Here is a 140,788-nt window from a genome sequence, read left to right on the forward strand (position 1 = left end):
CGAGGCGTCGTGTCTCACTTTTGTTGGTGGTCTTCTTCAATATGACGGCGTTCTCCCCCGAGGTGAAGAACCTGAAGTAGGTGCAGTTGGATTCTGGAGATGACACGGATACTAGTTGATGACCACATTCCATACGTACATACATACGTACGTACGTACATATATATATATAGTATATATACAATAGGCATCCTTAGCCTTAGCCTTAGCCTTCCTGCTTCTTGCTGTCCATGCTGGTGCTGGAGAAAAAGGGGGCGGGGTTGGAAAAGAGAGGCGGGATCCAGAAAGACAACATCGCCTGGAAAAGGCGGAGCAGGCTGGGAAGAGCATATGGAGGGGGGGGGGGGGTCAGAAGGGGGGGGGGGGGGGGTGATGATGATGCATTCCTCCCCCTCCCTCCGTCCCTTGATGGCCCTCAAAATGTGTCAAGATTCCACTTCCTGGGTGGGTAAATACTGATGGGATACTTGGGATACTATATAGGCATGTATACACTAGCTATACAATCATGTATACACTATATAGGCATGTATACACTATATAGGCATGTATACACTGTCTATACTATCATGTATACACTATATAGGCATGTATACACTATATAGGCATGTATACACTATATAGGCATGTATACACTAGCTAGACTATGTATACTATCATGTATACACTATATAGGCATGTATACACTATATAGGCATGTATACACTAGCTATACAATCATGTATACACTATATAGGCATGTATACACTATATAGGCATGTATACACTAGCTATACAATCATGTATACACTATATAGGCATGTATACACTATATAGGCATGTATACACTAGCTATACAAGCATGTATACACTATATAGGCATGTATACACTATATAGGCATGTATACACTAGCTAGACTATGTATACTATCATGTATACACTATATAGGCATGTATACACTGTCTATACTATCATGTATACACTATATAGGCATGTATACACTAGCTGTACTATCATGTATACACTATCTATACTATCATGTATACACTATATAGGCATGTATACACTAGCTGTACTATCATGTATACACTATCTATACTATCATGTATACACTATATAGGCATGTATACACTAGCTGTACTATCATGTATACACTATCTATACTATCATGTATACACTATATAGGCATGTATACACTAGCTGTACTATCATGTATACACTATCTATACTATCATGTATACACTAGCTACACTAGCTGTACTATCATGTATACACTATATAGGCATGTATACACTATCTATACTATCATGTATACACTATCTATACTATCATGTATACCCTATGTATACTAGCTGTACTATGATGTAGACACTATCTATACTATCATGTATACACTATATAGGCATGTATACACTAGCTATACAAGCATGTATACACTATATAGGCATGTATACACTATATAGGCATGTATACACTAGCTAGACTATGTATACTATCATGTATACACTATATAGGCATGTATACACTGTCTATACTATCATGTATACACTATATAGGCATGTATACACTAGCTGTACTATCATGTATACACTATCTATACTATCATGTATACACTATATAGGCATGTATACACTAGCTGTACTATCATGTATACACTATCTATACTATCATGTATACACTATATAGGCATGTATACACTAGCTGTACTATCATGTATACACTATCTATACTATCATGTATACACTATATAGGCATGTATACACTAGCTGTACTATCATGTATACACTATCTATACTATCATGTATACACTAGCTACACTAGCTGTACTATCATGTATACACTATATAGGCATGTATACACTATCTATACTATCATGTATACACTATCTATACTATCATGTATACCCTATGTATACTAGCTGTACTATGATGTAGACACTATCTATACTATCATGTATACACTATATAGGCATGTATACACTAGCTATACAAGCATGTATACACTATATAGGCATGTATACACTAGCTAGACTATGTATACTATCATGTATACACTATATAGGCATGTATACACTGTCTATACTATCATGTATACACTATATAGGCATGTATACACTAGCTGTACTATCATGTATACACTATCTATACTATCATGTATACACTATATAGGCATGTATACACTAGCTGTACTATCATGTATACACTATCTATACTATCATGTATACACTATATAGGCATGTATACACTAGCTGTACTATCATGTATACACTATCTATACTATCATGTATACACTATATAGGCATGTATACACTAGCTGTACTATCATGTATACACTATCTATACTATCATGTATACACTAGCTACACTAGCTGTACTATCATGTATACACTATATAGGCATGTATACACTATCTATACTATCATGTATACACTATCTATACTATCATGTATACCCTATGTATACTAGCTGTACTATGATGTAGACACTATCTATACTATCATGTATACACTATATAGGCATGTATACACTAGCTAGACTATGTATACTATCATGTATACACTATATAGGCATGTATACACTGTCTATACTATCATGTATACACTATATAGGCATGTATACACTGTCTATACTATCATGTATACACTATCTATACTATCATGTATACACTAGCTACACTAGCTGTACTATCATTTATACACTATATAGGCATGTATACACTATCTATACTATCATGTATACACTATCTATACTATCATGTATACCCTATGTATACTAGCTGTACTATGATGTAGACACTATCTATACTATCATGTATACACTATATAGGCATGTATACACTAGCTATACAAGCATGTATACACTATATAGGCATGTATACACTATATAGGCATGTATACACTAGCTAGACTATGTATACTATCATGTATACACTATATAGGCATGTATACACTGTCTATACTATCATGTATACACTATATAGGCATGTATACACTGTCTATACTATCATGTATACACTATATAGGCATGTATACACTAGCTGTACTATCATGTATACACTATCTATACTATCATGTATACACTATATAGGCATGTATACACTAGCTGTACTATCATGTATACACTATCTATACTATCATGTATACACTAGCTACACTAGCTGTACTATCATTTATACACTATATAGGCATGTATACACTATCTATACTATCATGTATACACTATCTATACTATCATGTATACACTATCTATACTATCATGTATACACTATATAGGCATGTATACACTATCTATACTATCATGTATACACTATCTATACTATCATGTATACACTATGTATACTAGCTGTACTATCATGTATACACTATATATACTATCATGTATACACTATCTATACTATCATGTATACACTATGTATACTAGCTGTACTATCATGTATACACTATATATACTATCATGTATACACTATCTATACTATCATGTATACACTATGTATACTATCATGTATACTATCATGTATACACTATGTATACTATCATGTATACACTATGTATACTAGCTATACCATCACGTATACACTATGTATACTAGTTATACTATCATGTATACACTATGTATACTATCTATACTATCATGTATACACTATGTATACTAGCTATACTATCATGTATACACTATGTATACTATCTATACTATCATGTATACACTATGTATACTAGCTATACTATCATGTATACGCTATATAGGCATGTATACACTATGTATACTATGTATACTATATGCATGTATACAGTATATATAGGCATGTAGTATACATACATACATGTAACAGGGGGCAGTGTAACATGGTCATTTCCGTTGCTGCGTTGCCGCTAGCATCCATGCTAATTTCAGCGTGGGATGGTTGCCATGACGACCGTGAAGCCTCACCTCCCGGCAGCTCGGCGGGGCCGCAGTTGTCCCTGTCCGGGTCCACGTCGGCCACCCACAGGGTGCGCACGCAGGCCTTCCACAGGCCGTAGTGCGCCACGTGACACGTCCGGTTGCCGCCAAAGTTCTTGGGCTGGGACAACTCCGCCCAGAACTCCGTCCCCACGCCCAGCACCGTCAGCGTCACGCCCACCAGGCACACCAGGAACACCAGCTTGATCTTCCCGTCCTGGCTGTCGCTCATCTTCTGGCTCCGCCTCTGGCCCCGTCCCGCTTTGATGCCGGGCGGAGCCCCGCCTTGGCCGCCGCCCGCCACCCCGAGGCGGCCGTCCTCGTCTTGCGGGACCAAGAAGTTGGACCACATCTCCACACGGGACCACCCGCACGCTTCAAGTCCTGGTTAGAGCAGACCATCAGTCAGGTGGGAGGTACCTTCCATCCCATTGGACGATCGCTTTTATCAATAAACTTTATCAACACAGCAACATAAAACACACTGAACAATACAACTCGTTCATGAATTCACCATCTGACTAAACCATGCTGTGTTCCTCCCAGGAAACCCAAAGTCCAGCTACAAGCGAGGGCCCGTGGTGGTGGTGGTGTTGGGGGGGGGGGGGTGTAAAGCCCTTAAACAAGGTGCCAGCTGACCCCCGCCAAAGCCGGGCGGGTGACAATTCCAGCCCGGACGCCGAATGAAGATCCGCTGCCAAGAAAACGACGGCGTGTTTTCGAGCGCGCAAGAAAGCCACCTCACCTTGACGATGTCGACTTCAGCAGGACTTTCAGATCAGCCGGTTGCAGACTGCTGATGGGAGCCGAAGTCAGAGTGAGCAAGGGTGGTGGTGGTGGGGGGGGGGGGGGTACTTTTGGAGTGGGGGGGGTCAGTAAATAGGAGTAAAGGAAAGTGGGTGGGGCCATACTAATACTTCAATGTGTCAACTCTACTATTGAAAAAGTAGCGAGCCGAGCATGTGTTGATATATACAGTATAGTATGAGTATCACACATGCAGTAGTATTACAGTATTCGCGAATACGGCGGCTCAGCCCGCACGCATGATGAGGAAAAACATGTCTGTCACACACGAGCTGGCGCAAGGGTGTCTATTTTGGAAAGCCACCTGTTAATGACATTAAGCCAGGGTGAAGTGTGTGTGTGTGTGTGTGTGTGTGCTGGGGGGGGGCCGGGGCTGGGGGGGCCGGGGGCATGGTTGAAGCACTTTTCTGCCATACACACCCCGAGGTGACAACAAAGTGTATTAATGTTGATTTGTGATATTAATTTGTGATATTATTGTGATTGTGGCACTTAAAATAATCTTTTTTTGATCATTATGGGATGCGAGTTCGGAATTTTCACAAACTCATCACAGAAACGAAAAGCGCTCATCCAGGGCTTTAATTTGACATATGACTCCCTATGGTTTATTCCAAAGATTTTTTTCCCAAATATTAGTACAAGAACTACAAAGTTCATATCAAACGACACCATGTCACGACTTAGCCTGTCAAAAAGCTTCAGTGTTTTTTGTGTGGGTTACTATGTAACTGTTTAATAATGATTAAATTATCATTATCATTATCATTATCATTATGATCATACTATCGTATTATCATTATGGGATGCTAGTTCAAGATATTCATAAACTCATCACAGAAATGAAAAGCGTGCATCCAGGGCTTTCATTTGACGTATGACTCCCTGTGGTTTATTCCAAAGGTTTTTTTCCCGAATATTAGTAGAAAGAACTACAAGATTCATATCAAACGACACCATGTCACCATTAAAAAAAAAAAAGACAGATGGCTTAGCCTGTCAAAAAGCTTCAGTGTTTTTTGTGTGGGTTACTATGTAACTGTTTAATAATGATTAAATTATCATTATCATTATGATCATATTATCGTATTATCATTATGGGATGCTAGTTCAAGATATTCATAAACTCATCACAGAAATGAAAAGCGTGCATCCAGGGCTTTCATTTGACGTATGACTCCCTGTGGTTTATTCCAAAGGTTTTTTTCCCGAATATTAGTAGAAAGAACTACAAGATTCATATCAAACGACACCATGTCACCATTAAAAAAAAAAAAGACAGATGGCTTAGCCTGTCAAAAAGCTTCAGTGTTTTTTGTGTGGGTTACTATGTAACTGTTTAATAATGATTAAATTATCATTATCATTATGATCATATTATCGTATTATCATTATGGGATGCTAGTTCAAGATATTCATAAACTCATCACAGAAATGAAAAGCGTGCATCCAGGGCTTTCATTTGACGTATGACTCCCTATGGTTTATTCCAAAGGTTTTTTTCCCGAATATTAGACCTTCTTATTGGTGAAATGGAACGTACGACAGTACCCCCCCCACCCCCACCCCATTATACGTAAGTCTAACACCACCATAAACAAATTTACTCAACAAATTACTTTTTAGGGTACTGCCGCAGTGCCCTTGGGGGGCAGGGGGACCGGAAACCGTCAAGACTCAAACCAAACCCCAAAATGACCCCCCCCCCCCCCCAAAAAAAAAAATAAAAAAAATAAAAAATTCCAGGGGGTAGAATTTTGTCTGTTTTTGTTACAAAATTATTCCGAGGGTGCTGCCATTTTGGAAGATCCCATATTTTTCCGATACTTCTGCATTGTCCATTTCTGGCAGTTGTTGAGGTTGATGGCGGACAAAACGACAAGACGAGCTGCAGCTTGGTGACCAGTGGCGTCCTGTCCGGGAATGAGAATGCAGCCTTTCTACTACTGCCGTGGTTTCCAGGGCGGCCATGAAACATATGAAACATGCCTGGTTCCACACGTCACACGTCCTTCCATGATGCATCCTCTCTGGGCTTCTTCCTCGTCATTTGAGCCCAAAAGCTCCATCCAGCCCATCAATAATGCACTGATACTGCATTGCTGATGCTCACTACTTTTGCTCTCCACGTGGGTCAACTGCTGCTGTCAGCACCACTGAATCACGCGTGCTTGCACGACAGTTATGATAGCATAGCATGCGTGCATACACGCCCTGTATGATAGCATAGCATGCATGCATACACGCCCTATATGATAGCATAGCATGCATGCATACACGCCCTATATGATAGCATAGCATGCATGCATACACGCCCTATATGATAGCATAGCATGCATGCATACACGCCCTATATGATAGCATAGCATGCATGCATACACGTCCTATATGATAGCATAGCATAGCATGCATGCATGCATACACGTCCTATATGATAGCATAGCATGCATGCATACACACCCTATATGATAGCATGCATACACATCCTATATGATAGCATAGCATGCATGCATACACGTCCTATATGATAGCATGCATACATACACGTCCTATATGATAGAATGTATACACACCTTATATGATAGCATAGCATGCCTGCATACACATCCTATATGATAGTATGCATACACACCCTATATGATAGCATGCATACATGACCTATATGATAGCATGCATACATGACCTATATGATAGCATGCATACATGACCTATATGATAGCATGCATACATGACCTATATGATAGCATGCATACACACCCTATATGATAGCATGCATACATGACCTATATGATAGCATGCATACACACCCTATATGATAGCATGCATACATACACGTCCTATATGATAGAATGTATACACACCCGATATGATAGCATGCATACATGACCTATATGATAGCATGCATACACGCCCTATATGATAGCATGCATACACGAATTATATGATAGTATGCATACACACCCTATATGATAGCATGCATACATACACGTCCTATATGATAGAATGTATACACACCTTATATGATAGCATAGCATGCCTGCATACACATCCTATATGATAGTATGCATACACACCCTATATGATAGCATGCATACATGACCTATATGATAGCATGCATACATGACCTATATGATAGCATGCATACACACCCTATATGATAGCATGCATACATACACGTCCTATATGATAGAATGTATACACACCCGATATGATAGCATGCATACATGACCTATATGATAGCATGCATACACGCCCTATATGATAGCATGCATACACGAATTATATGATAGTATGCATACACACCCTATATGATAGCATGCATACATGTCCTATATGATAGCATAGCATGCATGCATACACGCCCTATATGATAGCATGCATACACGAACTATATGATAGTATGCATACACACCCTATATGATAGCATGCATACACGAACTATATGATAGTATGCATACACACCCTATATGATAGCATGCATACACACCCTATATGATAGCATGCATACATGTCCTATATGATAGCATAGCATACATGCATACACATCCTATATGATAGCATAGCATGCATGCATACACGCCCTATATGATAGCATGCATAAATGACCTATATGTATGATAGCATAGCATGTATGCATACACATCCTATATGATAGCATAGCATGCATGCATACACACCCTATATGATAGCATGCATACACACCCTATGTGATAGCATAATTAGACACTAGATATGATAGCATGCATTAGCATCAAATAGGTTAGCAAGTCATAGCACACAGCCTCCAATGCATGAAGAACAATATCCATTCTAGTTTTGACACCAGCCATGAGCGGGGGAGAAGGGGGGGGGGGTCTACTCTTGATCTCATATTATGTCATGCTTATGAAATGGGGTCAAGGGTCAATGTTCCATGATGTTGTTGATGTTTCAGGGGTTGATGTTTCGGGCCATGCAGACAGAAATGATAGAAATGAGCATCATAGAGAAGGTTCACGTGATGCTTACCTTGCAGGCTTCTATATCTGGAAGTCATCATCCAGTACATACATCCAGTATACTGTCACACAGCACGGTGTGCAAGTGGCAAACAGCTCCACCGTGTGGACATTACAGCTAACTACAACCAGTAGTACTACGGCCAGTTGATAGTTGATAATAGTCATTTTTATACAGTGGTGGTGTGATAAATACATAAGTTATATTATGATACAAATTAGAAATATATATTAGCATTAAAGTAATACATCTAAATATATTTTATACTACATAATTTATTGTATACAGTATGTTTTTTGGACATGATAAAAACATTATGACTGTATGATTATTATCATACTGATAAATCCAAGCCTTTTAAAAAAATGCTCCAATGAGGCAAATCAAGCGCTCCTTTTTTCTCCTGCTTGTGATGTTGAGGACCCGTCGTAAAACACTGCGTTTGAAAAAGTGTCAACGTTTTTGCCGGAGATCTCCGTGGTGTCGCACTGTCTGCTCGGAGCATGTGCCTGAATACAGTACACCTTGCTGGGCCACAGCAGGTGGCTCCTCGCCCTCTCCATGCTCTGGTTCTCCTGATAGTAGCTGGCAGTCATTTGTTTCAGGGGTTGTATAGATTCTACAATGATGAGAAACACATGTCATATGAATATTTGTGGCATATTTCGAATGAGCGGACGAGGCGTATGATCATTATTCATGTTTTTATTTGGTCTTGTCAGAGAGGAGAGACGATGCACACAAACAAACAGGAAAGAAAGAAAGAACTGCCGAGCGGGTCCAAGCACATGTTACAGTTCAATTAGCAAGGAGAGTGTAGGTAGGTAGGTAGAAGATAAGTGAAATTGACTAATTAAAGGAGGGGCTTTTCCTAAGCAAACGGTTATGAATCATGTTAAGGCTTTTGGTAAGCTAAATCCCAATCTGTGTTTTGTTTTTGTTTTTTTAATCATCTCCTGTGAAGCAAACATTGCAGCTGATGTGATGGATCCTACAGTGAAGCTACACACGCTATTATTGGAACAAGAACACTAAACATTGGCCACAAATCCTCCTGGGGGGGGCAGTAGTCTGACAAAACAAAAAAAAAAAGATGTCCGTTCTAGTCTTCCTAAAAGACGGCGTTAAGTGAAGTGGACGTTAGCGCTAGTGAATGATAACTCTCCATCGTGTACAGCCGACCTTCCTTCCGTTAAATACAAACATCCATGTGTTGTGTCGCCCAAACCCGCCCCTCCCCGCCCCGCCCTCCCCGGTAAAGTATAAAAATGGTTGACCCCAACCTGGACCTATTAGAACACACATTTTTCAATAAACAAAACAAAAAAAAACAGCTATGCCCATCCCCCTCCCAACAACAACAAGAAACCCCCACTTCTCAAATTTGAATGACGCTGTTGTCTCCAATGCCCCCCCTCCCGCGCCCACCCCCTCCCCACGTCAGGCCTCCTCTACCAGAAGTCCCGGCGGTGGTACGCGTCCGGGTCGCAGTACTTGGTCACCACCACCCTGTTGGCAAACTTCCTTCCTGTCAGGCCCTGCATGGCTTTCTGGGAGTCGAACACCGACATGAACTCCACAAAGATCTGAACGTGGACAAGGAGAACAACCGTCAAAGCGGGTTGGTCGTGAAAGAGCGGACGAGGAGCGGGCCGCGGCGCCTTACCTTCCCGGTGCCGGGCACCTCCAGGCCGTCGACGGGCCGCGGGATCTCGATGCTCTTGACCTGGCCGTATTTGCTGCACTCGTCCCGGACGTCTTCCACGATCTCCTCGTACTCGTCGTCGTCCAGCAGCTCCTCGGGCGCCACCATGTTCATCAGGCACAGCACTTCGGTGGGCAGGCCGCCGATTTGGGTCACGCTGCTGTTCAGGCCCGGCACCTGCAGCGTGACGGGGGTCTGGTTTATGGTGGTCTGCAAAGACAGGAGGTGACAGGACGTGTTAGACCTCATCGGTTCATGCGCCGACACTTTATAGTAGACGTGTCGAGAGGGGAAGCTAATTGATGCACGTGATGGTACGCTCCTGTGACACCCCTCCATAAGGCTCCAATAAAAGGTCTCCTATCCAGGTACATTCAGGATAACGTGGCATACCGAGGATTTGGGGAAATTCCTTCTCGGGTGATTGATTTCACACAGCAAAATAATAATAATAATAGCGTTACCTTCGGGAGCCAGTGTGTGCTGAAGCTAACTGGCTGGTAGCTAGCTGTGGTGTGGTGTCACCATGCTTCTTGGGCGAAGCAATGTTCAAAACAACAACAATAATAAATGAAAAAAATATTTAAAATAATTTGAGAATAAGAATAAAATAAGAGAATAAGAATAAAATAAGAGAAGAATGGAATAAGAACAAAATAAGAGAATAAGAACAAAATAAGAACAACATAAGAACAAAATAAGAACAAAATAAGAATTAAATAAGAGAGTAAGAACAAAATAAGAGAGTAAGAACAAAATAAGGGAATAAAATAAGAGAATAAAAATAAAATAAGGGAATAAAATAAAATAAAAGAATAGAATAAAATAAGAGAAAAATACAATAAGAATAAAATAAGGCAATAAGAATAAAATAAGAGAATAAGAAGAGAATAAGAACAAAATAAGAGAATAAGAACAAAATAAGAGAATAAGAAAAAAATAAGAACAAAATAAGAATAAAATAAGAGAATAAGAAGAGAATAAGAACAAAATAAGAGAATAAGAACAAAATAAGAACAAAATAAGACTAAGAACAAAATAAGGGAATAAAATGAGAATAAGAAAAAATAAGGGAATAAAATAAGAGAATAAGAATAAAATAAGGGAATAAAATAAAAGATTAGAATAAAATAAGAGAATAATAAAATAAGAGAATAATAAAATAAGAATAAAATAAGGCAATAAGAATAAAATAAGAGAATAAGAACAAAATAAGAACAAAATAAGAATAAAATAAGAGAGTAAGAACAAAATGAGAGTAAGAACAAAATAAGGGAATAAAATAAGAGAATAAGAATAAAATAAAAAAATAGAATAAAATAAGAGAATAAAATAAAAGAAGAATACAATAAGAATAAAATAAGGCAATACGAATAAAATAAGAATAAAATAAGAGAATAAGAAAAATAATAATCATAATAAAGCTTCATATGCAGCTCACATGCTCATTTCCAGAAGGTTTTATAGATTGAATATTTGCATCCCATTACATGCATTAATTAGCCGCCTCTTTTAGCTGTTTTTATATCTTTAGAGTGTGCAGACAAAGAAAGACGTTTATGTTCATGTCCTACATAAAGATGGTGGAAACATTCCCCTACTGACCTAAGACTAAGAAGGCATCATTAAGATGGAGGTGGCTGTTTAACAAAACTACAATAACGCTCATTGTTGATCAAATGAAAAAAAGGAGGCTCGTGAGCGAGCCCGGACCAGCCACATACCAGGGTGGCGTTCTTGGATCCCACGCTGGCTCGCTGCACCAGGAGCTTTTTGTCGCCCAGCTGCATGCCGTTGAGCCCAGCAATAGCCTGCAATGACGCCAAGTGTCAGGAGCGGAAGAGCGGGCCGTGGCGATGCGATGTAGCGTCGCTGCAGCGCTCACCTGGTCGTTGAGGTTGACGTCAACGTATTCACAGAAGGCGTATCCTTTAGACAGGCCCGTGGCGCTGTCCTTCACCAGGTTGAAGGCCTTCAGCGGTCCGAATGACGTCAGCAGCTCCTTCACCTGCGACACGAATACCAAGTTTCCCCCGTCACATAAAGCGTCCAGGTAAGCAGGCAATGGGCTTCGCCGGGCGAGCCGCTCACCTGGTCGTCATTCAGGTAGTTGGGCAGACCGCCGATGAAGAGCTTGTGAGCCGAGTCGGGCACCACGGTGGACACCACGCCTGGAGACAAGAACACCTTTGAGGACAGCAAACAGTGCCAGCTCCTGTGGAGTTTTGCTCAAATGGTGTATGAATGATGCAAACAGTAGTAATAGTAGTAAAAACCATTAATTGTCTGTGTACCAGGCACATAGACACTGGGGTTCTCGCTCATGCCCGGCAGTGGCTGGTAATCGTGGGGACGGCGGATTTTCAGGCTCTGGCCTTGAAAGATGATTCCATCAAAAGCCATTGCCTGAGTGGTCTCATCCACTGAGCGGAACTGGGCAGGAAAAGTCAGGTTATTGTCTTTTTCTGCTCGTCATAGATACGTCTGCACGGGAGAAACCACGCGACGGGGGCGCCCCACCTCAAGGAAGGCAAAATTCTTATCCTGGTTGATCTGCACTGCCAGCACGGGGTTCCCTGGGGCCTGGGTGAGACCACCCAAACGCATCTGAGCGTTGAAGAAGTCCATCATTGACTCCTGCAGACGAGTGGCACGGTTAAAATATGGCGTTAGCCGACAGTCGAATCAGTGGCGCTCTTCTGTCTGACCTCCGTGATGCCAAAGGGGATGTTTCCCACGTACAGCCGGCGGGCCTGCCGGGTCATCTGGCTGCCCACCACGGGCACCGGGGTGGGGGTGACGGCCAGGCCGTCTGGAGTCATGGTGGGCAAGAGGGCTGTTGCTGGGATCTGGCCTGCAGCTGTGGACACACGGTGAAGACAGCAGTGGGACCTCGGTGACCGCACCCCCAAACATTCAAAATATTGCCCCCGTTTGCGTTCGCCCGCTTGGTTAGCATCAAAAAATGGCGTGTTGTTTGTTGCCATCAACCTTTAACTCGCCATGTTACACCGGTGGTTTGGCACCGTTAATTAGCCGTGTTACACCCGTGGTTTGGCACCGTTAATTAGCCGCGTTACACCCGTGGTTTGGCACTGTTAATTAGCAGTGTTACACCCGTGGTTTGGCACTGTTAATTAGCAGCGTTACACCCGTGGTTTGGCACTGTTAATTAGCAGTGTTACACCCGTGGTTTGGCACCGTTAATTAGCCGTGTTACACCCGTGGTTTGGCACCGTTAAGTCGCCGTGTTACACCCGTGGTTTGGCACCGTTAAGTCGCCGTGTTACACCCGTGGTTTGGCACCGTTAAGTCGCCGTGTTACACCCGTGGTTTGGCACCGTTAAGTCGCCGTGTTACACCCGTGGTTTGGCACCGTTAAGTCGCCGTGTTACACCCGTGGTTTGGCACCGTTAAGTCGCCGTGTTACACCCGTGGTTTGGCACCGTTAAGTCGCCGTGTTACACCCGTGGTTTGGCACTGTTAAGTCGCCGTGTTACACTTGTGGTTTGGCACTGTTAATTAGCCGTGTTACACCCGTGGTTTGGCACTGTTAATTAGCCGCGTTACACCCGTGGTTTGGCACTGTTAATTAGCCGCGTTACACCCGTGGTTTGGCACTGTTAATTAGCCGCGTTACACCCGTGGTTTGGCACCGTTAATTAGCCGCGTTACACCCGTGGTTTGGCACCGTTAATTAGCCGCGTTACACCCGTGGTTTGGCACCGTTAATTAGCCGCGTTACACCCGTGGCTTGGCACCGTTAATTAGCTGCGTTACACCCGTGGTTTGGCACTGTTAAGTCGCCGTGTTACACTTGTGGTTTGGCACCGTTAATTAGCCGCGTTACACCCGTGGTTTGGCACTGTTAATTAGCCGCGTTACACCCGTGGTTTGGCACTGTTAATTAGCCGCGTTACACCCGTGGTTTGGCACTGTTAATTAGCCGCGTTACACCCGTGGTTTGGCACTGTTAAGTCGCCGTGTTACACTTGTGGTTTGGCACCGTTAATTAGCCGCGTTACACCCGTGGTTTGGCACTGTTAATTAGCCGCGTTACACCCGTGGTTTGGCACTGTTAATTAGCCGCGTTACACCCGTGGTTTGGCACTGTTAATTAGCCACGTTACACCCGTGGTTTGGCACTGTTAATTAGCCGCGTTACACCCGTGGTTTGGCACTGTTAATTAGCCGTGTTACACCCGTGGTTTGGCACTGTTAATTAGCCGCGTTACACCCGTGGTTTGGCACTGTTAATTAGCCGCGTTACACCCGTGGTTTGGCACTGTTAATTAGCCGCGTTACACCCGTGGTTTGGCACTGTTAATTAGCCACGTTACACCCGTGGTTTGGCACTGTTAATTAGCCGCGTTACACCCGTGGTTTGGCACCGTTAAGTCGCCGTGTTACACCCGTGGTTTGGCACCGTTAATTAGCCGCGTTACACCCGTGGTTTGGCACCGTTAATTAGCCGCGTTACACCCGTGGTTTGGCACCGTTAATTAGCCGCGTTACACCCGTGGTTTGGCACCGTTAATTAGCCGCGTTACACCCGTGGTTTGGCACCGTTAAGTCGCCGCGTTACACCCGTGGTTTGGCACTGTTAATTAGCCACGTTACACCCGTGGTTTGGCACTGTTAATTAGCCGTGTTACACCCGTGGTTTGGCACTGTTAAGTCGCTGTGTTACACCCGTGGTTTGGCACCGTTAAGTCGCCGTGTTACACCCGTGGTTTGGCACTATTAGCCGCATTACACCCGTGATTTGGCACTATTAGCCGCGTTACACGCGTGGTTTGGCACTGTTAATTAGCCGTGTTACACCCGTGGTTTGGCACCGTTAAGTCGCCGTGTTACACCCGTGTTTTGGCACTGTTAAGTCGCCGTGTTACACCCGTGGTTTGGCACTGTTAATTAGCCGCGTTACACCCGTGGTTTGGGGCCCATGTCGTTATGACATGGGCAGCTGAGAACAATGCGGCCTATATATGTACATACCCCCCCCCTAAAATGAGTGAGTGGTACAGTCTGTGAGCCAAGGGAGGGTACCTTGCATGGCTTTGTACTGCATGGGGCTGATGTTTTCAAAACCAGGCGGCGGCACATCCCAGTACTTCTTCACCTTCTTCTTCTTCTCGCGGTGCGGAGAGCGGCTGTTGGAGAGAGATATGAAGATACGGAATGACGGGAGACGTCCACAGACTGGGGCAAAGGTTGGGCCAAAGAAGAAACAATGTATTGAAATGTGGGGGGGTCATTGGATGGGTGGCTTTGGGGTTTGTTTGCTGTATTACCTTGCTGTATTGTCCTGTGGGTAGCTCGGTGGTGAGCTGAAATGACATTGGGAGGGATTTCACATTTCTCTCAAACCAGTCAACATTTGCACTTCACTTCCATTGTAAACTGCTAGCAAGTCATCCGCACCCAGGACGCCCCCCCCCCCATACGAGTCTGTTTAGGCCAATAGCTAAATGCTGTAGCGCAAGAAGTCTCAATGTAAACATTATGGCTCTATATGAAGTATTTTGTTCTTCTACTTCTGGTAAATCTTGTCCAGCCTTCAATGTGAAGAACTGGTAATTGTGTGATTCAAATAAGGATGAAGAAAACCAAGTATTTGTTTCTTTGCGCACTTAAAAGGGAGGGGGGGCATACATTTATGTACCTGTATGTGTAAAATAAAACTAAACAACTCAAAAATGATCATTAAAAAATTACTTAACACAAAATAAGTTGAATACAAGTTCAAGGTATTCAATTGGACAAAATCAAATTCATTCATAAAAAATGGACAGTAAAAATTTAAAAATGAGAAATTGGGGCCTCGTTTATGAAAAAAGGTTGCTGCACAGCAGTTTATGAAATATGCATCTTTTTGACGCTACATAACCGTTCACCTTCTGCAGAGTGACAGGGAAGACTAAGTGCAACTTTGCATATTTTTCGGCAAACAGCATATGAATGCACATTGTGTTCTGCGTCATTGTGGTGTATCACAGAAGAAAAATTAAGTTAAGTTAAGTTAAATTTAATTTAATTTAATGAAAGAAAATTAAATTAAATTAAATTATTTAAAAAAAAATTAAATTAAAATTAAAATTAAAATTAAAATTAAAATTAAAATTAAAATTAAAATTAAAATTAAAATTAAAATTAAAATTAAAATTAAAATTAAAATTAAAATTAAAATTAATTAAATTTAATTTAATTTAAAATTTGAGCATAAATTTAATTTAAAACAGCGATTATTGCATTTACTACCGCGACCAGCAGAGGGTGTTGCATACTCCTGAGCCCCTGTCGCCGCAGTAAAGATGTAAAGGTGAACCCAACGGGCGGCACGAAACCGTGACCGGAGCGTCCCGAACAGTAACGCTAACAGAGCCCTTGCAGGGAGATGTTATGTTTGCGTTGGAGTCTAAACAAGATATCCACACACAAACACTGATTCTCCAATTTGTTACGGAGCAAACCACTACCTGTATGCATAGGAGCCTGTACTTCTTTCTTAAACTTCAACCCTCCTGCTTAGATTAGATTAGATTAGATTCAACTTTATTGTTATTGCTCATGTCACTTGTACAGGGCAACAAAATGCAGTTAGCATCCAACCAGAAGTGCAATTTTTATAAGTACATTAGTATGGACGGATCTATGTAAATAAAACTATACAGGCTATGACTATAATACAGTGAGGATATGTACAGGGATATAAATGACTATAATATGGCTATTGTAGATTATACAGATTATAAACAGTGTGGGTATGACAATATATAATAACAGTAATATATACAGTATTGCAATGGAGTGACTAGGGTATGGAAATGACTATAATATGGCTATTGTAGATTATACAGATTATAAACAGTATGGATATGACAATATATAATAGCAGTAATATGTACAGTATTGCAGTGAAGTGACTAGAGTAGAGTATGGTTATTGCAGATTATATAAATTATAAACAGTATGATCAATGAATCAACAGATAGTATACTTAGACCTATATATATAGACTTACACAGCGGTGTAGATATTTAATGGCTGAGTTCTAATCTCCTTGACTTCTATTACTACATAACCAGATTTAGAAGGCGACAAACAGCTTTTCTATGACGTATGTCTTATTTTCTCACGTATATACAAATGTCAGTACAGTGTGGCATTTCAATTTATACCAGTACGAGTCAATTTCTTACCATTGGTGCAGAGATCCGCTGCAAAGGTGTAAAAATAGATGCACTTAAGTGCAATAAGTACCCGGTGGCGTTTCAAATAAACACTTTCAAGTGCTCAATATTCTGTTTTTAGTCGGCTGACAAAAACAACATACACCCAAAGGGACTGGAAAACATGCGTGGACTCCCGGTTGGGTCGTAAGGAAGAAGTGTGTGTCTATGCGTGCTTATGAATTGGGATAAAAATCAATATGAGCAAACTGTGCCAATGGAAAAGCCAGGAGCTGGGATGTCGGAGTCTTTGGCCAGCACGGGGGAACTCCCGGCTTGTCTGTCCGAGATACACCAAGGGTGGCACTCACCTGCGTCTGTGTCTGCGATCCTTACTGTCGCCACGGCGATCCCGGCTGCGTCTGTCCCTGTCTCTGCTTCTCCTCTTCCTGTCTCTGCTGCGGCTGCGGGAACCGGAGCGACGGTGGTGGCGGTTCTCCTTGTCCCGCTCGGCTGGACACAAGACCCGGGCATGATTAAGTCCTGGGCAGTGTTGATTACACATTTTTGTAATATTTAATGCTGTATTTAATTCCTAAATGTAATTATTAAGTCATGAAATTAGACATAAAAAATGTTTTTCTTGTTAAATTAGGGTTATAAGCGAGATATAAATGCTGCCATTGACAATTATGCAAATTAGACATGACCCGCTATGTAGCGCCACCAATAGATCGCAGTCCTTTGGTAAACACTGGATCCCCGTGTGCTGTAAATAACAGCAGGGTGGCGTTTTAATCGAAATTAATTGTCATGATTCATGACATGCTTCACTTGCATCATTTTATTCGTAAAATGCGTTTAAATGTTATCCAAAATGCAACAGTTTAAAAATTGCTGGCGTCCTGAGTATGCGGCTAACTCGCTCGCGTTCCAGCAAATAGACCCATCCATTGCGGAATAGCGTCATGGCGGCGAGACAAATCGACGATAATCACACTTATGTTATCAAATAGCGAAGAGTGTGCGCTTACCTTGTTTGTTTTCGGACAGCTGCCTTTCAAATTCGTCGAAGTCCGACATCTCGGTAAGCTTTGGCGGCTTTCCGCGACTGCGTTATTCAGTTGGCGATGGCTAGCTTCAAGCTGGCAACAAAAGTGACACAAAAAAACAAACGCCTTGCCAAGTGTGCACACCGCAATTGGCCTCAATTCAAGATGTACCTCGGGATATATGTCTTAGAATTATTTGACGTGCACACAAACGAGCAGTGTAGTGGTTATTTACAATTCGTGAGCAAAGTCATTGGAGAGAAACGTGTTCGCGTGGGTTAGCAAGACAAGCTAATAGCAAAGTCCAGAAGAATAGGCCTAGCTGCTAGCTAGCTGGCTAGCTACGACAGCCGAATGAATGAGGCTATTCCACCGCTGCAAAAACACAAATCCCCGAAGCCCACTGGCCCAAAAAGCACAGTCGCTTGACTGAATAAAAATCGGAACGATATCGAGGGGAAAGACGCTGGCGATAAGTAGAAAGAAAACAGTATGCCCGCTTTTTCTTCCTCTACCCGACTCCCAGGTCTCCCCAGCACCGGAAGCGGATGGACGAACTTCCGCAAAATGTCCGCCAGGACTTAACTCGGCGTTCCTGTAAAAACAACGCCGTTGTTTGATGTGAAATAGATTAGTTAGAACACCAAACAACCTTTGTGACTAATTTTTAATTTCCATGTTTTCGGGGTAATTGAACGTTATACTTCAACGTGATGACGGAACGTAATGAATTATTCGTCTTTGCGTGTATAATTTTATAGCAATGTTCGCGTTTTATTTAATAAATAACAGCAATTAGAGACTTTTTCAAAATCCAAATTTGTTTTAATTGTTGGACGACACTTTAAAAGGGCAAGTGATAGAAGGAAGGTTGACAAAAATACAAATAAGACACACAAAAAAACACCACATTGAATATAAATACGGGCTGCGTTTTTCTTACAAACATTACGGTACAAAATCAGTGCACTCGAAAAAAAAACCGTGTGAAGCCACATAGCTGTATAGTTTGAATTATTACTGTATCCAAATGTTAGCCTAACCTCATAAATCAGATTTTACATCACATAGAGTGGAACATAATAAAGTGAGCATCATGAGGGTCACGGAGTGGACTAGTGGTTGCATGTTGTACCCCAAAACACATGCATGTTAGACTAAGTGAAGAGTCGGAATTGTCCATAGGTCTGGATGCCTCTTTGTTTATGCTCATAATGTCATTTTGGTCTGGAGCCACCGGACGTGCTTGAGAAGTCGCTACCAACACGTTCCCGTGAAAGAATACGTGACAAATGCATCGCAAGAATGCAGTGTGTCCCTCGTGATGGGTGGACGCTTATTAGCTCACCTTTTACTTGGGGTGCACGACAATTAACATGACATCATACCGATAAATCCCTTAACATTAAAAGTAGCTCCGATTACCAATAACACTCCGATGAGGGGAGATTACCCGCAAATCAAGCGCTCCTTTTTTTCCCCTGACATCCTCTGAGCTCACTTGTGAACAAATGTTTACTTTAAGAGGAAGACATTTTGCGTGCTAGTTGTACCAAATGCTGTGTGATGAGTGGGTGGGGGTTGGGGGGGGGGGGGACTATGTAGCATACACAAATAAACCTCGTGCCGTTTGAAAAGTACAAAAGATTGGCCAGAAACCTCTGTGGTGTCACACCAGGTCCTCGGAGCGTGCGCCTGAATACAGTGCACCCTGCTGGGCCGCAGCTGTTTGCTCCTCCCCCCTCTATACTCTGCTTCCCCTGATAGTAGTGACGTGTATTATATCGGTTTGAAAAAAAAAAAAAAAAGATAACAAGCATCTCTACTTTTGGCTCTTCATGATGTCTCCCAAGCGGCGGTGCGCCAAAGAAAAGGAAAGCCATCACCACAAAAGTGAAAAAGACGTCCTCTGAGACGGTCAGTGTCTGAACCTGTATGAGATGGGCAGGAGCAGGTTGTTCTTCTTCAGGGCTTGCACCCGGCTCAGCGTCTCCTCATCCAGCGCCGTGTAGCAGCGGCGGGCGTAGTCCAGCAGCTTCTCCTTGGAGGGGTCGAACTCCCCCACCAGCGCCACTTTCTCCGGCGCCACCAGGAGCAGCTCTGCGATGGGCGTGGTGGAAGCCACCGTGTTGCGGTCCACGCCGTGGATCTGGAAGGCTTTGGACATGTTTTTCAGACGCTGGTATGTGAGGAGGATCTTCTTGTAGCGGAAGAGCACTCCGGCGGCGTCTTTTACTGAAAGGCAGACAATGAAATAGGAAGCTTCAGCATTCAAATGGGAAGTGGCACGTTTGAGAGTCACCCACTGATGACATCATTGGACAAAGGCGACATAACCTGCGCTATGCTAACTGATTTTGGTAATGCTAATGGTTTAATTTCATTTGAACATGCATCAGATTCCAATTGAGTGCATCCCATAATCAGTTCCCAGTTCCACATGTCCAAAAGGAGTAGGAAGAAGCAAAGCTTATTAAATCCTACCCCTCCATCTGGTACTTTTACAATCACTATTTGTTCACTTCCTGCTTTCCTAACATAGTTTTTAAATTAAATTAAATTAAATTAAATTAAATTAAATTAAATTAAATTAAATTAAATTAAATTAAATTAAATTAAATTAAATTAAATTAAATTAAATTAAATTAAATTAAATTAAATTAAATTAAATTAAATTAAATTAAATTAAATTAAATTAAATTAAATTAAATTTAAAAATTTTTATTTAAACAAAAATTAAATTTAAATTTAAATTTAAATTTAATTTTTTTTTAATTTTTAAATTTAAATTTAAATTTATTTTTTTAAATTAAAATTAATTTAATTTAATTTAATTTAATTTAATTTAATTTAATTTAATTTAATTTAATTTAATTTAATTTAATTTAATTTTTTTTAATTTTTAAATTTAAATTAAATTTAATTTTTTTTTAATTTTTAAATTTAAATTGAAATTTATTTTTTTTTAAATTAAAATTTTTAAAATTAATTTTAATTTAATTTAATTTAATTTTTTTTTAATTTAAAATTTTTAAAATTAATTTTAATTTAATTTAATTTAATTTAATTTAATTTAATTTAATTTAATTTAATTTAATTTAATTTAATTTAATTTAATTTAATTTAATATTGAAATTGAAATTAAAATTAAAATTAAAATTAAAATTAAAATTAAAATTTTATTTTATGTTAAAAAGCCATAGCATTTCAGCATGTGGAATCAAACTATGGAATGGATTGGATTGAGATATTTTAAAATATCAAGAACACTGATAGACTCACGCAGTGTATGAATAACATAACAAAAAGCTCAACACGTTGCACACAATGTGGCGTAAATGTTTGATGGTAATCGAAAAAACACGCTAAGCCGGGCTGACGTATTGTTGACATATTTACCCTTTTTACATGTTCTCCATTGAAAAACAATCTGGAAGGAGCGTGGTGAAAATAGACGATGTTGTTATATATTTCTTTGATATCAGACGGAGTAAGCCTGTTCATATTTCCAAATAGATGCCATTTGCCGCATAAAAAGTCACGCTATGCATTGGTTCAGGACCGAGAACAGCGGCAGACAGAGCGAGTAAGCGTCTTTTTTTCCACTTTTAAGTGTGTGATTTTTGCGAATGATTGCAACTGGTTTTCCTGGTACCAAAGCGGTGGTCGGGGCCCCCTGCACTGGGGCTTTGTGGAGTCTGAGTCTTACCTCTTTGCCGCTCTTTAAGGCCTCGGAATACCCGCCTTCTCTTGAACTGCTGCTGTTTGTTGCTGTTGACGGCATCCTCAACTGGCATCATTTCCTCCTCCTCCAGGTAGCCATCATGCTCCAAGTACTCGTCACATTCTCCCAAGAGCGAAAAGGAATCTGTTGCACGGCCAAAAGACAGAGGTCATCGACTGCTGGCACGGAAGAGTACCTGAGGAGATCCGGGTTCCAGCATTATGACCTGCTCCTAAGCTGCCGTGTCCATTCAGGAGTGCTCGGCTGGAGCTGGCGGAGCCGGCGCCGCTGCCGCTGCCGCTGGATGAGTGACCCGCAGCGCCCAGCCCTTGAAGGAGGGCCTGGGACGGTGCAGAGGTAAACAGAGCGTTCATGGAGGCCAGGTGGGTGCTTACGGCGTCGGAGACGTGCTTTTTGGCGGGAGCAGCGGGAGCAGCGCTCGCACCGGCCGGCCTTCGCTGGAGGAACTGGTGAGAGGGGAAGCGTGGCGAGTCCGTCGTTTGTTGCTCTAGAAGAGGGGGAATAGGAGGGAATAAAGGTGCAATCACACATGTGCATCATCCGACTAAATACCTCAACATTGTATTACAATATACGCTCATTCTCCACATTATTATTATTATTATTATTATTTATTATTATGCATTTCTTTTTATCTAGCTTTTTTCTTTCTTTGTTCTTTTTTCTTTTTATCTCTTTTTTCTTTTCTTTAGTTTTTCTTTTTATCTAGCTTTTTTCTTTCTTTTTTTATTTTCTTTATCCATCTATCTATCTATCTATCTATCTATCTATCTATCTATCTATCTATCTATCTATCTATCTATCTATCTATCTATCTATCTATCTATCTATCTATCTATCTATCTATCTATCTATCTTTTTTCTTTTTATCTATCTTTTTTCTTTTCTTTATTTTTATCTTTTTTCTTTCTTTTTTCTTTTTATCTATCCTTTTTCCTTCTCTTTCTTTTTATCTATCTTTTTTCTCTTTTTTCTTTTTTCTTTTTATCTCTTTTTTCTTTTCTTTATTTTTTCTTTTTATCTAGCTTTTTTCTTTCTTTTTTATTTTCTTTATCTATCTATCTATCTATCTATCTATCTATCTATCTATCTATCTATCTTTTTTCTTTTTATATATCTTTTTTCTTTTCTTTATTTTTATCTTTTTTCTTTCTTTTTTCTTTTTATCTATCCTTTTTCCTTCTTTTTCTTTTTATCTATCTTTTTTCTCTTTTCTCTTTTTTCTTTTATCTCTTTTTTCTTTTCTTTATTTTTTCTTTTTATCTAGCTTTTTTCTTTCTTTTTTATTTTCTTTATCTCTCTATCTATCTATCTTTTTTCTTTCTTTTTTCTTTTTATCTATCCTTTTTCCTTCTTTTTCCTTTTTATCTAGCTTTTTTCTTTCTTTTTTCTTTTTATCTCTTTTTTCTTTTCTTTATTTTTTCTTTTTATCTAGCTTTTTTCTTTCTTTTTTATTTTCTTTATCTATCTATCTATCTATCTATCTATCTATCTATCTATCTATCTATCTATCTATCTATCTCTTTTTTCTTTTCTTTATTTTTATCTTTTTTCTTTCTTTTTTCTTTTTATCTATCCTTTTTCCTTCTTTTTTCTTTTTATCTATCTTTTTTCTTTCTTTTTTTCTTTTATCTATCTTTTTATCTATCTTTTTTCTTTCTTTTTCTTTTTATCTATCCTTTTTCCTTCTTTTTTCTTTTTATCTATCTTTTTTCTTTCTTTTTTCTGTTATCTATCTTTTTATATATCTTTATTCTTTCTTTTTTCTTTTTATCTATCCTTTTTCTTTCTATCTATCTTTTTTCTTTTTATCTATCTATCTATCTATCTTTTTCTTTCTTTTTATCTATCTATCTATCTATCAGTATATGTTTGCTGACTAGTTGACTGACAGAGGTCGTCTGCCATTCAACCCTTGATGAACCCCGCCCACTGAAGCCCCCCCAGCACATACACCCCCACCCGACAGCCAAAACCCAGACTGTGGGGGCTGTGTGCTGACTTTGGGAAGATAACATGGATGTTTTGGGCCTACCAGCGGGACGTTCATCCTCTCTCCTCCCTCTCCAGGTGAAGCGTCTGGGCTCATCGCCTTGACTCTTTGTGGAAGAGATGAAGCGGTCCAGCTGGCACCGAAGGAAGTCCCTCTCCTCTTCCAGGTCCTCGATTCTCTTCTGCAGCCAGGAATTTTTCTCCAGAGAAATCTGCAGCTGCGTGCGTAGGTTGGTCATGGCCCGGAAGGAGTTGCTGACCGAAGAGTGGGCAGCAGACGGCAGAGACTCTGAGAAGGATGGTATGATAGGCCATTATCCCAATGATAAAACAAAGAAACAGCTAACATAGAAGACGGACATGAAAGTTCACCATCAAAGTTTGCATCACTTTGCTGGAGAAATCCTTGCTGCTCGAAGCTGCTTTCTTCCAGTGGCATGGTTATTTCATAAATCTCTTCATTTTTGGGAGCTGAACAGGAGACAAACAAGCACAATGAGGACCGGCAGTATCCTTTTTAAAAGGGAACATTGACACCAAAAATACCATCTTACTCTGCAAGTGGAGAGAAGCGGAGTTGCTCTTGGATGCGCTTGCAACCTCACACCGGTTTCCATTCTCCATGGCCAATATCTGGAAAATATAGAACGCAAATAATATCCATTTAGCTCAGGGCTGTACTTATTCTCGTAAGAATAGGTTTTCTGGGTTCAATTACACATTTTTTCCCAAAATATTATGACTTAATTTCAATTTTCCTCCTTTATTCCCATCATATTACCTCCATTAATTTTTAAAAAAACATTGTTTTGTTTTGCTTGTTTCTCCTAATGTCAGGACTTCTTTAATATTTCAACTCTATGCTACTAAAATGGTTTTACCTCATGGTTTTACCATTTTTTCTGGTTAGTTATGTCATTTTTACTAATATTAAAATGTAAAAAAAATAATAAAAATTTTAAAAAATCTCTTTAGATGACAACTTTTTTCTTGTGATATGAACAATGTTTGGCTTGGTGGTGCTTTGCGTTGGTCGTCATTATAGTGTACCTATGCTACTAAAATTGTTTCACCATTTTTTCTGCTTAGTTATGTTATTTTTACTAATATTAAAACGTAAAAAAATAATAATAAAAATTTTAAAAATCTCATTAGATGACAACAATGTTTGGCTTGGTGGTGCTTTGTGTTAGTCGTCATTATAGTGTACCTATGCTACTAAAATTGTTTTACCATTTTTTCTCGTTAGTTATGTTATTTTTACTAATATTAAAATGTAAAAAAAAATAATAATACAAATTTTAAAAATCCCATTAGATGACAACAATGTTTGGCTTGGTGGTGCTTTGTGTTGGTCGTCATTATAGTGTACCTATGCTACTAAAATTGTTTTACCATTTTTTTCTGGTTAGTTATGTTATTTTTACTAATATTAAAACGTAAAAAAAATAATAAAAATGTTAAAAATCTCATTAGTTGACAACAATGTTTGGCTTGGTGGTGCTTTGTGAGGGTCGTCATTAAAGTGTACCTAATAAATAGTCCGATGGTAAAAACGCGTTTATAGATATACATCGAAGCGGTAAAGCTGCTCTGACATTTAACGACACACGATATTCACATTATTATTATTATTATGACATCATCTGCTAACAATACCGAAGGAATATGCTAACGAGATCCAACGACCCAGTCAAGAAGCTAGCTAGCTGTCAAAATAACACCACAAGCCAATCATTGGACTTCATTTCTGTGTATAATTCAGCCTTTCCGACAGGATTCTTATTTTCGGGGTTGCAAAGTCGCCCATATGGGGCCGGTACGTACCGCATTTAGGCTGGTAATAACTGCATCATAAACATGTAATAAGACGCTATTACTCTGTCATGTCGCCATCTTGGGAGCTTGTCGGCTAGCTAACAAGCTAACAATAACAATCAGATTTATTATAAGCACAGACGATGGCGTCACTTCCGGTTAGAATGAACTTCCTTATAGAAACACTCCAAAATAACTACCATGTAATAAAAACAAATAACATATCATAAAATTAAATTTCACCTGAGTGTAATTTTATTCGAAAAAACGGGCGATATTTTGAAATGTGCCAGTTTACACTCTAACAGCAACGACGATGACACTTCCGGTTATTGTGACATTACAAAATATTGAAGCGCTCCCACATAACAATTTAGTATGAATAAATCAAATGTCATGCATTTCGTCAAATTAAAGTTTTGTTTGGGATGGTTATTAGTTTTGCGGGGAAACGGCAATGATTTAGATGTGCTAGCTTAGAGGCTAACAACCAAAATCCTTGCTAGCAAAGGCTATGGTGATGTCACTTCCGGTTACGATGACAAGGTGATTTATACAGCACTGGAGTTGGCCAGATGATTTCGTTATATTCATTAATTCATTAATTTTCTACCGCTTATCCTCGCGAATGTAAAGGTAAGTCAAAACATATAATCACGTCAATGTAGCCTACTTTGGAGTGCGAGTCTTAACGAGCCATATGCGAACAATAATTTCATCTGATGACGTCATTTCCGTCTGTTAATATTGCGCTATATTAAGCTGGTTTACAAATTTTTACATTTTAATATAAATACACCAAATGAAAATAATACGAGATTGTGATTTTGAGGCTGTTTCGCTTTGTTGAAATAAAGTTTTTCCTTCATCTGATTGCGCCATCGAGGACAGGTAGAACAAGCGAGGTGTCAAATTTCAGTGTTTACTACCGACTCAACTGACAACTTGATAAGGTCTCCGCCGGTGGCTTAAAAGTGTTTTCTACACGTCCCCCACAAAAGGAAGCCCCTTCGAGGGTAAGCTTTTTGATCATAATGGCTGTTTCCTTTGTTTTGTTTCATACTTGAGTGCTGCGTTCAGGGTCTTCGGGTTATTGTAACTTCCATCCCACAGCGCACAGGTGTGGCACCTTTGAGCCTTTTGACGACAAGCCATGGCGTCCAAGTATGACGGCTTGTCCCACTGCAAGCTGGCCCTGGTGTTTGCCGTGCTGATGGACCTCCTGGGCGTCATATCACTTCTGCTGGGGGTCTTCGCTCCCCTGGAGATCCGAGGACGGGACTTCGGGGACCTTCTGGTGTACTCCGGGGCTCTGCTGGTGCTCCTGTCCTTGGCGGGCTGGGTGCTGTGGTACAGCGGGAACATCGAGGGCCTGACATCCAGGAAGGAGCTCGGGGGCGCCGTGGGTGGAGCCGTGGACCGCCTGGCTCGATCCCTCAGCAGGAGGATACGCCTGCCCAGGACTCGGAGCAGTCCAACATAAGACCATGGAGCACGACGGGAATACTTTATAAGGACAAACAAACCCCAATTGGAACGTTCCACTGTTCATCCTTGCATGTAATACGGGGGTGTCCGAAAAATGAAAGGATGCAACAGTTATGGAAATACTCATATGAAGTTATTTATGTTCAAGAAAGGAGCTTTGTCATACTGACGTCAACTTATCAACTTTCACCAAAATATTTCAACTTTATTCCCATAATATTGCAACCCCCCCCCCCCTAAAAAAAAACTTGGTTTTGTTTCTCAAAATATTATCACAAAAAATAAATGTTTTTTCTTTAATATGTCAAATCATACTCATATTAATTGCAATGTGTTTTCTCCTTAGACTACAACTTTTTTCTTGTATTATTTGGACTTTATTCGCATATATTTTCACCTCATAATTATGAAGTCACCCACATAATATTTTGACTTTATTCTCATGACATGGTAACATTTTCCAAATTTTTTTTTCTTATATTGACTTAAAAATATATAAAATATTTAATATGTCAACTCTGTTACTAAAATGTCATTTTTCCAATTTTCTCCCATAAAATTAGCTTTTTTCTTGTATTATTTGGACTTTATTCGCATATATTTTCACCTCATAATTATGACGTCACTCACATAATATTTTGACTTTATTCTCATAACATGGTAACATTTTCCACATATTTTGTTTTCTTATATTGACTTAAAAATATATAAAATATTTAATATGTCAACTCTGTTACTAAAATGTCATTTTTCCAATTTTCTCCCATAAAATTAGCTTTTTTCTTGTATTATTTGGACTTTATTCGCATATATTTTCACCTCATAATTATGAAGTCACCCACATAATATTTTGACTTTATTCTCATGACATGGTAACATTTTCCACATATTTTGTTTTCTTATATTGACTTAAAAATATATAAAATATTTAATATGTCAACTCTGTTACTAAAATGTCATTTTTCCAATTTTCTCCCATAAAATTAGCTTTTTTCTTGTATTATTTGGACTTTATTCGCATATATTTTCACCTCATAATTATGAAGTCACCCACATAATATTTTGACTTTATTCTCATAACATGGTAACATTTTCCACATATTTTGTTTTCTTATATTGACTTAAAAATATATAAAATATTTAATATGTCAACTCTGTTACTAAAATGTCATTTTTCCAATTTTCTCCCATAAAATTAGCTTTTTTCTTGTATTATTTGGACTTTATTCGCATATATTTTCACCTCATAATTATGACGTCACTCACATAATATTTTGACTTTATTCTCATAACATGGTAACATTTTCCACATATTTTGTTTTCTTATATTGACTTAAAAATATATAAAATATTTAATATGTCAACTCTGTTACTAAAATGTCATTTTTCCAATTTTCTCCCATAAAATTAGCTTTTTTCTTGTATTATTTGGACTTTATTCGCATATATTTTCACCTCATAATTATGAAGTCACCCACATAATATTTTGACTTTATTCTCATAACATGGTAACATTTTCCACATATTTTGTTTTCTTATATTGACTTAAAAATATATAAAATATTTAATATGTCAACTCTGTTACTAAAATGTCATTTTTCCAATTTTCTCCCATAAAATTAGCTTTTTTCTTGTATTATTTGGACTTTATTCGCATATATTTTCACCTCATAATTATGAAGTCACCCACATAATATTTTGACTTTATTCTCATAACATGGTAACATTTTCCACATATTTTGTTTTCTTATATTGACTTAAAAATATATAAAATATTTAATATGTCAACTCTGTTACTAAAATGTCATTTTCCAGTTTTCTCCCATAAAATTAGCTTTTTGGCTCGTAAGAATACGTACATACAAAACGTACATAAAAGCTGCTGCTTTTATCTTTGGTTTGTTGCTCTTGGTAAAGACTTTTGTGAAGTTACTGCCATTTTCTCCGTTTAATGAAGCAACCATTTCAACTTTCTTGGAAATTTTCTTTTTTTCCTGCCATAATATTTGCCACATTTTTCCCTTTCAAAAAGTGCAACATTAGTTTCTTATATTATGACTTGCAAAATATCTTTTACTGTAATACTTGAACTTTATGCGACTAAAATGAGGTTATTTTCTCTACATTGTTATCCTTGCAAAATTATATTTGTGACACAATTAACAAAATAAACATTTTTCCTCTTAATATTTGCACTTCATGCTTCTAAAAGTATATTTTTTACTTTATTATGCATTTTTTTCCACAAGTTAATTTTCTTCATTTGACTACTTTGTTTTTTGGCATTTTAAGATGGAAAAAAATAGCATATTTCTTTCATATTTCAAATTTTGCTACAAGTAGGGTGTACGTTTTTCCTAATAAAATAACATATTTCTCTATTTTGGCACAGACGGTGTATGGATAGTGTATAATAAGGGCTACACAGACTAAGCAGTGATTGTTTGTGTTGTTACCGTGGGAAGAGAAGGCAGACGTCAAAGTTTTCCTGGGACTCCCATTTGCATTTCAGGATTGGTGCAAGAAGGCAAATGACAAGAAAAGAGCCAACATTAAAACAATCAAAGCTTTCCGTGCGTAGAAGTCAATACATATACATAGAGGTACTGTACGTACAGTATGTGGAGGTACATGTCAACAATGCTCAAGACAGGAACAATACACAATAAAAAAAAGTCAAGCTGATTATTTTGACCTGCTTCCATAGGATGAGAAGTTAGCGTTGATGATGCAAACACGGTGCGGATGAGTGCATGATCAATGAGTACAGTAATACCCAGACGCCAGTCTCTCATGAAGTAACGTTTGCATAACGCCGGCATCCGGGGGGGGGGTAGGCACCAGAGGCATACAGGAGATGTCAGAGGGCAGAGGTCGCCACGGACGGGGTGGGATTCTGCCAGATGATCACGTGACTGCGTTGGGATCGCTGCGGTGTCGCTTGGGACGACTCCACAGACTCATCACTCGCGTCGTCTCCTTGTGGGGGGAGATGGAAGTTTAGGAAAATTAGGGTGCGGACAGAGTTAATCTAACTAGAATGACAACAAAGTCAGAATAATAATAATAAAAATTAAAAAAAAAAGAGTTGCAAATTTACCAGAATAAATTTGTAATATTATGAGGAAATGTCAAACAATTTTATATAATAATTTTACATAATATAATAATAATAATAATATAATATAATATATAATAAAATATAATATGTTATAATATTATAATATAATATATAATAAAATATAATATGTCATAATAATCTAATAAAATAAAATAAAACAAAATAAAATAATAATAAAATAAAATAAAAAAGTCTTTTTCAACTAGCTACAGCAGTGATTTTCAACCACTGTGCCGCGGCACACTAGTGTACCTTGAGAAACCATCAGGTGTGCCGTGAGGAATTATCCAAGATCACTTTTTATAATTAACATTTTTTAATCATCATTTGCAAATATTATGTCAATAGCCATTAAGTCAATAGTATACATGGACCCAAATATTCCAATTCACTTTGGTTTATTTGCTCAAACGGAAAGAATTGAACAGGGATGGAATATTCCTTTAACCAATCCGATTGAGGTATCTTGTACCCGCTCAAACGGAAATTTGTCAGAGTGCCTTCTTCTTCGTGGTGTTTTTCTTCTTCTGTTGTTTATTGGCGGTTGGCAGGCAGCTTTCGTATGCATTAGCGCCATCTGTCGAACAGAATCTAAACACTTCTATACTTTATTCACAAGTGCAGTTTTATTAAAAAAGAAACTATATATCTATATAAAACATGTCCTGAGTTTAATTATAAAATATTAGCAAGATTGAATGTGATCTTTTCCTGTTTAAATTGATCCCGGGTGCGTTCTTTCAGCGCATGCTCAGATATGACGTAACACGCAGATCCAGACGTTCTTCACTTTTAAAAATGGAGTCCAGCAATCGGCACTGGACTAAGCAACGTTTGTTTTTTATTCAAACTAAATTTCAAGACTGGACAGATGAAAAACTGGCAATACGGAGTTATTCCAACAAGTGAAAGAAAAACTTGGGGAAGCCGGTATCACGTGATGGTGATGTTTATGTTTTACTGGGCATGCCCTATTGACTATTCTGTTTGATTTTCACGGCGCATGTAGACAAGAGATTGGAATATTCCTTTCTATGGATACCATTGTTTCCCGAAAGGTCATTGGGAAAGAGAAAAAGTGGTGATGTAAAAACGTGGCTACTGTGGAGTGTCTGTGGTGTAAAGACTGGCAGAGCAATGTAATATTGGTCCGTGTGGCAACACCTACCTTGTTCCTCCCATAGACTTATTGATGCACGTGTGAGGTCGTGGTGACATTTTGGAACATTTTTGGTTAGTGGTATGCCACAAGATTTTTCCAATGTAAAAAACGTGCCGTGGCTCAAAAAAGGTTGAAAAACACTGAGCTACAGTCCCACTGCCATTGGTCTACTCTTTGGCGACATCTAGTGGACAAATTAAGTATTGCTCCTGGTTGAAATACATTACAGCCATCTAATTGACCTTATTTATGATGTATCTTGTAAAAGTATGGCAGGAAGAAGATGAAAAGCGCAACATGAATACAGAACCACCATCCACAGCCTGGACTTTGTTTTTATATATATATATATATATATATATATTTATATATTCTGACTCACCAATGCGGAAGTTGACGTAGCCCTCTCCTCCACTCAGGATAAGCTGAGAGGGCGTAACGCTGCCGCCGGGTGAGGTCACCAAGCAACCTGAGAAGAAGAACATGACTGAATGGTGGCCACTTCAAGAGCTCCCGGGCATCAATAATCTGATTACCAGGTGCGGCAAGGATGAAGCGGACCGCTTGTCTGTGACCGTGGTAACACAGCTGGGCGGCGGCCACGCTGCAATACGGGATGGACACGGACGCAGACGCTGCGGACGATAAAATGAATACAGGGCGGACGCCTTCTTGCTGAAAGCATGAATTCCTGCATACTTATCGTTAAGGGGATGGAGAAGATGGCGCCGCCCCCCGTGCCCACCCACATGCGGCCGGAGATGACCGCCAGCGAGGAGATCTGAAGTGGTGAGAGCGCCAGGAAAGCTTGGCCTGCAAACACAGAACCACACGGGATTCACACCACACACCCATGCCGGGGGGGTTAGAGTTCTCTATGACCTACTAAGCACAGTTTTTAACATGATTAGAGCACTCTAGACACAGAATAACACCCCTATAGTCACATAATTGTAATTGTAATTTTAATTGTAACATTGTAATTTTTTTTTTTAATTTTAATTTTAATTTTAATTTTAATTTTAATTTTAATTTTAATTTTAATTTTAATTTTAATTTTAATTTTAAAAATAAAAATAAAAATAAAAATAAAAATAAAAATAAAAATAAAAATAAAAATAAAAATAAAAATAAAAATAAAAATAAAAAAAAGTAAAAGTAAAAAAATAAAAATAAAAATAAAAATAAAAATAAAAATAAAAATAAAAATAAAAATAAAAAAAAGTAAAAGTAAAAAAATAAAATTAAAAAAATAAAAATAAAAATAAAAATAAAAATAAAAATAAAAATAAAAATAAAAATAAAAATAAAAATAAAAATTAAAATTAAAATTAAAATTAAAATTAAAATTAAAATTAAAATTAAAAAAATAAAAAGTAAAATTAAAAAAATAAAATTAAAAAAATAAAAATAAAAATAAAAATAAAAATAAAAATAAAAATAAAAATAAAAATAAAAATAAAAATAAAAATAAAAATAAAAAGTAAAATTAAAAAAATAAAAAGTAAAATTAAAAAAATAAAAATAAAATTAAAAAAAAAATAAAATTAAAAAAAAAATAAAAATAAAAAAAAAATAAAAATAAAAATAAAAATAAAAATAAAAATAAAAATAAAAATAAAAATAAAAATAAAAATAAAAATAAAAATAAAAATAAAAATAAAAATAAAAATAAAAATAAAAATAAAAATAAAAATAAAAATAAAAATAAAAATAAAAATAAAAATAAAAAATAAAAAGTAAAATAAAATAAAAAAATAAAATTAAAAAAATAAAAAATAAAATAAAATAAAAATAAAAATAAAAATAAAAATAAAAATAAAAATAAAAATAAAAATAAAAATAAAAATAAAAATAAAAAGTAAAATAAAATAAAAAAATAAAATTAAAAAAAAAAATAAAATAAAAATAAAAATAAAAATAAAAACACACAGCTAAAGGAAAAAAACACATCTCTGGTTGTGACCTATGCTGTAGAGCTTATGCTACGTGCTACGTGCAGTAAGAAGAAAGAGTTAAAATGCTAGCACCTAATGATTTGGTAACCAGGGCGGTAAGATCCACTTCCTGTAGCAGCTGCCCGGTGGACCAGTCAAACAGTCTGAGCAGGGGGTCCAGTCTGCATGCCGTCCAAACGCCACTTCCTCCGGCACACAGGAAACGAACCTGCTGCTCGCTGCGCTCGGAGACTGGAAAAACATTCTGCAAAGATCAAGACAAAAGATGGGGAATTTCAAATCATTCCGAAGTAAAAAACAAAAAGCAAAGTGCGCCATGTTTGATTACCTCCACCTTCCTGCTGGGAATGTCCACCATATGAACTCTGTTCCAGTATCCCACCCACAAGCGGCTACCTTTGGCCAGGCAGCAGCGAACAGGCTGCACGGGTTTCGAACCCAGTGGCATCACTGAATGCGACTGCACGTTCCAGCCACCTGTCAATCACAGCACATCATCCACACGTGGCCATCGTAGGACTGAACATCTCTTTGTGGTAGAAGCACCTGACCTCCGCCCTGGTTAGCGCCTTTTTTGGTTAACATTTTTGCAAAACACTTGGCCTTGGTTTACATCCACATGCTTTTTTTAGTGTCCAAAATAGCTTGGGTCAGATTACGGTGGTGCCTTGGTTGACGTCATGAATCTGTTACACAAGGTCCGACTCAAACCAAAACGGACTGGAACCAAAGCAAACTTTCCCATAGAAAATCACCTAGGACCATTCCAATTACATTTCTTACAGTTTGACATGCAGAAATACTGACATATGAATTAAATTAAATTAAATTAAATTAAATTAAATTAAATTAAATTAAATTAAATTAAATTAAATTAAATTAAATTAAATTAAATTAAATTAAAATTAAAATTAAAATTAAAATTAAAATTAAAATTAAAATTAAAATTAAAATTAAAATTAAAATTAAATTAAATTAAATTTAAAAAAAATAAGACTGCTACCATAGTAAACACACCTGAACTACTGGAGAAGAAGGCTAAAGTCCCGTCACCTAAGCCAGCTATGACTTGACCTTGGGAGTACCTGGGGGGGGGGGGGGGGCACACACAAAGTACACCTTTGGATGTCAGTGAATATTATTTAATATTAATAATAAATATAAAGCAACAACAACAACTTACATGAGCGAATGAACACTTTCTGAGAGGGACACCGAGAGGAGACAGCGCCCCCTGCCTGCAGAGGCCGCATGTATGACTATGCTGGAGGACAAAAGGATAGAGTTTTGGTGTGATGAGGCAGATTTCATTGAAACGCACACAAGCGTGAGTCTTATTTGTGTCTCAAATGTCTAATTTTCTCTTATGATGTCTACTATAATTGGGTGAAGGTGACTATAGGGGTGTTATTTCATATCTAGAGGGCTCTAATCATGTTAAAAAGCGTATTTAGAAGGTGGTAAACAGGGTTTCTATGTCTTATGTTGCCTTATGATGCATGCTATATTGGGTAACAGGAGTGCAAAGGTGACTATAGGGGTGTTATTTCATGTCTTGAGCGCTCTAATCATGTTAAAAAGCGTATTTAGAAGGTGGTAAACAGGGTTTCTATGTCTTATATTGCCTTATGATGTGCACTATATTGGGTAACAGGAGTGCAAAGGTGACTATAGGGGTGTTATTTCATGTCTAGAGGGCTCTAATAATGTCATAAATTATATTTAGAAGGTGGTAAACAGGTTTTCTATGTCTTATTTTCCGTTATTATGCCTAGCATATTGGGTAATAGGAGTGTAAAGGTGACTATAGGGGTGTTATTTCATGTCTAGAGGTCTCTAATCATGTTACAAAGCGTATTTAGAAAGTGGTAAACAGGGTTTCTATGTCTTATATTGCCTTATGATGTGTACTATATATTGGGTAACAGGAGTGCAAAGGTGACTATAGGGGTGTTATTTCGTGTCTAGAGGGCTCTAATAATGTTATAAACTATATTTAGAAGGTGGTAAACAGGTTTTCCATGTCTTATTTTCTGTTATTATGCCTACTATATTGGGTAATAGGAGTGTAAGGGTGACTATAGGGGTGTTATTTCATGTATAGAGGGCTCTAATAATGTTAAAAACTATATTTAAATGGATGAAATTGGGTGGGTGCAGAATTGGGCATCCCTCCGTTAGACGTGAGTATTTGAGCTGAAATGCTAAAAAGCTCTGTGTCACAGTGTGCAGGTTTGTGCTTATTCAGCACACATTACCTTCCTTCCTGAGTTCCAATCCACACAGTTCCTGGAGAGTCGCCTGACAGAAGACAAACAGGAAAGTGTGAAAAGGAAAATCTCATCACTTTCCCGGTAAAATAGCGGAGATGTGGGGAGAGGTTGGGATGGGGGCCACTGACCTAGGGGGGGCACGGCACAGATGCAGAGGGCAGGAGCTGTGGGAGGGAGGCTGAAACGATCCAGGACGGTGTTGGATCGAGTGGGGTCCATCACCGTCACGTCACTGTTGGAGGCGGGGCCAGACACCACCCACACAGAGCACTGACAGACAGGATTTGGACTTTGTGTGACAGTGTGAACGTTCACTGCATACAGTGTGTGTTCTCTGCTTCTTTATCAAGTTGATTATACTGGCTAATAGGAGTGTAAATGTGACTATAGGGGTGTTAGTTCATATCCAGAGGACTCTAATAATGTTAAAAAGCCTATTTTGAAAGTCATAAACAGATTTTGCATGTCTTATTCTGTGTTATGGTGTCTACTCTATTGGATATTGGGAGTGTAAATGTGACCATAGGGGTGTTAGTTCCTGTCCAGAGGGCTCTAATAATCTTAAAAAAACCTATTTGGAAAGTCATAAACAGATTTTGCATGTCTTATTCTGTATTATGGTGTCTACTATATTGGGTACTGGGAGTGTAAATGTGACTGTAGGGGTGTTAGTTCCTGTCCAGAGGGCTCTAATAATCTTAAAAAAAACTATTTCGAAAGTCATAAACTGATTTTGCATGTCTTATTCTGTATTATGATGTCCACTATATTGGGTATTGGGAGTGTAAATGTGACTATAGGGGTGTTAGTTCCTGTCCAGAGGGCTCTAATAATGTTAAAAAGCCTATTCAGAAAGTCATAAACTGATTTTGCATGTCTTATTCTGTATTATGGTGTCTACTATATTGGGTATTGGGAGTGTAAATGTGACTATAGGGGTGTTAGTTCCTGTCCAGAGGGCTCTAATAATGTTAAAAAGCCTATTCAGAAAGTCATAAACTGATTTTGCATGTCTTATTCTGTATTATGGTGTCTACTATATTGGGTATTGGGAGTGTAAATGTGACTATAGGGGTGTTAGTTCCTGTCCAGAGGACTCTAATAATGTTAAAAAGCCTATTCAGAAAGTCATAAACTGATTTTGCATGTCTTATTTTGTATTATGGTGTCTACTATATTGGGTATTGGGAGTGTAAATGTGACTATGGAGGTGTTAGTTCATATCCAGAGGACTCTAATAATACATTATCTGTATTTTTATTTATTATTGATTTAGTAAACTTTAGTACAATTTTAAATATTTTCTTTTACAATCTTATTTAAGTCAGTGTGTATTTCCATTATTATTATTATTATTGATTATTCTTTTGCTTTTCAGATTCAGGACTGGTTAAACGACGCCGTGGGCCAGAGCCTTAAGGAAGGGTTGGTAGAAGGAAGACGTGGGATAAACTCACCGTGGCCTCTCCTGACATCTCAGACGGGACTGCAACCGCACAGTTCACCTGAAAGAAAGCATCATTTACCCTCCTTTCCAAGTCTGCCATCAACAAGCATCACCTTTGCAGTGGAGTCTCTTTGGTCCAAGAGTCGGAGCTGCGTTAGGACCGGCACATCTTTGGGCTCCGGGACGGCTTCCTGAGACTCCTACGAACACAGAATTCCACACACATTGCTACTTTCCTATTTCCACTGTGTCCTTTTACCCTACAGTACCTGCGTGTCAGCCAGTGGCACGCTCCAGCCGTGGAGCTGACGTTTCCCAAGAGTTCCCCATATGTGCGAACGAATTTCTCTGTACAGCTCCCTCCTCCTGGCACGGGGCGATAAAGCAGCAGGAGCAGACGATCTGAAGAGAATGCATTGGCCCCAATGGGAGTGATGAAAACACGACACGCATCTAACTGCAAACCTTTATAAGACACTGTGTAACATTAGTAAGGTGCATTTGTAGATTATCTATTTATTAAGAAAGTACTGTGACGACTATATTGGCTGCTAGAAATTTAAAGGTGACTATAGGGGTGCTATTTCATGTCTAGAGGGCTCTAACATTGAAAAATTGCATATTTAGAAGGTGGTAAACATGTTTTCTATGTCTACTCTATTGGCTACTAGGCGTTTAAGGTGACTATAGGGGTGCTATTTCATGTCTAGAGGGCTCTAACATTGAAAAAATGCACATTTAGAAGGTGGTAAACATGTTTTCTATGTCTACTCTATTGGCTACTCGGCGTCTAAGGTGACTATAGGGGTGCTATGTCATATCTAGATGGCTCTCACATTGATAAATACATGTTTAGAAGGTGGTAAACATGTTTTCTATGTCTACTCTATTGGCTACTAGGCGTTTAAGGTGACTATAGGGGTGCTATTTCATGTCTAGAGGGCTCTAACATTGAAAAAATGCACATTTAGAAGGTGGTAAACATGTTTTCTATGTCTACTCTATTGGCTACTCGGCGTCTAAGGTGACTATAGGGGTGCTATGTCATATCTAGATGGCTCTCACATTGATAAATACATGTTTAGAAGGTGGTAAACATGTTTTCTATGTCTACTCTATTGGCTACTAGGCGTTTAAGGTGACTATAGGGGTGCTATTTCATGTCTAGAGGGCTCTAACATTGACAAAATGCACATTTAGAAGGTGGTAAACATGTTCTCTATGTCTACTCTATTGGCTACTAGGCGTCTATGCTGACTATAGGGGTGCTATGTCATATCTAGATGGCTCTCACATTGATAAATACATGTTTAGAAGGTGGTAAACATGTTTTCTAGGTCTACTATATTGGGTAATCGGACTGTAAAGGTGACTATGGGGGTGCTATGTCATGTCTAGAGGGCTCTAACATTGACAAAATGCACATTTAGAAGGTGGTAAACATGTTCTCTATGTCTACTCTATTGGCTACTAGGCGTCTATGCTGACTATAGGGGTGCTATGTCATATCTAGATGGCTCTCACATTGATAAATACATGTTTAGAAGGTGGTAAACATGTTTTCTAGGTCTACTATATTGGGTAATCGGACTGTAAAGGTGACTATGGGGGTGCTATGTCATGTCTAGAGGGCTCTAATATCGATAAATGCATATTTAGAAGGTGGCAAACATGTTTTCTATGTCTACTCTATTGGCTACTCGGCGCCTAAGGTGACTATAGGGGTGCTATGTCATATCTAGATGGCTCTCACATTGATAAGTACATGTTTAGAAGGTGGTAAACATGTTTTCTATGTCTACTATAGTGGGTAATCGGACTGTAAAGGTGACTATGGGGGTGCTATGTCATGTCTAGAGGGCTCTAATATTGATCACATGCATATTTAGAAGGTGGTAAACATGTTTTCTATGTCTACTATATTGGGTAATAGGTGTGTAAAGGTGACTATAGGGGTGCTACGTTGTGTCTAGAGGGCTCTAATATTGATCAAATGCACATTTAGAAGGTGGTAAACATGTTGTCTATGTCTACTATATTGGGTAATAGGTGTGTAAAGGTGACTATAGGGGTGCTATGTCATGTCTAGAGGGCTCTAATATTGATCAAATGCATATTTAGAAGGTGGTAAACATGTTTTCTATGCCTACTATATTGGGTAATAGGTGTGTAAAGGTGACTATGGACTGGAATGCACAGAAGGGTGCAAGACCAGCGTTCATGTCTCATCTAAGGATTGTGGATGATGGGCAAAATTCCAAAGCAAGTGCAGTTGACATTTGTCATGAAAAGAATATCCAGAGACGATAAGAAGGTAAAGATGTAGAGAAGGTATGCAGGTACGGAGAAACTTACTCTGCCTGAGTATCTTGAAGTGGCAGAGGAGGGCGAGTCAGCGGCGGCAGCGTTGACGGAGGTAGGATCAGCGGTTGTTTGGTCAGGCCAAAAAAGCGATTGAACCTTGAAGAGAATTTTTGTTAGAAAAGGTGTTTTCTTATCTTTATAAAGGCACAGAAAAGGGAAATAAGTGTGTTTATGGATTGCGGGTCATGTGCAACATTCCCCAAAACATGTCAGCTGACTGCTGTCATGTGACATTCATCCAAACGACCTACATTATGGATGACACCTTTAAGACACTTACTTTACCCAAAGGCTTGACCTTCTCTCCTCTGACAGTCGCTCTTCTTTTGTTGCCCTGCAGGAGACGAAAAGTGTCAACTGAAGATCTAAAGATCTGAACTCCCGGTAAAAAAGGAAATCATACCTGAGCGTGTGGCTTTGCCGAAGGGCCTCCTGCAGCTCGAAGAGCCGCTGTTTGTACTGGTTCTTCTCCATGACCACGCGAGCCATTTCAGAGCGGGAAAAGTGGCGCATGGACGCGCTTAGTGAGGCCTGAAGGGAAAGAGTGATGCTGCTCACGCGTGTGCCGTGTTATCCAATCACATCCAAGCTGTAGCAAATAAAGGTTTTATCTACTATTGCACTCCTAATAAGTCCTAACATCATAAAGAACATATAGAAATTGAGATTGGGGGGGAAAATTGATAATACTATGGGAATAAAGTCATAACTACAATAAGAACATTTACTAGAAGAAATACCGTCATACCTTTTTCCTCAACCTACGTTTTTGTTTCTCATTATAACGAATTGGAAAAAATACTTTTCTGCACGGTGGATGAGTGGTTAGCTCATAGGCCACACAGCTAGAAGACCTGAGTTCGATTCCACCCTCGATCAACGTTATCGACGCTAGACCAGGGGTGGGCAAACTTTTTGACTCGCGGGCCGCATTGATATAACAAAATTTCCGGGGGGGGGGGGGGGGGGGGGGGGGGCAGACTATATATTGTACACATAGCAGTCCACCTGGTGTTATTGTATCTGTAAAATTGTCATGCAATCTGCTATTATTATTTATTATTTTATATTTATAATTAAATATTTTAAAAATAATAAAATATAATAATTAAAATAAAATTAAAATAATAATTATTACATTATTATTATGTAAAATATGCAAATATAACAATATTATTATATATAATTAATATAATAATTAGCATTAATATAATAAATATAATAATCGTAATGTTATAATAATAATATAATAATTATTATTTTAATTTTTATTATTATTATTATGTGCTTGTGTCTCTTTTTTCAGGAGCACTTTGTAAACAACAGACCATGTCAAACAACAAAATTGATACAACCATCAAAAGGTTGGCTCAGGCCATGATGCCAGGTTGTATGTTGACTTTAAATGAAATACTTTGGAAAGATTGGGCGGGCCGTATTCAAACACTTGGCGGGCCGGATGTGGCCCCCGGGCCGTAGTTTGCCCACCCCTGCGCTAGACCCTTTCTAGTATGACTTTTTGTCATTAGAGCATTAGTTTGAATGGTCTTACGTCATGATCTGATGCCTGAAACGCTTCCAATTTCTCTCGAAGCCTAAAATGAAAGAAGGAATTGGGCCGTGAAAGCAGACCATAAGAATGAGCAAAACGAGCTAAGCTAGCAGGCACCTTTTGGCTTCCTCCTCCTTCTCCTTCGTCCGGCCCTCTAGTCGAGACGCCGTTTCCCGGAGAGAGGCCACTTCCAGTTTGAGAGCGAAGCGGTCGTCGGTCAGCTCCACCACTCGGGAGATGAGAGCCTTGCGGGCGGCGTCGACCAACTCGCTGGAAAAGAAAGCGGAAGGAAAAAAAAAACGCCGCGCTTCCTCACGTTGATGCTAACGTGGAACTCACTGCGTGACTTTCAGATCCTCGTACTGGGAAAGAATCTCCTCAAACTGGTCAGTGCTGCCTAGATGGGGGTGTTTATTAATTCATTAATTAATTAGTGTGGGTGACTGATGTCAACGCATCCTCGTGCTAATGCACAATTACCTCTGATGCTGGCGCCTCGGTCAACACTCTCCACCAAATCCTGACTCAGCTCCGAGAGCTCCGAGAAAACCGAGTCTGTGTTACGTTGCTCCCACTCCATGCCGTCTTCCTCCTCCTTTTCATCCTCCTCTTCGTCCTCCTCCTCTTCCAGGGTCTCTGCTCCCGTTCCTCCAGCTTCCACCTCGTCCTCCTTCAGCTCATCCTCCAAGCTGGTGTCATACGCTTCTGCCAGAGCGCTGCTGATGGATGAAGCAAGAAGAGTGAAATGATGGAAGCTTTTCCCAATCATTCCCATCATACCCGGCCTCATCCAAGGAACCGTGGAAGTGTCTGAGCTCAGGAGTGGAGCTTATGATGTCGTTGACAAACTGATCCGAGGCAGACGTCACGATGGCCTGTCCCTGGCTGGATTTGACGTCTTCCGGACACGGCGGACCAGAGTTGGAATGTGGTCGCTGTCAACAGAAGGCATCCACTATTTCGTTGGAATGATCATCATTCGAGAAAAAAAAAAAAACAGTCAAGTCGGTTTACCTTCTCCTGCGTACTGGATTCCGACAAGCTGTGGATGGATGCCAATTCCGTACTTTTGTGTTGTGTGTGATTCCTAAACGTGCCAAATAATAACAGAAACATCTTCACTTCACTCTATTCCGGGTTTTCAAAGAAATATACCCAGGAATAATGTCAAGTCAAACCCTTGTCCAAAATAATTTAGATAAGGCAGACAGGAAAAAAATAAATAAAAAGATAAATTAAAAATAAAAAATACTTTTCATAGCCCTCATTAAGGGAATAATAAATTTTTCGTTGCAATTAGCACCTTATTTTACTGAATTAAACACGGGAGATCAGGTGGGGAAAATCTAAACCGGAAGTGGGAATCAGTTTTAAGCGCACCTGGGCGTCTGCATTAGGGCACTTCCTTTCTCAGCAGGTAAGGCTGCAAACAAGTGGTATCGAGAAGGTAGTCAGAACTGCACCCCAAACCTTGCGCAAACTGGAGCTATACAACACTGAAGAGGCAGCCGGTAAGAAATTCCTTTCAATATTAGCGCTGTGGTTTGACGCGCCCGTGCCACGTAAGGCACGGCTTTTTTTTGGATGAGACAGCCGCCGGTGACGCGCGCCTCATTTTAGTTATCGTTACTGGATTAAAAGTTAACACGGTACAATTAGTTAGAAAGTGGGATCTGGAACACCGTCGATCGCCTGTGTCGCGTAGGTGCACACGGCGGCTCGCGGTGGTTCATTTAATTGGCACCAATTGAGCTGATCAGCGAGCTTTGGGCTTCGAAAGAACGCGCTATGCTCATTTCTTTACAGTGTGCTTATATTATTTGAAGCCTTTATAGTAATAATTTTAGTTAGTTGACAAGAGAGGCGCAATGCAAATAGTTTAATAAATAGATCAAATAAAATAACGAAATAATTAAGAAAGAAATGAAGTAAAGAATAAGTTAATAAATGCAGGTTAAGGGGACAAGATTATTTCCAACCGTTGTTAAAATGTTTAATGGTTAATATACTGCTGAACAACATGATTTATATCTTATATAAATACTTGCATATGTATATTATTGTGCATATTATATATGTTTAGAAATGTGTATATTGTGTATACTTATACTTTCCCCTTCTTCTTTTTTTTTTTTTTTATTTGAAGGTTTTCACCTATGCGTGCCACGCACTATGCATGCTATGTGCTATGTGCTACAACACTGCTGAGCTACACTACGCTGTGCTGTACTGTGCTGTACATTGTCACAACAAGACTTGTGCCTCACTAAATAAAACCCAAAACAGCAAAAGCATTGAGTGGATCCAGTCTTTCCTCAGTGTGGCTACTCGGACCCCCTTTTTCAAGTTCAGGGGATGCGCAAGGCTAGAAGGAACTTGACAGTGAAAACCGGGCAGTGAGCTGGAAAAAACCAGGAGTGCTTGACCTGTGTGTGGAAAGATCAGGCAACAAGGGAATCATCACTGCGTCAAGAACAAATAAATAAATTGGACGGAAGATCAAAATGGCTGATCAGGTCACTACCAAGACTATGGAGCAACTTAAAGTGGACAGGACAACGGCAAAGAGAGCATTTACACGACTCTTTAACAACATTACACGAAGCTTTGGAGACATGTCAGAAGAAGAGCTAAAGTGCTATTTTGACAAGATCACACAAGAGGCTGAGAGGGTCCTGGAGGCAAATGACAACATGGAGGCCGGACTGATTGCAGAACTGGAGGCGGAGCTAGGGACAGATGAGGAAGTATCATTACCCGAACAGCAAAAAGCCGACCTAGAAAAGACTGCAAGTGAATGTGAGGCAAAACTCAAGGAAGTCAGACGCCTGATCCGAACGACTCTTTGGTCAACCTTTGGATGTGATGAATTGTCCACAGCCTTTCAAGTGGCGGAAGCAGAGTATGAGCGTGTTGCTGCCGTGAAACCAAGCGCTAAACTTGAAACATATGACTACATGCTCAGTCATCTTCAACAGTTGGTGAGGTCGTCAAAAGAAGCCTATGGTCAGTGGAAGCGTTGGATCCCACCGGAAAACGTGAGGGATCTCCAAAACCAGCTAAAGGCGCTGGAGCTCCAGGTTCCAAAGCTCATCTCCAGGAAGGCAGACTTCATCCAAGCTAAATGCGAAGAAGATGCAGAAAGGCCACAAGAACCCTATTACCCCAGTCACCCCATGCAGGCAATCAGATTGAAGCCGATAGCCCTTCCCAAATTCTCAGGTAATAAACGTGATTTCACCAGGTGGAGAAAAGATTGGGAAGCCCTTCAAAGCCAAGGGGAACCACTGGGCTCAAAAGAAGTCAAAAAGGTGCAATTACTGGACAGCCTTGATGACAAAATTACCAGAGACTTTCACCTCACTGCATACAATACGGCAGAAGACATTTTCCGTGTGCTAGAGAACCGCTTCGGCAACAGAGCAGCTATTGCCATCGAAATTGTTGAGGAGTTGCAAAAAATGCCAGCCGTTAGAGGAAACCAACCACGGAAAATTGTCGAGTTGATTCAGGCAGTGGAGAAAGCACTGCAGGACTTGATCGACCTTGGAGACACAGGCGCAATCAAGAATCCCCTTGTAACAAAGTCAATTGAAAGTAAACTTCCGGAACTGCTTAAGAAAGAGTGGCTGGTGCACGCAGCTGATGGAGGGAATGGTGTAACTCCGGCAAGAAGATTTGACTGTCTGTTGGCATTCCTAAAGGCACAGGAGTCTATATATGAGCAACTGGAGTTGCTAAGGGAGGAGGAGCCTCACAAAAGAGACCCCAGATCAGAGCAAAGATATGCCAGAACAAGACTGACCAAAGCAGGTGATGACCAGGTCGGCTGTATAGTCTGTGGGGATAGCAAGCACAGAAGAAAGCTGTACTTCTGTAAGCAATTCAGATCCCTCAAACTACCGGAGAAGAAAGGGGCAGTGCAAAGGCTTGGTGCATGCAGGAAGTGCCTTGAAGTTCATGACGACCCCTCAGATTGCAAGTCTGGATTCCTATGCAGAAACCAAGACTGCAGGAATCAACACGCAGCAGAACACCATTACTACCTTTGCCCGAATGCAGAAGTGAAGAGAGCCTCTGTCGATCAGAAAAGTAATGTCGGTCCTGTAGACGGAAAAGGCAGAAAGAGAAGCACGGAAGAACAAGAGGCATTCCTCAAGAAATTTTCCCCTGACCTGGCAAAGCAGTGCAGGGATGTCTTTTCCAACAGCACATCCAAGGCCCTTAGTACTCTTAAATATACACCTACTCTTCTGACGGATTGTGGTTTGCGAGAGCTCCCAGTGTTAATGATGCTCCTTGAAGTCACCGCAAATGCGGGACAGTCAATTGGAACGCTGATCGATCTTGCCTCAGACACCAACTACATAACTCACAGAGCTGCCAGTCAACTAAACCTCCGAAGCGAGGACATCACCCTTGTTGTGCATGGCGTTGGAGGAATGAAAATTCATGTCGAAACAAAAAGATACCTCCTAAAAATCAGGGTCAACACCTCAAGAGGCACGGTCAAAGCACACCAGATGGTTTGCTACGGTTTGGACACGATTGCTGATGTTCATAAAACAGCAACCCCCAAACAACTGCAAAAGTTCTTCCCAGACACCTCACTCGAAGAATTGAGGAGACCCAAAGAAGTAAACCTCCTTATAAGTCACCGAGAGGGTTCACTAGCACCGCAACAAGTCAGAGCTGTGGGAGACCTTGTATTGTGGGATGGACCTCTCGGAAAGACAGTTGGGGGAACTCATCCAGAACTCTTTGAAGACATTCACGTCGCTACCCACATGTCCAAGACACATTTCGCGCGGTCGATGAGGGCAGCCGCCATGAAGTACGAGGAGCTCGTTGGAGGGCCCCATAGAGAATCTCTGCTAAGCCAGAAGATGTCAAGAAGTTTAACAAGTAAACGCGATTTCCTAAACTGGTGGAAGTGGGACAGCATTGGTGCAGCTTGTGAACCGAAGTGTGGAGGCTGCCGCTGTGGAAACTGCCAACCAGGTGGCAAAGAAATGACTCTTGCGGAGGAAAGGGAACTGGAATTTGTGAAAGCAGGCCTCACCTACATCACAGGGGATGACCACAGCAAGGAACCCCACTGGCATGCCAAATATCCTTGGTTGGAAGACCCAGCCTCCTTACCGAACAACAAGAGCGCTGTTGAGGCCACCTTTCTCCGAACAGAGAAACAATTGGCAAAAGAACCAGAATGGAAGGTTGCGTATACTGAACAAGTGCATGAGATGGTCGCCCGCAAAGCTGCGATGGAGTTGTCCAGGGAAGAGATCCTCACTTGGACTGGGCCCATCTGGTATGTAAGCCATCTCGTTGCACCAAACCCCCACTCGGTAACAACCCCGGTAAGACTCGTCTGGAACAGCAGTCAGAAATTTAGGGGCAGGAGCCTAAATGACCTGCTGATGAAAGGCCCAGACGTTCTAAACCAAATCCGTGCTGTCCTCCTCAGATTCAGGTGTGGAGCCTATGCTGCTCTTGGAGACGTTAAAAAGATGTATAACTCCGTCTGGTTGGAGGACCAGGAAGTACACCTACATCGATTCCTTTGGCGTGACTCTGAAAAGGAGGAACTCAAGGAATACGCAATCACCCGAGTGAACACAGGCGACAAACCAGCTGGGTGTATCGCGCAACTAGCAATGCGTGAAACTGCCAACCTTCCCCCTTTCGCGCACCTCAAAGAGGAGCAGCAGGTAATCCACAAAGACAGCTATGTTGACGACATTCTCACCTCTCATAACGACCCCGAACAGCTGGGAGCCATCACGGCCAATGTGCAGAAGATCTTAAAAGCAGGAGGATTTGAGCTGAAGCCTTGGGCCTTCTCGGGTCAAAGTGGGAGGAAGGACATCCATGCTGGCACAGAGGCGAGCACTGTGGAGACCTTGGTGTTGCCAAATCAGATGCGAGACGACGACAACAAGGCACTTGGGTTGGGCTACCTGGTGGAGGAAGACGAACTGCACGTGATGATGGGCATCAACTTTTCAAAGAGGAGGAGAAAAATGAGACTCGGCCAAGACCTTCTCCCCGAGCAAATTAAAGCTGAGACACCAAACCCTCTGACCAGAAGAGAGCTGCTCAGCCAGGTGTCGAGCTTATATGACCCACTGGGCCTAGTCACGCCGGCTAAACAGAAAGGTGCCATTCTTGTACGGAGGGCATTCCAAGAGGCAAAAAATGACAGTTGCCCCGTCAAGCTGACATGGGACCTGGCACTCTCAGATTGTCTCAGACAAGACGCAGTCCATCTCTTTGAAGAATATTCAAGACTCAACAGGATCAAATTCCCCAGAGCACTAACTCCCCCCGGCGTGTCTGGGAAACCACTGGCAATTACATTCTCTGATGGCAGTGAGCACACTTACGGAGCAGTACTCTACCTAAGGTGGGAGGCCAGGCATTGTCCAATCATTAGACTAGTGGAGTCCAAGGCCAAATTAACTCCCCTGGACCACAAAGGGGACGCTGTAAAGGCAGAGGTATGTGGAGCTGTATTCGCCTCACGCCTGAAAAAATACTTTGAACGGCACAGCAAGATTGAGGTCGGAAGGTGGTACCATTTGGTTGACAGCCAAACTGTCCTTGGAGCGATACAGAGGGAAAGCTACGGCTACCAAACATTCTTTGCCAACAGGATTGGAGAAATTCAAAACACGACGCAGATCCAAGATTGGTGGTGGATTCCGGGCTCACAAAACATTGCCGACATAATCACCAGAGGTGCCGGCCCAGAAGACCTGGACAAAGACTCAAGATGGCAGAACGGGCCAAGGTTTCTCAGCCTACCGGTCAACGAATGGCCAACAAAAACTGCAAAAGATCTGGCCTCAACTGCCAGAGAAAACATCCAAAAGATGCAAAGGAAGGCATTCGCTGCGATAACAAGATCCAGTAAAGAGAAGCAGGCGCAAGAACCAACCCAAAGGAAGGAAACCACCAGTCACTCAAGACCACCTGCGCCAGCGTCAATCCAGTTAGTGGAAATCAAGCGATTCAGCAGTTTGACCCGACTAGTAAAAACAGTTGCATGGATGTGGAGGGCCGCTAAGAGGTTCAGAGGACAGAATCCAGCAGCAGGCAGTCCAAAGTGGGAGGCAATCCCCTCAACAGGCGTCATCTCTGCAAAAGAGCGAGAGGATGCCCTAAGACGTGGATGTGAAGGTCTTCCCAAGCTACTGTGTTCCCCTCGTCAAGGCCAAGAGAACCCATCCGACCTGCGACGGACTGAGAGAGAAGATGCACAGCACCATTCTTCATCGGGATGTCAGGCGACTGGTGGTGATACTACCTGTGGAGGAACAGACTATTCCAACTGACCCGCAGCTAAATGTTTGACTTCAAAAAACTGGCGATCTCCCCGATGTCCCTTGGGTAGATCGAGTGGGAGGTGTCAAGTCAAACCCTTGTCCAAAATAATTTAGATAAGGCAGACAGGAAAAAAATAAATAAAAAGATAAATTAAAAATAAAAAATACTTTTCATAGCCCTCATTAAGGGAATAATAAATTTTTCGTTGCAATTAGCACCTTATTTTACTGAATTAAACACGGGAGATCAGGTGGGGAAAATCTAAACCGGAAGTGGGAATCAGTTTTAAGCGCACCTGGGCGTCTGCATTAGGGCACTTCCTTTCTCAGCAGGTAAGGCTGCAAACAAGTGGTATCGAGAAGGTAGTCAGAACTGCACCCCAAACCTTGCGCAAACTGGAGCTATACAACACTGAAGAGGCAGCCGGTAAGAAATTCCTTTCAATATTAGCGCTGTGGTTTGACGCGCCCGTGCCACGTAAGGCACGGCTTTTTTTTGGATGAGACAGCCGCCGGTGACGCGCGCCTCATTTTAGTTATCGTTACTGGATTAAAAGTTAACACGGTACAATTAGTTAGAAAGTGGGATCTGGAACACCGTCGATCGCCTGTGTCGCGTAGGTGCACACGGCGGCTCGCGGTGGTTCATTTAATTGGCACCAATTGAGCTGATCAGCGAGCTTTGGGCTTCGAAAGAACGCGCTATGCTCATTTCTTTACAGTGTGCTTATATTATTTGAAGCCTTTATAGTAATAATTTTAGTTAGTTGACAAGAGAGGCGCAATGCAAATAGTTTAATAAATAGATCAAATAAAATAACGAAATAATTAAGAAAGAAATGAAGTAAAGAATAAGTTAATAAATGCAGGTTAAGGGGACAAGATTATTTCCAACCGTTGTTAAAATGTTTAATGGTTAATATACTGCTGAACAACATGATTTATATCTTATATAAATACTTGCATATGTATATTATTGTGCATATTATATATGTTTAGAAATGTGTATATTGTGTATACTTATACTTTCCCCTTCTTCTTTTTTTTTTTTTTTATTTGAAGGTTTTCACCTATGCGTGCCACGCACTATGCATGCTATGTGCTATGTGCTACAACACTGCTGAGCTACACTACGCTGTGCTGTACTGTGCTGTACATTGTCACAACAAGACTTGTGCCTCACTAAATAAAACCCAAAACAGCAAAAGCATTGAGTGGATCCAGTCTTTCCTCAGTGTGGCTACTCGGACCCCCTTTTTCAAGTTCAGGGGATGCGCAAGGCTAGAAGGAACTTGACAAATAATATCGAATATGTCTGATATGTCTGATTTTCTCTTATTCTGTCTACTAAATAGGATAATAGGAGTGTTAAGGTGACTATAGGGGTGCTATTTCATATCTTGAGGGCTCTAATAATCTTAAAAAGCATATTTAGAAGATTGTAAACACGTTTTCTCTGTCTAATTTGTCTGATTTTCTATTATTCTGTATACTATATTGGATAATAGGAGTTTTAAGGTGACTATAGGGGTGCTATTTCATGTCTCGAGGCCTCTAATAATGTCAAAAAGCATATTTAGAAGATTGTAAATATGTTTTCTCTGCCTAATATGTCTGATTTTCTCTTACTTTGTCTACTTTATTGGATAATAGGATTGTTAAGGTGACTATAGGGGTGCTATTTCATGCCTGGAGGGCTCTAATAATGTTAAAACGCATATTTAGAAGATTGTAAACAAGTTTTCTCTGTCTAATATGTCTGATTTTCTCCTACTTTGTCTACTATATTGGATAATAGGAGTGTTAAGGTGACTATAGGGGTGCTATTTCATGTCTTGAGGGCTCTAATAATGTTAAAAAGCATATTTAGAAGATTGTAAATATGTTTTCTCTGCCTAATATGTCTGATTTTCTCTTACTTTGTCTACTATATTGGATAATAGGATTGTTAAGGTGACTATAGGGGTGCTATTTCATGTCTCGAGGCCTCTAATAATGTCAAAAAGCATATTTAGAAGATTGTAAACACATTTTCCCTGTCTAATTTGTCTGATTTTCTATTATTCTGTATGCTATATTGGATAATAGGAGTGTTAAGGTGACTATAGGGGTGCTATTTCATGCCTGGAGGGCTCTAATAATGTTAAAACACATATTTAGAAGATTGTAAACGCGTTTTCTCTGTCTAATATGTCTGATTTTCTCCTACTTTGTCTACTATATTGGATAATAGGAGTGTCAAGGTGACTATAGGGGTGCTATTTCATGTCTCGAGGCCTCTAATAATGTCAAAAAGCATATTTAGAAGATTGTAAACACATTTTCCCTGTCTAATTTGTCTGATTTTCTATTATTCTGTATACTATATTGGATAATAGGAGTGTTAAGGTGACTATAGGGGTGCTATTTCTCATCTCGAGGGCTCTAATAATGTTAAAAAACATTTTTAGAAGATTGCAAACACGTTTTCTCTGTCTAATGTGTCTGATTTTCTCCTATTCTGTCTACTATATTGGATAATAGGAGTGTTAAGGTGACTATAGGGGTGCTATTTCATGTCTCGAGGCCTCTAATAATGTCAAAAAGCATATTTAGAAGATTGTAAATATGTTTTCTCTGCCTAATATGTCTGATTTTCTCTTACTTTGTCTACTATATTGGATAATAGGAGTGTTAAGGTGACTATAGGGGTGCTATTTCATGTCTCGAGGCCTCTAATAATGTCAAAAAGCATATTTAGAAGATTGTAAACACATTTTCCCTGTCTAATTTGTCTGATTTTCTATTATTCTGTATACTATATTGGATAATAGGAGTGTTAAGGTGACTATAGGGGTGCTATTTCTCATCTCGAGGGCTCTAATAATGTTAAAAAGCATATTTAGAAGATTGCAAACACGTTTTCTCTGTCTAATGTGTCTGATTTTCTCCTATTCTGTCTACTATATTGGATAATAGGAGTGTTGAGGTGACTATAGGGGTGTTATTTGATGTCTCAGGGGCTCTAATAATGTTAATAAGTATATTTAGAAGATTGTAAACGCATTTTCCCTGTCTAATTTGTCTGATTTTCTATTATTCTGTCTACTATATTGGATAATAGGAGTGTTAAGGTGACTATAGGGGTGCTATTTCTCATCTCGAGGGCTCTAATAATGTTAAAAAGCATATTTAGAAGATTGCAAACACGTTTTCTCTGTCTAATATCTCTGATTTTCTATTATTCTGTCTACTATATTGGATAATAGGAGTGTTACGGTGACTATAGGGGTGCTATTTCATGTCTCGAGGCCTCTAATAATGTCAAAAAGCATATTTAGAAGATTGTAAACACATTTTCCCTGTCTAATTTGTCTGATTTTCTATTATTCTGTATACTATATTGGATAATAGGAGTGTTAAGGTGACTATAGGGGTGCTATTTCTCATCTCGAGGGCTCTAATAATGTTAAAAAACATTTTTAGAAGATTGCAAACACGTTTTCTCTGTCTAATGTGTCTGATTTTCTCCTATTCTGTCTACTATATTGGATAATAGGAGTGTTAAGGTGACTATAGGGGTGCTATTTCATGTCTCGAGGCCTCTAATAATGTCAAAAAGCATATTTAGAAGATTGTAAATATGTTTTCTCTGCCTAATATGTCTGATTTTCTCTTACTTTGTCTACTATATTGGATAATAGGAGTGTTAAGGTGACTATAGGGGTGCTATTTCATGTCTCGAGGCCTCTAATAATGTCAAAAAGCATATTTAGAAGATTGTAAACACATTTTCCCTGTCTAATTTGTCTGATTTTCTATTATTCTGTATACTATATTGGATAATAGGAGTGTTAAGGTGACTATAGGGGTGCTATTTCTCATCTCGAGGGCTCTAATAATGTTAAAAAGCATATTTAGAAGATTGCAAACACGTTTTCTCTGTCTAATGTGTCTGATTTTCTCCTATTCTGTCTACTATATTGGATAATAGGAGTGTTGAGGTGACTATAGGGGTGTTATTTGATGTCTCAGGGGCTCTAATAATGTTAATAAGTATATTTAGAAGATTGTAAACGCATTTTCCCTGTCTAATTTGTCTGATTTTCTATTATTCTGTCTACTATATTGGATAATAGGAGTGTTAAGGTGACTATAGGGGTGCTATTTCTCATCTCGAGGGCTCTAATAATGTTAAAAAGCATATTTAGAAGATTGCAAACACGTTTTCTCTGTCTAATATCTCTGATTTTCTATTATTCTGTCTACTATATTGGATAATAGGAGTGTTACGGTGACTATAGGGGTGCTATTTCATGTCTGGAGGCCTCTAATAATGTCAAAAAGCATATTTAGAAGATTGTAAACACGTTTTCTCTGCCTAATATGTCTGATTTTCTCCTACTTTGTCTACTATATTGGATAATGGGAGTGTTAAGGTGACTATAGGGGTGCTATTTCATGTCTCAAGGCCTCTAATAATGTCAAAAAGCATATTTAGAAGATTGTAAACACATTTTCCCTGTCTAATTTGTCTGATTTTCTATTATTCTGTCTACTATATTGGATAATAGGAGTGTTACGGTGACTATAGGGGTGCTATTTCATATCTTGAGGGCTCTAATAATGTTAAAAAGCATATTTAGAAGATTGTAAACACGTTTTCTTTGTCTAATATGTCTGATTTTCTATTATTCTGTCTACTATATTGGATAATAGGAGTGTTACGGTGACTATAGGGGTGTTATTCCATGTCTAAAGGGCTCTAATAATGTTAAAAAGCATATAAACAGGTTTTCTGTGCTCCCAACTGTCAAAATGTTCCACTGGATGGAAAGTCACTGATCACAGTCGAGTCAATGAACCAATAAAGGATTATTGTACATCTCATGCATAACTTTGACTTGTTAACAATGGACTATGCAATGCAATAAAGAGGAGGGTAGGGTTGAGTAAAAAGAGTGTTACGTAGCTAGCAAAAAAAAAACTATGTATAGTGACTAAAAACAACCTGAGGGGAGAATCTCTTTCCGAGTCCTTCTTCTTTTCCATCAGCTCCCGGAAGGAGTGCGCCAACTAAAAAAGACAACGTGCTGATTGAAGAGCAAGAGTGTGCAGACTGACGCATGCTGGATCTGACCTTGTTGTGGGCGAGCCTCAGGGTGCTCAGTTCTCGACCCAGGACCGACTTCTGCTCCTCCAAGGCCACCACTGCGAGGACGACAACAAACAAAGTGGATTCAGGTGTTAGCATGACTATAGGGGTGCTATTTCATGTCTCGAGGGCTCTAATAATGTTAAAAAGCATATTTAGAAGATTGTAAACACGTTTTCTCTGTCCAATATGTCTGATTTTCTCTTATTCTGTCTACTAAATTGGATAATAGGAGTGTTAAGGTGACTATAGGGGTGTTATTTCATGTCTCGAGGGCTCTAATAATGTTAAAAAGCATATTTAGAAGATTGTAAACACGTTTTCTCTGTGCAATATGTCTGATTTTCTCTTATTCTGTTTACTAAATTGGATAATAGGAGTGTTAAGGTGACTATAGGGGTGTTATTTCATGTCTCAAGGGCTCTAATAATGTTAAAAAGCATATTTAGACGATTGTAAACACGTTTTCTCTGTCTAATATGTGTGATTTTCTCTTATTCTGTCTACTATATTGGAAAATGGGATTGTTAAGGTGACTATAGGGGTGTTATTTCATGTCTAAAGGGCTCTAATAATGTTAAAAAGCATATGAACAGGTTTTCTGTGCTCCTAACTGTCAAAACTGTCAAGGACTTCTCCAGGGAGAATAACATGACTCTTTTGGACCATCCGACATGTTCCTCGAATTGGCATCCCGTAGAGAACATTTGGATGGATGGCAAGGGAAGTTTATAAAAATGGCATTCAGTTCCAGACAGCTGATGCCCTTGGTGAAGGCATCTTCACCACTTGGACCAATGTTCCCAATAGCTTACTGGAAAGGCATTTTTGAAGTGATGAACAAGAACGGTGGAGGTACTCTTTACTGAATCCTAATGAGGAGACTTTTGTCATGTTTTGAGAGATGGTCTTAAAGTTTTGATCAGCTGATTCAGCGACAAGGAAGAAACGGGTGTACTCACGCTGATCAGCTTGCTCCCTGGCTTTCTTCTCCAGGTGTCTTTCCCTGCGTTCTCGCTCCTTTTCCCTCCCTCTCATGGCTCTCCTCTCCTGCTCTATTTGGTCATCCAGCTCCAAGTACCTCTGGAAGGAGGAACGTTCAAGTTCAGCGTTTCAGACCGTGCACTTTGGAAAAAAAATAAAAAATGCGGCACCTCTTGACTTTCTTTCCTCAGCGCCTTCTCAACCTGGTATCGCTCCAGCAGCCGCTCACGTTCGGCTTTTTCGCTCTCCGCTTCATCCTCCCTTTCTCTCAGCTGGGCTTTGCAGCCGGCCAGCCCCTCCAGCACCCACACGAATATGGGCACCAGGGACTCCACCACTCCTTCGCCGTGGGTCTCGATGACGGTCTGTGATGCGGCGAGGCGGCATTATCATTACACAACATCAGCGTGCAGGGAATACAAACAAAAAGACGAGCAAATGACCTGCAGTTCAGCGTAGAGCTTCCCCGCTTCCTCGCTGACGATGTTAGGATCCAGCTCTACCTCAGCAGTCCCGCAAAGCACTCGCTCACTGTACTCCATTGCCTTTTGTTAGCGTTGTCACCATTCAGCACCAACAGCAGGTCTGTCTACAACTCCATCAAGTCTATCCAGCTGCTGTGCCCGGCTCCTCTGAAGCCTCATGTTCCGCTTGCACTCCACCGGGACGACATCATCCGGGGCTGTAAAAAGGAAAACAATGTGAATAAATTGAAACTATGATGGCCATTGATATTCGCTCTGCTAATGCGTGACCGACACGGCGCTCTCAACAAAAGCTCACGCCCACCAGGGATGACATTTTCAATCCCATCCGTCTTCCACATCAGGAGTTCTCAAACCATCTCAACCTGGGTTTCACAATTCCCGATTAAGGCATTTATTTTTTTACACTCTGAATGAAGTCTTTTTTTTTTACACTTTTATTTTGGTTCTTTTTATTTATTTATATTTTTTATTTTGTTCAAGTCATTGGTATTTTTATTTATTTATTATGAATTGTTTTGCTTCTATTATAACCATTTTATTTATTTTTACACTTTTAAGCCATTTTTATTTATTTTTACAATTTTTTAAAAAGTTTTATTTCAGTTATTTTTATTTTTTGTATTTATTTATAAAAAATACTTTGTAATTTTATTTCATTTTTACTATTTTTTAACACTTGTAACTTTTTGTATTAATTTAAAAATAATAATTTTATCAAGACTTCTATTGTATTTATTTATTTTCAACAGTTTTATTGAAGTCATTTTTATTTTTAGATTTATTTATATACATTTTTACACTTTTAGTTCATGCATTTAATGACACTATTAACAATTATGATACAAAGTATATTTTCATTTTACATTTTTACCTTATTTAAGTAATGTTTTGTTTATGTTTACATTTCCATGCAAGTGTTGTGTCTGCTCCCCACCAGTTCTACCTGTTGAATACATACACCCTCTTAGCTGTGAAGCATTCACTTATATTAGAGGTTAGGTATGGTGATGTACTATTTTTGTTGTGTTTTGGTACTGTAAGAAGATTATTTCCAGGTTTTGGTGCCACGGTTGACCATTTAAACATTTAATCACAACATAAACAGAATAATGAGCATTACCGCTGAACTAACATGCAGGTGCCATATTAGCTTAGCTTCGTCGGCGTTTATGTTACGGTAAAATAATCAGTGGCGTACAGGAGGTGTATACAGGAGGTGTGTGTCAATGACTCCTACACATATTTAGACGATAAAGCACGTAGGAAGGCGACTTTAAAGGTCAATAGTTAGTTTAGTAGGCTAGCTGCCACAAGCTACTAGTGTCACTGTATAAATAAGCCGACAGGAGACACCTGACAAGAAGGCAAACCGAGTCGTCGCGTCTATGCGAACTTCTTTCGACAGAAACTCACCTGAAATGTTTGACTCCCGGCTGGTGAAGTTTATTTCACGTCTTCACAAATAAGTCAACTTTCGCTGGTTGTGTATAGTATGCGTGCGTGGGGGGTTAAGGGGGAGTGGACTTGTCAATTACAGTTTAGGGGGAAAAAAAAAAGGGCGGTGTTTTTAAGTTTGACATGTGTCACGGCTACGGCTTGGCCAATCAGCTTACAGTGATTGTTTGTGATGACCAGTAGAAAGCGAGAGAAGGCGGGACTTGCGCTGTGACGCTTGCGCGGGGAGGGAAAAAGTTCCTGAAACTTGAACGGTGACACGTGACCACGCGGTCTGTCATGTGACTTGGGTTAAGGCGGCTCTGATACCTGGCTGAGGAAATACTTGGCATACCTGACAACTAAGCAGGCTTGTCTGTTTGACGCAACACACTCTTTGCAGGTCGGTGACAAAAAGATGAGAGAAATAATGAATGGAGGACATTTGTAGCCAAAAACACCACAACACTTCAAAGGCAAGCATATTATATTTTTATCGTATATCGTATTGTATAATATACTAGTACTTCATATCAGAGCTGTACTCACTGTTCCACGCAGTGAGAGCCGTACAATGAAAATGAAAAGATGCAACTTTGCCACTTTGATATTTTGGAAAGCAGAAGTGATAGATATCAAGAAAAAAAAACCGCATTGCGCGTCTTCAGTAGTATGAACATATTGCTTCATGACCATACTTGTATTTAGTATATTTTAATTCATAAATGATAATAGACTGTGGTCTATTATCGGTGTAAACATATTGAAATACATGATATGTAGTATTCCGGTCACTAGGCGGCAGTAACGACACAGGACATTGATGAGTAGTGATTCGAAACTCTTACTGACTCGAGTTCTCAAAATTGTGTTTCAATTTGTGAATCGGGTACTCGATTCACTTGTCACAGCATATGCGCAGACCCATGCGCGAATCACGCCCCATTGCCTCCCCCCATGTGAAACACTCTGGAGTTTAGAACGACTCGTTCAATAATCGCACATTTCAATTGATGAGACATTAGCTACCATTACATTACTTTTAATGAAGTCGGCCATGGTACTGTTTGTCCACAACGATAGGGTGAAAAAAGTTTCCTTTGACGTGGAAGTGGTAATGAAGAAATACATTTGAGGTTAACTAGTTAGCTTGCTAACTAGCTTGCTAGCTAACTCGAGTCCCTGCCGTTTAAGAGTCGAGGAGTGTGTTGTAAACCAATAGGATGGTAAGGTGACCATAAGGGTGTTATTTCATGTCTACGAGGTTCTAATAATGTTTAAAAGTGTATTTAGAAAGTAACAAACACGTTTTCTATGTTCTAGCCTCAATATATTCCATGTATTACTAGACAGAACAGAGCTGAGAAGAAATAAATTCGAGGCTAATTAGTTCGCTAGCTAGCTAGCGTCGAGTCCTTCCGGCTTAGCTTCAGGTTTGTGTAATGTGATGTAAACAATGAATAACAAGAGTGTAAATGTGACTATCAGTGTGTTATTCCATGTCTACGAGCTTCTAATAATGCTTAAAAAATGTATTTAGAAAGTCACAAACAGGTTTTCTATGTTGTAGCTTCAAAATATTCTATACATTACCAGACAGAACAGAGCTGAGAAGAAATAAATTCGCGGGCTAATTAGTTAGCTAGCTAGCTAGCTAGCCTCGAGTCCTTCCGGCTTAGCTTCAGGTTTGCTAATGTGACGTAAACAATGAATAACAAGAGTGTAAATGTGACCATAAGGGTGTTATTTCATGTCTACGAGGTTCTGATAATGTTTAAAAATGTATTCAGAAAGTAACAAACACGTTTTCTATGTTCTAGCTTCAAAACATTCCATGTATTACCAGACAGAACAGAGCTGAGAAGAAATAAATTTGAGGCTAATTGGTTAGCTAGCTAGCGTGGAGTCCTTCCGGCTTAGCTTCAGGTTTGCTAATGTGATGTAAACAATGGATAATAAGAGTGTAAATGTGACAATAGGAGTTTTATTTCATGTCGACCAGGAAATTAAAATATACGACTTTTTTGGAAGATGTGTAAACATAGAGGGGTTTGCATGACAAATGTATTCTCATCATCTTATGTTCATTATACCGTCACTTTTTTCACCACGTTCTCTTCCACCAGAACTTCTTTCCCGTCCCGCCTCTCGTTCCGCGTCATGGCCCTCCTCCTCTTGGTCAAGACATGAAACGCCGCCACGCCGACCACAACCGCAAAGCCCAGCGCCAGGATAACCAAACCCAGCGCCAGCAAGTGAGAGGTCCCCCCGCCGGAGTGGTTCAATTGGTCCCACACGCCCACGCCCACGCAGCTGAAGCCGATGAGAGTCCCCCAAAAGCCGAAAGCCAGCATGCACGAGCTGCAGGACAGCTCAACGCCGCCCGTTACCACGGTGATCCCCGCCACTGAGACCACGCCTCCAGGTAGCCTGACAGATTCCGATTTGGGGTCGTAGGTCACAGCTGTATTGTCTGTTGGTAAAGTGGAGGGATGGAGAGTTTGCATGTCGCTGGTTTTTAATTCTTCTTTCTTCCTCCTGCAAAACCACATCACACAATATTTACTTGGCAGATTTGATACTTTTGTTTTGGACAAATAATACGCTTCATGCTGACTTTAAAGGGCATAGGGATCCTGATAACACATCATGATGCAACTGCACAATATAGATATCATGTCTGGTGCACTTTTAGCTGGGAAAACGGCCACAAGGTGGCAGAAGTGTATTTTCATAAGATATATTTTGATAATATATTGATAATCCATGCATTGCACCTAAACACGTACACACACACACACACACACACAGTTGAGTTTTGTAAATAAACAAAGTGTTCATTTGATTTGGTTGACTTGATGGTGTGTTTTGGATCGTTGTCCTGCTGCACAAGCCAAGTTGTTTTATCAGCTTGAGGTCACCAAGATTCTCCTGAGGCGGAATTTCTGCCTCCATTTATCACAGTAGACCATCACACTACCACCACCATATTTGACTCTTTTTCTCAAATGCCAGATGCAATGGGACACACACCTTGCAGAAAGGTCTTGGGCATCATCGAGATGTTTTCTGGTTCTTTTTGTTCAGCAGTGGTTTTGTCCCAGTGTCGTTCTTATGGTGGAGTCATGACCTCTGACCTTAACAGAGGCAAGTGTTTCTTTGGATATTGTTGTGGGGTCTTTTGTGACATCTCGGATGAGTGGTGGCTTGGTTGGCCGGCCACTCCTGGGAAGGTTCACCACTCCGTGTTATTACCATATGTGGATAACGGCTCTCACTGTGGTTGGTTGGAGTCCCAAAGCAACGCTTTTTCACACTGATAGCTCTCAATTCATGCCAGCTAAGTTAGGTTTTAACAATCACGTTTTGACACAGGGTCATGTAGCTTTGGATGTTTTTCTCCCTTAATAATAAAAGGTTTCGTGTAAAAAGTGTATTAAATTTTGAGTTGTGTTGTCAGTGACTAATATTTACATTTGTTTGATGACGTGAAACTTTGAAGTGTGACAAACATGCAAAAGAAAAATGAATCATAGCCGAGGAAAAGCGTATATCACATTAAAATAAGATGGCATATTTTAATAGCATAATCATATGTTGTCGGTGATGATGAAATTAAGTCAAAGAATGTCTTCCCTGAGCTGGGAATGGTTGAATATGTGTTCATTTGGGAATCGACTTACCTTCAAAGCAGAGTTAAAACCGTCCTGTTTGTTCCAAAAGTGACTGCGGTTCTCCTCTTTGGGCAACAGCTGCAGAAATGAGCGCGGGCATCCTAAAAGCAGTCACCTTATCACAGGCAGGAGGCCTCCCAAGATGGCGGCCTCGCTCCTGGCTTTCCACGGTCTTGTTTTTTTGTTTGTTCCTGTCTTTCCTCGCGTCCACAAGGAAGGAGTCGTCTGTCATTAAGCGTCATTACCAGCCATTAAGTGATATTTATCTAGCAGCTACTCCCTTCCTTTCGCAGTCTTAACATTCAGACTTGCGCCCCCACCCCATCCCAGGCATTGTGTGTTTCTCATGTGCTTTCTTTCTCCTCTTGAATGTGCTTCCCGTTTTTCCCATGTTTTGATTCCGTAAAGTAAGGACGGCTATAGGATGTGTGAAAATAAAGTACGTTGGAATGTTGGGAGAAACAAACATGCTTGGTCAGTTAGGTTGTGGAACACGTTATGTTACAGATCAGCTGGTTTCGTGGTCCTTGATCCAGGTCCTTGGATCCTTTGTCCTCACATGATCATGTGGAAGTATCCCTGGGGAGGATAGTTAGTGACCCCCATGGTGCTCCTGATGCTGGTGATGCTCGGTGGAAAAAGCGCCATACTAATCAACCACCATTGACAAGAATTAAGTCTTCATGTTATGGCACTAAAGTCACATTTGTTTTGTGTTACATACTTATATTGTTGGATGTGCAGGCCACACAGCTTGGAGACCCGAGTTCGATTCCACCCTCGGGCGTCTCTGTGCGGAGTTTGCATGTTCTCCCCGTGCATGCGTGGGTTTTCTCCGGGTACTCCGGTAATGGGAGTGTAAAGGTGACTATAGGGATGTTATTTTATGTGTAGAGGACTCTAATCATGTTAAAAAAGTATATTTAGACGGTTGTAAACAGGTTTTCTATGACTTATATTTATAATTTCCTGTTATGTCTTCTATCTTGGGTAATGGTCGTGTAAAAAAGGTGACTATAGGGGTGTTATTTCATGTCTGGAGGGCTCTAATCAGGTTAATATGTATATTTAGAAGGTGGTAAACAGGTTTTCTGTGACATATCTCTAATTTTCTCTTATGTCTACTATATTGGGTAATGGGAGTGGAACGGTGACTATAGGGATGTTATTTTATGTGTAGAGGACTCTAATCATGTTAAAAAAGTATATTTAGACGGTTGTAAACATGTTTTCTATGACTTATATTTCTAATTTCCTGTTATGTCTTCTATCTTGGGTAATGGTCGTGTAAAAAGGTGACTATAGGGGTGTTATTTCATGTCTGGAGGGCTCTAATCAGGTTAATATGTATATTTAGAAGGTGGTAAACAGGTTTTCTATGACATATCTCTAATTTTCTCTTATGTCTACTATATTGGGTAATGGGAGTGGAACGGTGACTATAGGGGTGTTATTTCATGTCTGGAGGGCTCTAATCATGTTAATAAGTGTATTTAGAAGGTGGTAAACAGATTTTCTATGTCTTATATTTCTAATTTTGTCTTATGATGTGCACTATGTTGGGTAATGGGAGTGTAAAGGTGACTATAGGGGTGTTATTTCATGTCTGGAGGGCTCTAATCATGTTAAAAAGCATGCGTAGAAGCTAGTAAACAGTTTTCCTTTGCTGATATCGTGAATAGCGGCAGTGCGTGAAAGAAAAGGAAAGCCATGACAATGGAGGTGAAAATCCGAAGAAGTTCAGAGATGGGTTGCCATGGAGATGCTGTTGTAATCGGTCCCACTATAAACATGCATTGTTTACTGTCAGTAGGGGGGGTGATATGTGAAATGTCAGAAAGCTATCTTCCCAGCAAGGAGGGGCTAATTCTACTGGCTTGGCCATGACAGTCCTGGGATGATGATGATGCTAATTGGCTATGTGTTGGATTGGGTGGGACAGGGCAGGGCACGGCTAATCCAACAGATGGACAGCATATTTATGGAGCAAAGTTCATCCTCTGGAGCACAAACAGCCACATATCACTCACGTACTGTATATACAGCATATATTTATATATATATATATATATATATAGTATTTAGAAGGTATATAAGTATATGAAAAATAAGATTGAAATGGGTCCCGAGTGGCGGCGTATCTCCTCAGCGTCATTTAAGAAACTCCTGAAAAGGATGAAAATGGTGAAGTCATCACAAAGTGGACTGCGTTATGCTAACAATACACAAGCAGGGCGACAGAAAGGTGGGGGTTGTCGAAGTTGATGTTCACCTCCGGGATCGATAAAGAGGTTCGTTTCGCTCAAAAGCTCAGCCACCTTAAGTCCCGCATTAACAGAATTATCCTGGTCCCACTTTAGTGGTCCCCTGCCTCCCCTGCCCTACTTACCTCCAACTTATCTCCGTTCCTCCTCAGACGTGCACACTCCACAGCTGACAGGTACGTTTCCGTCTCTCCTTCTCCTTTTCAGGGAGCTTTCCCGCCGGGTGCCCGAGGTCAGTGATGTGTTTGCACCCACCTACAGGAGGAGACGCGGAGATCCAAGCATGGGGAACAGCACGAGTAGCGCCTTGTCCAAGGAGATCCTGGAGGACCTGAAGTTGAGCACCAAGTTCAGCGAGCAGGAGATCAGCCAGTGGTACGAGAACTTCCAGAAGCAGTGCCCGAGCGGGCGCATCACGCCCGAGGAGTTCGAGCAGATCTACGCCCGCTTCTTCCCGGACAGCGACGCCAAGAGCTACGCCCGCCACGTCTTCCGCTCCTTCGACACCAACGACGACGGCACGCTGGACTTCAAGGAGTACATCATCGCCCTGCACATGACCTCCACCGGGAAGACCACCAGGAAGCTGGAGTGGGCCTTCTCGCTCTTCGACGTGGACAAGAACGGATACATCAACAAGACGGAAGTCACGGAAATCTGCCAGGTAAGGTGGAGAAAGATGGATGGGGGGCCCCAGGACAGGGGGATCATTTCACCCGCCTTGGCCCCCTGGACCCCCAAACGCCCCATCATCTCCAGACGATAGGTTCCTCCTGGGTACCGTGTCTCGCCCCTGATCGAGAAGTTAGCACAGCAAGACAGTTATGGAGAATTATTGAGGGGCTTTAGAGGACAGTTGGCATGGTAATGGGATTGGGATTGGGATTGGATTCCCACCAACTGGCCCTCAGGAGCAGAAAGATTAGATACCTGGAATCACTTTTCACTCATCCAGATATATTGCAGTAATATATGCATTTATTTATTGCTATATAATACTTTCATATCTTATGTATTCTTTGGATTTCATTTATCATTTATACTTTTCAACCCCGCCTCTCGTCCTGAAGACAGCTGGGATAGGCTCCAGCACCCTCCTCGGTAGAAAATGAATGAAGTATACTTTTCAGAAATATTGTATCTAATATCTAATTATCCAGAAATAGATTTTTTTAATTTCTTTTTATTAAAAAAGTATGTGGGGCTGTCTTATATCCGTGGCCGTCTTATATTCATTCTGATACGGTATCTAAAAAAAAAAATCTAAATCTGAACATAAGACTGCTTTAGCGGGGCTTGCTAAGTCCAGCACCCCTCAAATTGGACATGCGAGACCAGGGAAAGTTCCAAGGAAAGAGATCTGATCCATATGACAGGAGTGATAGATACGGATAAAGCGAGATGAGTTACAGGGAAAGAAAGAAAAGGAATATTCCTTTCCCAAATCTGATGGAGGTATCTTGTACGGAAAAGTTGTCAGGGTGCGTTCTTCTTCTTCTTCGTGTTTTTCTTCTTCTGTTTATTGGCGGTTGGCAAGCAGCTTTCGGTGTCAGTACAATCAACCCTCATTTATGCCAGTTCATGGCTTCCACACCCTAGTAGGTCAACTTCTGTAAAATAAGATTCATTATCTAGGAATGGAATATTTTCATACAGCATCGAAAGCTTGTTTACTACCGTCTAAAATACACTATTTAACATGATGAGAGCCCTCTAGACATGAACTAACACCCCTATAGTCAACTTTATGATCCTATTACCCAATATAGTAGACATAATACGAGAGAACAAGACATAGAAAACATGTTTATGGCTTTTTAAATATTATTAGAGCCCTCTAGACATGGATTAACACCCCTATAGTCACCTTTACACTTCTATTCCCCAATATAGTAGACATAATAAGATGAAATAAGACATAGAAAAGATGTTTATGAATTTTTAAAAGCACTTTTAACATGATTAGAGCCCTCTAGACATGAACTAACACCCCTATAGTCACCTTTACGCTCATATTACCAAATATAGTGGACAAAATAAGATAAAACATGTTTATGGCTTTCTAAATACACTTTCTAACATCTTCAGAGCCCTCTAGACATGAAATAACACCCCTATAGTCACCTTTACGCTCCTATTACCAATATAGTAGACATAATAAGAGAAAACAAGACATACAAAACATGTTTACCACCTTCTAAATACACCTTTAACATTACTAGAGCCCTCTAGACACAAAATAACACCCCTATAGTTACCTTTACACTCCTATTACCAAATATAGTATACCTAATAAGACAAAACAAGACATAGAAAACATGTTTACCACCTTTTAAATACACCTTTAACATGATTAGAGCCGTCCAGACATGTAATAACACCCCTACAGTCACCTTTAAGCTCCTATTACCAAATATAGTGGACAAAATAAGGGAAACCATGTTTATGGCTCTCTAAATACACTTTCTAACATCCTCAGAGCCCTCTAGACATGAAATAACACCCCTATAGTCACCTTTACGCTCCTATTACCCAATATAGTAGACCTAATAAGAGAAAACAAGACATACAAAACATGTTTACCACCTTCTAAATACACCTTTAACATCATTAGAGCCCTCCAGACATGAATAACAACCCTATAGTTACCTTTACACTCTTATTACCCAATATAGTATACCTAATAAGAGAAAACAAGACATGGAAAACATGTTTACCACCTTCTAAATACACCTTTAACATCATCAGAGCCCTCCAGACATGAATAACACCCCTATAGTTACCTTTACACTCTTATTACCCAATATAGTATACCTAATAAGAGAAAACAAGACATGGAAAACATGTTTACCACCTTCTAAATACACCTTTTAACATCATCAGAGCCCTCTAGACATGAAATAACACCCCTATAGTCACCTTTACACACCTATTACCCAATATAGTAGACATAATAAGAGAAAACAAGACATAGAAAACGTGTTCAACACCTTCTAAATACACCTTTAACATCATTAGAGCCCTCCAGACATGAATAACAACCCTATAGTTACCTTTACACTCTTATTACCCGATATAGTATACCTAATAAGAGAAAACAAGACATGGAAAATATGTTTACCACCTTCTAAATACACCTTTTAACATCATCAGAGCCCTCTAGACATGAAATAACACCCCTATAGTTACCTTTACACACCTATTACCCAATATAGTATACCTAATAAGAGAAAACAAGACATAGAAAACATGTTTACCACCTAAATACACCTTTAACATCATTAGAGCCCTCCAGACATGAATAACACCCCTATAGTTACCTTTACACTCTTATTACCCAATATAGTATACCTAATAAGAGAAAACAAGACATGGAAAACATGTTTACCACCTTCTAAATACACCTTTAACATCATTAGAGCCCTCCAGACATGAACTAACACCCCTATAGTCACCTTTACACTGCTATTCCCCAATATCTTAGACAAAATAAGAGAAAACAAGAACTAGAAAACATGTTTATCGCTTTTTAAATCCACTTTTAACATGATTAGAGCCCTCGAGACATGAACTAACACCCCTATAGTCACCTTTACACTCTTATTAGCCAACTATGCATCTTCTGAATGCCTTATATTTAGCATTTTTGTTGATGTAATCATTTTTATGCTTGTAAAGTGCAAAGATTTAGTTCCTAAACATATTTTGACCAAAAGGCCGCATTCCAACAGGAAACCAACGATCTCTTGTGTCGCTGGCGAGCCGTCCAAGGTCGCAAGAGGGCGTTACAAAGTGTCAGCGCGGATACAATAATGACGGCGAAGAGTAAAAAAAGCAAAGTACTCTGACCCGTACAGACGGCACCAATTCCAAGATGGAGCAGAGAGGGAGATGTGGCTGTTTGGCGGGCGGCCCGAGTCTTGGCGCTAATCCACGTTAATCTAGGTGTCTTAAATGTGGGAGATGAGTGCTTCCTCTCTAAAGTGGGACACTCACTTCCTAGCATATATCACACGGCTGCCTTGCTCATGTGGACCGCATGTCGGATGTCTGCACTCCATCACTCTTAAAGGGAAATACTCGTACAGGAAATATACAGGAAGTACAATTAGCATAGCAAAGCAACACGAGTACTAGTCCGTTCCCGTGTCCATTATAAAAGCTACAGGTAACACTGCCGCTGTTATTGACATTGTTAGCTAGCATCCAAGCCGCTGTTATTGACATTGTTAGCTAGCATCCAAGCCGCTGTTATTGACATTGTTAGCTAGCATCCAAGCCGCTGTTATTGACATTGTTAGCTAGCATCCAAGCCGCTGTTATTGACATTGTTAGCTAGCATCCAAGCCACTGTTATTGACATTGTTAGCTAGCATCCAAGCCGCTGTTATTGACATTGTTAGCTAGCATCCAAGCCGCTGTTATTGACATTGTTAGCTAGCATCCAAGCCACTGTTATTGACATTGTTAGCTAGCATCCAAGCCGCTGTTATTGACATTGTTAGCTAGCATCCAAGCCAGCTTTCGTTCCCGTCACTCATTCTTACCCTTATTTTACACTGAGCTTTTGTTCCCGTCACTCACGTCGACCAACTGACGTCGTAGCTTGTCTTTCCGTAACTCGCCGCCACGTCACCTCAAGCCTGGACGAGCTTTTCTTCCTGTCATTCACACTCACGTACAAGTCTCCCCAAGCGAGTCGGAGCTTTTCTTCAAAAATTTTGTAAAAAAAAATTAAAAATAAATAAAATAAAAATACATAAAATTTGAAAGAAAGAAATAAAAATACAAAAAATTAAATAATTTAAAAAAAGGATGAAATAAAATAAAAAATACATTATTTTTTATGTTTTTAATTTTTTCTTATTTTTAAGAAAATTATATTTTTTATAATAATTTTATAATTAAAAAAATAATTTAAAAAAAATTCTTCAAAAAAATATATACCTAAAATTTAAAATAAATACATAAAAATAAATAAATAAATATAAATAAAAATTAATAAATAATTTTAAAAAATGAAATGAAATAAATAATTAATTATTTTATTTTGTTTTTACTTTTAAAAAAATAATATTTTTATAATAATACTTTTTTGTAATAATTAAAAAAAATAATTTAAAAAAACAATAAAAATTAAACTATATTAGGAAAGCAGGAAGTGAACAAATGTAAGAGTTAGTGATTGTAAAAGTACCAGATGGAGGGGTAGGATTTAATTAGCTTTGCTTCTTCCTACTCCTTTTGGACATGTGGAACTGGGAACTGATTATGGGATGCACTCAATTGGAATCTGATAAAAAATAAAAATAAATAAACAAATAAATAAAAAAATAATTAAATGATATTAGGAAAGCAGGAAGTGAACAAATGTAAGAGTTAGTGATTATAAAAGTACCAGATGGAGGGGTAGGATTTAATTAGCTTTGCTTCTTCCTACTCCTTTTGGACATGTGGAACTGGGAACTGATTATGGGATGCACTCAATTGGAATCTGATGCATGTTCAAATGAAATAAAACCATTAGCATTAGCATTACCATAGAGGTATATATATATATCATGATGCTACAGGTCCCTGAATGCTTTATGTGTTTTTCCCGTTTAGGCCATCTTCAAGCTGATCCCCAAGGAGGAGCAGAGCAGACTCCCGCAGGACGAAAACACCCCCGAGAAACGAGCCAACAAGCTGTGGTCCTACTTTGAGAAGAAAGACAACGGTAAGGACGCAGACGCCGTCCGCCGGCCCCGGGAGAGAGAGAGAGCGTGCGTGAGCTCCCGTTCCTCGGCAGCTGTTCCCACCGGCGGATTAGATTTGGCAAACATGAAGAAAAGTAGCAAAGTAAATCCACCTGCGGTCACGTAGCCAAGACGCTCCGGTTCTGTCATGCGAGCGCCGGTCGGGAAACCCCGGCTGACTCCTTTTGCTTGGCACGCGGGCTTTGATGAAAGCGGATGAAAGGTGTCTTTGTCATGCCTGTTTTGTCGTCTTCTCATCCCGCAGAGAGACTGGCTGAAGGGGAGTTCATCAAGGGGGTCATCGAGAATGAAACCGCAATGCGACTCATCCACTACGGACCGCTCAAACAATAAAAAAACATCACCTCTCTTATTATTGCTTTTCTTTTCAGAAATATAGATTCATAAATAAATATATATTAGAGGTGCAAAATGGCTTCTTTTCCTAACCAAAAACAACAACCTTTATGATACCCACAACTCTTTTATATCAGCTTTTTTTAAATATCGATGGAAATATGAAATCATCACATGACTACTAGCGCATCACTACTATCAGGAGGAGCAGCGTATAAAGGGGGAGGTGTGTTTGATTCGCTCACCCGCACACTACATTGGAGCTATTTAGGGAAGCTTTCCAGAAAAATCAAAAAATCTTCTGGAATATATATTAAAAAAATTAAAAATTTCAAGAAAAAAGATGATTATGGAAAATAAGATCAAATAAATAATAAGGGCATTTTCCTTATCACGAAAAGTAAGGGAAGCTTTCCAAAAAAATCAAAAATCTTCTGGAATATATATTAAAAAAAAAAATTTTAATTCAAGAAAAAAAACTTTATGGAAAAAAAGATAAAATAAATAATAAGGGCCTTTTCCTTATCACGAAAAGTAAGGGAAGATTTCCAGTAAAATCAAAAATCTTCTGGAATATATATTAAAAAAAAAAAAGTCAAGAAAAAAAAACTTTATGGAAAAATATAATAAAATAAATAATAAGGGCCTTTTCCCCAAAAAATTATTTAAGAAAAAAATTCCCAGTGTAAATTTAATTGAATTAACAATTTTATTCAATTTAAATTATCCAGCAATGTTCCTGTGTTTTCCAATTTTGTGGGGAAATAAGACAAAAATAATATAAAATAATATCAAGTTTTTGGTTAAATAAAATAAAATAAAATATCAATAATGATCAAGAAAATAAGGGGAATTTTTCATTAAAAAAAAGAAAATGAGGAAATAACCCTTCCCGGAAAATAAGATACAAATAAAAAAACATGAAAATTTAAGAAAACATTTGCATTAAATGATTTCAGGAACATTTTCCATAAACATTCTGCATCACATGACTACTAGCGCATCACTACTAGCAGGAGGAGCAGCGTATAAAGGGGGAGGTGTGTTTGATTCGCTCACCCGCACACTACATTGGAGCTATTTTGATCTAATTTATCAGTACGATGTAATTAATATTCCCTCATATCATGCACCCCTAATATATATGTGTATATAAATATGTATGTATACGTATGTACACAGTACACTTCAGTTATATTCCCACCCTGGAAGTCAATTGTATTTATTGAATGGGTATTTTTCCTGGAAATGACAATAAAAGTAGCAAAAGATTGTGATGAAATTAAAATGTCTTATGTTTAACACTTGGTTTCTCCCTCTCCTAACCCTGCCGCTTAGCTTCATGTTGTCCCATTTCAAACATTTGCAATAAAAGTGACTTTTATGTGAGATTCAGTTCCCTGGTGACAAGAGTCGTCTTTAAATATGCCTGACACGCTTAATAAAGCAGTGCTACTCAACACTCAATCATATCATGAATAGATGGTGCGTTCAAGGACCGCCTGATAAAGTGGGGCATTTTTGCATATGATTATTTTCTGGGGAATTTTTTTTTTTTTTTTTTTTAACCAAAAAATCTTTTTTTTTTTGCAAGGCCGAGAATGCTCGATTCCATCATTTTTTTTTTTAATGACAATTTTCCCAAATTAATGATTTTGGAAATCAGACATGTGACAAGATTCATCAGGCATGCCCCCCCCCCCCGCGGGGGCCCCACTCTCCTGGGTATGAAGATCAATGAATATGTAAGTCAACCTGCTCCCCAAAATGTCCGTTAGCATTATGAGGCTAATAATAAGTATTAGCTGACGTGCGTGTGTCGCACCAGCATTCATTGTTTGCGTTTGCGTGCCAGCACCTCTTTCCAGCTTCCACCCTCCGCTCCCTCCATCCCCGGCGCCGTGGCTCCTGGCCGGTCCCTGGTCCAAAGGGTGGATTAGTGCCTTACGCATAATCTTCTGTTCGACATCAAGAGAGCAGACTTTTGAAAATCTATAATCTTTCTATCCATTGCACGGGCGTGTCTGTGGCCTTGTTGGAGCATCTGCCCCCGGAGCGCATGGCGGACAGCATGGCGGCCGGCGCCCCCCCCCAAAGAATGACCCAAAAGGACAGTTCGCTGATGTTGTCAGAGAGGTTTTCATTATGATTGGAACCGAATGCTTTATGGCTAAAAAAAAAAAAAAAAAGCTTTTATTTTGAAAATCAGTCATTTTCTATCCATAGCGGTTGTAGTATTTTTGCCCCGTTCAGGTTTCAACAAACAAGACTAAAATTAGCGTTTACTCAAGTGGATAGCGGTTACTTGGGCGGCCATTTTGGATGCATTCAGGGTGTCATCGTCATTATCCAAATCGGACCTTGTGGAGCTAAGAGATTCCGGTTCTTAGCGAGTCTTCAAAGGTCTCAAAGTCGTCTCCGCTTATCGTTACCGGTCAGTCTTGGTTTCATCTCTTCGGTCAAAGTACGAAACCAAAATGACAGACTTCCTGTTTGTTGTCAGAAAAGGGATTCTTGAGAATTTTTGAGGGGGCTTTGTGTTTGGGGGACCCCCCCCCAAAAAAAAAAAAAACGCAATAAAAGTGTCGGAATAATAATCCTAAACTTGCATATGTGGGTTTTTTCCACGTACTCCGGTGCAGGACCGGTGCCAACCAGGTGGCATATTTGCGTCTCCTCGGCGTGTCATCTTCACCATCAACGTCTTGCGGAGCCGTGTGATCCAAAGGCTCCTCCCACATCTTACAGGTGTTTTTTTTGTCAGTCGGACTCGGGCTGGTTTTGTCAAAGTCCCTTAAAGAAGTAAAAACCACCAAGTTTTCCACCAAGTCTTGTGGTCGAGCCCGGAAACCGCTAGCACGGACTGATTTCATTTTTAGTTGGCGATTCGGACGCTTTCATACGACACGGCGGTTTCGGCATAACGCTACGTGAATACCTCTCCGACAAGAATTCCCATCTTTGGAAAAGCCGAGTTCAAGGACCCAAGTCTTGTACAGGATGATGCAGGTGTTCACCCGAGCCTTCCTCCAATCACCCACACCGCATACAGACAAGCCCCGCCTCTTTGGCCAATTTTTTTTTTGATTGTCCAAAAAAAAAAAAAAAAACGATATTCAAACGGAAGTGCAACATGACCTGTATCAGCTGTCCCGAGAGTCCAATTGCAGATAGCGACTCGGCATCTTCAGTTTTTTGTCAGCAGGGGGAGTCCACCCTGTCCACGGCCACCTCCATCCGGTCCATCTCCCTCTCGCAGTCCTCGCAGCCCTCGGGCCCGCAGCCTCCCACGAGAACCAAAGTGGGCACGTCACGGTTCCCCATCCCTACGACGCCGCCGTTGGTGGCCCACGCCACGTCCACGACGCCGTCGGGACAATGCAGCAGGCCGCTGACGGAATAGAATCCGCCGGGTGCGCCGGCGCCGCCGACTCCCGACATGACTTCCTCGTAGCAGGGCGCGTGGGCGGCGGCCCTCGCCTCCTCCAGGCGCAGTCTCTGCTTGCGGCGCAGTTCGATGATGGTCTTGGTATAAGAGTTGAGCGTCACCACGGCGGCCCCCATGCAGCAGCTGAAGGACACCCAGGCCAGACTGACGGTGGAAGATTACGAAAAATCACACAAAGGAAAAACGGAAGTGCGGCTGATTTGTTAGCGATGAATAATTCATGATCAACCTACGCAAAAGACCAGCCGTAGTCCCAAGACTGAGGCCTCCAGTCTTTGGGGCCCACAATGACGGTCATCTGGAAGACGGTGGTGTACATCATGTGGGCCACCATGCCAAGAAGACCTGCACGGAGGGGGGCAGGACGGCGGACAAAACATCATCATCAGCGGGCCACTTCCTGGTTCAAACCTCCAACCTCAACCAATCAAATCGTTTTTAAATTTATTCTAAATGACTGCTTTTGTGTTATGTTGCTAGCACTGGAAAATGGCCCTTCATTTTCCAGGAAACTAAAAATTCCCAATGGAATATATCACGAAAAGTAAGGGAAGCTTTCCAGAAAAATCCAAAATCTTCTGGAATATATATTTTGAAAAAATTTAAAATTTAAAAAAACATTTTTTTATCGAAAATAAGATAAAATAAATAATGAGGGCCTTTTCCTTATGACGAAAAGTAAAGGAAGCTTTCCAGAAAAATCCAAAATCTTCTGCAAAATATATTAAAAAATAAAAAATTTCAATAATTTTTTAAATGGAAAATAAGATCAAATAAATAATAAGGGCCTTTTCCTTATCATGAAAAGTAAGGGAAGCATTCCAGAAAAATAAAAAATCTTCTGGAATATGTATTAAAAAAAAAAAAAATTTATTTCAAGAATTTAGTTTTTTATGGAAAATAAGATAAAATAAATAATAAGGGTCTTTTCCTTATCATGAAAAGTAAGGGAAGCGTTCCAGAAAAATCAAAAATCTTCTGGAATATATATTAAAAAAATAAAAAAATTCAAGAAAAAAAAAACTTTATGGAAAATAAGATCAAATAAATAATAAGGGCCTTTTCCTTATCACGAAAAGTAAGGGAAGCATTCCAGAAAAATAAAAAATCTTCTGGAATATGTATTAAAAAAAATTTAAATTTCAAGAATTTTGTTTTTTATGGAAAATAAGATAAAATAAATAATAAGGGCCTTTTCCTTAAGTAAAAAGTAAGGGAAGATTTCCAGTAAAATCAAAAATCTTCTGGAATATATATTAAAAAAAATGAAAAAAGTCAAGAAAAAAAAACTTTATGGAAAAATATAATAAAATAAATAATAAGGGCCTTTTCCCCAAAAAATTATTTAAGAAAAAAATTCCCAGTGTAAATTTAATTGAATTAACAATTTTATTCAATTTAAATTCTCCAGCAATGTTCCTGTGTTTTCCAAATTTGTGGGGAAATAATACAAAAATAATATAAAATAATAATATCAAGTTTTTGGTTAAATAAAATCAAATAAAAAATCAAATAAAATCAGTAATGATCAAGAAAATAAGAGGATTTTTTAAAGATACAAATAAAAAACAACATGAAAATTGAAGAAAACATTTGCATTAAATGATTTCAGGAACATTTTCCATAAACATTCTGCTGGTTTGGAGTCAGGTACTACACTCCGTTTCCTCTGACATTCAAAATCTCGTGTAACGCTAAGATGCTAATGCTAACGCTCTCACCTGACAGGACGGTACACATGGCGGCGTAGGCACTGATTTTTAGCGAGTGCATTCCTTTGTGAGAACATAAGAGGTCCAACCACATGAGCAAGAAGCCCATCCCCAGCAGACCGATGTACGTGAACTCCGAGACCACCGACAGCCAAAGCACGCCTGCGACGACGACGACGACGATGACATCACGACAAACAAACATGGATAAGTGGATAGGTGGATAAGTGGATAAGAAAAATGCATCAACTCACCCTGCGTCTCCCCTGGAGTTAACTCGATGAAGCTCCTGCATTTCTCCCCTGAAAACAAACAACATGGCCGCCATTAGGGTATTTGCGATGGCCGTGGATGGACCGCCGGACCGCCCGACCGACGGACGACATCCTCACCGTCACTGTGCTTCTCACAGCTTTCCCAAAAGCCGGTGTGGAAGTATCTGAACGCAAACTTGTCCTCGCCCGTCTCCCAGATGTAGTGGACGGCGTTGGCCAGCTGCCGCTGCCGGATCTTGGCCAGCTCCTCCCGCCGGGCTGGGGACAGCGTTCGGTTGAAAGGGTTTTGGGTGGGGCTCTCTGTGGGGGCGCCACCAAAAAAAAGAAAGACTGAAACAAACTACAACAACGACGCCTCGAAGGGGACGACGGGGCCGGGAGATGGGGAGTCTGGACTTCCTGACTGAGACGGCCGCCCCCGGAACCCGGACCCGGACAAAATGGATTTAACATTTTCGTAGTGGAGGAGTTTGCTTTGACGCCCCCGGTAGGGTCACCCAGGACAAACAGGTCCCAGTTGAGGGACCGGATAAAGAGGGGCTCTATAGACCCCAATGAAGAAACTTTTCCCTTGCCCGGACGTGGGTCACCGGGGGTCCTAATTCTGAGCCAGGCCTGGAGGTGGGGCCTACAACCATGGGGCCCCCCCCCCCCCCCCCCCCCACCATATGTGCCGCCCAATCCTCGGCAATAGAAACTAGGTCTCGGGACATGGAATGTCAACTTCCTGGTAGGAAAGGGAGAAGTTCGGGGAGGATTTCTGACTCTTGAAGGAGCCGCCCATCACACCTCACAGCTGGGGTGGGCCAACATTTGCAATAAAAGCCATTGTTGTAATTAATGATTAGATAATCATAGAATGAAGAGATGGTGTGAACCTTCCTGTCCATCATTCAGTCTTTGTCTCAGTGGGTGGAGGCGGGGCCATTAGTGACTGCACACACAGAGTACTACTGTGAGTATTAGTATTTTTAAAAGCTCAACTGTAGTACTATAGTAAAATGCAATAAAAGTATATAGAATAGAGTAAAGTGTGGAGGTGTTATAAGGCGTACATAAACAAAAAGATAAACGTTCCCGGTGTGTCCTTGGCCATGATGAAAATAATCCATAAATCAAAATAAAACGAGATTAAAAGGCGCCAAGGACAATGAGTTAGCATGGATTAGCATCAGATGTTGGCAGTGCATCGTAGCCAGAAACGGAAGGGATGCCCTACAAGTGGAAAACCACGTCAGACCACCACACCAGCTCTGGTCTTTCTACTCTATGGAGAACATGCTAAGTCCTTATTTGTAAAATCACTAATACTTAACTTGCTGATATAGTAAAAAATTTAAGAAAAAATGTATAAAAATGACTAAAATAAATTAATGAATAAATAAATAAAAAATCAAATATAATAATTTTATAATATTAATAATATAATAAATAAAAATCACTATATTGACACTTACTATGGTACCCGTTATGGCATTGGATGCTCATATCACAAAAAAATGTTTTTTTTAATTTAAAAAATGTTTTTTTCAATTTAAAAAAAATTAATTAAAAAATGAATAATAATATTTTTGTATAATATTTTTAATAATATTTTTAGCTTGTCTTTCCGTAACTCGCTGCCACCTCACCTCAAGCCTGGACGAGCTTTTCTTCCTGTCATTCACACTCACGTACAAGTCTCCCCAAGCGAGTTGGAGCTTTTCTTCAAAAATTAAAAAAAAAAATATTAAAAATAAATATAATAAAAATACATACCTAAAATTTAAAATAAATACATAAAAATAAATAAAATAAAAAAAATAATAAATAATTTTTAAAAAATGAAATAAAATAAATAATTAATTATTTTATTTTGTTTTTACTTTAAAAAAAATAATATTTTTTATAATAATACTTTTTTGTAATAATTAAAAAAATAATTCAAAAAAAACTATATTAGGAAAGCAGGAAGTGAACAAATGTAAGAGTTAGTGATTGTAAAAGTACCAGATGGAGGGGTAGGATTTAAAAAATGTTTTTTTCATTTTTTAAAAAAAATTTAATTAAAAAATGAATAATAATATTTTTGTATAATATTTTTAATAATATTTTTAGCTTGTCTTTCCGTAACTCGCTGCCACGTCACCTCAAGCCTGGACGAGCTTTTCTTCCTGTCATTCACACTCACGTACAAGTCTCCCCAAGCGAGTCGGAGCTTTTCTTCAAAAATTAAAAAAATAAAAATAAATATAATAAAAATATATACCTAAAATTTAAAATAAATACATAAAAATAGATAAAATAAAAAAAATAAAAATTAATAAATAATTAAAAAAATGAAATAAAATAAATTTTATTTTGTTTTTACTTTTTAAAAAATGATATTTTTTATAATAATACTTTTTTGTAATAATTTAAAAAAATAAATAAAAAAATAAATAAAAATTTAACTATATTAGGAAAGCAGGAAGTGAACAAATGCAACAGTTAGTGATTATAAAAGTACCAGATGGAGGGGTAGGATTTAATAAGCTTTGCTTCTTCCTACTCCTTTTGGACATGTGGAACTGGGAACTGATTATGGGATGCACTCAATTGGAATCTGATGCATGTTCAAATGAAATTAAACCATTACCATTACCATTACCATTACCTATATTCATTACTGCAAACACCATCTACCAACACATACCATGGTGCTATAGAGTTGGATCCATTCCAATGAATACTACATCTTCTATGTACTCACTACTCCGATAATTCAACTTCAAAGTATGCAACGTTGGGTATTTTGCAAAGGAACACATGTACTGTAGTACATACAGTAGTACTAAACAACTGAGTGATAACAATGGCGATGAATTTTAACGCCGTGAGGGGTGAGTGTATTTTCGATAAAGTACATATTGTACAAGTCCCGGCAAATGAGGAAGAGGAGCAGTACCTGTGGTGTAAGGCTCGCTGTTGTTCTGCCCGCAGTTTTTCATCTTGACGGGCGACAGGCAGAGGGGCTTAACCACCTTGTGGGTGCCCTCGCACCAGTAGGAGGTGCACAGCGCCAGGATGGACAGCGCCAGGGCCATGGAGGTCAAGGTCAGGGAGAGCAGGGAGCGAGAGCGTCGAGACAGGCGCTCCGGCATGGCCGAGGACGGGCGGGGTGGCGGCGGCGACGGGGGAGGTGTGGAAAGGAAAGATGGAAGAACCGATGCTTCCTGTTGGGGCGAGGAGCTGCCAGGTTGGGTTGAGAAGAAAAAGCAAAAAAAGGTGAAAATCTCGGACAAGAAGATGCCGAAACAACGCCTGGAAAACTAACTCACCGTCCTCAAAGAGTCCACATGGCCGCACGCCGGAGACAGGAAGTAGTCGGATGTGGCTTCGCTCTCCTCTCCCCTCACCTCTCTTCACTTTCTCTCCACTTCCTGGTGACGACCAGCCGGCCGGGGCATCATGATGGACTCTGTGCCAAGAAGTAAGATGAAAACAAAAGCAGAGATTACTTTTTTTGATGACATTAGAGCTAAAGCGCCCATTCAAATGATGCTTTTGCTGGTAATCCCCGTCAATCTGTAATCTGTTGGTGCTGGAGGTGTTTAACTCGCGACCGTCACACCGGCACCGCTATTACCTTTTCATCATGACACAATACTTTGATAAACATGTACTGGATCCCCGTTAGCATGTACCATTCATTTACACTCAATACTTTACCTCAGTCATACAAGTACAATACAGTACATCAAATAAACTTGTTATTCACTTTTACATATACAATGCAATAAACACAAATACATACAACCCATACTCCTGTACAGGAAAGGTTTGAGGGTGGTACTTTGTGTATGTTAAGTATTATTATTGGGGAAAAAAATATTATTATTATTATTAAAAAAAAATTATTTTATTAAAAAAAGTATTTTTAGCTCAGTGAAAAACATGACATTCCTAAGGTAGTACACTGAAACGCTGGAAGGAAAAATTGTACTCACAGATGATGGATTCCTGTGCCTTGCAGGAGGTAACTACGCTTTCCACGTCTCACTCATCCTGGGAGTCAAAAAGAACATTTCAAGTCTTTTCAGTAAAAACATCACATTCCTAAGGTACTTTGTGTACGTTAAGTATTATTATTTGGGGAAAGAAAAAAAAAAGAAAAAAATATATTATTATTAGGTGAGTGAAATGGTCTTTGCAGGAAAAAACATGACATTCCTAAGGTAGTACACTGAAATACTGGAAGGAAAAATTGTACTCACAGATGATGGATTCCTGTGCCTTGCAGGAGGTAACTACGCTTTCCATGTCTCGCTCATCCTGGGAGTCAAAAAGAACATTTCAAGGCTTTGCAGGAAAAACATCACATTCCTAAGGTACTTTGTGTTACATTAAGTATTATTATTTGAAAAAAAAAAAACATATACGTATATATATATATATATTATTATTAGGTGAGTGAAATGGTCTTTGCAGGAAAAACATGACATTCCTAAGGTAGTACACTGAAACGCTGGAACGAAAAATTGTACTCACAGATGATGGATTCCTGTGCCTTGCAGGAGGTAACTACACTTTCCACGTCTCGCTCATCTTGGGAGTCAAAAAGAACATTTCAAGTCTTTGCAGGAAAAACATCACATTCCTAAGGTACTTTGTGTACGTTAAGTATTATTATTTGAAAAAAAAACAATAAAAAAAAAACAAAAAAGTATTATTATTAGGTCAGTGAAATGGTCTTTGCAGGAAAAACATGACATTCCTAAGGTACTTTGTGTACGTTAAGTATTATTATTTGAAAAAAAAAAACAATAAAAAAAACCCAAAAAAGTATTATTATTAGGTCAGTGAAATGGTCTTTGCAGGAAAAACATGACATTCCTAAGGTAGTACACTGAAATGCTGGAAGGAAAAATTGTACTCACAGATGATTGGCACTTTTACATATATAATGCAATAAACAGAAATACATACAACCCATTATTATACCGTATTATTATTTGGAAAAAAAAACAATTTAAAAAAAAAGTATTATTTGGTGAGTGAAATGGTCTTTGCAGGAAAAACATGACATTCCTAAGGTAGTACACTGAAACGCTGGAAGGAAAAATTGTACTCACAGATGATGGATTCCTGTGCCTTGCAGGAGGTAACTACGCTTTCCACATCCTGGGAGTCAAAAAGAACATTTCAAGTCTTTGCAGGAAAAATATCACATTCCTAAGGTACTTTGTGTACGTTAAGTATTATTATTTGGAAAAAAAAAATATATATATATATATTATTATTAGGTGAGTGAAATGGTCTTTGCAGGAAAAACATGACATTCCTAAGGTAGTACACTGAAATACTGGAAGGAAAAATTGTACTCACAGATGATGGATTCCTGTGCCTTGCAGGAGGTAACTACACTTTCCACGTCTCGCTCATCTTGGGAGTCAAAAAGAACATTTCAAGCGCTCCATCTCGCCCCCCCCCCCCCCCCCCCCCCGATTCGCCACCTCACCTCTTCATCTCAGGCGACTCTCACGTCTCCAAGCCGCACGCCGCACCGCAACCACGACGATAAGGATGTAGACTTCCTGTCTTGTCTCCACGCCGCTGGACTGTCTTTCTCAGGAATTGATGTCCCAAAGCCACCCTGATTGATGTAATCCCTCTTAAATCCATCTGTTGCTGGACTTCCCTCTCTGCACCCGCGGCTAACCTTTCACTGCAGGGTTGCTTTGCTCATCTAGCATGGCCACGTTGCGTCACACAGGTGGCCGTAAAAAGTAAAGGCGGAAAAACAGACATCATGTGTGACAAATTTATTTACAGTATTTACATAAAAGCAGCGGCGGCCAGACGTGCGTTAACCCCATGCTTGGGACTTGCAATAATGTAGAACCAGCTTGCCATCGCTGCCAAAGCACTGAAAGAGAGGGAAGAGAGGGAGGAACATCGGGAAGAGATTAGATATGGAGCAGTCGAGAGAAGTGGCAGCAGTGAGATGTTCACTTCATTCTGGATTTTGAGGTCGAAAGTGGACTTTAATCAGCCGCCAATGACTTTTGGCACGGTCACCAGCGGGTGCACTCCTCTAGCGCCCTCTGCTGGACTACACTCGTACTACGTGTCCCTTCACAGGCCCTCCTTGCACATAGCCTCCTTTACGGCGGCTCCTTGCTCCCAGACCCCCACCCCGCAACGTGGGATTCCTTATTTATACAGCATATTCATAATATCAGCAAAGGAAAACTGTTTACCAGCTTATACGCATGCTTTTTAACATGATTAGAGACCTCTAGACATGAAATAACACCCCTACAGTCATCTTTACACTCCCATTCCCCAATATAGTAGACATCATAAGAGAAGAGAAGACATATAGGTCATAGAAAACCTGTTTACAACCTTCTAAATACACCTTTAAACATTATTAGAGCCCTCTAGACACAAAATAACACCCCTATAATCACCTTTACATTTCTATTCCCCAATATAGTAGACATGATAAAAGAAAATAAAACACATAAGTCATAGAAAATCTGTTTATGACCTCCTAAAAACTCATTTTAACATCATTAGAGCCCTGTAGACATGAACTAACACCCCTATCAACACCTTTCCATTCCTATTAACCAAGAGAGTCGACATAATAAGAGAAAATAAGACATAAGTCATAGAAATCCTGCTTACGACCTTGTAAATACACCTTTAAACATTATTAGAGCCCTCTAGACACAAAATAACACCCCTATAATCACCTTTACATTTCTATTCCCCAATATAGTAGACATGATAAAAGAAAATAAAACATAAGTCATAGAAAATCTGTTTATGACCTCCTAAATATGCATTTTAACGTCATTAGAGCCCTGTAGGCATGAACTAACACCCCTATCAACACCTTTCCATTCCTATTAACCAATAGAGTCGACATAATAAGAGAAAATAAGACATAAGTCATGGAAATCTTGTTTATGACACTAAAAATACATTTTTAAAACATTATTAGAGCTCTCTAGACACAAAATAACACCCCTATAGTCACCTTTACATTTTTATTCATAACATGATAAAAGAAAATAAAACATATAAGTCATAAAAAATCTGTTTATGACCTCCTAAAAACGCATTTTAACATCATTAGAGCCCTGTAGACATGAACTAACACCCCTATCAACACCTTTCCATTTCTATTAACCAAGAGAGTCGACATAAGAGAAAATAAGACATAAGTCATAGAAATCCTGTTTATGACACTCAAAATACATTTTTAAAACATTATTAGAGCCCTCTAGACACAAAATAACACCCCTATAGTCACCTTTACATTTCTATTCATAACATGATAAAAGAAAATAAAACATAAGTCATAGAAAATCTATTTATGACCTCCTAAATATGCATTTTAACATCATTAGAGCCCTGTAGACATGAACTAACACCCCTATCAACACCTTTCCATTCCTATTAACCAAGAGAGTCGACATAATAAGAGGAAATAAGACATAAGTCATGGAAATCTTGTTTATGACACTAAAAATACATTTTTAAAACATTATTAGAGCCCTCTAGACACAAAATAACACCCCTATAGTCACCTTTACATTTCTATTCATGACATGATAAAAGAAAATAAAACATATAAGTCATAGAAAACCTGTTTATGACCTCCTAAATATGCATTTTAACATCATTAGAGCCCTGTAGACATGAACTAACACCCCTATCAACACCTTTCCATTCCTATTAACCAAGAGAGTCGACATAATAAGAAAAAATAAGACATAAGTCATAGAAATCCTGTTTATGACACTCAAAATACATTTTTAAAACATTATTAGAGCCCTCTAGACACAAAATAACACCCCTATAGTCACAAAATGTAAGATGTACATTAGAAAACAAGATATATTGGTGGCTGCACGGCGACAAGTGGTTAGCACGCAGACCTCACAGCTAGTTCAATTCCACCCTTGGGCATCTCTGTTTTTCTCCGGGTACTCCGGTTTCCTCCCACATTCCAAAAACATGCTAGGTTAATTAGCCACTCCAAATTGTCCATAGGTATGAATGTGAGTGTGAATGGTTGTTTGTCTATATGTGCCCTGGGATTGGCTGGCCACCAGTCCAGGGTGTACCCCAGGGGTGGGCAAACTTTTTGACTCGCGGGCCGCATTGATATAACAAAATTTCCGGGGGGGGGGGGGGGGGGGGGGGGGGGGGGGGGGGCAGACTATATATTTTACACGTAACAGTCCACCTGGTATTATTGTATCTGTAAAATTTTATATTTATATTTAAATATTTTAAAAATAATAAAATATTATAATAATTAAAATAAAATTAAAATAATAATTATTATATTATTATTATGTAAAATATGCAAATATAACATTATTATATATAATTAATATAACAATTAGCATTAATATAATAATCATAATAGTTATAATAATATAATAATTATTATTTTAATTTGTATTATTATTATGTGCTTGTGTCTCTTTTTTCAGGAGCACTTTGTAAACAACAGACCATGTCAAACAACGAAATTAATACAACCATCAAAAGGTTGGCTCAGGCCATGATGCCAGGTTGTATGTTGACTTTAAATGAAATACTTTGGAAAGATTGGGCGGGCCGTATTCAAACACTTGGCGGGCCGCATGTGGCCCCCGGGCCGTAGTTTGCCCACCCCTGGTGTACCCCGTGCCTCTCGCCCCAAGACAGCTGGGATTCACTCATATTGTTTGCTTTTGTGACGCCTCAAATGTTGATATTATACCAACATAAACACAACAACAACAAATAAGCAAAAGACCAAAGGAAACCAACTCTGTTAATTGGACAAATAATCTTCATTTCCTGGTTTTTAAATCATGAATTCCTCAGCTCTATGGTTTCTATCAGCAGTGTTTACATTCAGTAGGTACTCACGTCAAAAAGGATCCCAACTTCTTGGTCTGGCGATGGAGCGAAAGACTGGTTGACGTAGATGAACTACACCGAGAACAAAACATCACGTCAATACAGTGGATCCTCAACATTTATGGCCCCGCAATATTTGCTCCGTTTGGGTTCTTTCTACAAAAATAACCCATTTTTCCCAGCATAAAACATCAATAATAATTGATAAATACCTGACATTAATAACTAAAACAAGTGTTCGTGACTATGTATTTATTTCATGACTTTTTCTCTTTTTATTAGAAAATAACACTTTCAAAAATGCAGTTACAATACCGTCAAAGTGTCAAATCGCTATATGTGTTATACTTAAAATGAGTTTAATACGTGTGAGAGGTATATGTATATATATATGTATGATTCTAAATCAAATAAGTCACTTTTATTGCAAATGTTGATGCAAAATTTGAGGAGAACACCAAGCTAGAGGGCGGAGCGAGTCCGGAAAGGTGACCCCCCAGCAGAAAGAGCGGATCTACTGTATTACATTATTATTATTATTATTATTATTATATTGAGAGGACTTACTGTCACGTGATACTACTAGGAGTGTGGCGGCTACCAAACTTACCAGTTGCTCACTAGCATCAAGCTTCAGGAAGCGGGAGATGAACTGTGCAAGCGATTGAACCGTCCTGCCCCGGTCCACTGCCCATTTCTTCGTTTTCATGATGGGGGTGTCCCCAACTGCTTTTAATAGCACATCAACTGCAGATTCAAGGAAGAATGTCAAAGAAATAGCCACAAAAAGTACAACCGCTCACTAATTGTATTGTGACTGTGTGTTTGTTGATATTAAATTACGTTGTGAAGCTCATAACATCCACATTTTATAATCTAACCTGCATAATAATACTATAAACCCACACCCTGCATGTGAAGGTAATGTTTAAAAGAAAGTGGTCAATATTTATCGGGGAAAAAAACATTAGCGTTAGCTACTTCCTTGTAGGATAACATCTCAACAACGTGGGCGCTCATTGGCCACACAGCAAACAAGCAGCAATGCTATTGGTCTTTGCGTCAGACACGCGGAATGAGTTGTTCGCTGCTGCTTTGTAGCCGTAGAAGTCGCTGTACAGCTAAAAACTAGCAAAACCGCTGTATTAATGACTGTATTCTCACTCTTTTTCTTCTCTTCACTTGTCGCCGTGTCTTCGGCCGGCGAGTGTAACTCTTCCTTCTGCGCCTCGGTCGGGGACTCTGCACTGTCAGACATTTTAGGCGATGACTGCATTTTTTTTTGGTTACCGCCCACCCACCTCAGCCGGGGTTGGTGTTATTGCGTCCAATTGGGTTAGATAAACGTCAATCACATGAATGCCTGATCCCATTGGAGATTTAGCCTTTCTGAGGCGTGGTTTATAAAACACTGCATGAACTTGATCCTGTTAGCTTTATGCTAGGTTTGTTGAGTCCGTTTTTGTTATTTATGCAAGTAATGTTTATCTAATTGTTTGTGTGTATCGCTTTGTGGTTATTTGGTTGGAGTAGTCTCCTTTAACGCAGGTGGTGTCACATGGGAACAGTTTAAAAGTGGAGCTTGTACTTGAAGTAGCGGTGCTTTAACTCTTGACCCAGTGACAACCAACGCAGCAACAGTAAGTCACCTGCGCTTGCAATGCTAGTTTACGTCTGCTTACATCTTTTTTTTTTATAGACCACCATGTGCATTGTGGAAATGGTCCATTGAAAGGACTAGTTGTATGTAGCTTTTTGTCAACTTGTGTCAGCTGACCTGGTTGACATTTGACCCTAAAGCTGCAATAAATGGTACTAACATGCTAGTATTTCCTGTTTTACCAGTGGCAGGCATTGGAAGACTCTCCACCAAGGATGCAGTGCTCTTCCTGTGTGACATGCAGGAGAAATTCCGACCCAATATCTTCCAGTTCACCAACATTGTCAGCAATGCCGCCAGATTGCTGCAGGTGACAAACATGCACATAAATCAATCCTGGGTCCTTTTATGAAAAATAAAACAAAAACAAGCACTTTTTGTCACCTGTGACAGGCCAGCCGGGTCCTCGGCATCCCTGCCATTTTAACTGAGCAGTACCCTAAAGGTCTGGGACCCACGGTGCCGGAGCTGGGAGCTGGAGATTTGACCCCACGTGCTAAAACGTCATTCACTATGATGACGGAGGACGTGGAGAAGGAGCTGCAGGCCTTGGGGAACCCCAAACAAGCCATTCTATGTGGGATTGAGGCGCACGCTTGTATTGCGGTAATGCGGAAGCATGGAATGTAAATGATTAACGCTTCCTCCTGATTGGCCTTTGCTCCGTGTCGGCAGTGTACAACCTTTGACCTGCTGGAAAAGGGAATGGAAGTGCACATTGTGGCTGACGCCGTGTCATCGCGGAGGTAGACGCACGCACGCACGCCTCCATGTTTTCTATTTCAAGTAATAACTGTGTATCAACACACACACACACACACACACACATACACACCAATGCAGCCAAACGGACCGCTTGTTCGCTCTGTCCCGCCTGAAGCAGAGCGGCGCCTTCCTCACCACCGCCGAGGCCGTCCTGCTGCAGCTGGTCCAAGATGCCAAACACCCAAACTTTAAGGAGGTTTGCTTAGAAACGCTTGTACGGCCACAACATTAGGTACACCTGGCACATGGGAGCCCAAAAACGGAAAGCACATGAAATGAATATATTTCACACCATAGATGTTAGACTTTGAATACTATAGTTTCATGTTCATATTTAATACATTTTTAATACATTTTTGTTGTTTAATTTTAGTCGTGTGGTTAGCGCGCAGACCTCACAGCTCAGGAGACCCGGGTTCGATTCCACCCTCGGCCATCTCTGTGTGGAGTTTGCATGTTCTCCCAAGTGCATGCGTGGGTTTTCTCCGGGTACTCCGGTTTCCTCCCACATTCCAAAAAAAAAACATGCTAGGTTAATTAGCCGCTCCAAATTGTCCATAGGTATGAATGTGAGTGTGAATGGTTGTTTGTCTATATGTGCCCTGGGATTGGCTGGCCACCAGTCCAGGGTGTACCCCGCCTCTCGCCCCAAGACAGCTGGGATAGGCTCCAGCATTTCCCCCGCGACCCTCGTGAGGAAAAGCGGTAGAAAATGAATGAATGATTATTAGTACTACTAGTAGTAGTAGTAGGCTAGTATTAGCCTGCTTATTGGCTTGCTTATTAGCCTGCTTTTGCCCTATTATATAAAATTTGTCAGATTTTTTTTGTAATTTTTTTTTAAATAAAATAAAAAATCAAAAAAAATATTATAATTATAAATTATAAAAATTATTTAGGGGTCTTAAGAACATTTTAAAATAGGCCTAATGATGCCACTGGCTCTTAGAAGTAAAAAAAAACAAAAAAACATGCTAGTTTAATTAGCCGCTCCAAATTGTCCATAGGTATGAATGTGAGTGTGAATGGTTGTTTGTCTATATGTGCCCTGGGATTGGCTGGCCACCAGTCCAGGGTGGACCCCGCCTCTCGCCCCAAGACAGCTGGGATAGGCTCCAGCATTTCCCCCGCGACCCTCGTGAGGATAAGCAGTAGAAAATGAATGAATGATTATTACTACTACTACTAGTAGTAGTAGTAGTAGGCTAGTATTAGCCTGCTTATTGGCTTGCTTATTAGCCTGCTTTTGCCCTATTATATAAAATTTGTCAGATTTTTTTTGTAAAATTTTTTAAAAATAAAATAAAAAATCAATAAAAAATATCAAATTATTTAGGGGTTTTAAGAACATTTTAAAATAGGCCTAATGACGCCACTGGCTCTTAGAAGTAAAAAAAACAAAAAAACATGCTAGGTTAATTAGCCACTCCAAATTGTCCATAGGTATGAATGTGAGTGTGAATGGTTGTTTGTCTATATGTGCCCTGTGATTGGCTGGCCACCAGTCCAGGGTGTACCCCGTGCCTCTCGCCCCAAGACAGCTGGGATAGACTCCAGCATCCCCCATGACCCTCGTGAGGATAAGCGCTAGAAAATGAATGTTTAATTTTGTCATTCAGTTGAAATTCTACCTTTTTTTAAACTAAATCACTGTATATTTATCTTTTATATTTATCTTTTATTATTTTGGTTATGTTATGGTGAAACTGTAGTGAAGTAAATCCAGCCTGCGTATGAAATGTAGTGTAGTTTTCAGGCACATAGAAGCAAAGCAAATAAAAAGGAAGACTTACAAAGAGCGGTGTCTCACCTGGGGTACCTAATGTTATGGCCCAAGGTGGTTGTTGTTGTTTGACGTTTTTAGTAAGTTGACATGTGCCTGACCAGATTCAGAAGCTGATGATGCACCCGTCCCCTGACACCGGCCTCCTCGCCTTCTTCAGCGCGCTCTGAGGCCATGACATTCCTGTAGACAAAGCCATCAATCAATAAAGCTGTACTCTCGCACATACGTGTGTGTGTGTGTGTGTGTGTGTGTTGCTGAAACAGGAGGCGGTGCTGGAAGAGATGATGTCATCCAGGAAGGCGGAGCTTACGACGTCATTCCTGCACAGAAAGGGAGGGGAAGAAAAAGGAAGCTCTGCCGAGAGAGCGAGAGAGTTTACGGCAAATGTCCCAAACTTCCACAAAACTTGATAGTGCCGAGGTCTCCGAGGGGATGGGAACGCCGAGGAGGGAGATGTGAAGGCGAGGAGGTGAGTCAGGGCTGTCGGGTGTCGCGGGGGCTTTTCACGTTGCCCTGAGGAAGCCAGTGGCAAACCTTCCAAGGCCTTCAGCCCTCCGCTGACCGCGCACAAGCGCAATGCTGTGCGTGTAACAGGAGTGCTGCGTTCCAGCCCTCCTCGCCGTCACTCACCCGCGCTTCCTCCCCAGACTCCCAACATGGCCTCCAACCTGGACTCCAGTCTCACCAGCATCGACTGGCTGCCCCAACTGGGAGTCAGCAGCCTGCGCTCGGGTCGAGAGCGAGGAGGAGACAAGAGGAGGGACAGAGGCGCGGATGTCTCGGCTTCGCTCCCAGACCCCCCCTCCCTCGCCAACACTAAAGGCAAACCCCCCCACAGCTACGCCACCCTTATCGCCATGGCGATCAGCGCCGCGCCGGAAAGGAAGCTGAGCCTGAACGACATCTATACCTGGATCAGCGACACGTTCCCCTACTACAACCGCACGGGACGAGGATGGAAGGTACGTGTAACAGCGCGCTGACTCCATGACCCCCTCTGGCATTCAACCGTCTGATCTTCGCTTCCACTTTCCTTTTCCTTAGCGACTCTTTACTACCAAATCAACTTTTTCATTCATGTTTGTGTCATTCGGAATGTCATTTGATTTAAGATGTGTAGAGAAGCCTGCGGTGTGATCATCGTGTGATCATTTATGACCTAATATTTTCTTCCCAGAACTCCATTCGGCATAATCTGTCCCTGAATAAATGCTTCAGGAAAGTTCCTCGTCCGCACAGCCACCCCGGGAAGGTGAGTATGTTCCCAGTTTGCCAGGGATCTAGTATAGTGGATGCTGGATATAGCCTCAGGAAGGCACCCTTGGAGACATGTGATGCTTTTCCAGGGCTCCTATTGGACGATGGATGGACCGGGTGGGGTCAACCAAGCCAGGGCGCCCAAGCGTCCTCATCCCGGGGAGGAAAAGGAGAGAGAGAGGGTGGGTGTGTGTTCTTCCTGCTCAGTACTGCTTAGGAATGTTAGCCACCTTAGTCACCTAGTCAACTTTTACCTTATTTCCCCTTCAATTCATTTATTTACTTTTCTTCTTGTGTCTGCATCCATTTTCTTCTGTTTTTTTAATGTTGATTTATTGTTATGAATTTTTATTCAGTGTTTTTTCCATATTTTATTGTTATTACAATTATTATTTTTTGTTTTTGACTTTTTATGAAATTCAATTTGGTTTAGTGTTTCTTTTATTTTAGTTTGTTGTGGTCGACATCTTTTTGTTGTTTTCCATTTTTATTTTTAAAATTAATATTTTGTATGTAGTGTATTCATAAGTCAATGTAGTGGCTTTATTTTGTTCAAGTTTTTTTTTTTAGTTTATTTTTTTTAACTTCTCTAATTTTATTTTGTTGTTTTAATTTTTGTTTGTCATTTAATTTTTTGTAGTGTTAAATTTTTTTCTGACTTTTTTAAATTTTATTTTGTTGTTTTTACTTACTTTTTAAGTTTAAAAAAACTTATGTCATTACATTTTATGTAGTGTTTGTATTTTTTTTACTTTTATTTAATTTTATTTGGTTTTGTGTTTCTTTTATTTTGGTTTGTTGTGTTCGACATCTTTTTGTTGTTTTTTATTTTTAAAATTAATATTTTCTATGTAGTGTATTTATAAGTCTATGTAGTGGCTTTATTTTTTTCAAGTTTTTTTTTTAGTTTATTTTTTTACTTCTCTAATTTTATTTTGTTGTTTTAATTTTTGTTTATTTGTCATTGAATTTTTTGTAGTGTTAAATTTTTTCTGACTTTTTTAAATTTTATTTTGAGTTGTTTTTACTTGAGTTTTTTTTAAACTTAAAAAGTATGTCATTACATTTTATGTAGTGTTTGTATTTTTTTTTATTTGGTTTAGTGTTTCTTTTATTTTAGTTTGTTGTGTTCGACATCTTTTTGTTGTTTCCCATTTTTATTTTTAAAATTAATATTTTCTATGTAGTGTGTAGTGGCTTTATTTTTTTTAGTTCAGTTATTTTAATTTTTGTTTATTTGTCATTGAATTTTTTGTAGTGTTAATTTTTTTCTGACTTTTCTTTAATTTTATTTTGAGTTGTTTTTTTACTTTTTTTTTTTTTAAGTATGTCATTACATTTTTAGGTAGTGTTTGTATTATTTTTTACTTTTATTTAATTTTATTTTGAGTATTTTTTCATTTTAAAACGTTATTTTGTTTTATTTGTAGTTTTTTTAAAGTAGTTTATTACATTTTTATGTAGTGTTTGTATTTTTTAAACTTTTAAAAAAAAATTATGTTATTGCATTTTTCTTTTTTTATTTCATCAAATTCTATGTAGTGTTTTTTTTAATGTATGTATTTTATTCAGTGTTGTTTTTTATTTACTTGAGTTTTATTCAGTGTTGTTAATCATGACTAGTTGATTGCTGCAGTTTGTACTATTTCATTGAATGGAAGAAGCCATGTCTGTCGTTTCCAGGTTGCACAAGTCCCAACAGGAAGAGCCTCTCCTTGCCCCCCCTCCCACAAAGAAGGCAGTGTACCAAATGAAGAGTCTCCCCCATGCAAGGTAGCTTTGGAATCTAACTTGAGTCGTTTTCATAGATGGGTTTGAAATATTGTGGTGTTTTTGCAGCGACCCTACACGCCGTCTCCTGCCCCTCGTCCACCCGCCGCCCCCATCGACGCCCCCGCCGCTCTCCCTGCTCCCCCCCTGACTCCCGCCAGTGTTTGTCTGACATTCCCTGCCCGCTTAGGACCAGCATGTCCTCCTGCTCCCTCTTGCGCTTCCAACTCCGACCCCCCGGCTCTCGCCTTGTCGTCTGCGGCGGCCCCGGCCCCCATCGCCCCTCCACCCGACGCCTCGGCCGACCCCCCGCTCAGATTCACCTTCGATGAGATGCCCGACCTTTACGCGTCCTTTAAGTCTCTCTTCATGAGCATGAGGGGGCGCGCGGGCCCACAAGGTCCAGGTAGCGAGTACGCTTCCAAACTACTTGCGTTCATCCCAACCTGGGACGGTGACTTCTTCACGTCTTCTTCCGCAGTGGATGTCGCTTCCCAGACGCTGTCCACCAATGACAACACTCCACTTCACACCCCGGTCCTCCAGCCCATGTCTCCTCACCATTCCACGGGACCATCAGCTGCGCCCCCTGGCGACACACCGCGCCTTACACAGTACAGTAAGTCCTCAAGCGTACGTCACTCTTGTAGTACTAGTAGTAGTACTAGTAGTAGTACTAGTAGTAGTACTAGTAGTAGTTCATGCATCGGCTAAGGCTCCACACATAGTACAGGACGATGCGGTGTGAGTGTTTAAGACGTGTCCAGCTCGTCTGTTGCCGGGTAAATACAGAGCCTCGACAGTCCCCATTGGCTAAGGGAGAATCCGCCCATCGTGTACGATGTATGATGTACGATGTTGGCTAGCTGCTAGCAATTGTGCGTGCTGAATGAAGGCGGAAGTTACGCGGCTGTAAATGAATCACGGGGGACGACGAGGCCAAATATGTTTTAACATGGATACAAAAACGCTTCACCTATTTTTATACCATTATAAAGAATGACTGTTTGACTTGGAGTTTCTGCAGGGTAGCGGCGCCAAGCTGGTGTGGGCTTAGTAATAGCCCCCCTGACCCCCTTCGGGTTGGGGAAAGGGGTCCCGAGTGTCGTTTTTGTGTGTACGCACCAAACGGCAGTCAAAAGTACCCAGCCTTCTTGGGGTGTTAGAGCACCCGTCGTTCTACTGGGATACTTCTGGGCGTGATTTGGAGGACCCCGTGTGGTGGGACGTCGTACCATCAGACCTGCATCCACATGTTCCGACGCCGGTGTTCCCTTCTCGTGTTCCCCGGCAGCGGTGCCAGCTGACTGGTTGGCCAACACCGACTCCCTGAAGGAGAGCTTCCGCATCGCCAGCAACCTGGACTGGGCCAACATTGACCTCAGCAGCCACCCGGGTCAGACCCCACTCGGCGCACCCACCCAATTCGGAAAACTATTTTTAAAGTATAATTATCTGAAACTTTGGCATGGTTTTGTATGAAAATACTACATTCTAACTATGTTTATAGGTCAGAAAATTGGGGAAAGTGTGTGTCCCCATTAATTATTTTTACTTTAGTTTTATTTTAGAATATTTTGAATTTAATTTTTAAAGTTTTTCTATTTGTTTGGGGGTTTTTTTCAATTTATATTTCATTCAATTAAGTGATTTATTTAAACCAGAGGCAAACAAGCCACCCCCATGTACTCCCATGGTACTGTACTGTGTGTACTACCACGGTTTCCTGACATACTTTGTGCCTCCAGACCTGCTTGAGAGCATGCGCCAAGCGGAGCTGTGCGACTGGGCGCTGGACCCCGCCCTCTTCACATCCCTCTGCGACTCCCTCAACCGCTTCTTCGCTCAGAAAGGCATGATCACACCGGGAAGTCACTCCCCGCTGGCCCTCGCCGCACATCACATCGCCAATCCTCCATCGTCTCTCGCCCAGCCCGCGTCCCTCCACTACGCCCCCGCCGGCTGGGCGCCTTTACCCCGCAGGCCCCTGCACGCGCATGGGCACAATGCTCATCGGCCCCTGCAGACGCAGCCTGCAAACTCAGCTGGTAGGGAAAAACTAACATTATGCTTTAGTTACCCAGCATGCCTTGCTATTATATAGTACTATTGTAGAAGTGTTTAAAATGTATTTAGGTGATGTCATAGTTTCTCATTATGTGTACTACACTGAGTAATAGGAGTCTACAGGTGACTATAGGGGTGTTATTTTATGTCTGGAGAGCTCCAATAATGTTAAAAATGCATATTTGGAAGGTTTTCTTTGTCTTTTTATATCTACTACATATGGTAATATGAGTTTTTAATTATTGGGATGTTAATTCATGTCTAGAGGGTTTAATTTTTTTTTTTAAGTGTAGTTCTATGTTCACCACAAAAATACTCCATTTATAAAACGAGTCAATTCAATGATCACCGTCAGCTGCAACACAGCACCATCTGCTGGTTGTGCAGATACAAAACGCCAAATAATGATGGTGCATTCATGGCGCCTGGGGAACAGCATATGGGGCGAGGTTTAACATTAATAAAACGGCGCTTGCATCTGATTTTTACCGATACTGATACCGCAAACGCATCGCGATGAATCTCGATTTCACCCAATTGCATCCATACCCAGCGAATGAGCCAATGCACTCGCATGCGCATCCATGTATGGATTAATATGGATTACATTCCACACCTTTACTGAATAGATGTTGTGTTGCGTGCCTCCACAGGTGGGTCACAGCCTCCCGCAGCCACAGCACGACAGCGTCCTCCTTTCAAGAGCCTCCACAGCAACAGTGAGGAGATCCAGGACGACTTTGACTGGGATTCTCTGCTGGCCTGATCGGGGATGCCATTCTATCACCATCAGGGGGTGTCCAAAGTGCTGCCCGGGGGGCCATCGGTGGCCGGCACCGTACTCTAAACACAATACAACAAGAACAAAACAGCAAAAATGAGAAGACCTGCATTAATTGTACAGAAAATTCAAAATATTGAGGAAAAACAGGTTGTAATTTCACAACAATGTCATATACGTATATGACATCATTTTAGTACCAAAAATGTGAAATATTGAAGAAAAAAAGAGCATATAACAAAAAGTAAAAGAAAGAACAAAGTTGTAAGCTGTTTTCACAAGTTGTTAAAATATTCAGAGAATAAAACTCAAAATTGAAAAAAATTAAGTAGAAATACTTGCAAAATAAAAAAAGCAATTTATCAAAATATGAACTATTTTTTAAAAGGTCATTTTACAAGCTTGTAATATTACATGGAAAAAGTCATTTCAGCAGCATCCTGTTGAACTATTCAAGATAAAAGCTATTTGTCATATGAAAAACAAACACAAAGTTGTCATTTTTTGGAAAATTAGGCCGGAGGTAAGGTGTAATATTATATGAATGAAGTGGTGATACGGGAAGGACGTTTAAGAAAGGTGTAAAAACCAGCCAACATTGGTCCTTTCACCTCCACGACACAGCGTCTGGACGGACCCCCGCCCCCGCCCCCGCTCCACATCAGAGTCGTCTGTGTTTGCTGGTATGACATTGGAAGAGCAACGAGGTCAAGGAAAATAAAATATACATTTATTCTGGTCACATTATTGTACTGTGCAGCAGTAGAAATTGCAATGGGATCAAGACAATAAAAGTACAGCACAAGCATGAAAGCGGCTGTGATCCCAATCCTGTCTGCCCAGTTTTTCTTGAAATGATTTTTTTTTTTTTCTCCATTTTCCAAATGTGAATGTTCACAGGCAACACCACACGAAACCTGACCCGGTATAGATATAGATCATTTGTCTCGATAGAAAAGAAACGTGTCAATGAAAGAGACGAGCGTGGGCTCCCCTGCAACGCAGATGAAAGGCGAGGACAGTGCGGCTCTGCAGGACGTGAAATGACGTGGACGCCGACCCTTGGCATGACAATCATAGCCCCCCCTTTCACACATCGCCGACTATGAATAACAACACAGGACCAAAACATCAACCGATGAAACACAAGAAGAAAAGACGACGTGTGGAGACACAAGAAGGCCTTTTTGAAATATTTCTCCCAACGTGTTGTCTCCCAGGTTCCCTAATGACTGATTGATAGATGGCATGGTCACGTTTCAGTCTCCAGCAGGAATAAATGATCTTTAAATTAAGTGAAATAGATTCATTTGCAGTCCATCGCCGGGTGTTTAAATAAAAATTTTAAAAAAAAAATCATAATTCTTCATGCACTCTTCAGTGTTTGTCTTCATTGGAGGAGGAGGAGGTGTGGCCTCCTGCCAGGATCAAAGGGAGACATGAAGAAAATAAATAATGTCTTCTTTGTGGGGGGGGGGGGGGGGGGGGGGGGGGTTGAAATGCGTTTGGACAAGGTGAAGTAAAGCTGTGTGTTTAAAAGGGAGCAGCAGGTACGTATGACAGGTGAGTGGTGACACGCCCTCAAAGAAGAAAAGGATTGGTGCTCGCTCCCGCCGTCGTCGTCGTTCCCGCACCTCCCACGGGTCCTCCCGCACCCATCATCCCTCCTGTGCCCAGAATCAGCTGAGGGGGCGCCGCCCCTGCGGGCCCCAGCATAGTTGATCCGGGCGGCGCCATGGGGGAGAGCCCGCTGTAGCTCATCCCCATGGGGCTGGCCTGCATCATGCCCAGTCCCAAACCCGGCGTGCCCATGGGGCCGAGGCCCATCCCGGGCGGCACCATGCCCAGCATGGGATTGGGGGGCACGGGGCTGGTGCGAAGGCCGCTCAGGCCGAGCGACGAGGGCTGAGGTGAAATGGAGGCCATGGCGGGCGCCACGCTGAAAGGGTTGGAGGAGGCCGGCGTCGGGGAAACGCCGCGGCTGGAGATGGTACTGCCTGGGGTCACAGCCATGCCGGGGGCAGGGGACGAACCTGGGGAAGAGCAGTAAAAGAGTGAGAACCTGGACCACAACAACACCTTCACGGTACCAAAGGTGGCGGAGACCTGTGTTCTGCAGGAAGGGGTTGTGCGCTGCCGATGACGAGATGGAAGGAGGCGGCGGCTGTTTGGGTTTCGGCTTGGACGACACCAGCGAGTCCAGATCCACCAGAGCCGCGTTGGGTCCGAGGAAGGACTCTGGTGTCTTGCGAACTGGTAGGGAGGAGCCCAGGGAGGAGAGGTCAAAGGGCACGGGGGAGCTGGTGCTGTTGCAGCCAGTCGCTGACGACTCTCGCCGCTCCGCATCTCCTACGGAGGCAAGGAGGAATAGTCTTGCATCATCTGACGTTTTCCGGCTTGTTCCACGCCGTTTCCTGCGTGTCCATCACCCACCCACTTCCTTGCTCCGCTTTTCAAGTGCTCATCGTGTCCTCTGCCCCGCATCCTCCATAGGCCAATCAGAAGATTGCTTTGGGAAAAAGCAGGCTTTGCTACACATCCTAAAATAAAGCTCTGCCAATGTTTGCATTTTGGCATCTCATAGCGATGCTGGCGTTGGTGCTAAGGTATGCTAAGCTATGCTAAGGTCGGTGTTCTCCTGTCTCACTCCTTACTCTTACTACCTTGTATGTTATCCTGCGTATAGATGTTGAGTCTTAACAGCCTTCCTTTACTTTCTTTTGGCAAAGTACTACAATTCCCACACAGCGGTGCGGCTAATTTATGACCACGTTCTAATTTTGAGACACTTCAGAACTATTAATAATGGTTGAAATACCAGTCAGTGAGGAAAGGGCGGCTCTTTCTTTGGCGCGAGTCAGTGAAAAGCTACAAAAGGGAGCTCACGACGAAATAAAAAAACAACGGCGTCATATCGGATAGAATGCTAACATCATCACTCAGCAACTTAACACTCACAGACATAGCAAATAATGCGTTTTGCCCCAGCATAGCAGTTGACTGGCCAGCTCACAAGCTGCCTTTTGAGTGTTAAATTATGCTGTGTGATGATATAAAGCCTTGTATCAGGTCAGACTCTTGTATTGAGGAATGACTTCCCGTGGTTTCCATTGACAAGCTCCTGGTGAGTTTTCTAACAGTTTATATACGAATGTACAAACTCTTTCTCTCTCTAAATGTAGCATACATTTATTGCGTTATTTTGAAGTAAAAACAACATGACGACACAATGAACTTCCCGTGCGTTAGTAATTAAACTTAAATTTAAATGGCTCTAAAACGGACATCACATCGCCGGCTGCACGACTTGAAGCAACATTGTACCAGTGAAAGATGTTCAACGGGAGAACGATTTTTAGCGTTAGCCACCAAGAGATCGTGAGTGTGAATACCTGACCCTAATCCCATTCAGTCCACATTTCACTTGAATGCCGCTTTTGAAATAAATCTCACTCCCGTTTCTTCTTTTTGAATTTTCCAGCTCTACTTTGGAACCTCCTGCAGGTCCACGAGTGCCAAACGGAGTTCTTTTCAAGCAATCATAGCTTGGCTAGTCGGTGTGCGTGTAAGTCATCAGTGTGAGTGTACCTGTGCCGTTTGTGTGTTTGCTGGTGCCACTCCAGAGGTCAGAGGTGAGTGGCTCAGAGGCAGGGACAGCACCATCCTTTGCCCAGGGGTCTACTGGCACCCCTGAGGAGGAGGTGCTGTGTGGCACCGTGGGGCCCCAGGGGTCGACACTGGGGGGTGTCACAGCTACAGGTGGGGTGGGGGGGAATGCAGGGGTGGGAGGGAAGGGGGGGAGGGTTAACAAAACACCTTACAGGTACAAATCCCCATTAAGGAGGGAACAGGAGACTGGGCTGCTTTCTAAACAGAGGCTTGTATTTGTATTTATGATGAGTTTTCTTTGTAAAAGTAGCGCACACTGCTTGTCAAACAGCCAGTCAGTCCTGAGTAGAAAGAAGAGGACTTGCATCCTGCTTCAGACACAAAAGGAGAATGAACTGAGTGCATGTTTTGCTGCTAAGCGAGCAGAAAGCATGCCAGTCAATGTGAACGCATGGCGACGAGGCTGCTGTGCTAAGATCAAGCCTACCTGAGGTTCCCCAGGGGTCCACGTTGTTAACTCTGTTGGCCGTCTCCCCCCAGGGGTCAGGAGGCGGGGCTACAGTGGGCGGCGGCGGCTGCCCTCCGCCCCAGGGGTCGGAGCTGGTAGGGGAGGTCGGTGAGGCGACTCCCCATGGATCCGTGGCAGTTGCGCTCCACGGGCCTGACGCTGCGATGGCGAGGCTCGGCGGCGGGGAGGGGCCGGCAGAGCCCACAGCGGGGATGCCGGCGGCGGCAGTGGCAGGGGCCCCCCAGGGGTCCACTGCACTCAGCTCCATGAGAGCGCTCTGCACAGCACACAACGTACGCTTGTCATTTACAGAGGTTATGCTCCAATACGCCACAATAAGTCGTGAGCAGCCATCGTGCTACGGCAGGGGTGTCCAAAGGGTGGCCAGGGTGCCCTCGGCAGCCCACAGTTGGTTTTGAATGGCCCGCAGCCCATTCTAGATATAGAATTGCATAGAATTTGACAAGATAACTAAAAATATAGTACAATAAAAAACATCGTAAAGTGGTTTACAAGGATAAGACCATAATATAATAAGGAAAAATTACATCATTTTAGTAGCAAAACATGGAAATATACATATAAAAAAAGTGGTAATATTAAAAAAAATAGGCTGTAATTTATGGAAAATTAGGCGGGCGAAGCATCATGGCCAATGATGCAAACTACACCATGATGGATGGTGCCAATGGTGGTGAAGAATGTGCTTGGAGAACATGGTCAAGAGCAGATGATGCTGTGAGTGACAGCGAGACAGAGACGCACCTCCTCCGGCTTGGCCTTCTCCCTCTTGCTCTCCTCGATGGCCATCTGCAGCCGCAAGTCATCGCCTCTGCGTAGTCGCTCCTCCTGTCAATCACACGTGCACATACAGACAGCCATGATGCCAGTGCACGGCTCTGCGGGAGGTCACGGTGGGAGATCAGGCCGACACTGGTATTCGGATTGTATATTCTGATAAAAGTGCAATGTTAAAAATGGCCCTGATGTGATTCATCAACTTTACTTGAATGTGTTTTATAGTGTTTATCATTTTCATCTACACTGTTCCTGTTTTGAAAGCTAACGGTAACATGGCAAAAATGGCATTTATAGTTGATGGTGCCAGCTATGACCAACTTTGGCTGTTGCAGTTCAGTCTCATTGCGGAAGTGACGTCACGGGGGCGACGCCTCTCAGCTAAAGCAGAGTAGATGTGGACTGTGTTCGCTGTACAGTGTTTCTCATCCAACAGTAGTCAAAACATTGTGTTGCTGCTGGATGTTCACTGTTCAACAGAGTCTCCAGAGAAGGAGAGACAGATGGATGCCCACCTCCAGTTCTGTTCTGTCTGTCTTGTCCACAGATGAGGGTGCAGAAACAACCTCCCTCCACGTTACTAGCGGCCGGTGTAAAGTGATTACATATGCGCTTTGTACAGCACCTCCCAATCTAATCATCAACTGGGCAGCCTTTGCCGCTTTTAAAACTGCTTGCTTCTCCCCTGGTTGGCTTTCTTGTCAACTGAGAGGCGGTACTGGTGCAGTGCGGGTATTACACCGTGGTACCTTGGCATTACACCATGGTACCTTGGCATTACACTATGGTACCTCGGCATTACACCATGGTACCTTGGCATTACACCATGGTACCTTGGCATTACACCATGGTACCTCGGCATTACACCATGGTACCTCGGCATTACACCATGGTACCTTGGCATTACACCATGGTACCTTGGCATTACACCATGGTACCTTGGCATTACACCATGGTACCTTGGCATTACACCATGGTACCTTGGCATTACACCATGGTACCTTGGCATTACACCATGGTACCTTGGCATTACACCATGGTACCTTGGCATTACACCATGGTACCTTGGCATTACACCATGGTACCTTGGCATTACACCATGGTACCTTGGCATTACACCATGGTACCTTGGCATTACACCATGGTACCTTGGCATTACACCATGGTACCTCGGCATTACACCATGGTACCTCGGCATTACACCATGGTACCTCGGCATTACACCATGGTACCTTGGCATTACGCATGTCCCAACTAACTTGCTTTTTAGATGCCAATCGTCTCTCTGCTGACTGTTTGCTGATGTTGAATCTCTCTTTGAGGAAATTCACTTTTCGGGTAAAGTATGGAAACAATGAACCGTCATAAACGAGGGACTACTGCAGCCACAAAAACAAACCAGGGGTGAAGAACCCAAAGTTTACAAACCCATGACATGATCTGGACCAGAGAAAGCAAAAGTACAGTTGTGAAAATGGAGCAACACTACGACTATAGACGGATGCAAGGCTACTTTTAAGGAAAACGAATAATAAATTCATCAACTGATTGGACAGTAGCATCAATTTCAGGGGACAGAAAGAAAAGATGGCGGGCTAGCTAGCCATTTGGGCACACTCTCTGCCCCTCCCCTAACCTTTTGGAGCATCTCTTTGCTGAGTGTGATTGCATAGCACAGCTCTGCGTCCTCCAGAGGGTCCACGCTCGTCTGGGGGAGGTCAGGGGTTACATGATGAGAGCCAAGCTAGCTGTTAACATGGCTAAATGTTTATGCGCATACACTCGTGCTGACATATTTGCAGTCAGTAGGCATTCAGACGCCGTTATCGGCTTACCTGCTCCGCTTCTTCTTTACTCATGGCCAAAGCCAACTGGAGCTGCAGGTCCTCCTCCCCGGAGCTCTGCGGCCACGCCTGCTCGGGGTCGGCCCCTCCGGAGTGAGAGGCCAGTGACAGGTTTCCCCCCAGGTTGGGTGCTGAGGGCGCCGAAGAAGCTGGATTTATATGAATATGTAGATGCATAACATAAATGTATTTACTATATTTATACCAGTCCTACTCAAAAAGTGGGGCGGGCCCCCCTGGGGGTGGCACGGTGAACTGCCGGGGGAGGGGGGGACGCGAGAGGCAATATTAGTGCAGACCCGCCAACATGTATGAATTTGTATGCTTCATTGCTCTCCATTCTGTTGCATTTATCTGGTTTCAGTTTCCCGTTCTGTCTGTACAGTACAGATAAATACATAGATATGATCTGTTTAATTGTAATAATAATAATAATAATAATAATAATAATAATCATAGGTTTGGTGGCTCCGCTTCCATTTCTAGCAACATTAAAGAGGACTATTATGCTCATTTTTCGACCCTTTGTATTGCGTTGTGGACTCATATAGAGCAGCTACACACCATACTTTCTTGATCTTCCAGAATCTGCATCTATTCCAGTTGAATTTCCTTGGATTTGTGCTTCCCGCCAAAACGGTCTGTTTTAATTTATTCCACCCACGGGCCCCCCTCTACCCCGTTGTGATGCACCGCTGCGGTGGATCAGGCAAACCGCGGTGTGGGGCTGCTGCCTCCAACCACGCCTGCCCAGGGAGGGGCACTCATTGTTGGACACACTTTGTCAAATTTTTTGCATTCCTAAAGGCTAATAGAGACATGGCATGATGCAAATGGCTTCTTATTGGAGGGCAGCGGGGTGTGCGGGGACTGCTGGGGTGCTGGGCACTCGGTGGTGTGCTTCAGCAATGTCCTGGGGTTTTGCTGGGGTGTCCGATGTTCCCACTCTTCTTTTGTTGTTTGTCTTATGTAAGATTCTGTGATTATATGTGTGAAAAAAAAAACAAAAAAAAAAAATAACTTATTGAATTGGTAACTGCTATGGCGTGGAGAAGGGGTAGGATTTAATAAGCTTTGCTTCTTCCTGCTCCTTTTCAGACATGTGTAGTAATGAGGTGTTGTGTGTATGCATGTATGTGTATGTGTATATGTGTATATATATATATGTATGTAGATATGTGTGTATGTATATACGTATGTATATATATATAAATAGATATTGTAAGTGTATATGTGAGAAAGAATAATGTAACATAGTATGCATGTCTGAAATAAATTAAGAAAGAAGAAGAAGGGACATTATAAAACGGGCTTGGCACTTCAGATGCAGAGTGCAATCTTGCATGCTGAAAGTTAGCATGTTAGCATTTTTGCTCATTTCCCCATCAAAATTTCTGCAGGAAATTTCTAGGTTTATCATGATTCCATCAACAAATGTAACTGTTGAATCGAATCGTCTGTGACCGCATGGAATGGTATCAAAATGTTAAATATATTGTTACTGAATGATAGTGTAACCCGTGTATGTAGATTCAAATGGAATGGTCCATCACAAAGAGATTTATATCCCTACAAACTTCCTTGGCAGTGGACGTAATAGACACCCCCCGCTGGGTGTAAAGCATTTGAAGGATGCTCACCACTGGATGTCTGTGCCATCTTCTCTTTGGTTTTGAGGGCGTGGATCCTCTCTTCGCGTAGTCTCTCTTCGTCTTTCAACAGGGTCACCAGCTGTTTGGCTTTCTCTCGCACGTTCACACCCTGGGGAACGATAAGCAGGCGTATGCTTACAAATACAAACATTTAGGCCTCTAATATTCGATAGTTCATAAAAAAGAGTTAGCGGGGCCCGTTTATGACGCTGCATTGCGGAGCGCGAGTGCAAGCGCTTGTAAACGTCTCGTTATCAGCACCTCATAAAGCACATTTTATGGCCGGCTCTGCAAAGCCACTTCACTTGCTTGAGACTCCGCAGGGTGGAAGTTTACGACAAATACTCAAAAGTACTTTGCACTTCACTTCCACACCTTTGCGGGCACTGGTGTGTGTGCACAGTGTGTGTGTGTACCTGGTCTTTGCCGTCTCTGTCTATGTACTGGAAGTCCTTGAGGGTCTGGACCGCATAAATGTTCTCTCGACACTGCTGGGCGACACGTTCTGAACCGGTCTTGATCAGATACTCCATCAGGGTCATGGCCTGGGACGCAGGGCCAGAATGTGTTAGGAACACCATCGCCCTACATGCATTTACTCAAGGGCAGAGAGTAACAGGTATCTATTAGGGTTAGGCTGTTCACTTTGGCCTTCAAGTTTTGTTCCCCAACAACGATGATACTTAATAGTCATAATACATATATATGTAGGAAAGCGAGTGTGTGGTGAAGCTAGCTGGCTAGTAGCTAGCTGCCGGCGAGGTGTCACTACACCAGTAATGTAGTTCTTGGTCATAACAATAATGTCAATGTGGACACTATGAAAACTGTGATATCTGAGATTATTTTCAGGAGGCTTTATAGGCGGAAGAGGTGTGTCCCATTCCGTGTATTCTTAGCCGCCTCTTTTTATATCCTTGCTTGCTTGTCACTAGTGTGTTCATGTCTCTCATAAGGGTTGTGGATGATGGGGACAATCCCCCCAAAAGTTTACTTTTTAAACTCCATGACAGACATCAGCTTTACAGATGCCGTGCTGCTGTGGTTATGGCGTCTATCATGACGTTGAGCAACCATCTAGTGGTAGGCCTGACATTCTTTTTCTATTTGGGGCGTGGTGTTGATTCATCAAGGGGACTATGGACTATATGGAGGAAGTAAAAACGGTGTGCACCTTGTACACGTGTCTCCAGTTCTTGCCGTGGTCGTTGAGGCGCTTCCACACCATGCTCATGATTTCTGAGAAGGCCACAACATTGTAGGTGAGGTCGGCGATCTCTGACATCAGCGAGCTGCTGGGGCCCCACGGGTCATTGGACGTTGCTTCTCGAACCTAAACAAAAGGTCATATTTGAACGAGATTCCAATGCGGAGCCACGCCCGTGCGCTGTTCGTTTGGCGACTAACTCCCAATGCAAAGCATCAGCAAACAAGCTGGCGGAGAGGTGAACTGCTCTAGCGCATACACTTAATATAATATGACATCGCTGCATACAAAAGGCATGAAATACAACCTTGATTTCAGCTTCCGAATAGTTGTGGACGATGTTCTTCACTTGTCGCCGTAGCGATGAGGTCGACATGGCAACCGTCGAGCCGTGAAGCTCTGTTGCAATCTGAGGAGCAGTGGTAAAAAGACAGCGGAAGTGCCAATTAAAGCGTGTCAAGAAACACAAAAGTTGTTTCTACCGAAAGAGAACAGCCCGCCACAGATGCATTTGCTGCTACCTTTGCCCTTGCTCGCAAACACATTATGATGGGACGGTCCGTGTAGCATATCATTAGAACTTCATACAGCAGACGGCATTGTACTCTGCTTTGTGACACACCTGACTTGGTAGGAGCGGTGTCCGAATCCCATACTGATATCAGGCACCGATATCAACACAAAAACAACAAACTATAAAGTACAAAATAACTGCATCGCAAATCTGACACAAGCAGCTGTTTACAAACTCCGCCCCTGCACGTCTACAAAGTAGCAAGGAAAAAAAAAAAGACATTACAGCCGAGTGCAAAACTTGTCATGCACAAGTTCCCTGTGGTGGCACAAAACCACAACCAAGCCCAAAGTGTGGCACAGGGGCCAATTGCGGAATGTGGCTCATTGCAGAAATAAAATAACCAAAATTCCAGATATGTATATAGTAGTGTTGGCCAATATGGACCTTAACAGCTATCAGGATATTTATGGGATGTATCACCATATGACGATATAAAACGATATCAAATGAAAATTCAGAGTCTTGTATAAAAAGCTACAAATCTTAAGCCATATAATGAAATAGACTCGTCCGTCCGTCCATCCATCTTCCTCCGCTTATCCGGGCCGCGGGGGCAGCAGTCTCAGTAGGGAAGCCCAGACTTCCCGGTCCCTGGCCACCTCCTCCAGCTCCACCGGGAGGACAGCAAGGCGTTCCCAGGCCAGCTGTGAGACACAATCCCTCCAGCGTGTCCTAGGTCTGCCCCGGGGCCTTTTCCCGGCTGGGCATGCCCGGAACACCTCACCAGGGAGGCGTCCAGGGGGCATCCGGACTAGATTCCCGAGCCACCTCAACTGACTGAGCTCCTCACCCTAGACTCGAAATAGACTCGTCTCAAATTGTAAATATGGAAGATATTTTTATGATACTCTTTAGGCAGACATTGGGCTCTTATTTTGAAGGACGCTCATGGAATTGTGTTGGAGAATGTGTATTTAGGCTAAGATGAGCTACGTTCAAAAATAAAAGCGCTTCTGGTGTCATTTTATACGAGTCTGGCCAGAGTTTTGCATGATGGCCGATGATGCAAATTAGACGTCCTTTCGAGCAGGGGGGCCACAGACCGGGAATTCCGGACTCGGGATAAGTGGAATAAAATGGACGGACGTTAAAATGCCATGCCCACCTGTTACACAAGAATAATGCGGACTTCAGAGTCTCTCCTCTTGTCTGCGTTGACGTCTGTCTCCTGTGCAACACTCATTCACAAAGAGCAGGCTCGCTTTTCTTCCCGTGGCAACATCGGATCCCGACAGCCACAGACGCCAGCAGATGAAAACTATGGAGCAGGATAAGACAAACATGACATATCGATGACATTGTCACTTGATGTTTGCTGCTACAAGGCACACACACGCACACACACACACACACACACAAGCCTGAGCAGAACATTCCAAAAGGGGGCCGTGATAAAATGAGCACAAAGCAGATATTCACCAAGGGAAAAAACACATGATTGGAAAACAACAAATAGCTTGTAAACAGAAAGAGTAGATTTTTACTCAGCGGTTCATCTTAGTGAATGACAATTTCTTTACAATCAACAATACAAAGTACAGTACAGTGCATTCCCGCAGAGCAACTCATTTACTAATTCAGACCTCCTTTTTCACACTCTAATGAACATTGTGCTGCTGCGTAGCGGCGCCACGGAGTAGCCTGGCGACCAGGCTAGAGGCTAGACCACATGTCAAACTAAAGGCCTGCCATATTGTTTCATGTGTAGGGCCCTATAAATTCTGTTTTATTTTTTCCCAAATTCCGTTTTTTCCGTTTTAATTTTTTGGAATTCCATTTTTGTTTTACCTTTTACTCATTTTACCACAAAAGAGTGCGTTTTAATCATGTTTATGAATAAAATGCACACTAATTAATTAGAAATGAACTTACATTCATTGAGGCGACACAATATTGCACTTTTCCTCAATACTTTACTACTGCATCATGTAACACAACATTGCACTACACTAGGTACTTCAAATAAAAAATGTTTGAAGTGAAAACAAATGACATAATATATATATATATATATATATATATATATATATATATATATATATATATATATGTTAATAAATTATAAATAAATGAATGGAAACATCTATATATACATATATGTTTCCATAATTTCTTTTTTTTATAAATAAATATTCCATTCATTTATTCTGTAAATTTATCCTATAATGAATAAATGAATGGAAACATATATATATATACATATACAGGTAAGGGCCAGAAAATTAGAATATTTTCATAAACTTGATTTATTTCAGTCATTGTGTTCAAAAGGTATAACTTTTACATTATATTTAATCATTGCACACAGACTGATGCATTTCAAATGTTTATTTCTTTAATTTTGATGATTATAGGTGGCAACAAATGAAAATCCGAAATTCCATGGGTCAGAAAATTAGAATATTACCTAAGGCCAATACAAAAAAAGGATTTTTAGAAATGTTGGCCAACTGAAAAGTATGAACGTGAAAAATATGAGAATGTACAGTACTCAATACTTGGTTGGAGCTCCTTTTGCCTCAATGACTGCATTAATGCGGCGTGGCATGGAGTCGATCAGTTTCTGGCACTGCTCAGGTGTTATGAGAGCCCAGGTTGCTTTGATAGTGGCCTTCAGCTCTTCTGCATTTTTGGGTCTGGCATTCTGCATCTTCCTCTTAACAATACCCCACAGATTTTCGATGGGGCTAAGGTCAGGCGAGTTGGCTGGCCAATTGAGAACAGAAATATCATGGTCCTTAAACCAGGCACTGGTAGATTTGGCGCTGTGTGCAGGCGCCAAGTCCTGTTGGAACGTAAAATCCCCATCTCCATAAAGCAGGTCAGCAGCAGGAAGCATGAAGTGCTCTAAAACTTGCTGGTAGACGGCTGCGTTGACCTTGGATGTCAGGAAACAGAGTGGACCGACACCAGCAGATGACATGGCACCCCAAACCATCACTGATGGTGGAAACTTCACACTAGACTTCAAGCATCGTGGATCCTGTGCCTCTCCTCTCTTCCTCCAGACTCTGGGACCTCGATTTCCAAAGGAAATGCAAAATTTGCTTTCATCAGAAAACATAACTTTGGACCACTCAGCAGCAGTCCAGCTCTTTTTTTCCTTAGCCCAGGTGAGACGCTTTTCGCGCTGTTTCTTGTTCAAAAGAGGCTTGACACGAGGTATGCGGCAGTTGAAACCCATGTCTTTCATGCATCTCTTGGTGGTGGATCTTGAAGCACTGACTCCTGCAGCAGTCCAGTCCTTGTGAATCTCCCCCACATTTTTGAATGGGTTTTTTTTCACAATCTTCACCAGGGCGCGGTGATTCGTATCGCTTGTACACTTTTTCCTACCACAGTTTTTCCTTCCCTTTGCCTCTCCATTAATGTGTTTGGACACAGAGGTTTGAGAACAGCCAACCTTTTCAGCAATAACCTTTTGAGTCTTGCCCTCCTTGTGCAATGTGTCAATGGTTGCCTTTTGGACAGCTGTCAAATCTGAAGTCTTCCCCATGTTTGTGTAAGCTTCAGAACTGGACTGAGAGACCATTTAAAGCCCTTTGCAGGACACCAGGTGTCTTCAAAATTGAACCCTTTCACAATATTCTAATTTTCTGACCCACGGAATTTCGGATTTTCATTTGTTGCCACCTATAATCATCAAAATTAAAGAAATAAACATTTGAAATGCATCAGTCTGTGTGCAATGATTAAATATAATGTAAAAGTTATACCTTTTGAACACAATGACTGAAATAAATCAAGTTTATGAAAATATTCTAATTTTCTGGCCCTTACCTGTATATACATATATATACATATATATATATATATATATATATATATATATATATATATATATATATATATATATATATATATATATATATATATATATATATATATATATATATATATATATATATATATATATATATATATATATATACATATATACATATATACATATACATATATACATATATACATATATACATATACATATATACATATATATACATATATACATATATACATATACATATATATACATATATATATACATATACATATATATATACACATATATATATATACATACATATATATATATATATATATACATATATATATATGTATGTATATATATATATACATACATACATGTATATATATATATACATATATATATATGTATGTATATATATATATATACATACATACATGTATATATATATACATACATATATATATATATATATATATACATACATATATATATATATATATATATATGTTAATACATTATAAATAAATGAATGGAAACATCTATATATACATATATGTTTCCATAATTTATTTTTTTTATAAATAAATATTCCATTCATTTATTCTGTAAAAGTAAATTTATCCTATAATGAATAAATGAATGGAAACATATATATATATTAATAAATTATAAATGAATGAATGACAATATCTCTCTCCCTCTCGCTTATATAATTTTTTTAAAAATTTATATAAGAAATTTATATTTCTTAGAAATTTATACATAAATATATATATACATTTCTTGTTAAATAATTTTTTTAATACTTTTTTTTATAAATATACATATATATTTCCATTCATTTATCTATTTATAAATGAATAAATGAATGGAAACATATATATGTGACAAAGAACATGTCGTTTAAAAAAAAAAGTCATCATAAAGTTTGTGAAGTTCCATTCATTCAAACTTTTCTTGTAATATTACAACATTTTCTCATACTGGTTCAAGGGCCCCCCCCCCCCCCCCACAAGGCTTCCTGGATATGACATCAAGACATAACATTACCAGCTGGCTAGCAAAACATGCTCTCCACTAGCTAGCACGCCGTGTTCAGGAAGATAGAATATCTCCAAGCAAATGTGCGCACACAGGACAAGGGTTTGCATAACTATGGAGCATTGCGTCAGTCTCCGTTCCAAAGTTCACACAAGTGGCGCTTGCTAAGTGGCTATGCACTTTGGACTTTGGAGCAGCCAACTTTGCATCTTTCTGCACTTTCAGAGCTACAAAAAAAGGCAATATAAAGAAGTGGATTAGCATGATTAGCAGCTACATGTAATGCATGTGCTGTAATATATAATATGGAATGATTGATAGCTGAAAAAAGTGTCATGAAGCAGCGCCCCCCCCCAGTGACATGACACCAGATAAGCACATCACTGCAACCTGCCTTGCTTGACACACCTACTGATACCAACAGCCGCCAACCCCGGTCATAATACACGGACATCATCAATTTTGATTATATATACTTACACATTTATTTTTGTTTTTTTTTTAAGTGATAAACCGACAGTTACTAATCAGACATTGATGCACGCGAGCTTCATGTTAGCCCCTCATTGCTAGCGGTTCTTCACCCGAGCTAGTTGGCTAGCACTTTGCCCTCCCGCTTTAAACATGTATAAAAAGTACAAGCAACCTCCGAAAAGGGTTGGCTACGCACAGATTCCAATTCAAACAACCCCAATTCCAACACCGAAGCACGGCGGAGTGTATGTGAGTGTTATGTTACCTACCAGCGTGAGCGGTCAAAGGTAGCACTTGGAGAGATTAGCTAGCTGGCTAGCTAGCTAGCACGGAGCTAGCCGATGCTGGTTTGCGACCGCCAACGGGGGCTTCAAAATGGCACCGGCTTCAGAAGGAGCATATTCGGCTTTTTTTTAAGTCTCACATGGTCACATGACAAGACAAAACGAGCCAACTGGTTGACAAGACAGGACAAGAAACATCCAAAATTGAGTGTGGACTGACCCTGGTGGAGCCTGGGTGTACGAGGAGATGGCCGAGCTTCCGCTTCCGCTCGCGATGACTGACAAGACCGCACCCCCCCCCCCCCCCAACCCACACCTTTGTTTTCCTGCTGATGGTGCCACACAGCACGTTCACTCTATGACTAGAACTATGATAAATGAATAAATGAATGGAAACATCTATATATATATATGTTTCCATAATTTATTTTTATAAATAAATAAATATTCCATTCATTTATTCATTTATTCTGTAAATGTATCCTATAATGAATAAATGAATGGAAACATATATATATATATATTAATAAATTATAAATAAATGAATGGCAATCTCTCTCTCGCTTATATATAATTTTTTATAAATTTATATAAGAAATGTATATTTCTTAGAAATTCATATATCCATATATATATATATATTTTTTTTTTAATAATTTTTATAAATATACATATATATATTTCCATTCATTTATCCATTTATAAATAATGAATAAATGAATGGAAACATATATATATATTAATAAATTATACATATATATATATATATACATATATATACACATCTATATATATGCATATATATGTTTCCATTCCATTTCCATGTTTCCAAACATCTATATATATAGATGTTTCATTCATTCATAATTTATTTTTTATATTTTTTTCATATATATATATATATATATATATATATATATATATATATATATATATATATATATATATATATATATATATATATATATATATATATATATATATATATATATATATATATATATATATATATATATATATGTATATATGTTTCCATTCCATTTCCATGTTTCCAAACATCTATATATGTATATAGATGTTTCCATTCATTTATAATTATTTTTATAATTTTTTCATATAAAAAATATTTTAAAAAATTATATATATATATATATATATATATATATATATATATATATATATATATATATATATATATATATATATATATATATATATATATATATATATATGTGTGTTCATTCATTTATTCATTTATTTATCATTATTCTGGCCACCTTATGGTGTATATTTGTAATATGTGGTTTTCCAGCTCATATTTTCATCTATTGTGATCCCCATAAATGTATTTTTGTTCCCCCGTTGTAGCGTGATCCGTCCACATAGAGGCATCCTTGCTCTAACTTTTATCATTTGTCTGCATATCCATAAATAATACCCACCTAAGCCCCCTGGATGACACAACAACACACAACAGCTGTCATGCATGCATGCATGTTCCCATCTTCCGTTCTTTTTTATCCCGCATCAATGTCTCTCTTATCCCTTCAGGGGCCGTGGGACGGAAGACAAAAAGACAGTAGAGTACAGTAGCACACACTGGCACCGCTTTGGAAACATGAAACCCCCAAAATGGAGGCCATTATCACTGGCACACAAGGTTATGGTGACAGGTGCTGCTGTTATGTCACTGCCCACATCAGCTCAACCTCAGGGCTGTCACTCAATCACTCATGCTACCGCAAAGTATCTGGCCAGAGCGAACATTCCACCCCCCCCCCCCCAAAACCTGAAAACTGGTACAATTGGGATCAGCTCATACTACTAAAAAAAGGCTCCCTCCGTTCATGCCGTTGTTCTATGGAACAAACACGCCAAGTGTGGACTGACCCTGATAAGCAGAAGAAGATGGATAAATGAATGAATGAATGAACACCTGTACTTTAGAGTAGTCAGTGTACAGCTTGCACAGCGGTAAGCAATATTGTGCTTTGATTGGCGGTTTTTCAAAAGTACATTATGACAATATTCATTCATTCATTCATTCATTTTCTACCGCTTATCCTAACGAGGGTCATGGAGGAATGCTGGAGCCTATCCCAGCTGTCTTGGGGCGAGAGGCGGGGTGGGGTACACTTTGGACTGGTGGCCAGCCAATCCCAGGGCACATATAGACAAACAACCATTCACACTCACATTCATACCTATGGACAATTTGGAGTGGCTAATTAACCTAGCATGTTTTTGTTTTTTTTTACTTCTAAGAGCCAGTGGCGTCATTAGGCCTATTTTAAAATGTTCTAAAGCCCCCCTAAATAATTTGATATTTTAGTGAAATTTTTTAATTGATTTTTTTTAATTTAATTTTTATTTTTTTTTACCAAAAAAAACTCTGACAAATTTTATATAATTGAGCAAAAGCAGGCTAATAAGCAAGCCAATAAGCAGGCTAATACTAGCCTACTACTACTACTAGTAGTAGTAGACAAACAACCATTCACACTCACATTCATACCTATGGACAATTTGGAGTGGCTAATTAACCTAGCATGTTTTTTTTTTTACTTCTAAGAGCCAGTGGCGTCATTAGGCCTATTTTAAAATGTTCTAAAGCCCCCCTAAATAATTTGATATTTTAGTGATATTTTTTAATTGATTTTTTTAATTTAATTTTTAATTTTTTTTTACCAAAAAAAAATCTCTGACAAATTTTATATAATTGAGCAAAAGCAGGCTATTAAGCAAGCCAATAAGCAGGCTAATACTAGCCTACTACTACTACTACTAGTAGTAGACAAACAACCATTCACACTCACATTCATACCTATGAGTCGCTAATTAACCTAGCATGTTTTTTTTTACTTCTAAGAGCCAGTGGCGTCATTAGGCCTATTTTAAAATGTTCTTAAGCCCCCTCAATAATTTGATATTTTTTATTGATTTTTTAAAATTTAATTTTTTATTTCTTTTACCAAAAAAAATCTCTGACAAATTTTATATAATAGAGAAAAAGCAGGCTATTAAGCAAGCTAATAAGCAGGCTAATACTAGCCTACTACTACTAGTAGTAGTAGTAGACAAACAACCATTCACACTCACATTCATACCTATGGACAATTTGGAGTGGCCAATTAACCTAGCATGTTTTGTTTTTTCTAAGGGCCAATGGCATCATTAGGCCTATTTAAAAATGTTCTAAAGCCCCCCTAAATAATTTGATATTTTTTATTGATTTTTAAAATTTTTATTTTAAATTTTTTTGCCAAAAAAAATCTCGGACAAATTTTATATAATAGAACAAAAGCAGGCTAATAAGCAAGCCAATAAGCAGGCTAATACTAGCCTACTACTACTACTACTAGTAGTAGTACTAATAATCATTCATTCATTTTCTACCGCTTATCCTCACAAGGGTCGCGGGGGGAATGCTGGAGCCTATCCCAGCTGTCTTGGGGTTAGGGTTAGGCCAATTAACTAGCATGTTTTTGGAATGTGGGTGGAAACCCACGCATGCACGGGGAGAACATGCAAACTCCACGCAGAGATGACCGAGGGTGGGATTGAACTCGAGTCTCCTAGCTGTGAGGTCTATGCGCTAACCACTCTGCCGCCGTGCAGCCCATGACAATATAATAAATATATAAATATGAATCGTACTTGTCAGAGACCAAAATCGGGGTGAAAATTGGATCGGATGGCATCCGTCATTTGTCAGTGGCCAGACCCCCCCCATGCGTATGTTACGTAAGCTGTGGCGTGCGTGCGTGCCGTGTACGACATTCCGGGAATAAGAGTGAACGGCGTCAAGCTGCTTGTCAAGTGATGACGCTTGGACTCCGGATGAAGGAGCGGAGGAACCCTATGGAGCGATACCTTGTACGTGTTCCCCACCAGGGCGCCCTAACAGCGGGGCGTGTGTGTGTGTGGGGGGGGCAGCAACCCGAGCTGTTGTGACAGCAGCCTGTGTTTGTGTTACATAATGTCGGCGGTAGCGATGACAGTGGGCTCGTCTGTACGAGCACGGCCAAGCTAAGAAGGTGATGGGAGGTCTGACCTGCAAGTGCTGGAGGCAAGGCTCCATTTCAGCTGCCCTGGCATCCCATAATAATACCCTCTTGGGAAGAGATATGCCATCAAATTGAAATATTAAGAAAAAAAAAAAATTTAACGAGTGCTAATATGATAAGAAACAACTACGACGGGAATAAAGTCATCTTTTAGAAGTGTGGAAAAACGAGAATAAAGTAAAAATACACAGTCAGGCCAAATCATCTGACATATTTGTAGGTTAAATAAAACGCAAATAAAGTAAAGAAACAAAATATTTGTTTGTATTTCATATTGTATTTTTCAGTATCAAATAAAAAATTTTGAATTGTTTTTGAATATTTGTGTTTGAATTTTAAAAATGAAATCAGGGCGGCACGGTGGTCGAGTGGTTAGCGCGCTGACCTCACAGCCAGAAGACCAGGGTTCAATTCCACCCTCGGCCATCTTTGTGTGGAGTTTGCATGTTCTCCCCGTGCATGCGTGGGTTTCCACCCACATTCCAAAAAAAACATGCTAGGTTAATTAGCCACTCCAAATTGTCCATAGGTATGAATGCACACAAACACATCCACATGTCGTACACGGCACGCACGCCACAGCTTACATAACATACGCATGGGGGGGGGGGGGGGTCTGGCCACTAACAAATGACGGATGCCATCCGATCCAATTTTCACCCCGATTTTGGTCTCCGCTAAGTACGATTCATAATTAATAAATGGAATATTGTCATGGGCTGCACGGCACGGCGGTTCGAGTGGTAAACGCGTAGACCTCACAGCTAGGAGACCCGAGTTCAATTCCACCCTCGGCCATCTTTGTGTGGAGTTTGCATGTTCTCCCCCGTGCATGCGTGGGTTTTCTCCGGGTACTCCGGTTTCCTCCCACATTCCAAAAACATGCTAGGTTAATTAGCCACTCCAAATTGTCCATAGGTATGAATGTGAGTGTGAATGGTTGTTTGTCTATATGTGCCCTGTGATTGGCTGGCCACCAGTCCAGGGTGTACCCCGCCTCTCGCCCCAAGACAGCTGGGATAGGCTCCAGCATTCCTCCGCGACCCTCGTGAGGATAAGCGGTAGAAAATGAATGAATGAATTTAAAAAATGAAATCAGTTCTGGCGGTGCCGGGTCGGCCGGTTGATTTTGGTTTCAATCCAGATCAAGTAGCTCGGAAGTTGCTAACCTATTATAACAAGATGCTACGGGATCATGTCTACCAAGATTTGTTTGTTTTGATAAACGTTTTCCACAATAAAAGCGCGATGCTCACCAGTCCGATTCATGGCAGCAACTGAAAACTAAACTAAACTAAAAAAAAGCAAAATAGCCTCAGTGGAGTCTATCCCAGTTTGGTAGTCTTTGGGGACTGGGACTGTTTTTGGGACTGCTTGAGTGCATTAAAAGGTGGTCTGATAACCCCCCGCCTCTCGCCCCAAGACAGCTGGGATAGGCTCCAGCAACCCCATCAACCCTCGTGAGCATAAGCGGTAGAAAATGAATGAATGAATTTAAAAAATGAAATCAGTTCTGGCGGTGCCGGGTCGGCCGGTTGATTTTGGTTTCAATCCAGATCCAGTACCTCGGAAGTTGCTAACCCATAACAAGATGCTACGGGATCAGGTCTTTCCACAATAAAAGCGCGATGCTCACCAGTCCGATTCATGGCAGCAACTGAAAACTAAACTAAACTAAAAAAAAGCAAAATAGCATCAGTGGAGTCTATCCCAGTTTGGTAGTCTTTGGGGACTGGGACTGTTTTTGAGCTTGAGTGCATTAAAAGGTGGTCTGATCCCCCCCCCCCCTTCTAGTGACAGACATGGAATGACGAGTAAGATAAGAGGAGAGTGATGTTGTGGAGTAAATTCAAGCCAGGCACGCTTAAGTGTACCCAGTAATCCCAGTAATCCCAGTAAGAGTCCAGGGATGAAGGGTACAGCTTGTTGGCCTGTGGCGCTCATTCCGGCATACCTGTTGATTAAACCAGGAATCCTACACCCCAGGGTGGGGGGGGGGGGTTGACAGGGAAGGGCTAAGGTGTCCCGGACGAATGACAGATTGGAAACAGGGGGGCATTAACGCCGGGTGGAAGTGGAAGACAGAGAGGAGGGGGGCACCAAATACCAGCGGGACAGACAGACTCGGCCCCCAGGGTGGGAAAAGAGAGGGAGTGGAGGGGGGGGGGGGGGGGCGGCCGTGGTATAGTCGGTCGGGGTGGGGTGGAGATCAGCCCCACGGTCCCAAACCCCAAACGGAGAGACGACACAGCGGACTGCATCACTGCCGGGACAGCAGCTTGGGACTCGAACCTCCTACCGGCGACATGACTGTGAGTAGCGCTTCTATCAAGTACTTCCTGCACGTCTATCAGCTACTTCCTTTGGCCTGCACTCCGCCATGTTGCTCCTTCTCCCTAACAACCTCAATCCATTCCAACAACAACAACAACGCCATTACTACTATTAACTCTCATCTACGTGTGTATTACTGCACTGTACTACAGTACTACACTCAAGTATGCAGATTACAAAAGATATTGTCAACAAAATAAAATGTAACAATACACCAGATCCGTACACGCTTTGCAGAAACATACGTCTATCATCTACTGTGTACTCTACTACTCTACTACTACTATCATCTACCACTCTATATACTCTACTACTCTATCATCTACCACTCTATCTACTGTGTACTCTACTACTCTATCATCTACCACTCTATATACTATATACTCTACTACTCTATCATCTACCACTCTATATACTGTATACTCTACTACTCTATCATCTACCACTCTATCTACTGTATACTCTACTACTCTATCATCTACCACTCTATCTACTGTATACTCTACTACTCTATCATCTACCACTCTATATACTGTATACTCTACTACTCTATCATCTACCACTCTATATACTATATACTCTACTACTCTATCATCTACCACTCTATATACTATATACTCTACTACTCTATCATCTACCACTCTATCTACTATATACTCTACTACTCTATCATCTACCACTCTATATACTATATACTCTACTACTCTATCATCTACCACTCTATATACTGTATACTCTACTACTCTATCATCTACCATTCTATCTACTGTATACTCTACTACTCTATCATCTACCACTCTATCTACTATATACTCTACTACTCTATCATCTACCACTCTATCTACTATATACTCTACTACTCTATCATCTACCACTCTATATACTATATACTCTACTACTCTATACTCTACCAGTGTATATAGTGTACCAGTGTATGCAGTGTATAGTGTACCAGTGTATATAGTGTACCAGTGTATGTACTGTATAGTGTACCAGTGTATGTAGTGTATATAGTGTACCAGTGTATGTGCTGTATAATGTACCAGTGTATGTAGTGTATATAGTGTACCAGTGTATGTGCTGTATAATGTACCAGTGTATGTAGTGTATATAGTGTACCAGTGTATATAGTGTACCAGTGTATGTAGTATAGATAGTGTACCAGTGTATATAGTGTACCAGTGTATGTACTGTATAGTGTACCAGTGTATGTAGTGTATGTAGTGTACCGGTGTATGTACTGCATAGTGTACCAGTGTATATAGTGTATGTAGTGTTCCAGTGTATGTAGTGTATATAGTGTACCAGTGTATGTAGTATAGATAGTGTACCAGTGTATGTAGTATAGATAGTGTACCAGTGTATGTAGTATAGATAGTGTACCAGTGTATATAGTGTACTAGTGTATGTACTGTATAGTGTTCCAGTGTATGTAGTGTATGTATATAGTAGTGTACCAGTGTATGTAGTATAGATAGTGTACCAGTGTATGTAGTATAGATAGTGTACCAGTGTATGTAGTATAGATAGTGTACCAGTGTATGTAGTATAGATAGTGTACCAGTGTATATAGTGTACCAGTGTATGTACTGTATAGTGTTCCAGTGTATGTAGTGTATGTATATAGTAGTGTACCAGTGTGTGTAGTGTATATAGTGTACAAGTGTATGTAGTATTGATAGTGTACCAGTGTAAATAGTGTACCAGTGTATGTAGTATAGATAGTGTACCAGTGTATGTACTGTATAGTGTTCCAGTGTATGTAGTGTATATAGTGTACCAGTGTGTGTAGTGTATATAGTGCACCAGTGTATGTAGTACAGATAGTGTACCAGTGTATATAGTGTACCAGTGTATGTAGTGTATATAGTGTACCAGTGTAGTATATAGTGTACCAGTGTATGTACTGTATAGTGTTCCAGTGTATGTAGTGTATATAGTGTACCAGTGTATGTAGTATTGATAGTGTACCAGTGTAAATAGTGTACCAGTGTATGTAGTGTATATAGTGTACCAGTGTAGTATATAGTGTACCAGTGTATGTACTGTATAGTGTTCCAGTGTATGTAGTGTATATAGTGTACCAGTGTATGTAGTATTGATAGTGTACCAGTGTAAATAGTGTACCAGTGTATGTAGTGTAATTAGCGTTTGCTGATTTTCTCTTACTCTGTCTACTATATTGGATAATAGGAGTGTTAAAGTGACTATAGGGGTGCTATTCCATGTCTAGAGGACTCTAACAATGTTAAAAAGCATATTTAGAAGATTGCAAACACGTTTTTTCTGTCTAATATGGCGCCCCTCCCTTCATTTGGTAGGGGGGGAGGGGGGGGGGACATCAAAGCGTAGGACAGGCGCCGTGGACTTGAGGAGACAAAGAGTGAAGAACTGAGTGACAGCTCCACATGCTCCCATCGTCCTGACAAGACACCATGTGGCGCCCCCGCGCCTCCCCTTCTAAAGAGACACAATAGTAGGTGTCTTTGTGCTAATGGATGAGATGTAGTCCAGCGATCGAGTGGAAAAACACCACAGGTACATCCACTTTCCACTGACTGCGAGTCACGGCGTCAAAACAACAACAATACAGCAGAGTAATAGCTGGAGCATACACTACCAACGTATAATGTAGAATATGAACCAACCGCTATTTACTTTTTTATTGACTATTACAGCTTTGCAACTAAATAACTATTACTACCACTACTACTACTAATAATAATAATAATAATAATAATCAGTGTATTCATGTAAATGTACCACTTTACAATTTTTGTTTTGTTCTTCATATTTTCACTCTATTCCACTAAAATTGCAGCTGCTTTTACATTTGGAATTTCTTCCCATCATATTTGGACTTTATTCCCGGAACAGGATACATTTTTATACATTCTCATTTTTCTTGTAACATGACGTGACTTTTTTTTAAGGATATTAAAGCACATATAAAAGCACATTTTGAAGTGTAAACACGTTTTCTGTCTAATATGTCTGATTTTCTCTTAGTCTGTCTACTATATTGGATAATAGGAGTGTTAAGGTGACTATAGGGGTGTTATTTCATGTCACAGGGGCTCTAACAATGTTAAAAAGCATATTTGGAAGATTGTTCATATGTTTTCTCTGTCTAATATGTCTTATTTTCTCTTATTCTGTCTACTATATGGGATAATAGGATTGTTAAGGTGACTATAGGGGTGCTATTCCATGTCAAGAGGACTCTAACAATGTTAAAAAGCATATTTAGAAGATTGTAAACACATTTTTTCTGTCTAATATGTCTGATTTTCTCTTACTCTGTCTACTATATTGGATAATAGGAGTGTTAAAGTGACTATAGGGGTGCTATTCCATGTCTAGAGGACTCTAACAATGTTAAAAAGCATATTTAGAAGATTGCAAACACGTTTTTTCTGTCTAATATGTCTGATTTTCTCTTATTCTGTCTACTATATTTTTTTTGTATTTTATTTTTTCTATTTAAAGAAAATATATAACATTTATATTGCTCATTCTTCTTCATTTTTTTCTCTTAATATTTTGACTTTATTCTAAAAATTACAACTGATTTTTGATATAATTTTTTGAATTAATTTTATTTTTTCATAAATTAATTTTTTTAATATAAAACTATATATAAAGGTATTTTGTCTTTAATGTTTCACCCTGTAACTGCAAAAATGATGCTGCTTTTTCTCCTAATATATGGACTTTATTGTCCTAAAACCTCTGATGATGTTGCCCCTCCCCCAATCTACCCCCCCCCGCGCACCCCCCCTCGCCCTGTGTTTGGTACGCAGGCTGCGGCCGCTGCCGCGGATGAGCTGCACGAGCGCTGCTTCCTGACAGCGCAGGCCATGTCCAGCCTGAAGGTGTCGGAGCACTTCCGGGTGGTCAAGCTCCTGGGGGAGGGGTCGTACGGAAAGGTGGTGCTGGCCGTACACAGGAAGAGAGGTCAGTGGCTTGCGTGGTTCCTTTGTCTAATTAGCGGGACCTTTTCATGTTGGATTCCATCTTCCTGTTTGGAGCTTCATTCATTCATTCATTCATTCTTTTTCTACCGCTTATCCCTACGAGGGTCGCGGGGGTGCTGGAGCCTATCCCAGCTGTCTTGGGGCGAGAGGCGGGGTACACCCTGGACTGGTGGCCAGCCAATCACAGGGCACATATAGACAAACAACCATTCACACTCACATTCATACCTATGGACAATTTGGAACTATGTAAACATGATTTCTATGTCTACTCTATTGAGTAATAAGAGTGTAAATGTGACTATAGGGGTGTTATTTCATGTCTAGAGGGCTCTAATAATGTTAAAAAGCACATTTAGAAGATTGTAAACACATTTTCTCTGTCTAATATGTCTGATTTTCTCTTACTCTGTCTACTATATTGGATAATAGGAGTGTTAAGGTGACTATAGGGGTGTTATTTCATGTCACAGGGGCTCTAACAATGTTAAAAAGCATATTTGGAAGATTGTAAACATGTTTTCTCTGTCTAATATGTCTTATTTTCTCTTATTATGTCTACTATATTGGATAATAGGAGTGTTAAGGTGACTATAGGGGTGCTATTCCATGTCTAGAGGGCTCTAATAATGTTAAAAAGCACATTTTTGAAGATTGTAAACACGTTTTCTCTAATATGTCTGATTTTATCTTATTCTGTCTACTATATTGGATAATAGGATTGTTAAAGTGACTACAGGGGTGCTATTCCATGTCTAGAGGGCTCTAACAATGTTAAAAAGCATATTTAGAAGATTGTAAACACGTTTTCTCTGTCTAATATGTCTGATTTTCTCTTACTCTGTCTACTATATTGGATAATAGGAGTGTTAAGATGACTATAGGGGTGCTATTCCATGTCTAGAGGGCTCTAATAATGTTAAAAAGCACATTTTTGAAGATTGTAAACACGTTTTCTCTAATATGTCTTATTTTCTCTTATTCTGTCTACTATATTGGATAATAGGAGTGTTAAGTTGACTATAGGGGTGCTATTCCATGTCTAGAGGACTCTAACAATGTTAAAAAAGCATATTTAGAAGATTGCAAACACGTTTTTTCTGTCTAATATGTCTGATTTTCTCTTATTATGTCTACTATATTGGATAATAGGAGTGTTAAGGTGACTATAGGGGTGCTATTCCATGTCTAGAGGGCTCTAATAATGTGAAAAAGCATATTTAGAAGATTGTAAACACTTTTTCTCTAATATGTCTGATTTTCTCTTATTCTGTCTACTATATTGAATAATAGGAGTGTTAAGGTGACTATAGGGGTGCTATTTCATGTAGAAGGGGCTCTAATAATGTTAAAAAGCATATTTAGAAGATTGTAAACACGTTTTTTCTGTCTAATATGTCTGATTTTCTCCTATTCTGTCTACTATATTGGGTAATAGGAGTGTTAAGGTGACTATGGGGTGCTATTCCATGTCTAGAGGACTCTAACAAGGTTAAAAAGCATATTTAGAAGATTGTAAACACGTTTTTTCTGTCTAGTATGTCTGATTTTCTTTTATTCTGTCACCTATATTGGATAATAGGAGTGTTAAGGTGACTATAGAGGTGCTATTTCATGTCTAGAGGACTCTAATAATGTCAAAAAGCATATTTAGAAGATTGTAAACACGTTTTTTCTGTCTAGTATGTCTGATTTTCTTTTATTCTGTCTACTATATTGGATAATAGGAGTGTTAAGGTGACTATAGGGGTGCTATTCCATGTCTAGTGGGCTCTAATAATGTTCAAAAGCATATTTAGAAGATTGTAAACAGAGATGGCCGAGGGTGGAATTGAACCCTGGTCTCCTAGCTGTCTCCTAGCTGCTAACCACTCATCCACCGTGCAGATCCTGTTTGGAGTTTCTTCCTGCTAAGTGACTCCTGGTTTTCCCCCTCATTGCTGCTGCTGTTTTCCTATGGAATGCTACTTTTGGAGCGTGTCAGGGGCCAATAAAAAAAGCAGAGTAGCATCGCAGGCCTCCTGCTGACAGTTTGGAAGCTCATGAAGTCTCCATTGTCGGCGTGGAACCTCTCGAGGGCCGTGTGTGGGATTAGGAAAGACAGCATTTAGCCCATCCACTAAGTGCATGTCTTATGCAATCCCATCCTGGCTCAGGTTTCCACGTTGTTGACAACTGCTGCACTAATGGGAGTCCTTGCATAGCTTGAATCAGGCCATGGTGTTGCTAGAATGTACGAGAGCGGCCCGCATGGACGGCTAAATGCAGTACCCGGATTATTCAGTACTGTATATGCAGTCCAGTATTGCCAAGGTATGTCCTGTCCCCACAGGAACCCCCATGGCTCTGAAGTTCTTCCCACGCCAGACTACCTCGCTCACCTCCTTCCTGAGGGAATACAACCTCTCCCTTTACTACTGCACGCACCCCTCCCTGACGCGAGCCCTGGGTATCTTCTTTTCCACGCCGTCGCACTACGTCTTCGCTCAGCAGGCCGGTCTCCACGGCGACCTCTACAGCGTCATCGTGTCAGAGGTAGGAGCCGCGTGATTCTAGTATTATTACTATCTATGTGTCTACTATATTGGGTAATAGGAGTGTTAAGGTGACTATAGGGGTGTTATTCCATGTCTAGAGGGCTCTAATAATGTTAAAAAACATATTTAGAAGATTGTTAACACGTTTTTTCTGTCTAACGTTTGATTTTCTCTTATTATGTCTACTATATTGGGTAATAGGAGTGTTAAGGTGACTATAGGGGTGCTATTTCATGTCTGGAGGGCTCTAATCATGTTAAAAAACATATTTAGAAGATTGTTAACACGTTTTTTCTGTCTAACGTTTGATTTTCTCTTATTATGTCTACTATATTGGGTAATAGGAGTGTTAAGGTGACTATAGGGGTGCTATTTCATGTCTGGAGGGCTCTAATCATGTTAAAAAACATATTTAGAAGATTGTTAACACGTTTTTTCTGTCTAACGTTTGATTTTCTCTTATTATGTCTACTATATTGGGTAATAGGAGTGTTAAGGTGACTATAGGGGTGCTATTTCATGTCTGGAGGGCTCTAATAATGTTAAAAAACATATTTGGAAGATTGTAAACACGTTTTCTCTGTCGAATATGTCTGATTTTCTCTTATTCTGTCTACTAAATTGGAGAATAGGAGTGTTAAGGTGACTATAGGGGTGCTATTCCATGTCTAGAAGGCTCTAATAATGTTAAAAAGCATATTTAGAAGATTGTAAACACGTTTTCTCTGTCGAATATGTCTGATTTTCTCTTAACCTGTCTACTATATGGGATAATAGGAGTGTTAAAGTGACTATAGGGGTGCTATTCCATGTCTAGAAGGCTCTAATAATGTTAAAAAAAACATATTTAGAAGATTGTAAACAGAGATGGCCTAGGGTGGAATTGAACCCTGGTCTCCTAGCTGTGCGGTCTACGTGCTAATCACTCATTTTTTTTATAATAATTTTAAAAAAAAACAAAAAAAAATTAAACTATATTAGGAAAGCAGGAAGTGAACAAATGTAACAGTCACTGATTGTAAAAGTACCAAATGGAGGGGTAGGATGGGGGGGGGGGGGGTACCCTGGACCCCGTACAGTCAATCAATTGCTTCAATGATAAAACGATGGCATGAATAAATGATTCTTTAGGATAGGAAGTACACTTAAGTACACTTAAGTACACTTAAGTACACTCAGCATCCAAATCAGGGACCTGAGTGGTGTAAGCTAACATGTAATATAAGCTAAGCTAGTGTTGTGTCTTTACTGCCACCTAGTGGCTTCTTTGTTTCCTTCATGCTATCGCTATCCATCTGTACCCCTGTGGCTATCCTGACTAATATCAATGCTATCACCCGCAAGGCATGCTGGGAAGCCCGCGTGCACCCTATGACAACGGTTGTGGCGTGTGTTCAGGTGGGACTGGAAGAAGAACGCGTGCAGAGGGTGATGTGTCAGCTGAGCGGCGCCGTGACGCACCTGCACTCCCTGGGCTTCGTGCACCGCGACATCAAACCCGAGAACATCTTCCTGTGCGACGGCTGCTGTCGTTGGGTCAAACTGGGAGACTTCGGCTTGACGCGGCCCATCGGCGCCCGCGTCTACGCCGTCTGGTACCAGTCGCCCTTCTGCACCCCCGAGGTGGAGGCCGCCAAGGCGGGGGAGAAGACCAAGGAGGGCGACGACGCGGGCGAGGAAGAGGAGGAGGAGCCTATTTGGATGACGGTGGAGCCCTCCGTGGACAGCTGGGCCCTGGGGGTCCTCACCTACTGCCTGCTGACCGGCTGCTTCCCCTGGGAGGAGAGCACCAGCGACGACCCCGCTTACGGACGCTACAAGGCGTGGTTTGAGCGCCAGGATGAGCGGGAATGCGGCGGGAAAGGTCGGCAGGAAGCGGACGCGGACCGGATCATGAAGGAGAACCACAGGAACAATCCCCCCCCGAAGCAGTTCCACGGCCTCAGCCCCCTCGTCATGACGCTGCTCCGTCAGCTGCTCCACCCGGAGCCCCGGCGGCGAGGGGGCCCCGAGGAGGTCCTGAGTTACCTCGGGGGGCCCTGGCTGATGGAGACGGAACAGGAGGAGAGGAGGAGGGCGGAGGAGGCCGAGAGGGAGGCCGGCAAAATAAGGGAGGCGGGGGGCGGAGTGGAGGAGGAGCTGCTGAGGGAGGGAAGGGGGGAAAGATAAAAATGGAGATCAATTTTTTTTTTTTTTTTATGCTAACCACATCAATCACGCCTTGGTCACAATATTAGGTACACTTGCGTCATCTCGGGTGTGCAGCATGTAAATAAATACTCGATGTACGTGTGTTTGAATAAAAACTACACATACTTTTTACTCCATACTATTAAATATTACACATTGTATACGCTGATTATAAATAAAGTTTTTTTTCATGTTCTTCCTTCCTCCAGCTATACAGATGCTCCATTTCACCTTGATACTTTTCTATGTAATATGATAATAGCTGGAGCATACACTACCAACGTATCATGTAGAATATGAACCAACCGCCATGTGAGCTCTGCTTGCTAACTGCTAGCACTCGTGTAGCTCCGCCTCCACCACTGGCCTAAGAAGTCAATGTAAGGACTCATAATTATCCAGCTCTTTTATTATCATTCCATAAATCCATATATCCATGATGGTGACATGCCTACACACTTCTACGGAATACAGTGTAAGGGTGACTATAGGGGTGTTATTTCATGTTTAGAGGGCTCTAATAATGCTAAAACATATGTTTAGAAGGTGATGAACAGGTTTTTTTTCTCTTATGATGTCTACTATATTGGGTAATAGGAGTGTAAGGGTGACTATAGGGGTGTTATTTCATGTTTAGAGGGCTCTAATAATGCTAAAACATATGTTTAGAAGGTGATGAACAGGTTTCCTATGTCTTTTTTCTCTTATGATGTCTACTATATTGGGTAATCGGAGTGTAAATGTAACTATAGGGGTGTTATTTCATGTCTAGAGGGCTCTAATAGTGTTAAAAAGCATGTATTAGAGCATTAGAAGGATGTAAACAGGTTTTTATGTCATATTTTCTCGTATCATGTCTACTATATTGGGTAATAGGAGTGTAAGGGTGACTATAGGGGTGTTAATTCATGTTTAGAGGGCTCTAATAATGCTAAAACATATGTTTAGAAGGTTGTAAACAGGTTTCCTATGTCTTTTATCTCTTATGATGTCTACTATATTGGGTAATCGGAGTGTAAATGTAACTATAGGGGTGTTATTCCAGGTCTAGAGGGCTCTAATAGTGTTAAAAAGCATGTATTAGAGCATTAGAAGGTTGTAAACAGGTGTTTATGTCATATTTTCTCATATCATGTCTACTATATTGGGTAATAGGAGTGTAAGGGTGACTATAGGGGTGTTATTTCATGTCTAGAGGGCTCTAATAATGCTAAAACATATGTTTAGAAGGTGATGAACAGGTTTCCTATGTCTTTTTTCTCTTATGATGTCTACTATATTGGGTAATCGGAGTGTAAATGTAACTATAGGGGTGTTATTTCATGTCTAGAGGGCTCTAATAGTGTTAAAAAGCATGTATTAGAGCATTAGAAGGATGTAAACAGGTTTTTATGTCATATTTTCTCGTATCATGTCTACTATATTGGGTAATAGGAGTGTAAGGGTGACTATAGGGGTGTTATTTCATGTTTAGAGGGCTCTAATAATGCTAAAACATATGTTTAGAAGGTGATGAACAGGTTTCCTATGTCTTTTTTCTCTTATGATGTCTACTATATTGGGTAATCGGAGTGTAAATGTAACTATAGGGGTGTTATTCCAGGTCTAGAGGGCTCTAATAGTGTTAAAAAGCATGTATTAGAGCATTAGAAGGTTGTAAACAGGTTTTTATGTCATATTTTCTCGTATCATGTCTACTATATTGGGTAATAGGAGTGTAAGGGTGACTATAGGGGTGTTATTTCATGTTTAGAGGGCTCTAATAATGCTAAAACATATGTTTAGAAGGTTGTAAACAGGTTTCCTATGTCTTTTATCTCTTATGATGTCTACTATATTGGGTAATCGGAGTGTAAATGTAACTATAGGGGTGTTATTCCAGGTCTAGAGGGCTCTAATAGTGTTAAAAAGCATGTATTAGAGCATTAGAAGGTTGTAAACAGGTTTTTATGTCATATTTTCTCATATCATGTCTACTATATTGGGTAATAGGAGTGTAAGGGTGACTATAGGGGTGTTATTTCATGTCTAGAGGGCTCTATTGTTAAAAAGCACGTTTAGGAGGTTGTAAACAGGTTTTATATGTTGTATTTTCTCTTATGATGTCTACTATATGGGGTAATAAGAGTGTATAGGTGACTATAGGGGTGTTACTTCAGGTCTAGGGGGCTCTAATAATGTTAAAAAGCACGTTTAGAAGGTGGTAAACAGGTTTTTATGTTGTATTTCCTCTTATGATGTCTACTATATCGGGTAATAGGAGTGTATAGGTGACTATAGGGGTGTTACTTCAGGTTGAGGGGGCTCTAATCATGTTAAAAAGCATGTTTAGAAGGTTGTAAACGGGTTTTTATGTCATATTTTCTCTTATGATGTCTATTATATGGGGTAATAAGAGTGTTAGGTGACTATAGGGGTGTTACTTCAGGTCGAGGGGGCTCTAATAATGTTAAAAAGCATGTTTAGAAGGTTGTAAACGGGTTTTTTATGTCATATTTCCTCTTATGATGTCTACTATATGGGGTAATAAGAGTGTACAGGTGACTATAGGGGTGTTACTTCAAATCGAGGGGGCTCTAATAATGTTAAAAAGCATGTTTAGAAGGTTGTAAACGGGTTTTTATGTCATATTTCCTCTAATGATGCCTACTATATGGGGTAATAAGAGTGTATAGGTGACTATAGGGGTGTTACTTCAGGTCGAGGGGGCTCTAATAATGTTAAAAAGCATGTTTAGAAGGTGGTAAATAGATTTTTATGTCGTATTTCCTGTTATGATGTCTACTATATTGGGTAATAGGAGTGTAACGGTGACTATAGGGGTGTTATGTCATGACTAGAGGGCTCTAATAATGTTACATATAGAAGGTGGTAAAGAGTTTTTCTTTACTCTAAGTATAAAAATACTCAATTTCTAAATAAGAAATCGTACTTTGTGGAAGTGGACCTGACTGGTCGGGTCTGGAGCCGCCATAAATGTTTCAGTGATGGGAAAAGAAGGTCAGTGTTACTTCCAACAACCATGGATAGCAGGCTACTTCCTGGTTCATGGATGAGCTGGATGATTCCATGGATGGCTGTTGTCAAAGAGGTCCTGAAAAAAAAACACACAGTGAAGTACAACAGGTGGTCACCACAGGCTTTTAGTGGGTAAATATATCACAATATATCACTACACACATACACATACTTGGTGCTTGTACTACATCTGTCAAAGGAGGACAATCAGTGGATGAAAAATGGCTTCTAGCGCTCCGCTTCCAGTGAGCACGAAGGAATGTTGTCCAAAGCGTTACGGCCCCGCCAGGACGCTGACTCACTCCGCTGCGGCATAACGCAGGCTCACATTTTCCACTGCACGGCCTGGGAAGCAAAAAGAGTTTGTAGCGCTAACACGCGGCGTGGAGGTCAGTCACGGCCGTGCTAACCCCCCCCCTAAGCTAAGCACCACTCCACACGCTCTTATAAATAGACCCCACCCCCTCCCTGCGACTTCTATTTACGCAGCGTACACATCGTCACCTCGCAGGGGCTATCTGTACGCCAACGTGCGTGGAGTTAGCATGTTCTCCCCGTGCATGCGTGGCTTTTCTCCGGGTACTCCGGTTTCCTCCCACATTCCAAAAACATGCTAGGTTAATTAGCCACTCCAAATTGTCCATAGGTATGAATGTGAGTGTGAATGGTTGTTTGTCTATATGTGCCCTGTGATTGGCTGGCCACCAGTCCAGGGTGTACCCCGCCTCTCGCCCCAAGACAGCTGGGATAGGCTCCAGCACCCCCCGCGACCCTCGTGAGGATAAGCGGTAGAAAATGAATTAATGATTATTAGTAGTACTACTAGTAGTAGTAGTAGGCTAGTATTAGCCTGCTTATTAGCTTGCTTATTAGCCTGCTTTTGCCTTATTATATACAATTTGTCAGAGATTTTTTTGTAAAAAAAAAAAAAAAAATCAATAAAAAATATCCAATTATTTAGGGGTGCTTAAGAACATTTTAAAATAGGCCTGATTTTTTCACAAATATTTTATTTGTGAAAAATTATTTTTATTTTTTGTTATTATATATATTTTGTTATTTATTATTTTTATTTTTTTTGCAAAAAAAATGAATTAAAAAAATGAATTTAGCATTTTCAAACAATATTATTATCGTGTATATACAGTGGTATGAAAAAATTTGGGCACCCCTGATAAGTAAAAAAAAATTATTTAAACAAAAGCAGGCAGGTGCCTAAATTTGGGCACCCTTGTTCAACATCATGGTCTAGGGGAAGGATACAAAAGCTAGGTTAGCGATTTTAGCTGTCAGGTTCTGAGGAGCATAGAGAGGAAATGGAACAGTCCAGTTCAGGCCTGGAAAGACTCCAGAGTCTGTCAGGAATAATATTCCGTGTCTTGATTGGCCTGCGTATTCCCGAGGATCTCCGTGTAAGAAGTTGTGATCCAGAAGCGGCCAAGCGCTCCAGGAGGAATGGGATCGAATCACCACATGCCGACATCGACCAATGGATTGACTCCATGCATGGATGTGTCCTGGACATACAAGACACTGACTTCGGTGATGCGGAATTTCGCTTTCGTTTTTATGTCATATTTTCTCGTATCATGTCTACTATATTGGGTAATAGGAGTGTAAGGGTGACTATAGGGGTGTTATTTCATGTCTAGAGGGCTCTAATAATGCTAAAACATATGTTTAGAAGGCGGTGAACAGGTTTCCTATGTCTTTTTTCTCTTATGACGTCTACTATATTGGGTAATTGGAGTGTAAATGTAACTATAGGGGTGTTATTTCATGTCTAGAGGGCTCTAATAGTGTTAAAAAGAATATATTAGAGCATTAGAAGGTTGTAAACAGGTTTTTATATGTCATATTTTCTCATATCATGTCTACTATATTGGGTAATCGGAGTGTAAATGTAACTATAGGGGTGTTATTCCAGATCTAGAGGGCTCTAATAGTGTTAAAAAGCATGTATTAGAGCATTAGAAGGTTGTAAACAGGTTTTTATGTCATATTTTCTCGTATCATGTCTACTATATTGGGTAATAGGAGTGTAAGGGTGACTATAGGGGTGTTATTTCATGTTTAGAGGGCTCTAATAATGCTAAAACATATGTTTAGAAGGTGGTGAACAGGTTTCCTATGTCTTTTTTCTCTTATGATGTCTACTATATTGGGTAATCGGAGTGTAAATGTAACTATAGGGGTGTTACTTCATGTCTAGAGGGCTCTAATAGTGTTAAAAAGAATATATTAGAGCATTAGAAGGTTGTAAACAGGTTTTTATATGTCATATTTTCTCATATCATGTCTACTATATTGGGTAATCGGAGTGTAAATGTAACTATAGGGGTGTTATTCCAGATCTAGAGGGCTCTAATAGTGTTAAAAAGCATGTATTAGAGCATTAGAAGGTTGTAAACAGGTTTTTATGTCATATTTTCTCGTATCATGTCTACTATATTGGGTAATAGGAGTGTAAGGGTGACTATAGGGGTGTTATTTCATGTTTAGAGGGCTCTAATAATGCTAAAACATATGTTTAGAAGGTGGTGAACAGGTTTCCTATGTCTTTTTTCTCTTATGATGTCTACTATATTGGGTAATCGGAGTGTAAATGTAACTATAGGGGTGTTATTTCATGTCTAGAGGGCTCTAATAGTGTTAAAAAGCATATATTAGAGCATTAGAAGGTTGTAAACAGGTTTTTATATGTCATATTCGAATTTCGCTTTCAACCGATGTAATACATTTGAAACCAGGAAAAATCCGTTCTTCATTCCTGACTCCGAAGCTGTGTTTAATTTGAATGTTAATCCCACACAGAAAGTCCAGATATGCACTTTGCGTTTCTGTGTGAAAAGGCACAGGTGCATCAATGACAGAGCGACTCAAGTGGCAACTTGGCAGGCGTCCTGCGTGAAAGGGGCTGGATAGGATGGAATAGTGTGATTTACTGAGTATAATGTGGAGGCTAGCTCAGCGAAGAAGCGGGAACGCCATGAGAGGCTGATTTACGGCCACCAGTTGGAAGCCAACGAAAAGTTAGCGTCCAAATGTGTGAAATGCATCCCTGCCGTGACGAGGGTCGGCGGGGGTTAGCTAGACCCGGAAGCATCCAAACTTTCCCCGTCGCGCCATATGAGATTGTATTTGGGTTCCTCTTTCCTTCGGAAGGGAGGCCGACCAATCACGGCGAAGCATTTCCTGCACCCGAAAGTGACGCACAAAGACACGGGGCGATTATTAACCTGCCCCAAAGCGTCCGTGTAATAAACGAGCCGAGGGTTTATCCGGTGTTTACGGTCCGGCATGCTTGCCTGCCCCACCCGCTCCTCTCAGTGGCCATCTTGGATTCCTGCGAGGGGGTCATCTTGACTTGAGTCCAATGTAGATCCTCTCTCTATTTCCCCCCCGTCCCATCTGTCAAACTGTCATCAAAGTCTGACGGGTGACCTTGTTATCTTGTTATGTTCGTCCACTTCTCCTCTTTACACTTTAACCAACCACTAAAGAACCAAAAAGGATCAAACATGCTGTTTTTTACACTTATCCACTATTCCAAAGTCAGAATGGTTGCTACGTGCTTTGAATGGGAACAAGGAGCGCCATCTAGTGGACAAATGGAAGGCTGGTTGTCCAAGCTAATCAGCTGAGCAAATCATGGCAAAACGTCGCGTTGCTGCTGGATGTTCAAAGTATCCCAGTCGTACTGGAAGTTTCTTTTCTTTTCCAAAAGAGTGGCCGAGGGTGGCATTGCACGCTAACCACTCATGGATTTTCCATGATCAACTCGTTCCTACAGTTCAGTCCCATTCCCTGAAGTGAGCTTCGGGGGGGGGACACACACACACACACACACACACACACACACACACACACACACACCTCCCAGCTAAAGCAGAGTAAACAAAGTCCTCACCAGGTAGTTGGTGGACTTGGTTCAGTATATTTCTCATCCAAATGGTAGTCATGGCAAAACGTCGCGTTGCTGCTGGATGTTCAAAGTATCCCGATCGTACTGGAAGTTTCTTTTCTTTTCCAAAAGAGTGGCCGAGAGTGGCATTGCACGCTAACCACTCATGGATTTTCCATGATCAACTTGTTCCTACAGTTCAGTCCCATTCCCTGAAGTGAGCTTCCGGGGGGGGGGGGGGAATAGGCGCAGATTCTGGAAGATCTAGAAGGTTTTCTTTTGCTGGTTATGGTGTGTAGCTGCTCTACAGGAGTCTACAACATCATAAATACCGAAAGATTAGCATATTTAGCTGCTCCTCATATAAATATGAAATATTTATATTCCGCTTTTCTCCGAAGATTGATATGAAACGAAGGACAGCAAGGATGTTTGGCATCGAAGGCATCGGAATAATCAGCAGGCGTGGCGGACTGGGGCAGGGCGACGAGAAGGCCCGAACACAATGATGGGATGTAAGATACACAAGAGGAGGGAGGAGGAAAGGAGGAGGGAGAAGGAGCGAAGGAGACAAAAACAAGAAGACAAAGCATTCCCAGGTTGGAGCAAGAACAAGAGTTGTGTGAGTACTGTTTCCTTTTTGGAAGACTTTTCCTGGCGTCGTGTCCAAACGACGGAGCGATTGCTGACAGAAAAGGTTTTTACGTGACGATACGCGGGGCGAAAGAAAATTGGGAGAATGTTGCCGTGTCAGAATGTTTCTTTCTTATTGGATGAGCGTGAGCGTGAGCTGGAAAACATGCGCTTTTCTTGCAAAGTAAGAAATCTGCGGAAGAATGTGTGGGACAGAGCAACGGGGGTGGAGGGCTTACTCATATCGGGCACCCCCAAAAAAATAACACACACATTCTTTGGAGAGAACTCACAACTTGGACTCCGTGTACTGACACATTGCCAACTTTACAAAGCAGCCTCTCCTTTCTCTCTCTTTCGACATCGGTCCTTTTAGCACCTTCCATCAAAACCACATTTTGCGCCTCACCCCGCTCCTCCATGAAGCCAAGATTTGTTTACACTATTCCGTAATGGCACCCCTAGCAACAATCGCTAACAATCAGGAAACACAGCAGTTGTGCATGAAGGAGATTGATTGACATCTGGGTACCATTCGGCTGTAGTGTTTTTGTATCCTTGTTAAAACACATTGCTCCATTTTACTCCTCCATGAAGCCGAGATTCGTTTGTTAGCAATTGTTATCCATGTTTGAAGGCTGTCAAACTCCAAAAAGTCCAAATTCCTCATCAAGTGATTCACCGTATTGACGTGCCTCGTCTGGGTACCGTTCGGCTGTGGTGTTTTTGTATCCTTGTTTAAAACACATTGGTCCATTTTACTCCTCCATGTTTACACTATTCCGTAATGGCGCCCCTAGCAACAATCGCTAACAATCAGGAAACACAGCAGTGGTACGTGAAGGAGATTGATTGACATCTGGGTACCATTCGGCTGTAGTGTTTTTGTATCCTTGTTAAAACACATGGCTCCATTTTACTCCTCCATGAAGCCGAGATTCATTTGTTAGCAATTGTTATCCATGTTTGAAAGCTGAAAACTCTCTAAGTCCAAATTCATCATCAAGTGATTCTCCGTATTGACGTGCCTCGTCTGGGTACCGTTCGGCTGTAGTGTTTTTGTATCCTTGTTAAAACACATTGCTCCATTTTACTCCTCCATGAAGCCAAGATTTGTTTACACTATTCCGTAATGGCGCCCCTAGCAACAATTGCTAACAATCAGGAAACACAGCAGTTGTGCATGAAAGAGATTGATTGACATCTGGGTACCATTCGGCTGTAGTGTTTTTGTATCCTTGTTAAAACACATTGCTCCATTTTACTCCTCCATGAAGCCGAGATTCGTTTGTTAGCAATTGTTATCCATGTTTGAAGGCTGTCAAACTCCAAAAAGTCCAAATTCCTCATCAAGTGATTCACCGTATTGACGTGCCTCGTCTGGGTACCGTTCGGCTGTGGTGTTTTTGTATCCTTGTTTAAAACACATTGGTCCATTTTACTCCTCCATGTTTACACTATTCCGTAATGGCGCCCCTAGCAACAATCGCTAACAATCAGGAAACACAGCAGTGGTACGTGAAGGAGATTGATTGACATCTGGGTACCATTCGGCTGTAGTGTTTTTGTATCCTTGTTAAAACACATGGCTCCATTTTACTCCTCCATGAAGCCGAGATTCATTTGTTAGCAATTGTTATCCATGTTTGAAAGCTGAAAACTCTCTAAGTCCAAATTCATCATCAAGTGATTCTCCGTATTGACGTGCCTCGTCTGGGTACCGTTCGGCTGTAGTGTTTTTGTATCCTTGTTAAAACACATTGCTCCATTTTACTCCTCCATGAAGCCAAGATTTGTTTACACTATTCCGTAATGGCGCCCCTAGCAACAATTGCTAACAATCAGGAAACACAGCAGTTGTGCATGAAAGAGATTGATTGACATCTGGGTACCATTCGGCTGTAGTGTTTTTGTATCCTTGTTAAAACACATTGCTCCATTTTACTCCTCCATGAAGCCGAGATTCGTTTGTTAGCAATTGTTATCCATGTTTGAAGGCTGTCAAACTCCAAAAAGTCCAAATTCCTCATCAAGTGATTCACCGTATTGACGTGCCTCGTCTGGGTACCGTTCGGCTGTGGTGTTTTTGTATCCTTGTTTAAAACACATTGGTCCATTTTACTCCTCCATGTTTACACTATTCCGTAATGGCACCCCTAGCAACAATCGCTAACAATCAGGAAACACAGCAGTGGTACGTGAAGGAGATTGATTGACATCTGGGTACCATTCAGCTGTAGTGTTTTTGTATCCTTGTTAAAACACATGGCTCCATTTTACTCCTCCATGAAGCCAAGATTCATTTGTTAGCAATTGTTATCCATGTTTGAAAGCTGAAAACTCTCTAAGTCCAAATTCATCATCAAGTGATTCTCCGTATTGACGTGCCTCGTCTGGGTACCGTTCGGCTGTAGTGTTTTTGTATCCTTGTTAAAACACATTGCTCCATTTTACTTCTCCATGAAGCCGAGATTCATTTACACTATTCCGTAATGGCGCCCCTAGCAACAATTGCTAACAATCAGGAAACACAGCAGTTGTGCATGAAAGAGATTGATTGACATCTGGGTACCATTCGGCTGTAGTGTTTTTGTATCCTTGTTAAAACACATGGCTCCATTTTACTCCTCCATGAAGCCGAGATTCGTTTGTTAGCAATTGTTATCCATGTTTGAAGGCTGTCAAACTCCAAAAAGTCCAAATTCCTCATCAAGTGATTCACCGTATTGACGTGCCTCGTCTGGGTACCGTTCGGCTGTGGTGTTTTTGTATCCTTGTTTAAAACACATTGCTCCATTTTACTCCTCCATGTTTACACTATTCCGTAATGGCGCCCCTAGCAACAATCGCTAACAATCAGGAAACACAGCAGTGGTACGTGAAGGAGATTGATTGACATCTGGGTACCATTCAGCTGTAGTGTTTTTGTATCCTTGTTAAAACACATGGCTCCATTTTACTCCTCCATGAAGCCAAGATTCATTTGTTAGCAATTGTTATCCATGTTTGAAAGCTGAAAACTCTCTAAGTCCAAATTCATCATCAAGTGATTCTCCGTATTGACGTGCCTCGTCTGGGTACCGTTCGGCTGTAGTGTTTTTGTATCCTTGTTTAAACACATTGCTCCATTTTACTCCTCCATGAAGCCGAGATTCGTTTACACTATTCCGTAATGGCGCCCCTAGCAAGGATCGCTACCAATCAGGAAACACAGCAGTGGTGCATGAAGGAGATTGATTGACATCTGGGTACCATTGGGCTGTAGTGTTTTTGTATCCTTGTTAAAACACATTGCTCCATTTTACTCCTCCATGAAGCCAAGATTTGTTTACACTATTCCGTAATGGCGCCCCTAGCAACAATCGCTAACAATCAGGAAACACAGCAGTGGTACGTGAAGGAGATTGATTGACATCTGGGTACCATTCGGCTGTAGTGTTTTTGTATCCTTGTTAAAACACATTGCTCCATTTTACTCCTCTACCCGCTCCTCCATGAAGCCAAGATTTGTTTACAGTATTCTGTAATGGCACCCCTAGCAATGGTCGCTACCAATCAGGAAACACAGCAGTGGTGCATGAAGGAGATTGATTGACATCTGGGTACCATTCGGCTGTAGTGTTTTTGTATCCTTGTTAAAACACATTGCTCCATTTTACTCCTCCATGAAGCCAAGATTTGTTTACACTATTCCGTAACGGCGCCCCTAGCAACAATCGCTAGCAATCAGGAAACACAGCAGTGGTAAACGATGGAGATTGATTGACATCTGGGTACCATTCGGCTGTAGTGTTTTTGTATCCTTGTTAAAACACATTGCTCCATTTTACTCCTCACCCCGCTCCTCCATGAAGCCAAGATTTGTTTACACTATTCCGTAATGGCACCCCTAGCAACGATCGCTAGCAATCAGGAAACACAGCAGTGGTGCATGAAGGAGATTGATTGACATCTGGGTACCATTGGGCTGTAGTGTTTTTGTATCCTTGTTAAAACACATTGCTCCATTTTACTTCTCCATGAAGCCAAGATTCGTTCACACTATTCCGTAATGGCGCCCCTAGCAAGGATCGCTAGCAATCAGGAAATACAGCAGGTGGGTAAAGGAGATTGATTGACATCTGGGTACCATTGGGCTGTAGTGTTTTTGTATGCTTGTTAAAACACATTGCTCCATTTTACTCCTCCATGAAGCCAAGATTCGTTTACACTATTCCGTAATGGCGCCCCTAGCAATGGTCGCTAGCAATCAGGAAATACAGCAGGTGGGTAAAGGAGATTGATTGACATCTGGGTACCATTGGGCTGTAGTGTTTTTGTATCCTTGTTAAAACACATTGCTCCATTTTGCGCCTCACCCCGCTCCTCCATGAAGCCAAGATTCATTTACACTATTCCGTAATGGCACCCCTAGCAAGGATCGCTAGCAATCAGGAAACACAGCAGTGGTAAACGATGGAGATTGATTGACATCTGGGTACCATTCAGCTGTAGTGTTTTTGTATCCTTGTTAAAACACATTGCTCCATTTTACTCCTCTCTCGGTTGCAGCTGGTAAAGCTAACCTGGTTGCAGCGTCGCCATGGGCATCATTCCAGTGGTCCTTCTCCTCTGTGGTCTCCACGGTAACGCTGCCAAACAACACAGGAGTTGATTGTGCTCGTGTCATGTTTGTGTTTTTTGTTTTTTCTTTCTTCTTCCACAGCGCTCGGCGGCGAAGTCCGAGCCCAGGAGAGCGGTATGATGTTCCTTCCTACGTCTCCTCTTCAGGTTTATGCTGTCAGACTATTAGTCACTGTTGTGTTGTGTTTACTTGTCGTGTCCCCAGAGACCACCGAGGCCCCTGATGGGACCCTCCCAGCCAGTACGTAGACCAGCACGGCCTGCTGCTTTAATACATCCCTGATGCATTATACTGTGTGTGTGCAGACTGCAGGGAGGAGATGTACCCCTGCACCAGGATGTACTCGCTTCATCGTCCAATCAAGAGATGCGTGGGCGGGCTCTGCCTCTACAGGTGACAACAACGACTCCAGCAAGTCATGATGCCCCGCCTCCATGCATAAATAGTATCAAAGTTAATAAATCAAGTACACCTTCAAATCGTGGCATTTGAAGGTGACCGTATACGGATTAGGTCCCGCCAGTGGACGGCACAGTGGTCGAGTGGTTAGCACAGAGTTCAATTCCACAGAGTTCAATTCCACCCGTGGGTTTTCTCCGGGTACTCCGCTTTCCTCCCACATTCCAAAACAAAACACGCTAGGTTAATTAGCCACTCCAAATTGTCCATAGGTATGAATGTGAGTGTGAATGGTTGTTTGTCTATATGTGCCCTGGGATTGGCTGGCCACCAGTCCAGGGGGTACCCCACCCCGCCTCTCGCCCCAAGTCAGCTGGGATAGGCTCCAGCACCCCCGCAACCCACTAGTGGCGTCATTAGGCCTATTTTTGGGGGGGAATTCAGCCCCCCTAAAATGTTCTTAAGCCCCCCTAAATAATTTGATATTTTTTATAGATTTTTAAAAATTTGTTATTGATTTTTTTTTTTATTTACAAAAAATCTGACATATTTCATATAATAGGGCAAAGCAGGCTAATAAGCAAGCCAATAAGCAGGCTAATACTAGCCTACTACTACTACTACTAGTAGTAGAATAATGATGTTAGTAATAATAATAATAATAGGTTAATGAATAATATAATAATGATTATGATATAATTGATGACTGTCCACTGTACAGAATGGTTGCAGAGCTTGAGCAGCGGTTTTGCAGTATACATTGTGTGTACTTGTGTACATTTGATGGTTAAAACGTAATAATTAACCTCACGATGGAACATTCCTAAGAATCAAAGTCAAGTTTTACTTGATCTTACTTTGATTGACTTTGACTCCCCCTTTGAAGTCGCCTTAAGAATGATCAGGAAGATCAGGAAGGGATTTGCAGAGCGATGCTGACATCTAGTGGTGTTTTATAGACATTGCTGGTCAAAACCAATGCACATTTAGTAGGTCATAAAGGCATTTAGTATGTCTTATTTCCTCTTATTATGTCAGCTATATTGGTAACAGGAGTGTAAAGGTGACTATAGGGGTGTTATTCCATGTCTAGAGGGCTCTAATAATGTTTAAAGTATGTTTAGAATGCCATTTCTGTCTTATGTCTCATTTTCTCTTATGATGTCTACTATATTGGATAATAGGAGAGCAAAGGTGACTATAGGGGTGTTATTTCATGTCTACAGGACTCTAATTATGCCAAAAATTGCATTAAGAAGGTTGTTAACAGTTTTTTCTTTGTCTTATTTTCACATATTTTATTATATTGGTTAATAGGAGTGTAAAGGTGACTATAGGGGTGTTATTTCATGTCTAGAGGACTCTAATTATGCCCCAAATTTTATTATATTAGGTAATAGGAGTGTGAAGGTGACTATAGGGGTGTTATTTCATGTCTAGATTACTCTAATTATGCCCCAAATTTGATTATATTAGGTAATAGGAGTGTGAAGGTGACTATAGGGGTGTTATTCCATGTCTAGAGGGCTCTAATAATATTTAAAGTATGTTTAGAAGGTCATGAAGGCATTTTGTATGTCTTATGTCTCATTTTCTCTTATGATGTCTACTATATTGGGTAATAGGAGAGCAAAGGTGACTATAGGGGTGTTAGTTTATGTCTAGAGGACTCTAATTATGCCAAAAATTGTATTTAGAAGGTTGTTAACTGTTTTTTCTTTGTCTTATTCTCACATATGTCTACTATTTTAGGTAATTGGAGTGCAAAGGTGACCATAGGGTTGTTATTTTGTGTGTAGAGGACTCTAATTATGGCAGAAATTGTATTTAGAAGGTTGTTAACAGTTTTTTCTTTGTCTTATTTGCACATATTTTATTATATTAGGTAATAGGAGTGTAAAGGTGACTATAGGGGTGTTATTCCATGTCTAGAGGGCTCTAATAATGTTTAAAGTATGTTTAGAATGCCATTTCTGTCTTATGTCTCATTTTCTCTTATGATGTGTACTATATTGGATAATAGGAGAGCAAAGGTGACTATAGGGGTGTTATTTAATGTCTAGAGGGCTCTAATTATGCCAAAAATTGCATTAAGAAGGTTGTTAACCGTTTTTTCTTTGTCTTATTTGCACATATTTTATTATATTGGGTAATAGGAGTGTAAAGGTGACTATAGGGGTGTTATTCCATGTCTAGAGGGCTCTGATAATATTTAAAGTATGTTTAGAAGGTCATGAAGGCATTTTGTATGTCTTATGTCTCATTTTCTCTTATGATGTCTACTATATTGGGTAATAGGAGAGCAAAGGTGACTATAGGGGTGTTAGTTTATGTCTAGAGGACTCTAATTATGCCAAAAATTGTATTTAGAAGGTTGTTAACGGTTTTTTCTTTGTCTTATTCTCACATATGTCTACTATTTTAGGTAATTGGAGTGCAAAGGTGACCATAGGGTTGTTATTTTATGTGTAGAGGACTCTAATTATGCCAGAAATTGTATTTAGAAGGTTGTTAACGTTTTTTTTCTTTGTCTTATTCTCACATATGTCTACTATATTAGGTAATTGGAGTGCAAAGGTGACTATGGGGTTGTTATGTAATGTCTAGAGGACTCTAATTATGCCAGAAATTGTATTTAGAAGGTTGTTAACTGTTTTTTTTGTCTTATTCTCACATATGTCTCCTATATTAGGTAATATGAGAGCAAATGTGACTATAGGGGTGTTATTTCATGTCTAGAGGACTCTAATTATGCCAAAAAAATTATTTAGAAGGTTGTTAACTGTTTTTTATTTGTCTTATTTTCACATATGTTTACTATAATAGGTAATAGGAGTGCAAATGTGACTATAGGGGTGTTATTCCATGTCTAGAGGGCTCTAATAATATTTAAAGTATGTTTAGAAGGTCATGAAGGCATTTTGTATGTCTTATGTCTCATTTTCTCTTATGATGTCCACTACATTGGGTAATAGGAGAGCAAATGTGACTATAGGGGTGTTATTTCATGTCTAGATGACTCTAATTATGCCCAAAATTTTATTTAGAAGGTTGGAAAATGTTTTTTCTTCGTCTTATTCGCACATATGTCTACTATATTAGGTAATAGGAGTGCAAATGTGACTATAGGGGTGTTATTTCATGTCTAGAGGACTCTAATTATGCCAAAAATTGTATTTAGGTTGTTAACTGTTTTTTTTGTCTTATTCTCACTTATGTCTCCTATATTAGGTAATATGAGAGCAAATGTGACTATAGGGGTGTTATTTCATGTCTAGAGGACTCTAATTATGCCAAAAAATTTATTTAGAAGGTTGTTAACTGTTTTTTATTTGTCTTGTTTTCACATATGTTTACTATAATAGGTAATAGGAGTGCAAAGGTGACTATAGGGGTGTTATTTCATGTCTAGAGGACTCTAATTATGCCAAAAATTGGATTTTGAAGGTTGTAAACTGTTTTTTCTTTGTCTTATTTTCTCTTATGTCTACTATATTGGGTGATAGGAGAGTAAAGGTGACTATAGGGGTGTTATTGCATGTCAAGCAGGCTCTAATAATGTTAAAAACCTGTATTTAGACGGTGTTAAACTGTTTTTCCAGGGAAATATTTCATTTAGAAATAAGGAATCCTAGGAGGGATTAGCATGATTAGCTGATAGCGTACCAAGCTACAGTGTTTCTTATGTTTCTTATGGCTTCCATGGCCATTTAGAGTGTAATTATGAGTTGTGATGCAGTATTTGTCTTTTCAGCCTCCCTCGCGTCTACGTGATCAACAATGAGATCTGCACGAGGACGGTGTGCCAACACGAGGAGGATCTCAAAGGTGAGCCAGCCAGGGTGTCATCACCTGTCGTTCGCCCACACTCGCACCTTCTCTCTCTCTCTCTCTCTCTGTTTGTTTGTGTGAGACAGCTGAGCTGTGCAGGGAGCTGTCCGGGTGGCCCAGG

The 140,788-nt window shown here is 40.4% G+C and overlaps 12 protein-coding genes and 1 long non-coding RNA gene across 35 annotated transcripts in view; 5 read left to right on the forward strand and 8 right to left on the reverse strand.

The window, feature by feature from the left end:
* Positions 1-4,744, reverse strand: part of cacng6b (calcium channel, voltage-dependent, gamma subunit 6b) — an 8,132-nt gene extending 3,388 nt beyond the window's left edge. The window contains exons 1-3 of the mRNA XM_058057220.1: positions 4,664-4,744; positions 3,907-4,302; positions 19-93 (exon numbers count right to left, since the gene is read on the reverse strand). Coding sequence (XP_057913203.1) covers positions 19-93; positions 3,907-4,270 — 439 coding nt within the window. The 5' untranslated portion in view covers positions 4,271-4,302; positions 4,664-4,744. The remainder of the gene's footprint in view (positions 1-18; positions 94-3,906; positions 4,303-4,663) is intronic.
* Positions 4,745-9,414: 4,670 nt separating this feature from the next.
* u2af2a (U2 small nuclear RNA auxiliary factor 2a) lies at positions 9,415-19,218 on the reverse strand. 2 transcript variants are annotated; one of them, XM_058056293.1, is made up of 12 exons: positions 18,636-19,218; positions 17,973-18,114; positions 15,724-15,759; positions 15,479-15,582; positions 13,138-13,289; positions 12,950-13,066; positions 12,724-12,862; positions 12,521-12,600; positions 12,315-12,437; positions 12,154-12,240; positions 10,391-10,639; positions 9,415-10,310 (listed from the first exon to the last, which is right to left on the reverse strand). In XM_058056293.1, exons 1-12 carry the CDS (start codon positions 18,682-18,684, stop codon positions 10,176-10,178), a joined length of 1,413 nt encoding a protein of 470 aa, XP_057912276.1. In that variant the 5' UTR covers positions 18,685-19,218; the 3' UTR covers positions 9,415-10,175. The 2 variants fall into 2 exon arrangements, with proteins under 2 accessions (XP_057912276.1, XP_057912275.1); XM_058056292.1 differs by having other exon boundaries at positions 12,706-12,862.
* A 238-nt stretch (positions 19,219-19,456) lies between these two features.
* Positions 19,457-27,576, reverse strand: ccdc106a (coiled-coil domain containing 106a). Of its 4 annotated transcripts, none has more exons than XM_058056298.1 (7): positions 27,338-27,576; positions 24,945-25,023; positions 24,763-24,861; positions 24,434-24,679; positions 22,604-22,885; positions 22,363-22,521; positions 19,457-20,888 (listed from the first exon to the last, which is right to left on the reverse strand). In XM_058056298.1, the coding sequence occupies exons 2-7, from the start codon at positions 25,012-25,014 to the stop codon at positions 20,572-20,574; spliced, it is 1,173 nt and encodes a 390-aa protein (XP_057912281.1). In that variant the 5' UTR covers positions 25,015-25,023; positions 27,338-27,576; the 3' UTR covers positions 19,457-20,571. The 4 variants fall into 4 exon arrangements, with proteins under 4 accessions (XP_057912281.1, XP_057912280.1, XP_057912278.1 ...); XM_058056297.1 differs by having other exon boundaries at positions 27,272-27,576; XM_058056295.1 differs by lacking the exon at positions 27,338-27,576 and adding an exon at positions 26,218-27,080.
* Positions 26,568-28,272, forward strand: LOC131106843 (transmembrane protein 238-like). 2 transcript variants are annotated; one of them, XM_058056299.1, is made up of 3 exons: positions 26,568-26,844; positions 27,100-27,224; positions 27,322-28,272. In XM_058056299.1, the coding sequence occupies exon 3, from the start codon at positions 27,362-27,364 to the stop codon at positions 27,689-27,691; it is 330 nt and encodes a 109-aa protein (XP_057912282.1). In that variant the 5' UTR covers positions 26,568-26,844; positions 27,100-27,224; positions 27,322-27,361; the 3' UTR covers positions 27,692-28,272. The 2 variants fall into 2 exon arrangements, with proteins under 2 accessions (XP_057912282.1, XP_057912283.1); XM_058056300.1 differs by having other exon boundaries at positions 26,737-26,754.
* Positions 28,273-30,179: 1,907 nt separating this feature from the next.
* si:dkey-17m8.1 (C-Jun-amino-terminal kinase-interacting protein 4) lies at positions 30,180-57,070 on the reverse strand. 2 transcript variants are annotated; one of them, XM_058056291.1, is made up of 28 exons: positions 56,921-57,070; positions 55,463-55,701; positions 55,190-55,384; positions 54,998-55,118; positions 54,021-54,091; positions 53,892-53,956; positions 42,588-42,660; positions 42,354-42,508; positions 42,054-42,289; positions 41,913-41,970; positions 41,691-41,843; positions 41,574-41,616; positions 40,425-40,552; positions 40,302-40,355; positions 40,013-40,117; positions 37,927-38,059; positions 37,771-37,857; positions 37,668-37,715; positions 36,339-36,480; positions 36,196-36,238; positions 35,121-35,201; positions 34,955-35,022; positions 34,266-34,414; positions 34,010-34,181; positions 32,679-32,792; positions 32,516-32,614; positions 32,362-32,448; positions 30,180-30,675 (listed from the first exon to the last, which is right to left on the reverse strand). In XM_058056291.1, the coding sequence occupies exons 2-28, from the start codon at positions 55,559-55,561 to the stop codon at positions 30,557-30,559; spliced, it is 2,898 nt and encodes a 965-aa protein (XP_057912274.1). In that variant the 5' UTR covers positions 55,562-55,701; positions 56,921-57,070; the 3' UTR covers positions 30,180-30,556. The 2 variants fall into 2 exon arrangements, with proteins under 2 accessions (XP_057912274.1, XP_057912273.1); XM_058056290.1 differs by having other exon boundaries at positions 42,054-42,292.
* A 168-nt stretch (positions 57,071-57,238) lies between these two features.
* LOC131106724 (visinin-like) lies at positions 57,239-70,512 on the forward strand. Of its 5 annotated transcripts, none has more exons than XM_058056083.1 (6): positions 57,911-58,167; positions 59,068-59,366; positions 62,976-63,055; positions 63,141-63,543; positions 68,487-68,598; positions 68,883-70,512. In XM_058056083.1, exons 4-6 carry the CDS (start codon positions 63,163-63,165, stop codon positions 68,969-68,971), a joined length of 582 nt encoding a protein of 193 aa, XP_057912066.1. In that variant the 5' UTR covers positions 57,911-58,167; positions 59,068-59,366; positions 62,976-63,055; positions 63,141-63,162; the 3' UTR covers positions 68,972-70,512. The 5 variants fall into 5 exon arrangements, with proteins under 5 accessions (XP_057912064.1, XP_057912066.1, XP_057912065.1 ...); XM_058056082.1 differs by having other exon boundaries at positions 63,032-63,055; XM_058056081.1 differs by lacking the exons at positions 57,911-58,167; positions 62,976-63,055 and adding an exon at positions 57,239-57,344 and having other exon boundaries at positions 63,087-63,543.
* Positions 57,343-61,641, reverse strand: LOC131106725 (transmembrane protein 100-like). The gene is made up of 2 exons (XM_058056086.1): positions 60,625-61,641; positions 57,343-59,479 (listed from the first exon to the last, which is right to left on the reverse strand). Exon 2 carries the CDS (start codon positions 59,446-59,448, stop codon positions 59,029-59,031), a length of 420 nt encoding a protein of 139 aa, XP_057912069.1. The 5' UTR covers positions 59,449-59,479; positions 60,625-61,641; the 3' UTR covers positions 57,343-59,028.
* On the reverse strand, positions 69,819-80,241 carry si:ch211-149k23.9 (germ cell-specific gene 1-like protein). 7 transcript variants are annotated; one of them, XM_058056074.1, is made up of 13 exons: positions 79,889-80,241; positions 79,756-79,812; positions 79,503-79,551; positions 78,919-78,975; positions 78,645-78,702; positions 78,378-78,435; positions 77,709-77,848; positions 77,336-77,619; positions 74,527-74,709; positions 74,389-74,436; positions 74,144-74,296; positions 72,656-72,767; positions 69,819-72,566 (listed from the first exon to the last, which is right to left on the reverse strand). In XM_058056074.1, exons 8-13 carry the CDS (start codon positions 77,529-77,531, stop codon positions 72,173-72,175), a joined length of 1,086 nt encoding a protein of 361 aa, XP_057912057.1. In that variant the 5' UTR covers positions 77,532-77,619; positions 77,709-77,848; positions 78,378-78,435; positions 78,645-78,702; positions 78,919-78,975; positions 79,503-79,551; positions 79,756-79,812; positions 79,889-80,241; the 3' UTR covers positions 69,819-72,172. The 7 variants fall into 7 exon arrangements, with proteins under 7 accessions (XP_057912057.1, XP_057912060.1, XP_057912059.1 ...); XM_058056077.1 differs by lacking the exon at positions 78,378-78,435 and having other exon boundaries at positions 79,889-80,023; positions 80,090-80,207; XM_058056076.1 differs by lacking the exon at positions 78,919-78,975.
* Positions 80,242-83,911: 3,670 nt separating this feature from the next.
* On the reverse strand, positions 83,912-87,521 carry LOC131106726 (uncharacterized). Its single transcript, XR_009120124.1, has 4 exons — positions 86,121-87,521; positions 85,346-85,964; positions 84,466-85,265; positions 83,912-84,048 (listed from the first exon to the last, which is right to left on the reverse strand). It is a non-coding gene; the product is annotated as an uncharacterized LOC131106726 (long non-coding RNA).
* Positions 87,522-87,837: 316 nt separating this feature from the next.
* On the forward strand, positions 87,838-94,842 carry foxj2 (forkhead box J2). 2 transcript variants are annotated; one of them, XM_058056071.1, is made up of 10 exons: positions 87,838-87,981; positions 88,160-88,474; positions 88,690-88,764; positions 88,859-88,951; positions 90,453-90,542; positions 90,609-90,945; positions 91,021-91,158; positions 91,834-91,935; positions 92,288-92,587; positions 93,260-94,839. In XM_058056071.1, exons 2-10 carry the CDS (start codon positions 88,169-88,171, stop codon positions 93,370-93,372), a joined length of 1,554 nt encoding a protein of 517 aa, XP_057912054.1. In that variant the 5' UTR covers positions 87,838-87,981; positions 88,160-88,168; the 3' UTR covers positions 93,373-94,839. The 2 variants fall into 2 exon arrangements, with proteins under 2 accessions (XP_057912054.1, XP_057912055.1); XM_058056072.1 differs by lacking the exon at positions 91,834-91,935 and having other exon boundaries at positions 87,897-88,474; positions 93,260-94,842.
* Positions 94,843-94,870: 28 nt separating this feature from the next.
* On the reverse strand, positions 94,871-109,477 carry epn1a (epsin 1a). 5 transcript variants are annotated; one of them, XM_058056066.1, is made up of 13 exons: positions 109,374-109,477; positions 104,688-104,840; positions 103,313-103,414; positions 102,973-103,131; positions 102,215-102,343; positions 101,787-101,907; positions 100,138-100,295; positions 99,939-100,010; positions 98,270-98,353; positions 97,484-97,781; positions 96,976-97,140; positions 95,494-95,736; positions 94,871-95,420 (listed from the first exon to the last, which is right to left on the reverse strand). In XM_058056066.1, exons 3-13 carry the CDS (start codon positions 103,379-103,381, stop codon positions 94,969-94,971), a joined length of 1,950 nt encoding a protein of 649 aa, XP_057912049.1. In that variant the 5' UTR covers positions 103,382-103,414; positions 104,688-104,840; positions 109,374-109,477; the 3' UTR covers positions 94,871-94,968. The 5 variants fall into 5 exon arrangements, with proteins under 5 accessions (XP_057912049.1, XP_057912048.1, XP_057912050.1 ...); XM_058056065.1 differs by having other exon boundaries at positions 109,139-109,414; XM_058056067.1 differs by having other exon boundaries at positions 100,138-100,277; positions 109,139-109,413.
* A 5,971-nt stretch (positions 109,478-115,448) lies between these two features.
* On the forward strand, positions 115,449-124,453 carry sbk3 (SH3 domain binding kinase family, member 3). Its single transcript, XM_058057241.1, has 4 exons — positions 115,449-115,532; positions 119,358-119,511; positions 121,864-122,066; positions 123,467-124,453. The coding sequence occupies exons 1-4, from the start codon at positions 115,527-115,529 to the stop codon at positions 124,235-124,237; spliced, it is 1,134 nt and encodes a 377-aa protein (XP_057913224.1). The 5' UTR covers positions 115,449-115,526; the 3' UTR covers positions 124,238-124,453.
* Positions 124,454-131,704: 7,251 nt separating this feature from the next.
* mfap5 (microfibril associated protein 5) overlaps positions 131,705-140,788 on the forward strand; it is a 10,251-nt gene continuing 1,167 nt past the window's right edge. Inside the window, exons 1-7 of one of the 2 annotated variants that reach the window (XM_058057244.1) lie at positions 131,705-131,802; positions 136,365-136,438; positions 136,519-136,551; positions 136,642-136,677; positions 136,743-136,830; positions 140,591-140,664; positions 140,754-140,788. The exon at positions 140,754-140,788 is cut by the window's right edge and continues 221 nt beyond it. In XM_058057244.1, the coding sequence (XP_057913227.1) occupies positions 136,396-136,438; positions 136,519-136,551; positions 136,642-136,677; positions 136,743-136,830; positions 140,591-140,664; positions 140,754-140,788 (309 nt within the window). In that variant the 5' untranslated portion in view covers positions 131,705-131,802; positions 136,365-136,395. Of the gene's footprint in view, positions 131,803-136,364; positions 136,439-136,518; positions 136,552-136,641; positions 136,678-136,742; positions 136,831-140,590 lie in introns of both variants that reach the window. The other variant, XM_058057243.1, reaches the window with a different exon arrangement.

Source organism: Doryrhamphus excisus, chromosome 19 (assembly GCF_030265055.1).
Source record: "Doryrhamphus excisus isolate RoL2022-K1 chromosome 19, RoL_Dexc_1.0, whole genome shotgun sequence".
NCBI lineage: Eukaryota > Metazoa > Chordata > Actinopteri > Syngnathiformes > Syngnathidae > Doryrhamphus > Doryrhamphus excisus.

What these genes read in the sequence shown, in the direction of transcription:
- u2af2a (XM_058056292.1), bottom strand. Translation starts at nt 18,684, where the DNA reads ATGTCGGACTTCGACGAATTTGAAAGGCAGCTGTCCGAAAACAAACAA. An exon ending in GCTGTCCGAAAACAAACAAG is followed by an intron (nt 18,115 to 18,635) that starts GTAAGCGCACAC and finishes TCTTGTGTCCAG; the next exon opens with CCGAGCGGGACAAGGAGAAC. An exon ending in AGAATTTTGCCTTCCTTGAG is followed by an intron (nt 12,863 to 12,949) that starts GTGGGGCGCCCC and finishes TTTCCTGCCCAG; the next exon opens with TTCCGCTCAGTGGATGAGAC.
- ccdc106a (XM_058056298.1), bottom strand. Translation starts at nt 25,014, where the DNA reads ATGGAGAATGGAAACCGGTGTGAGGTTGCAAGCGCATCCAAGAGCAAC. An exon ending in AAGTGATGCAAACTTTGATG is followed by an intron (nt 24,680 to 24,762) that starts GTGAACTTTCAT and finishes CATCCTTCTCAG; the next exon opens with AGTCTCTGCCGTCTGCTGCC. An exon ending in AGAGGATGAACGTCCCGCTG is followed by an intron (nt 22,886 to 24,433) that starts GTAGGCCCAAAA and finishes CCCCTCTTCTAG; the next exon opens with AGCAACAAACGACGGACTCG.
- LOC131106843 (XM_058056299.1), top strand. Translation starts at nt 27,362, where the DNA reads ATGGCGTCCAAGTATGACGGCTTGTCCCACTGCAAGCTGGCCCTGGTG.
- si:dkey-17m8.1 (XM_058056290.1), bottom strand. Translation starts at nt 55,561, where the DNA reads ATGGAGTACAGTGAGCGAGTGCTTTGCGGGACTGCTGAGGTAGAGCTG. An exon ending in AGCTCTACGCTGAACTGCAG is followed by an intron (nt 55,385 to 55,462) that starts GTCATTTGCTCG and finishes GCCGCATCACAG; the next exon opens with ACCGTCATCGAGACCCACGG. An exon ending in TGAGGAAAGAAAGTCAAGAG is followed by an intron (nt 55,119 to 55,189) that starts GTGCCGCATTTT and finishes TCCTCCTTCCAG; the next exon opens with AGGTACTTGGAGCTGGATGA.
- LOC131106725 (XM_058056086.1), bottom strand. Translation starts at nt 59,448, where the DNA reads ATGCAAACTCTCCATCCCTCCACTTTACCAACAGACAATACAGCTGTG.
- LOC131106724 (XM_058056081.1), top strand. Translation starts at nt 63,163, where the DNA reads ATGGGGAACAGCACGAGTAGCGCCTTGTCCAAGGAGATCCTGGAGGAC. An exon ending in AAGTCACGGAAATCTGCCAG is followed by an intron (nt 63,544 to 68,486) that starts GTAAGGTGGAGA and finishes TTTCCCGTTTAG; the next exon opens with GCCATCTTCAAGCTGATCCC. An exon ending in CTTTGAGAAGAAAGACAACG is followed by an intron (nt 68,599 to 68,882) that starts GTAAGGACGCAG and finishes CTCATCCCGCAG; the next exon opens with AGAGACTGGCTGAAGGGGAG.
- si:ch211-149k23.9 (XM_058056078.1), bottom strand. Translation starts at nt 77,531, where the DNA reads ATGCCGGAGCGCCTGTCTCGACGCTCTCGCTCCCTGCTCTCCCTGACC. An exon ending in CAGCGAGCCTTACACCACAG is followed by an intron (nt 74,710 to 77,335) that starts GTACTGCTCCTC and finishes GCGCCCCCACAG; the next exon opens with AGAGCCCCACCCAAAACCCT. An exon ending in AACTCCAGGGGAGACGCAGG is followed by an intron (nt 74,297 to 74,388) that starts GTGAGTTGATGC and finishes TCGTCGTCGCAG; the next exon opens with GCGTGCTTTGGCTGTCGGTG.
- foxj2 (XM_058056071.1), top strand. Translation starts at nt 88,169, where the DNA reads ATGGCCTCCAACCTGGACTCCAGTCTCACCAGCATCGACTGGCTGCCC. An exon ending in AGGAAAAGGAGAGAGAGAGG is followed by an intron (nt 88,952 to 90,452) that starts GTGGGTGTGTGT and finishes TGTCGTTTCCAG; the next exon opens with GTTGCACAAGTCCCAACAGG. An exon ending in TGACCTCAGCAGCCACCCGG is followed by an intron (nt 91,936 to 92,287) that starts GTCAGACCCCAC and finishes TTGTGCCTCCAG; the next exon opens with ACCTGCTTGAGAGCATGCGC.
- epn1a (XM_058056066.1), bottom strand. Translation starts at nt 103,381, where the DNA reads ATGTCGACCTCATCGCTACGGCGACAAGTGAAGAACATCGTCCACAAC. An exon ending in ACTGGAGACACGTGTACAAG is followed by an intron (nt 102,344 to 102,972) that starts GTGCACACCGTT and finishes CCTGCGTCCCAG; the next exon opens with GCCATGACCCTGATGGAGTA. An exon ending in GTAAAGAAGAAGCGGAGCAG is followed by an intron (nt 100,011 to 100,137) that starts GTAAGCCGATAA and finishes GACCTCCCCCAG; the next exon opens with ACGAGCGTGGACCCTCTGGA.
- sbk3 (XM_058057241.1), top strand. An exon ending in GGCCGTACACAGGAAGAGAG is followed by an intron (nt 119,512 to 121,863) that starts GTCAGTGGCTTG and finishes CTGTCCCCACAG; the next exon opens with GAACCCCCATGGCTCTGAAG. An exon ending in ACAGCGTCATCGTGTCAGAG is followed by an intron (nt 122,067 to 123,466) that starts GTAGGAGCCGCG and finishes GCGTGTGTTCAG; the next exon opens with GTGGGACTGGAAGAAGAACG.